The 144,179-nt window shown below is 29.9% G+C and overlaps 5 protein-coding genes across 6 annotated transcripts in view; 2 read left to right on the top strand and 3 right to left on the bottom strand.

Annotated features, from left to right (window-relative positions):
• LOC136988889 (cytochrome P450 3A2-like) overlaps positions 1 to 4,296 on the bottom strand; it is a 23,307-nt gene extending 19,011 nt beyond the window's left edge. The window contains exon 1 of the mRNA XM_067286898.1: positions 4,189 to 4,296. Coding sequence (XP_067142999.1) covers positions 4,189 to 4,259 — 71 coding nt within the window. The 5' untranslated portion in view covers positions 4,260 to 4,296. The remainder of the gene's footprint in view (positions 1 to 4,188) is intronic.
• Positions 4,297 to 7,635: 3,339 nt separating this feature from the next.
• LOC136988898 (cytochrome P450 3A24-like) lies at positions 7,636 to 34,593 on the bottom strand. The gene is made up of 14 exons (XM_067286908.1): positions 34,454 to 34,593; positions 28,149 to 28,251; positions 27,538 to 27,590; positions 26,425 to 26,521; positions 25,094 to 25,210; positions 23,510 to 23,604; positions 21,953 to 22,098; positions 18,281 to 18,393; positions 13,408 to 13,525; positions 13,157 to 13,317; positions 10,393 to 10,481; positions 8,416 to 8,559; positions 8,174 to 8,336; positions 7,636 to 7,959 (listed from the first exon to the last, which is right to left on the bottom strand). Exons 1-14 carry the CDS (start codon positions 34,522 to 34,524, stop codon positions 7,882 to 7,884), a joined length of 1,548 nt encoding a protein of 515 aa, XP_067143009.1. The 5' UTR covers positions 34,525 to 34,593; the 3' UTR covers positions 7,636 to 7,881.
• A 7,536-nt stretch (positions 34,594 to 42,129) lies between these two features.
• On the bottom strand, positions 42,130 to 73,945 carry LOC136988895 (cytochrome P450 3A24-like). 2 transcript variants are annotated; one of them, XM_067286903.1, is made up of 14 exons: positions 73,796 to 73,945; positions 67,026 to 67,128; positions 60,604 to 60,656; positions 57,973 to 58,069; positions 56,166 to 56,282; positions 54,777 to 54,871; positions 52,911 to 53,056; positions 50,453 to 50,565; positions 46,775 to 46,892; positions 46,526 to 46,686; positions 45,547 to 45,635; positions 44,324 to 44,467; positions 44,082 to 44,244; positions 42,130 to 42,360 (listed from the first exon to the last, which is right to left on the bottom strand). In XM_067286903.1, exons 1-14 carry the CDS (start codon positions 73,867 to 73,869, stop codon positions 42,283 to 42,285), a joined length of 1,551 nt encoding a protein of 516 aa, XP_067143004.1. In that variant the 5' UTR covers positions 73,870 to 73,945; the 3' UTR covers positions 42,130 to 42,282. The 2 variants fall into 2 exon arrangements, with proteins under 2 accessions (XP_067143004.1, XP_067143005.1); XM_067286904.1 differs by lacking the exon at positions 73,796 to 73,945 and adding an exon at positions 69,937 to 70,060.
• Positions 73,946 to 75,267: 1,322 nt separating this feature from the next.
• Positions 75,268 to 95,520, top strand: LOC136988890 (cytochrome P450 3A8-like). The gene is made up of 14 exons (XM_067286899.1): positions 75,268 to 75,407; positions 80,064 to 80,160; positions 81,912 to 81,964; positions 84,576 to 84,669; positions 84,870 to 84,986; positions 85,065 to 85,153; positions 87,334 to 87,479; positions 88,364 to 88,482; positions 90,277 to 90,400; positions 90,483 to 90,643; positions 92,500 to 92,588; positions 92,666 to 92,809; positions 92,905 to 93,067; positions 95,194 to 95,520. The coding sequence occupies exons 1-14, from the start codon at positions 75,334 to 75,336 to the stop codon at positions 95,275 to 95,277; spliced, it is 1,554 nt and encodes a 517-aa protein (XP_067143000.1). The 5' UTR covers positions 75,268 to 75,333; the 3' UTR covers positions 95,278 to 95,520.
• A 13,500-nt stretch (positions 95,521 to 109,020) lies between these two features.
• LOC136988891 (cytochrome P450 3A8-like) lies at positions 109,021 to 131,695 on the top strand. The gene is made up of 14 exons (XM_067286900.1): positions 109,021 to 109,147; positions 117,816 to 117,912; positions 121,588 to 121,640; positions 124,364 to 124,457; positions 124,658 to 124,774; positions 124,898 to 124,986; positions 125,663 to 125,808; positions 125,926 to 126,044; positions 126,944 to 127,067; positions 127,146 to 127,306; positions 128,079 to 128,167; positions 128,245 to 128,388; positions 128,484 to 128,646; positions 131,507 to 131,695. The coding sequence occupies exons 1-14, from the start codon at positions 109,074 to 109,076 to the stop codon at positions 131,588 to 131,590; spliced, it is 1,554 nt and encodes a 517-aa protein (XP_067143001.1). The 5' UTR covers positions 109,021 to 109,073; the 3' UTR covers positions 131,591 to 131,695.
• Positions 131,696 to 144,179: the final 12,484 nt, after the last annotated feature.

The raw sequence follows: 144,179 nt of genomic DNA, 5'->3' as shown, positions 1-144,179 counted from the left end.
GCTATTGTATATTCGAATATGAATCCGTATATGCATTATGCATATTCCCAACGGAAGCGTTGTATTGTCGAATACGAAACAGCTTCCACGACGAAAATATTTGAATCGTTAAAGCAGCCAGATTACACGCATTCGCGCATGCGCTTTACAGATCACAAACCTCACGCGGTTTAGCTGGTGGATGCTACACACTAAAATATCGTATAACGCTTCCAATGATTTTATCAGGGCCGGCACAGCTTCCCTATCATCAATGTCACCGCATGCCACTCTTATGTGTATGTTAGGTTCAAAGAACGAATGTGCTCATTGAGCAAAAAAAAAAAAAAAAAGTCTACAACGCGTTGTGACTAACTCAAAAAGACCTCAAAGCGAAATTCACGTCGTGGTTTTCATGATATTTGACCACTACGCATAAGAAAAGCCATAATGCGTTCTAAACGTTAGCTGATGCAACCACGATAAAGGGAAATATACGACGCACAGTGGTTTGTAACTTTAAAATATGGGTTCTAGCCTCAAAACATTTTTATTTACAATTTTTAATGCTGAACAATGTTGGTTCTTCAAGTTTTCCCAGAAATTTAATTTTCATACTTAAAAAAGTTTCAAAGAAATAAAACGTATGGAGAAAAATACACATTTAGTTTTTGTTTTTTTTTTTTTTTGTTTTTCTTAAAAGTGCTAAAGGTAACATGTACGAGTAGGTGCTCGATGTACAGTACATGATGACATAAAAATCAGTTGTTAAAGTTAAAAACCACCGTGTGACAAATTTATGGTTAAAAGCCACAAGTTTTTCATGTTAACGTTTCGAACGCGTTATGACTTTTCTTAATCACCAAACGCGTAGTGATCAAATATCACGAAAGCCACAACACGAATTTCGTTTTGTGGATGATTTAACGAGACCAGAACGCATTGTGGACGTTTTTTTCGCTCAATGAGCGTTTTCGTTCTTTGAGCCTAACATATACATAACAGTCAGGAAAATAAAATGAGACATTATTTTATAACTATTCTATTTTTAAATCATTAGGCTTGTATTAATCAATAGATTACAAATAATCGCAAAATGTAAAGTCACGTGATAGCCCGAACTATGTTATGTCACGTGATAGCCGATGACCAATAATATGTTTAAATTTAAGAAATGGGCTATTATTTTATAAATACTCAATCTTTTAAAATTGAACCTAGAAAAATACCACATGAAAAGATGATCAGCTGTCGAAAGAAGAATTAAGCATATGCAGACCTTCTCCTAGATTGTTTGGTAGCTTGGTCGAGGTCTAGCTAGATTTACAACGAGAGCTACTCTCTCTCATTGTAAATCTAGGCGACAATTTGGGATTGCGTAAGTCCAAAACGATTCAACGAAAGTATTCAAAATTTAAGACGCCCATCGTGGCGGTTAAATATTTTAAATTTCATTCAAACCGGTTCATTAGTCTTGGAGATATTAAGAGTCAAATTTAGTTCATTAATATTACACGTGTGGCTGAACTCTATGATATACTGTATTTTGCAAAATTATTACGTGTGTTTCTGTTTATATAATACATTATTACGATACAACATGTATAAAAAATAGTATTTTATAATATTATTGAAACTCATAAATATCTAGCAACACAAGCTAGAAATACATCGTTATCCAGCTAGAAACAAATTGATCAATACTGCTAATGTTTATAATAATGTTATCGGTTTTAATTAAAGAAGTAAACACAAAACAATTTTTCTGTTTTCGAGTTTTTATATAATAAGTTTATTGATCCAGTGACGTACAACTATTAACGGAAAGCAAATATAGAGAATAACGCTACAATTTTAACGGAACTCTAAAAATATATAACGATGTAACAAGGATTCGATGAAATTATGTTATATGAAGTAAAAGTCTTTATAGAGTAGAAATCTTAGAAGTTCTTTATGCAGAAGTCTTAGAAGTATCAAATGAAGTGGAATATTTATCAACGCTACAAATTTAACGGAACTCATCTAAAACTAAGTTACATAACGATGTAAAAAAGATTCGATAAAATGATGTTTTTAGAGTATTCACCCTCAACCATTGATTGTTTGCCTGGCCTCGAGTGCTGAAGGTCATTTAGAGGAATCTCACAGTTTCCGCCACCCATTTTTTGACGATATCCAGCCGTTCAACCTTTCAGTATTTTATCCGGACTAAAAGTGTTTTGTTCTAATTTTAAGACCCTTTACGGTCTTGTAGTTTAAGCTGTGCGGCTATTTTTTTATAGGAGACGAGATAAGATTTGAAGCTATGAGAGGAGGGATGGTCAAGGAGATTACGTCATCGAATACTACTGATACTTATACTGATTACTTATGATTACTAATACTCTCGTGAATATTTATTTAGATAATACGTAGCAGAAGTAAGATATAGACAGGTGCAATGTTTTTGAGTACACATTGTATACACAAGCGTATTTAAATAAATTTTGTTTCTACGTTTAAATTTTGGAGATTTTAAGTTATTTATAGAATAAATTTTAAACGTTTATGTATATTTGAAACATAGAATGAAATTCTAAACATCAGCCTCAAGCGTAGTCTTTTTGTGTTAAAAATAAAATGATATTATTACGCAATTTGCGTTTTTTTATAACATTAAAAACAAGAATTGAGTGAACGAAGGACAAAAGTTGATATGTGTTTTTATTATAAGTATTTTTCTACCAGGAAAAGTATTTAATTACAGAAATGGTTACAAGGCTGATTGGCCGAAAAAGAAAAAATACTAATCATCGTCACAACCTTAATACGTATCTTCATTTTTTATTGTTCCCTCCTGCATTAGTAGATAATATAAACCACATTTCTAGCAAACTGATCACCCTCACTAAGCTTGGAAAAGCGGAAAAATTAAAACCGGAGTGAGAATGTTCAAGGTGTTTAATGTAGGCAGTTCTTCTAATTTCGAGCATATATATAAAATTATGCAATTTTTTCAGCTTGCTCCTCATTTGTCAATCTAAGCCTCAATAATTTATTCTTGGTTACGGGACTGTTACATTTATTTAATTTTTTTTTTAAACATTAATGGGTATAATAAAATAGCTTTTCGGATAAAGGAATAAGTGATTATAAAACCGATTTTTACCGAATAATAAAATTTGATTAACTCAAATTTTATTATTAAAAACATTAAATAAACAATATATAGCTTTGAATTAACTCTAAGTTTTTATATATCAAAACATTCGTAAATGGAGCGAATATTGTAAACAAGATAAATTAAAAATTCACTTTAGTTTAATTCGTAAGAAAATCAAGCAACCAAAAAGTTTAAAAGAATCTTATTGTGTAGAATTCTGTTTTACGTATCTTTTAATTTGTAAAAATAATATTACATTACATCTATCACTTTTCTACAATTCCATTCTATGTGTCAGTATTTAAATATTAAGACGCTAGAGAGAGAATTAAGCAGTTTTTAATCAATATATAAAAAGATACAAAATGATTTTTCTACCATTCTGCAAAATATTTTTTTTCACAAGATTAATTATTTTAGCAGCTCATTGCACAAACAAATTTTTATCTAGAATGAAAGATTATGTCTATAATTTAAAAAAAAAATGCTTCTTCTGATAACGTAATACTGATAATATATATAATAATTTTATTAATAAATATTATACAAGTATTTGAGTTATATAAAGAATATAAAGAAAAGAAATAAATAATAATTTCAGTATAAAAATATTAATTAAATAATTTATTAATAGTGTTTCTATGTATACATATATATAAAATAATCCTGTGAAACAGAATTATTTATATATATATGATTTATATATAAGATAAAATTTATCTTGCGATAATTGACTCTAACAAATCCACTTAATTAAATTGAACAAGACGAAATTCTTGACAATAAATGATCGACTCAAGAATAACATTAAATAAATTTTATGTTAACAAACTTCTAAATAAATAACAACTTTATAAGCCTAAGAGTATAATAAAAAAAATAATTGTCATTACATTATTTACTTAATTTAATTCATTAATCATTATTCTGTAAGAACTTTTATAAGTAACACGTTATAAATATTAATATGAGCTTTCACCTATATAGCAATTAATATGTCAGAAAACAATATTACTCTTAATTACCGTGCAACTACAGAATGAAATTATTACATTTTTACTTACAAAACACTGAGAAGAAGCGCTAATACAAAGAATATAAACCATTTATAGTTACAAATTTCTAATAACTCCATAATGTTTACGAGGCAAGTGAGTTGCCAACTAGGAAAGTAATTTGCTTAACAATTTATGTTTTATAACAGCTTGTCGGACTTCCTGTGTAATTAGATCCCTCAGGTCAACGTAACACTGCCATCTAGGAAACAAATTTTGAATGATTTTTTACGATGTTACATAATTATATATATTTGTATGCAAATAATAAAAATTGATGAATGTATTTTAATATTTGTTTTCAGAATCAACTTAAATGGATGTTGGGAAACTGTTTAAACGGAATTTAATTTAAATTAAATTCTACTTATATGAATTGAGAGAATTTTAAAATATTTTTTGATAAAAATTTACTCTTCATATGTATGAAAGAAAACTATTTTATGCATAAGTTGTTTGAACAATAACAATTTTATTCTTATTACTAAATGTTTAGCGCTCATCATTAATGCTAATTAAAATTATTAACTATAATTCATTGACAAAAAAGGTGATATTTCTAGTTAAATATAATTAATTTTTCATTTTATTTATCATCATTTCTTTCGATGCAATACAATATTTTATTAAACATATATTACTACAGTATATGATTATTTTTAAAAAAATTGTTATTCAATTTTATTCATTTTATTGTTATTCATATTCAATTTTTAAAAAGTTTCTGGTTATAAGTTATATATACGTGGAAATCATTCACAATTTCGTAGTTATTTATATTATATTTGTAATAAAAGAAAAAGTTTGCACTTCAAACATTTTGAAAATTTTATAAACAAGAAAGCAAGAAAATGATTTTAAACGTTAAAATCCTTTAATGATCAAACTTCCTTCATTGATATGCTCAAAGATGTTCTAACGTTCAGCGAAATTAATAAAGCTCGATGTCTTCTGTGACGTTGCTTATTTTTCCTATTTATTATCGTGGTGACATTTCTTCATTCAAAACTTCCTACAGTTGTAGTCTGCGTAATGTGCAATTTCTTCACACGTTCAATCTTACTGTGAAATTTACTTACACTATTCTTATGCCACAACTTTCCAAAGTTTCCTTAATTTAGATATTTTTACTGTGTTTACTTTTTTCAAACTGGTTTAACCAGTTTTTTATTGGATTATAATAAAAAAACGAGCAATTATTTATTATAACATCATCATAATGCCGGGTTGCTATTTTTAATCATATTTTTAACTTATTTAATTTAAAACATAAGCTCTTCACCTCAAATTAACAGAGGCTTGCGCATGTAGATCATACTTTTCCATTAACAATCGAGTCGTGCCGGTTATCTAACATCTTTCAGGGAGAAACGTTTCAATTGAAATAACATAATTTCCAGTTCGAATCGGAAGTTCGTATATTGTTAAGCGGGACCTCATAACCCGATTGCTTCCATATTTGGTCTCTTCTTTCATATATGTAACTCCGTTCTCGAGATTAAGGAAAGACAAACAGACGGACGGACAACAGTGGAAATTTAAAGGTCTATAATTTTTTGCAAATTGCAGCAATGAAATAATTGATTGATATTGAATTATTTATTGATAAAATATGATTTTAAATTTGTTGTCTAAATCGAATTTTTTTTTTTTGTTTAAATTTTATTCCGGAAGCATCTGGGCAGGCATCCAACACCCACATCCCATATATGCAGTGTAACTTGAATAGACCGACTAGGTCTCAATATTTAATACTTGATTTTTAAAATATATAATAATATTAAAAATTAAGTATTAATAAATACTTGATTTTTCACAAAATGATATGCATTCACAAAAATTGATATGCACTTCGGGCTTAATTCCCGAAATGCATATCATTTTGTGTCAATGAACCTACTTTGTCCACTCAATATGTTCCTGTATGATTTGTTCTCAACAGCGACCTTGTGCTAATTCCGAATGAAATACATGTAATTAAGTGAACAGCAAGCAACCAAGTTACAAGATAACCTCATTATTGAAGATAAAGAATTTCCCAAAGTTATTTCTAAATTAAAAGAAGAAATAATTAACTTTTAAAAAGAAAATGAATCAATGAAGAAAGAAATTGTAAATATGAAACAGGCCTTGTCTGAATTTTTATCCGAAGAACAATTTATTAAATACCTTAAGTAAATTACCTTAAACTTTTAAATACTGGATCATTGTTGAAAACATTATCGTTTATTAAATTATCCAAAAAATTTTCAAAAACGTTATGGATATTTATAAGAACGATTTTCCCAAAATGGCTTGGAAAATGTATTTTCTCAGGTTAAAAGTAAAGTAGATGCTAATCCTTTTTCTTTAGCTTGTTTAAAAGCAATTGAATTAATTTGTATTTCACAATTTATATCACCATCTAAAAATACAAATTATTTTTGTAATAGTGACAAAGTTTTGTTGGATTATTCAAGTCTAGAAACAAAATATCCTGCGCAATTGAAGTACAACAGAAATCATTATTAATAAATACTGTTATATTCAGAATTTGATTAAAAACAACTAGAGTTAACAGTATTTATTATATTACCTGAAGTGCATTAAAGGCTATAACCTGTAAAGAATTTTTGACCATGAGAAAGCATTACATCGATCTTAAAAAAAGTTAAGATACTCTGACGGCTCCATAATATCTTTCAAAAGCTGGACAATTTAACCTGTTCACCAAAAAACACTTTATTCCACCAGCAGAAGTTATAATTAGATCGAAAACGTTTGTCCAAATTTACATAAAAAATTAAACTCCTATTGGTTGAAATAAAAGTGTTTTGGTGAGTAAATACTCTGATGGAAGAGGTTTAAATTATGTGTCTGGCATTACATTTAAACTCTGTTGCTACCGAAGAACTCATTCAGAAGCATAATTACAATCTTTTAACATCAAACTTAAATATGAATACTATTATTGACACTGTAATAAATTGCTTTCAGGGAATTCCAACATGCTGTAATATAGTCAAAACTTTAGTTTTACATTATATAACTGCGCGAGGTTTTTCTTTTTGTAAATTTATAGAAGATAAACGAGAAGCTCAACGAAATTTTGGAAACAGACAAAATAATATGCATATTTTATTTATTACCTGCACATTTTCGTTACAAATATGAAATGACTTTATTTCATGCATGTCAAATAAAGCAAAATTCTCCTTTAATATTACCTACAAGAATAAGTCGAAAAATTATTACATTGGTTATTACTTAAGCGTTCAGAAATGCATTGAGATTTTTAATGTTTTTCTAAGGTTTACGTTTTATTTGTTCGAATCTGTTTTTTGTGAATGGTATTAAAATGTGACTTGGCGTAAATTGGGATAGTCTCATATTCACTTCTCAGCCATGATAATAAGAGATTAAATTTTAGAATATGTTAGAATATACAGTATATACTGTTTACCCGAATCTCCAATAAGCTGAAGTCTTAACTCCCGGCTGCCTGGTCGATATATTTATTTTCAGCGAAAGCATTATTACAATATGTAAAACAAATGCAGTTTTTCAAAAACAGTTTATACAGTATAATAAACAGATTTGTGATAAAAAACAAGTTTAAGATTCTAATTTAATAGGTTTCTTGTATAAAATATTTTATATTTATTTACTTTACGAAGCATTTTCAGCTTATAGGCGTACTTGAAATTTTTTGGAGTTGAAAATTTATTTTCTTCTTTCTAACTGAACAATTACTTTCTTCGGTTGAATTACGCCTTGCCCTTTAAAAAATTCCAAAGGTTTCTTCACAAAAAAAAAAAAAATTTAGTGAAAGAATGGCCGATAATTAAGTTAAAATAATATTCGCCAATAGTTCTAGTAATTTACGTTATATATTGTAATAGGTTTCTTAAATTAAAAAAATCATTAAATTTCGAGTAAATTTATATAATTATTACAATTCTAAAAACAATTTTTCATTGCTGTTAAATGAATAAAAGTTTAAAGACAAGTATACCTTTGTTTCTTCCGTAGCATGGACTCGAAAATCACGGAACAAATGGAAAATAAACATTTTTACTACCATAATGGCGAATCGCATGCCAATGCAATTTCTCGGTCCTTCTCCAAACGGCAGATAAGTATACGGTAAAATAGAATGTCGATTCTCGGGCAGAAATCTACAATAGTGTTTTTTAAATTTTAATTTGTAGAGATTCATATATGAACAACAGTTATATAAAATAATTATAGAATTACCTTTCTGGATCGAATTTTTCTGGATTTGGATAAAATTCTTTGTCGTGATGCATTGTATAAACAGGAACAGCTATACTCATACCTTTTGGTACCTTAAAGCCTATTTCAGTTAATTCGTATTCTTCTGTGCATTCTCTCATTAATCTAAAAGATAGATTTTATTTATTATACGAAATATTAAATTTAAATCTGTATAACGATATCTTGATTTCCAAAACACCAGTTTTCGAAAATCGATATACAGTACTATCATAATATTGTAGTTTTCGAATACAATACGCCATATCAGGCCATTAAAATATTATTAATTGTACTTTTTTTAATGTTTTACCAAAATAATGTTTCAAGTATATTTACATATTTCTTCATCATAATAGATTTATAAAAGACATTTAGCTGTTTATAAAAGCAAACATTATAATCTATAAAAAAACATAATTTAATGTAAATACAACACTGTATAACCTAACTTCGATTTACAACTGTACATTGACTGTACATGATTTAGTTCCTGCGAAAATTCTCGTAATTCATAAATTCGTAAATAGGAATGAGATTTTCTGTTATTTTTATGGTTGCAATTGTTTTGGTATAATACGGTTTCCGGCTAATTTGGTATGGAGAATTGATAAAGACATGCTTATAAAAGAAGAAAACGCGAGCGTATATAAAATTCCATTTGAAAATCAACAATTAGGAATAAAGACTACATTGGGGTCACAAGAAGCAATTTATCTATTAGACTTAAGGAGCACAAGTACGACATTAATAAAGGGCACTGCAACACAGTTTTGTTCAGTATGGCAAAAGTAGAGGACTCTGTAGTTAAATGGAATGAAGCGACTAGGATGGATAGATGGAAGTAAAACCGCCAGTTCAAATTTAAATTTGTATTTTAATTGTTTTCCGTGTTTTAAAGGTCATTTTAGTTTTGACTGGCAAGTAGCCTACAAAGAAAGATCGGTCGTCAAAAGTTTGTATTCTGGAACACTAAAAGTGAATAAATGGTGTTTCCTCTTTTGAACAGACTTTGTTTTCAAATTTATTCTTATTTTATCATAAGATTATGATTATTACGTCATTGACTGTTTTCACACAAAATCAGATGAACTTCCTAACTTAGCACACCGTTCAACAACATTAAAAATTCTTCTTAGTTCCACCCTCCTAGTCAATTAGATGTATTACTTGCGTTACTGAACACGACTCGGGTTTTGTCGAAAAAGTTGACTGGGATTCTATAGCATTTACAATTATTTTATTGAAAAAATTGTAAAGCGTTACACTGTCAACTGAAAACCTGCATCAAATTTCTAAAATCTAACTAAAACAATAAAATGCCTATGTATAAGTAACAAACTTATATTAATCATTTTACAACAAAATATATATCTCTTTCTGATCATCAAACTGTTAATGTGATTATTAAAAAACATTGATTTCATGCAATAAAATCAACTGCTGCATAAAAATACCATAAATGTTGCTTTTACGATGAAGCTTTGCAAATAAAACACAAACAAAAAAATTTGTTAGAAAGAAACAAAGACTAAAATTTTCAATAAAAACAAGAAAAACTTTCAACACAAATTTAACAGTGTGTCCAATATCTCTGACAAGATAAAATTGATTGACTTCTGTTAGTTATGTCAGGAAAGTGTTTACAATTCATAGAAGATGTTGCGAACATGATTCTTTAATGCATTTTCCAGCGCACCATCACACGAGATGAAAATATCCTCTATTTTCATTGATAATCACTGCATTTTTTTGGTGATTGTGAGGTTGTACTAATTTCACTTAGAATGCAACTCAAAATTCATTCAACATAACGTTTTATTAAAATGTTATCTTAATATAAATATAAATTTCTCCTAAATAAATATGCGGAAAACGTATAGCAGAGATGTTCTGTTAGATCTGTCTGTAATTAATATTAAATAATGCATTAGTTATAAATAGTAAAATTTTTCTTACTGCGCTGTAACGGGTTCCTTTCTGAGCGTTTCGTTGATAACAGCGTCCAGGTATTGCATTTCAGAAAGTGCATCAAAATTAATTTCTTTCTATAACATTGAAAATTATAATTAATTGGTTCGAGAAGAATGATAATTATTCATGCTTCTAGTATTTAAAGTAGGTTGAAGAAAGATGTAATTTCAATTTAATAGAAATTTTATATGTAAAATTTTATTTCTTTATATAACAAATTTAAAATAAAACAATCTTAAAATTCCATTTTGAAAAGTAATAATAAAGTTAAATTCAAATGTTGCATTTTTGTAAACCTTTAACGATTTAAATTCGAAGTGAAAATAAACGTATAGATTATTACTGCACAGTTCTATTTTATGAAAGAAAGTTACTTTAGTTAACAGATCATACAAATTTACAAGTTTGAAATAAATTTTCTCAGGTATGTAAATTCAAATATTAATTTATTGTGGAATTGTCAGTGCCGGTTGCCATTTTTACTCATATTTTTAATTTATTTAATTTAAAATACATGTATAAGCTTTCTACCTCAATTTAGTAGTGGCTTACCCCTGTACATCATACTTTTTCTTTAAAAATAGATAGATGATCCGCGCGACTCTAACACCTTTTAGGAGAAATTATTTGAATTGAAATAACATAACTTCCGGTTTGCATCGGAAATTCGTGTGCAGTTGAATCGAGGCTTCCTGCCTCTAAAGTGTTCATATGTGGTCTCGTCTTTCATCTATCAAATTCTCGAGATTAAGGAAAGACGGACGGACGGACGACAGTGAGAATTTATAGGTCTACAATTTAAAAAGTTGTAGAACTATAAATTTCCAATAAAAATTGCAATATAGATTCTATGTAAAAATATTATCCAAGTTACTCGTGAATTACTACAGTGGAACCTCGGTATACGACCTTAATCCGTTCCTGATGTTTGGACTTATACCGAATAGGACGTATACCAAACCAACCTTTCCTATAAGAAGTAATGTAAAAATGATTAATCCGTTCTCATGTAAAAAAACCCTCTTGATATGATATATTAACGAGGTTATAAAATAATTTAAACACTGTTTGAGCACATTAATAAAAAAATAAATTTTATTATAGATTTTTAAAGTTATTACAGTATATTGTATTATATTATTTAAATCATTAAATCAAAATCAAATCAAATAAAACTCTCCTTAATACTAATAATCTGTTTATAAATTGATTAAACCCCTTTCGCAACGTTAGCAGATTTAATAATGTCTTTATTTTTCACGATTGTCGATATCTAACACCCATGCCACCTTCATATTTCTCAACAATCTCTTTTTTCAGTTCCATTGTGATTCGAGTCATTTTTTAGTTTTCTGTTGCCTTTCATTTGCCTTTTTGCAATTCATGATTGTAAGTAAAATTTTATTATTTTTATTAAATTAAAATCAGAAGAAATTTGACGAAGTTATAAACCGTGGGACCGCGAACGTCTAGTCTGGTCTAGTACACCGATAGTGCTACTTGTTCATAGATGGCGCGTATAATTGAATTAAGTCGTATACCGAGCAAAATTTGTTTCGTCCAAACAGGACGTATTCTAAAGCAGAAGTATACAAAGGATCCACTGTATAACCTTGCAAATTTCATTATGGATATTTTCAATTTTTTTATTTTAGTTTCAGAACAAGATTAAGGAATAAAAAATTCTTTAAGCAAGTATTTTCTCACATACTTTTTAATGAAGTAAATTATTTTGTTAACCGTATACTCTATATCATTTATAAATTTTAATGCAAAACAATCAAAATTCAAACAATCACTTTCTTCTACTCAAGAAAATGATGTTTATTAAATATATAGAACACATTTCTCAAACTATGGGTCACCACTCAATATTGAACCGTATTCAAATTTTAATGGGTCAAGAAATGATACTATCGTCCACAGAAATGTAATACTTATAGAATATTTTAGTAATACAAGTACTAAGAACAATAGATGCAACTGATAAGTACTGAAGACTTTTAACAACTTTTTTCTTATAATTATTATTGTCATTTAGTAATAAACTTAAGATTATATAATGTGTGCACACGAAACTGATTTTTTTCTTTTCTGTTTTAAATAACATGAAAATAGATATTTTATGTAAGATCATAGTCATAAAGTTATTTAAGTTGCAATGGTTTTGTAAATATCTCCTTGTTTATTGAAGGAAATATCTTTTTAAGGCACAAGCGGATTTATAATTTTTTTTGTGTGTGTATGTATACATACTGAATGAAATTAACAAAATCTTCTTACAGTTTGAAAAGTACATTTTAAAAAAAGGTTCATTAAGTTTAAAAAATATTACAAGTTTTTTAATAAAGTAAAATAAACTCCTGAATAATTTTGAGAACAGTCTTTTTAATTTATAATTGTCAGACTTGCATTTTTTACAAGTTAAATTTCAATAACAAAAACTGAAATTGAAGTAAGTTATTTGTTACAAATCAAAATTGACCCGAACCTTCTTAATGAAAACTGACCCGAACCTTCTTCTAAATGTTACATTTCAAACGTAGATGTTATCATCAATGATTCATAATTTTATTTAGTAATATACATGACTCCAGTTTACCAGATTTTCAAAAAAATTTATAAACACTTGGGTTGTGAAACCATTACAAACAAATATATTGTGTCACGTGAGCAAAAATTTTGAGAAACGCTGGTATAGATCCTTAAGTGACTATATATAGTGTATAATTTAAATAACTTCACTTACATTATTTCTATCAACTTCATCTATTTCTTCAATTAACTTGATTTGACATTCATCATTCAAGGCCATGTAATACACAACAAACGCTAAAGTATTGGTAGTTGTTTCAATTCCAGCAAAAAGAAACAATACACATTGAGCCAGCATTTCATCCAAACTCATAGCTGTAATGAATTTTATACTTAATATTTTATTTCAACAACGAGCAAAAGGCAAATATGTACGAATATACAGAAACAAAAGTAGCAACATACGTTTATGTTTTGATAACATTTTGTAATTGGATTCTTCTGTTTCATTAGAATCTTCCGGGGAAATTTCTAAGGTGCCTTTCTGAGCATCCATTAATAATTGAAGAAAATCATGGGCTTTCTGCGTGAATATAAATTATAATATAATCTAGTAATTTATAACGTACCGTACTGTAATTTAGAGCGAATTATAAAAGTTTTAAAGGAAAATAACGTAAATATAGTTGTGCCTTATACTTCCGTTTGTTCATACCTTAACGTTCCAGAGTTCGAAATCTAAATTCAAGAAAAATTCGATCCGGAATTCGAACGGAATGATGTTAATATATTCGAACTGACATGCAGTGAAAAAATGCGGTCGCTGCACAAACGCCATCTGTTGTCTACACAAGTCATCTCTCGCTGTGAAAATATTAGGAACATCCCGATACCACTTTAAGATCGATACCGATACTGGAATCGATCCTTCTGTGTTGATACCAGACAGTATCGGTATCGATATCGGATATCGAAACTGAAAATCTTGCCGGCGGTCGATTCGCTCTATGGCTCGATTTTGAAAAGTTTTGTGTAATTTAAAATTTTAATTTTAATTAACACATAGCATGCTTCATTCTAGATACCGTATATCTCGGCAGATAAGACAACCTTCAGATAAGACGAGGTATAAATTTTCGTCAAAGTTTTATAGTTTTAGCTTATATCTGTCCTATAAGACTACCCCCAAACTATTAACGGTCTATGAATTTAGTTTAGATCAGCGATTATCATCTGAATAACAATACTGTATAGCGTATACGGAATTATGTCCTATTTGTAATTTTTCAAATGAATAAATTTATTTTCTTGCATCTGGCAGCACTGCCTTGCGATTGTTGCAAGCATTCGCGCTGATTTTGCATTTGGGTAATGACCTTGACTATTCACAAAATCGTCGTATGGGCTATTCTATTTTGTGCACATACCCTCTTCTTTACTAGTAAATAATTACGGTTTGTCCGTTTTTTTATCATGGTTTTAACTTACAAAAAATTAGATTAAAATTTATATATCTGTCCTGTAAGACGATACTGGATTTTGAAGGCCATTTTTTATGATTCAACTATCGTATTATCTGCCGAGATATACGGTAGTTATTAATAAAACTGATTTTTAATATAAATTGAATGTTATCAATATTATATCAGTTGATTTGAGATTTTAATATATTTACAAGTTTTTCAAATATAGTAATTGTCGGATTATTTATAAATAATAATCTGAACTCTAAGCATACTTTATACAGATTGTGAAAATGAAATTTCATGTAATAAATTTATTGATTTTTGATCATTAATATTGACTATATAAGTTTAACTTAACCAGAAATAGTGCAAGATTTGGTTTTCGGTTTTGGATTCGTCTGCAAAATCCAATTTCAATCGGATCTTATTTGTCTATGAAAAACGTAACGAAACCTGATACCAATAGCCGAAAAAAGTATCGATACCAGTATCGGTATCAGCAGTATTGGGATGTCCCTAGAAAACATATCTCGCGTTACGTTCGTGTTTTCGATGCGTTTTTTGCTTTATTTTTAATGTTTCGTTATATGGTCAAACCTCGGTTTTCGAACGTCTCACTTTTCGAACAAATCGGTTCACGAACAGAATTTCGAACTCATGTTTGTCCCGGTTGCCGAATAATATACTCGGCAAGAACCGATCACAGATTAGAGACACACAGACGATCAACTTTCGATACTTCCTACGTTAAAGAAAGTCGACGTTCAAACTAATTAGCGACAGGATTACTAAATCAAAAATTAGTGGTGTTAAGATCGCCCGCATTATTAGACGCCAACACACGAATCATTGCTGACATTGTTATTTAAATTATATTTCAGTGCGCATGGAAAGAAAATACCAATTCCGTTTTTCAGTATGTGCCGCAGTTGAATTTAAATCAAATCAATAAATACCGCATTAATTGATATTCGCATAATGAAAATGGCATCCAATAATTCGTCTTTAAAGTTGATTAAGTCAAGTTAAATGAAAATTTATTACAGCGAAAAACTGCTTAGGCCACCACCTGCATTCGACGGGCACCTGTCAAAACGGGCAAAAATTTCTGTCACGGAATAGTTTATACATAGAGTCTTCGTATAAGTTACTCGTGTTAAACGACCACCTGTGTAACGCGACCGCGGGCATTGATGTTTGGACCAAAACAACATACAACAACTGTAATAAGCGACCATTTCCGCGAATATATCTGGTCTAAACTATTGTTCGAACCCATCTCGGGCATTTCTCCCACTTTTGAAATTAGGTGCAGGTGTTAATGAATTAGTCCAGCAACAAAGGAAATTCATTTCAGTTTCTTCGAAATTGTCCGAAAAACGAAAGAAATGCAAGGTGCTGTCGTTAGAAAATCGTGTTAAAGTTATCAGAGAAAGTGAAAATGGTTTATCACAACGACAATTAAAGTTTAACTGTGGGAAAACGAAATTTATTTTACTGTAGATCTACAGTATTTTCCTTTGGGGGGTATAAAATATTGTACACGATACAATTAATCGGCTGATCTCATCGTTTGATAAAATTTATCTTATTTGCTTAATTAATGACTTGAAACCGTATCTTATTTATATTTTTTCGAAGCTCATATACAGTAGACGTGCGATAAATAGTTTCTGTATCAAACTACCTTATTTCCATGATATTTTTAGAAAAATAATATCCAAGTAATTTTCGCAGGCAAAATATTTAAAAAACAATAAACGCATTAATGCAAAAATCAGTTTTACTGGCAACCTTCCTTTTTGTATTCTGCCATTGTCATTGGACAATTGCAGAATACGTTTGTTAATGAAATCGTATTATGATAAAAAATAATAAAATCATTTTATTATTAATTAATAATTTTTCTTATTGTACTTAAGAAAATATTAAACATTTAACTTTAAAAAATATTGTATTTTTTTAAAGTTAAAAATAAGATTAAACTAACGAAAACCAAAACCAAAGTGATGGAGAGATACGCTTCTATATCGATGACGTAATACACGTAACTGAGGAGTGAACAAAAAGAACCAAGTTGAATTAATTAAGTCGGAAAAAAGAAAGTGTGTGTAAAGGTCCGCTTTTAGCGTAGCAGGTCTAAAAGCCACACGACCGGGGTAATTGGTCCCACCTGGCGTTGGGTTTATAAACGGCCGGGAAGAACAAAGGGGTAGCGTCTCCGTTTATGGGTACGCGTCAATGTGTTTGCCACGTGTTGCTCGGTTTGAGAAATGTAAACAAGGAACGGACGCGACTGTAAGCTACGTCGTCGGGAGGAGGGCGGACGTCTTTGGAAGCTCCCAGGGGAAAAGAAGGACCTGATTGGTCGCAAGTTGTCGCCGTGGAACTCTTTAAATTGTAAGAGTGGCGAGAGGAACGGAGAGAAGGGCGAGAGACCGGATACGTGGTAGTCTCTGACACTTAGGAAGCCCGTGAGGTGTAGAGAGAGTTTTCTCCTCTTAAGAATTCCTCTGTGAAGGGTTAGTGTAGAGACCGGACGGCCACGCGGTTGAGCCAACTCCGCAAACCGACCAGAGTTCCCCAGAGTCTAATAGTCCCCAACAGACAAGCTGACGTGAGACACCACACCTTTGTTGCATAGTGTATGTAATGTTGTCAAACTTGTACATTCTGTAAATATTTGTTTTGTAAATAAACTGTAAATATTCACTGGACTGAGTGTGGAGGTGTAGCATTCCTCGAACCATCGTACGGACATTCTCGAGTCGTAAAAACCAACTCGAGACGGATCATCGTAAAGATCGTAACGGATTACATAAGGATCTTCACTGTGTGCATTATAATCGAGAAAATGCGAGTATTGTATTAATCTTTAAAATATTGGTATTAAATCTGTCTTATAAAATCACGACGACTCCTGTAAATCGAGTTATCGGATAAGAATAAAATACAATACCAATATAGATCTATCGTTGAAAAATTCTCTTATTTTTGCTCACCTCGAGTTTTGCTTAGTAAAAATGGCTAAAAAGTGCGCAAAATACATACGGAAATTCGGTATTACAGCACTACCCTGTATTGGACGACCACCTGTCTAAAAGACCACTTTTTAAAGGAACCGTGGCTGGTCACCATAGACAGGTTTTACTGTATATATAATATGGTATTACGTCATTACAGTATACAACATTACATTGTATTTGTAGACATTTTTAGCATAAAGAACAGCTAAAAAACGTAAAAAAAGCTTTGTTTTGGGGTCAGGAACAGATTAATCCATTTTATATTGTTTCTTGCGGAAAAAAATTGTTTCGGTTTTAGAACAAATTGTTAGTACAACTTTGTGTAACGAATTATGTTAGAAAACCGAGGTTTGACTGTATATATAAATAACCCTAACTCTTAACCATGCCATCCAAGAAGAGTGTGAAAGTTAGTGAGGGAAATTTAGTACAAATGATTAAGATGAAAATGGAACTTATCCCGAAGTATGAAATAAACACCTTTATGGAGGATGTAGCAGCCATGCTTAATGAAGATGCCGAAGTTGACGGTGTGCACTACTCTAAAGATAAAGGAAGCAATAAAAGCACCAAATATGGCTAAAGGTGAGACGACGTTAATTGTGTTATTTTTACCTTATGTTGTATTTGTTGTTTAAGTTTTTCAAAATGGATATTGTTTAGAGTCTAAAACGGATTTATTCACTTTTAATAATTCCTAATGGGAAAACTTAATTCAGACTTCGAACAATTCAGAATTCGAATGGCCTCCTGGAACGAATTAGATTCGAAGTACGAGGCACCACTCTAATATAAATAATAATAATAAAATTGAAACTGCTTCTGAAAATAGAAAATAAAATATACCGTTTTTTCTTCTTCACGTCGTTTCAAAACATGTAAAGCAAACTCTTTAAAAAAGTCGATTGTACCAGCAAAAAGATCTACTTTGAGAAATTTCATTATCTTTGGAAATAAAACTAAAATAAAGTAAAAATCAATTTTATTTCATATCAATCATATATTTTATTATGTGATATTTTAAAACTACAATTTATATTAAGATACAGCTAACTCACAATATTCAAGAGGGTTAGATTCGTTGGACTTACCAAATAAAAAGACCTAAGGGAAAATCGAGTTAGGTTTCTGCGGGTCGAGCCAATTTCGCTGAGCTGAAGCATATTATTGTTTTGATAATATTCAAACTTTTTATTTGTTTTTCAATCATATGTGAAACTAAGGTTTATTTTATTCATATGTTTAATTATATTAAAATCGTTATAAATACATAGGAAAACGATCGCATTAAATACTCGGGCTATAAATCTGCTATTTTTAATAATTAATACTAAAGTAATTTGGTACTAGAGGTAGACTTTAGGCGCCATCTCTTATGTCGGTAAGAGATGGCACCTAACGTCTATGACAGCCTGCTTAGATTTTTTCCCTTGACTGCATGAGGATTTTCGGCATCATACATCATCAAATGCTTGCAATGTCTTTGAAATGTCTTTAGCATTTGTGCGTAGGAGCAGGGTTGCACAATCTTTGGTAAAATTTATGGACTTAAATTAAACCCTTCAAATTCTTTGGTTACATACGTTCTATATTTAACCTGGTTGTAAAAAAGACCCATCTCATCTACGTTAAACACTAATTCACTCTTATACGCTTTCTTTTCAGTTAATTTGAGGATGTGAGCGTGAAATTCCTCTTCAGCATCTATGTTCGTTGAGCCGGCTTCCCCACCCAGTTTCAGGTTAAAAATAATGTATCTGTGTTTAAAGTATTGCAAGCCATCTTCAACTTAGAAAAAAAATCTAACCTTGGATCATCTTTAATCACGTGGACATAAATGCTCAGAGCTTGTTGCCCAAAGCAGAATTTTCAACAAAACTTTTCTCAGTGACCATCTCATTTATCCACAGATTCAAGCGTTTTTACATTATCTCGAGTGCAATATCGTGTATAGCAGTAGTAATTTTTGCAATGAAACTTGCCGCTCATTAACAGACTTACAAATTTCACTTTGTTTACTCCGAATTTATCTCAGAGTGGATTCATTCATATCTACACTCGCCCTATAGCAGCATGTGACATTCAACTACACAACTTATCGAGAAGTAACAACTTCTCAAGACTTAAAACTGATTTCTTACGTTTTGCCACATTTTCAAAACCACCACTTTATTTATAAGAGAGATCATAATAAATATACTGGAAATACTATAAACAAATTTTCGCTTGCTGAACAAAACAACTGTCTGAGAAATGCACAAAAGTAAAGTCGAAATAGGCGCAATGTCCTCTAACAGATTTGTTTTAATTTACTAATGATATTTCGAACTAAACAAATAAAATCTTATTATATTTGATTATTATTATTATTGTATGGGAGACCGTAATCCAACAGTTCCATAAGTGTTTTTATTAATGATAAATCATCTACAAAGTTTTTGGACCATGATTTTAAATCGCTATAAATAAATTTTTTTAATCTTATTTAGAATCATCATCATCTTAATGATTTTTCTGTTTTTTTTGGGGGGGATGATTGACAATACAAAATATTTTTAAAATGGAAAAAATTCGAATTATTTACATTTTTGAAATGTTTTTTTTTTTAAATTAACTTTTAAAATATCTTTTTGCTTAACATACTGTATAGACTGCTTAATTACTTCTATATTCATAATTTAACAAACCAAATCGCGTCATTGTAGCTTCAATAGTTCTTGAGTTTACATTACAAGTTGTGATTTATTAGTGTTGAGTTTCAAACGAGTAGTACAAACATGCATCTCTAGATGTGGAGCACGCTTTATAAATTTAATTTACATTGATATAAAGTTTGATAAGTAACCATAAAAACAGTAAAATTTAAGTTAGAGCTTCCAGTTCATTACTAAATAACCTAAAGAATGTATATATCTAACCGATGCATAAAAATAAAATCATTAAATATGCTTTAATCCGTCCATTGACGTGGCACAAGTCTATTAAATCTAATCAGTAGATACTAATGTTAAATGTAGAATGGGCATTCGATATTCTATTGTGTAAATATAGTATAATTTATACTTTATTTACATAATTGTGGCATAAACTTTTTTGTATAAAGCACGATTTCGCAGAAGAAATTGTTGCTGTAATGCGGTGACTTCAGTTTGGTAGTGCAGTAATTACAGTTTTTTGCTTAGTTATGTCAAAAAATGTAAAAATTGGATACTACAGTGTTCGTTTCTTACAAATAATGAAATATTGTAAAAGCACTTGCTTTTACAATACTGTCGTAGATATGTAAGTGGACGAATAGTCATGTGGTTGGTCTCAACTTTTCAACAGCGACTAAGCGAAAGCGTAAATAACAAATATCCGAATACCGAGAGTTACCTATATATTAATTATTATATGAGGCTTTGCATTTGTGAGATTTGGAATTCCAGCAAAGTCACTTTTTGTAATAATTCGTTTTAGGAATTTTCCCTTCCTATAAACATCCTGTCTAGAAACGGTCCCGGACGAGCAAATATGCGTCCCCGGCCGTTTAACTATAAACTAAGGCTGCAAGATGATCCGTTAAAGCTTAAGAACAAAGGATTGTTGACGGTTAACGTTCGAACTCGTCATATATTTTAAGTCCCGGGAGCACCTATGACCCCGATCGCCATCCACCCACGATCAGGTGACCGATTTTCCCAACCAAAAGCTATAAAAGACACTCCTTTCCCTCCCTCGGGGGAGTCTCTTATCATCTGCCGGACAAACGCCATCGTTCGTCGTCACCGCTCGGACCTACTGTCCGAACGTCTCCGCGCTCAGTCGCGATATTATAAACTGTGCCAATAACGGATACTAATCCCCACCTCGTGGATATCAAGTGTTAACCCGACGGAAACGAACTAATGAGGTATGAACCGAACTTGTAAGCTCTCTCTCTCGAACCCTACGCGACTTAGGGAATTTAGTCAGATTTTGTATTTGTGTCTTTTGTTAATTTGAATAAATCTTGTTTTATTGTTAAATGGTCTCCTCTGTGTCTCGAATATCGCTTCGCCTTATCGTCGACCCCATCTCTCCTCCTATCCACTCGCGTAACGCGTAACGACCCGTAAGAACGTAACAGCTATCCTGACAAACGAATAGAAAAGGGAGGCACGACTTTCTCCTACCTCCCCGAATCACATATTGGTGTTAATCGAGAGGGGTTTCGACTTATTCGGCACCCCCCCGTTGTCACACATTACTAGTGGGTTATCGCATAATTTTGCTATAATAAAGGGTGAACGAAAATCTTAATTATATTCAAATGATAATCCCTTACTGCGACAGAATAAAGATCTTCAAGAAAATGTTCATCCAAAACCTCAAACGAATTACAATTTATATAAGTCTTTTTATTAAAGTTTTAATAAACATTAATAAATAATAAAAATTCATTTAACTGTGTTATCGTAATTAGTTACTGAATATTAAAGAAGTTAATGAAATTATTAAAATTTTTTTATAAAATTTAATTTAATAAATTAGGCTTACAGAAAAGTGCAAGGAGAATGGAAGCATCCATATTAGATGCCTTTCGTGCTTTAGAAACGAATTCGTTATTTGGATCCTCTAAAGAATTCAGTTTTGTTCCAAATGCAGTGGAAGCGATTACATCAATAGGATAAGTACTCAATAAACTGTAAATAATTAAATTACAATCATTATTTATTTTAAATTTAAAACATATTTGAAAATAAAATTGTATTAAATTAATATTATAATAAACGATGCTTTTAGCCCACGACTATAAATTAGATAGAGTTAGATAACCTAATAAATAGGATTTAACAATTTGGTTCCATACACATCATTATCATGTTGGACGAAAACATATTGCTAACCTTACTTTACGCGCAATAAATAAACAGCGAGTGTGTTTGTGCGAGTTGTCACTGTGCTACTCTCATTCTCCACAGGTGGAAATATCATTTATATACAGCGATGTTGCCAACTTTTGCGCACCTTGAGTTCTATGCGTGACCCGTTTTCATTTGACTGCTACTAATACTATAAAAATATTCTGATAATACTCTATATTATAGTATAAATAGTCTTAACGCTAATCTGCAAAGGTTTAAGAAAAACATGTTTGCAAAATATTCAAAGTTCAGTAACTTGTCTTCAAAGCAATCAGACTATACTAACACATCCCGCAGCTGCAAGAATATTATAAGAATATTAAAGAGAAGAATAAATTCAAAAGAAAAAATCAACATATTCCTGCCGACGCATAAATTCTTAGATCGATTAATAGTTTCAAGCAACGAAGTTTAAACGCCGTTGCTTGAAGCTATTATGCAGAGAATTGTTGGCAGATAGCCCATCCGATCTTTCTTCCAAACTGGTATTAAATATCGCTCATTCCAGAAACTTATAATGGTTTGATGAAATATTATTAAATTGATTTCTTTTGTTAACTTTTTGGAATAATAAATTAGTTCATTGAAATTAGAGATAAAAAAGTGAATAATTTTTATGAGCTGCTTCTGTATAAAACTTTTATGGATAAAGTGATTTTGAAAATTAAATGTATATATATTTTAAACATGAAATACTAGCTTATATTGTTTTGTAATAAATTTTTCATATCGTGCTTTATAGTGTTTAAAAATAAAATTAAAAATCAGAACAATTTAAAATATATTAACGAAAGGGGAGGGAAAAAGGTGTTTTTGAGTACGAAGAAACAATAGAATATCAGTCGAGTGTAAGAAACCATAAATCATCGCTAGAGACCAAACTGAAATCTAATTCTGGATCGTAATAATTTTTCGTGGAGCAACTAGAATCAAAGCGTCCTTCCCTCCATCTCTGTTAAATAATCGATTGCATTGAGAATCAAGTAGAGATAGAAGTTATGTAAACTATGTTAAAAATGGAATTATCTTTCATCTCTAACATGTTTAAATTGTGATGAATTCATAGTATCAATTTTTAATGATTTTGAAAATTTTACACACAATTCTTCAGAAAATTACTAAAACTAAATAAAATTAATAGTATATTACGAATGAATCAATAAAAATCTAAGAGCTATATTTGATTTACCTCTTGCAATCGATAGACTGATTTTCATTGGAGAAAACCATTTTTTTCAAATTCTCTGTGAATTTCTCTGCACATTCTTTTACTAAATATGCCATCTGAAAAAATTCTACGTTAACAAATGCAAAAAATTTAAAAATTTATACATAATATAATATATATTTCAAGAATAAATATATAATTTTTATTACGCCATTAAAATTATATAAAACCCCTGGTTATTTCAATAACTTGGAAAATTTCTATTTATATTTAATATTTTCAATTTTATCTTTAAAAAGTTTTCATTACAAATAAATATAAATTATATTAATTACATATCAAATTTAATGATCTCATTTACAATAAAAGTACGCAACTCAATTAATAAGACAAATATGATACTAATACTACAATAGCATTGAGTAACAAAAACACCTGGAACTATAGAGATTATCAAACAAACAAGCAAAACTTAAATTAAAATAAGTTTACTAGTCTCAAAAATAGATAAAAGATAAATAATATAATTAATCATTTATTATAAAACAACAAAATTTTTATATTTAAAAAAATTAGAAATTTTCAATCATGTTTATTTTCATGCAAACCACACAAATTTATATAAAATACAGGGTGTACGGATTAGATATCTAATAAAAGAAACGCGTATAAATTGAAAACTTATGACAATGTAATGAAAATGTTGTCTTCTAGTAAAAAAAAATATTGTTTTACATTCAAACAGACTTAAATATGTGCGGCAACAGTGGCGAACCAGATGTATTCTACTTCATCCACGTATTTAATAGCATTGAGGTGTGACATTGTCTATAGCCTGAGAGATTCTGTGTCTCACATCATTGATGTTATGCACAGACATATAATATCCTTAATTATTACAATATCGTACAGGAAAAAGTTTAGTGGAATAAGAACCAATCTACCGTCTGTGAAACTCCCTAAAGAAATGTTGTCCTGATTAAAAAATGGTACCAGGAGGAAGTTGAGAGATAGCATAACTTGCAGCATGTACAAATAACTTTCTCCAGTCACTGCAGCTTATCACGCGGTCTTCTATTTTGCTATAATGCACATGTGCACATGCACATATAATCGCAGCGCGAAGGAATGGTATTTCTCATAAATGGCTACAAATATCAACATAAAATATACACCGACTACAAGTGCGATACGAATATAATGCAAATTATAAATTGTTCTTTTATTAAACTTCTAAGCCGTTCACTCTGTATATTACTACTTTTGTAAAATAAATGATAAAAATAGGTGACATAACTATGATCTTTTAAAATAAATTAAATGTAAAACAGTAAGAGCAGAGTTGATTAAAATTTATTTATATAGTAGGCTAGTATACTCAATGTTGTTTCATATTAAGCATTTATTAAAAGAAGCTACCTTCTTATGTTGTGAGATGCTTAATTATTCATGATTTTTCTAAATAGTTATAAATATTAAATCGTTACAATAAAAATCTCACTACTTGCATCACTTATTCATCTCCACAGATTAATTGAATTTATTAATCATTACTGAAAAATTAAAACAAAAAGTTATGATGAGAAGATGTAAAAATTTATTTACTTGTTTCATTCTGCTACTAGTAAAAGATGGGCTCATTATACATCGGATTCTTTCCCAATCTTCATCTTCTAAAATAACCAATCCGTTGTCGAATATTAGATTTCCAATATTGAATTTCTGAAGTAAAAATATAATAAGTTTAATACAGTGAAATGTCGAAAATCTGGATTTGGCAGTCATAAATGAATATTAAATAACCCTTTCAATGGTAACTTCGTTCTTGGTGTTCTTTCTCTCTTACCTTGTTGATACTCTAATATTCATTCAGAATTCGTAATTTTAAAGCTTAATAGAACAAGATAAGTTATCTTTGTTCACTGGCAATACTTGATAATGACATCAATTTCAAGTGTTAACAAAGAATATAGCCCTTTTTTCAACGTGCCGCTACAAAACGCCATGACGCAAACGTCACTAACCAGAAACGTAGCCCCACTAAATAGGCAATTTAACATTAAAATATAACTACAAATAGAAATTGTCACTATTAGGACTTGATTGATACGTAAATCACCATGTAATACCTTGACGAAATTTCTGCTAGTTAGATTAGTATCGGCGTTGTGCCGCCATACTTGTCATTTTCGGTAACTCGTCACCATCTCAGTCCAAAATAAGTCGAGTTTGCAGGACTCTACTGTATTTCAAACCTTCCTACCTTATTTTGTTGTAATTAAAAATAAATTATCTTTTGGCTTCAACGTATCAAAAGGAATCCCTCGGGGTTCTGTTTTGAGCCCCTTATTGTTCAATATATTCATTAATAACATATTTCAAATAATTCCGGAGGAAAACATCTATATTTATGCTGGCAACATAGTTATTACTGATACTGATTCTATCACAACTATATTAAAAAATAAATTAATGACAAACTATTAATTTAAGAATTAATGCAAACTTAACTAATTATTTTTTGTTCCAAAATGAAAAGCAATTGTAATAAAAGAAAAACCAAGTCAATATACACAGACAATGAAGATTTAAAAAGAAGAATTCATTCTAAATATATTGGAATATCTTACAATAGAAAGTTCGTATAAATAATCTGTCAAACTACTTTTATTTTGATAGATTTAATGAAATTTCAAAAAGACTCGGCGCATATCTTTCGAAAAATGTATAAAGATTGTATTGAACCTAAAAGTATAACCTATGGAATTACCATTTGATGAAGTGCTGTAAATATTTAACTCAGAATCTACAGATTTATCTTAACAATTTTATTAAAAATCGTAATAATTTGCGATAGTTTGACAGAATCTTATTGTGAAGGAGAAAAAATAATTAAAAATTTAATAAGTTTGCATTATATTGATATTTAAACTTACCATTCTATTATGAAACATGTAAAAATCTTTGACTAATATTTTCTTAACAATTTGAGGATCTGCGACGATAAGTTGTGGTCTTAAACCGAAGAAGATGCTATAAAATATGAAAGTTTTTAATTTAAACAAATTAATTACATTGAATGTAAAATATCGTTTCATCAATGTAATCAATCTATAGCACCGATGTAAAATAACTCATTAATTTGTCACTTATTTTTATGCAAAATATTATGTATATAGTGCAAAACTATACGCTGCTGTAATGTTTAAAAAAAAATCTTTTAAAATTATTTAAAGTAGATTGACAAAATTTTACATAATTTTTTACGTTATCTTTTAATGACAGAAACAAAATATTATCCCATTCAAAACACAATACGATTAATCGAAACAAATTACACAACACCACTCATTTCATAGTGGTGCAAAATTATACACCAGATATAAGTAGATTACGTATCAAATTTACATAGTCTTGCCATATTAATGCTGTAGGTAAGAGGATACTTCATTTTTCCATACTTAATCTCGCTGCATTTCAATTTCTTACTTTCAGAACCTTAGGTTGTTTGCAAAAATGTGCGGTTCACTTGCATTTTTGGCACTTTAGTACAACACAAAAGTTGAAAGGCAGAGAGACCGAAACTTTTCCATAGTTCTTAAAGCGGAAACTACTCTGAACAAGCGCGTATAAGTAAGTACCTGTATACTGTAAACTTACCTGTATAAGTAAGAAAAATCGTTTTCATAATTCCACAGATTATTGAGTACACTCGTGATAGAGTTATTATTGTTTGATATGACCACCGTTTTAGTGAATGAAAAGTTGTATTGTCTATATACGTTGAATACAATTTTTATCGAGTATCTTGTATTAAATATATTGCAATACATAAATATTAATGTAAATAAAAATTACTTTAATTAAAATACGAAAATTTTAAAAACAATTCATTACAATTTGATTTTAATTAATTGTAATTAATTAAAATCAATACTAATTAAAAATAAGTTAGCTTTAACCTTGTAATGTCAAAACGCAAAATGGCACATTTATATTTCATGAATTGTTATTTCAAATACTGAAAATGAAAGTTATAACGGACTCACCCATACAGTCGCCCGTATTTTTTATAGTTCTCTGTTTGAACTAAATGCAATGGCTAGAAAAGAATTTTAAAATATGAAATAAATTGGTTATAAATTGTAATAATCATAATATTTTTGTTTGAATATCATTCTAAATATATGCCTTGATGATCATATTAAGTTTTTAAAACTTACAGCAATTTATTTCGAAGTTTTTATATTAACTCATATAATAATAGATAGATCGAAAAAGATATATTTTACGTATTTCCTTAGTTAAAATGGTTTGAGATGGATTTAAAATTTTAACTGGAATATTTCACATTGACCATATGATATACTGTAAAAACTTTTATGAACGAAAATCAATTTTATTACATAAAAATTTAATATCTCATATAAGATAAGAATAATCGAATATTACTCTAAATTAAGGATTTATCTAAAAAATTAATAATTTAAAAAAGTGAAAAATAATATATAATGCAGAAAAACTTCAGGAACTCTTTCCTAAAATATTATACCTTCAAAAAATATACTATCAATAAGTTATTTGTAATTCATAAAACTTTATAAAGTTCATCTATAACATTTTATGAAAGAACATGATATACACTTTAAAATTAACTTACCGTATTCATAAATCGATATAGTTCTGAGAAGAAAGACCAAATATTAGTTGTTGGTGTAGGAATTCCATGCCTTTCCCAATATTTAAAATATCTATTGACATATCTGGAAAGATAATTGTCTATCAGATAACATTACATTTTCTCTGAAAATAAACAAATCGAAATTAATCTAGACAATATATTAATTTTAAAATATTTATAAACAAACGTCACAATATTTTGATATCCGAATTTAAATAAAAAATATTGAAAATATATAATATTTGTTTGGTACAATACAAGATTCTCGTACGTGAATAACATGATAGAATGCAACATAAATGCAATTTTAGAAATCCTTAAGTTTATAAATTAAAATTTTGATATAGTGCTTCTTTATGAGCGAACTTTTCCTTATTAAAACAGTTTATATACATTTAGCATTTTACATCATTGCAAATCTAGCATTACAATGCTAGATTTGCATAACTCCTGGTTTATGCATTATGCAAGATATTACAATGCTAGATAATAACTCAATGATTTCACTGAAATATTTCTTTATAAAATGATAATATTTGAGATAAAAAATTAAATTAAACAGAGATTAATTTGTTATATTTCAAAATTTTTTTTAAATTTAAAAATAAAAGCAAATTAAAACTTGATTATTAAAAAAAATTAATAAAAAGAGCATACTTACTAAAGTAAAGTTATTAACTTTCCCTGCTGTTAAAGTGTACTTTCGCTACGTGTTCTGTTTTCATAGATACGCAAGTGAAAGTGTTTATTTTGTATTTTTATTGTTATTATTTCAATTATTGAACGTGAAAAAAAAAGAAAAAAAAAAGAGAAAAGAAAGAACAATAATATCAAAAATGAAGATCAAACTACAACTTTTTTATTTTTATTTTAGACTTTCCTCTCTGTGTTCACTAAAAGGGCCGTTTCTCCAGATCTACTTGTTTATTTATCTAGGTTTACAATGGGGTAAGAGATTGAACCCGACATTTCTGGCACAGTCTACTCACGGAAAATTTCTGGAATTCTTTGCTCACCCGGATTCGATCTCCAGATATGTAGAATGATGCCCCAATCATCCCCATAGCTATAGGATGACAAACTATAACACAGTATAAAAGATATTCTATTACCTGGATATATAATATATAATTACCTATATAATTTTACTTTTATTTTACTATTAAATTAATATATCGAATTTACAATTAAAATACCTTTATAGGCGCTAATAAAATGAATGATGAATTTAAAATATTTACTTCTGGTGTGGTGATAAGGTGATATACTACGAAAATTGTCCATTTTTTGTTAGCCGAATCGCGCTTCAAAAGAAATAATTTTATATAATATAAAAGGAAATATTAAGAGGAAAGAAATATTAATAGATTACAACGGGAATGTGCATTTAAATATAAACTTAATTCTAAAAAGTAATTAAAAGTGAGCAGTAGATGGCGCTGATATCAAGGTCACTGGTCATTAACTGGTTTTTATGTACAGTACTGTATATAATAACATAGAGAAAGTATGACAACGGAAAAAATTTTAACTCCTGGTTTATGCATTTATAGACGTTTGGACACTCCAGGTGCCCAAAAAACTAAAAAACCTTACAAAATTCTGCATATGTGTGCATGTCAATTCTGCATCATATCTCAGGTCTGAATGAACCAAACCTTTAAAACTAGGCAGGGCTATTTCAATATGGGAAATTGATGTTTTTATATTTTGGTAGTTAAATAGTTATTTTGGTAGTTAAGGGGATGAAGAGATAGAGGTAGGGTAATGTGTCATATCTCAACTGAATTTCTGGGACTTAATGAAAATTTTACTCGTTATTCGCATTTACAATATTTTTAATAACTCATGTTTATCCTCAAAAAGAAAAAGGTTTTGCCTTTAAATAATAATTATTAATTTAAAAAAATTATTTTAAAATAAAAACATGTAACAGATGGCTTCACACAATTTTATATTTGACAAGTTGTGAACAATTCTGTGTTTTTTAAATTTAAATATTCTTGCTTTACAAGTAAAAAAAATTGATAATTCAACAAAATTACATCTTTTAAGCTTTTAGTATAATTTTTAAAATTTTATATCGTAATATTGAAAATTATTGAACTTTCTTCTGGTCACCGTAATCTACTTTGTGTCCCGGAAAGTGGTGCAAGAGCCCTTGCCAGTTTATTATTTTCATAATTAGGTGTAATTAATTTTGTTTGTTAGTTTTTATTTGCATCAATTATTTTAATTCTATAATTTAATAATTTCATAGATATTATAATAGTTAAACATTAAATAATTAATGTTTAATTTGTTATCGGCTACGATTTTATTCAGTAGTTTAAATTAAGAAACGTTAGAACTGTAAACACTACTTTAAATATTATTTTCATACAAGTTTTTCCTATGAATAGATCTGATTCAAATCAATACATTTCATTTTATAAATCAAAAACATAATTAATAATAAAAAGTAATCATTCCTTATAAAATTAATGCTCACTTATTTTCATATACAGTATTTTTAAATACGATTTTTATTAATGATATGAAAAACAATAAATTAAAATAATTTTTATTCATAAGTTCATGAATCAATGTTTTAAAATACATTTTAATTATACTGTATAGGCAATTTGAAAAGGCGCAAGTATATATAGTTCTAAAACAGAATATTTTCTAATGAAAAAGATTATTATTAATAAATAAAAGTTTCAACAATAGGTTTAAACGATGGAAACTATAATTAGATTAAATAAGTATTCCCAAACTTGCTATCGACTCTTCAAGTTTCTTCGGCCTTTTATCGATTCCCTCTTCATTTTGGTATTACAATTAATAATAATAGTGACAAAAGTAATGAATAAACCTGGTCAGCTCGTATTAATCTACATGCCGTTTGCATAGAAAGATCTAATTACAGTCTGCAAATTTACATCGTAAACTATCACACAATTCGTACATAACCCATTGCGTCCACGGCATGTGGAGAAAATTTTTTGGGGAAGAAAAGCTTGGAGACACATAATTAAAATGATAAACTTTTATTCAATTATGTAATTTCTTTTGGGTGTTTTTACAAGTAGATTTTATAATACACTATTGAATCAAAGTTTTCCATGGCTGTGGATGTAAGGTTACATACTGTATCTCAATCACTTTTACGATTATACTCTTTGAATCTACTACTGTGCTTTAACGTATTAAATAATTATTAAAATATCTCAAAATTGTCACTATAATTAAATGTTTAAACGTTATTCAATTTATGAAAATCATTAATAAATTATATAATGGAATTAAATATATAACTACAGTATTTAGTTATTTACTATTTACTTATTAAAAGAAATACAGTAGTCGAAACAATTAGTGAAGGAGGATGATGCTGTGCTTGAGGAGAACTTCGAAAGGAAGGTTGCTGAGATGTATACTGGGATATTCAATGAGATAGACCAGATATATATTTATATGCAAGAGACGTTGCATATAAAATCATTTACAACGAGCAATTCTGAATGCCACATGTTATTGCTACGTAAGATACAGTAAAATATGCAATAATAGATGAAAAGACAAGCATTTAAACCGAATTCTTGGCATATTTTCATTTATTCCACTTACAGCCAGTCATACGCTCTGCTAATTGTTTCAACCAGTATATAGGCCTATTAAAACTTATAAGTGTTTTATTAATATTGTAAAATAATACCTATCAACACGTATAAATTCATCGTTACCCTTCTAGAAACAAATGGATCAATACTATTAATGTTTATGACAAATATCGTCGGTTTTAAAGAAGTAAACACAAAACAGTTATTCTATTTTCGAGGTTGTTTTTATAATTATTTTACTGGTCCAAATGAAGTAGTCTTTATCAATTCTACAATTTTAACGGAACTTATCTAAAAATGCATAAGAATGTAAACAGAATTTGATGAAATAATGTCTTTAGCGTATTACTCTCATCTATTGATTCTCTGTCTGGCCTTGGGTGCTGAAGGTCATGCAGAGGGGCCTCAAAGTTTCCCTCGCCCATTTTTTTTTTTTTTTTGACGATATCTAGCCGTATTTTAACTGAACTAAAAGTGTTTTGTTCTAATTTTAAGACCCTTTTCGATCTTGTAGTTTAAGCTGTGCGGCTATTTTTCATAGGAGACGAGATACGATTTGGTGCTATGAGAGGAGGGTTGGGTTGCAAAGCGATTACGTCATCGAATAGTTCACTACCGATTACTTATACTCTCGTGAATATTTATTTAGATAATATGTAGCAGAAGCATGATATAGACAGATGAAATGTTTTTGTCTACACATTGACACACTGTATACACATGTATATACAGCATAAATAAATTTTGTTTATGTTTAAATTATAGGTTTAGCCTAAATTTGGAGATTTTAAGTTATTTATAGAATAAGTTTTAAACAAGTGTGTGTATATTTAAAGCATCAAGTTAAATTCTAAACTACAAACCTTAAGTATAATTTTTCTATTCTAACAATAATAGAGTGAATCAAGGTCAACCCTTTACATATGTTTTTATTTCAACTGTTCTTCTGCCAGGAAAGGTATTTTATTATACCCATTTATAAAATATATTACATAATTGAAATTACTTCAAATATGAAAGTATATTACTTAAAGTATTATATACAATACGGTGGAACCTGGTTAACTCGAATCTGTCAAGGAAAAAGAATTAGGACTTTTGAGTTAAAAAGTTTCAAGGAATTCGAATGAACCAGTTTGATTTAATATGTTATACTAGATGATTGGGGAAAGAAAATGACTGAGTAAACGCAACTTCGCGTTGACCAAGTTCCATTGTATACGCTTTTGTTTCATTATATAAACTTAGGCTACTGTTGTTTTTTTATACGTGAACATTGGTTCACTGACTGAAAAAAAAATACCAGTCTTTCGTCACAATCTTGTTACCAGCCTTAATGTTTTAGTGTGCATGGAACTCATGCTACTTGCATTATCAGATAATGCAATTTCATCTGTTAAAAATGGAGTTTAACAATTAATCAACTACACTAAGCTGGAAAAACGGAAAAATTAAAATGAGGAAATTCAAGATATTCTGAGCCAATTTATAGGATTATAAAAAATTTTCTCATTTATTAATTTATCTAACTTGTAAGTCCCAATGATTTATTCCTGGTTATGGGATTGTTATATTTATTTAATTTTTTAAAAACATCAATGGGAATAATAAAATGACTTTTCTGATAGAGGAATATGTGATTATAAAACCGACTTGTATCTTAAATTTTATTATTAAAAAACAATAAACAGATATGAAATAACTTTATTAACTTTTTAGTTTTTACAAGTCAAACTATCCCTAAATGTAAACAAGATAAATTAAAAATTCACTTTAGTTTCATTCGTAAGAAAATCAAGCAATTAAAGCGTTTAAAAAGGAATCTTAATGGATATAAATTCTATTTTAGTTACTTAACATTTAATTTATAAAAGTAATATTACATTACATCTATCAATTTTCTATAATTCCATTCTATGTGTCAGTATTTAACTATTAAGACGCTAGAGAGAGAATTAAGCAGTTTTTAATCAATATATAAAAAGATACAAAATGATTTTTCTACCATTCTGAAAAATAATTTTTTTTTCACAAGATTAATTATTTTAGCAGCTTATTGCACAAACAAATTTTTATCTAGAATGAAAGATTATGTCTATAATTTAAAAAAAAAATGCTTCTTCTGATAACATAATACTGATAATATATATAATAATTTTATTAATAAATATTATATTTCTTGTTATATAAAGAATATTAAGAAGCTAACGATATTAAGTAAATAAATAAATAATAATTTTAGTATAAAATTATTGATCAAATAATTTATTAATATTGTTCCTGTCACTATAACAGAATTACTTTATATATATGATAGATTGAGTAAAATTTATCTTGCGATAATTGACTCTAATAAATCCACTTAATTAAATTGAACTAACAAGACGAAATTCTTGACAATAAATGATCGACTCAAGAATAACATTAAATAAATTTTATGTTAACAAATTTCTAAATAAATAACAACTTTATAAGCCTAAGAGTATAATAAAAAATAATTGTTATTATATTATTTACTTAATTTAATTCATTAATCATTATTCTGTAAGAACTTTTACAAGCAACACGTTATAAATATTAATATAAGCTTTTGCCTATATGGCAATTAATATGTCAGAAAACAATATTACTCGTAATTACCGTGCAACTACAGAATGAAATTATTACATTTTTACTTACAAAACACTGAGAAGAAGCACTAATACAAAGAATATAAACCATTTATAGTTACAAATTTCTAATAACTCCATAATGTTTACGAGACAAGTGAGTTGCCAACTAGGAAAGTAATTTCTTAACAATTTATGTTTTATAACAGCTTGTCGGACTTCCTGTGTAATTAGATCCCTCAGGTCAACGTAACACTGCCATCTAGGAAACGAATTTTAAATGATTTTTTACGATGTTCCATAATTATATAAATTTCTATGCAAATAATAAAGCTTGATAAACGTACATTAATATTTGTTTTCAGAATCAACTTAAATGAGTGTTGGGGAGAAAAACTATTTTATGCATAAACTTTTGAACGAAATAAATTTTATTTTTATTACTAAATTTTTTTTTAGCGGTGGTCGTTACAGCTACATTACATTATCAACTACAATTCATTTACCAAAATGCTGATATTTCTAGCTAAATATAAGTTATTTTTCATTTTATTTATCATTATTTCTTTCGGTGCAATACAATATCTTATAGAATAAAAAAACTATTACATTACTTTATTATTATTTTTTACCTATAATAACAATAAATATTTTGTAGAAAATAAACCCATTATTAGACAAAATGTTGTTTGTTCTAGAAGATGAAGATAGGAAGAGAACTATGCATAGTGAGTCCAACATTCAGTAGCAAAAAAATGAGAAAAGTAAATTCATTTGATTAGAACCATAGAAAGATTTTATTTATTTATTTATTGAATTTTTTTAATTTTGAAAATAAATGTTACCAATTTTAATGAGAAAAGAATTTCAAAGTTAAATGGATTTCACCGATTCTTTGCAGATTAATTTAACTTTTTCGTTCATTAATTGAACATCTGTTATATATTCAAATTGAACGCTTCTTATGCTTTCAAACTAGTTAAATTTTATACACTACGTTTAAATATTTTCAGATAGTTTATATGATTGAAGAGTGTGCGGAGAAATTCTCAGCAACTTTGAAAAAATCACTGATGACATTTATCAACAAATTTCTTCAAATTTCAATGAAATTACTGTATTTTTATTTTGAAAATAATTCCATTGATTGAAAAAATTAAATTGAATATTATATTTAAAATATTATAAACCTGAGCGAGAAAAACATAAAATTTGTATTTTAATAACATATATATTATTAAAATTAAATTCTATGTAGAAAATTTAAATTTTAGCACTTTAAAAAACTTCGATATTGTTATTTTCACTGTGGAAACGTAAAAATAGTACAATTATATTTGAACTAGCAGGTAGGCCCGGCGTTGCTTGGGCAAAAGTAACGATAGCGAAAATTAAGATTATTACGTTATAGTCACAAAAGAAAAAGAGTAATTTCATCAACGAACTAAGTATTATTAAGAAAGGTCGAATTTGAAAATCGAATGTTCTAATATTGTTCGATTTTCACGATGTGTTCTGATTATATTGTTCGATTTTCATCGAATGTTCTAAAGAAGAAAGGTCGAGTAAAACCGAACTAATCTGTTTAAATTTGAAAATTGAATGTGTTCTAACATATTACTCTTTTCCTTTTTTCTTTTTTTCCAGAGCCCGTAAATCTTGCATGTCGCTTTCTCTTGTTCTCCATTGTTACTTAACACTTCCATTGATGACACTTCCATTGTTACTTCACACTATCATTGTTACTTAACACTTTGGTACTTAAATTTGGTACCCTAACTGTGTATCAAATTTCAACTTTCAACTCCTAACCGTTTGGGCTCTGCGCTGATTTTTATTATTATCAACTCGTCTCCATAATGTATATAGAAGACTTAATCCTGTCCCTCTCCCCCATGGGAAGGAATTTCGAGAAATCCCTTTTTAGTGTGCGTTCTCGTGACGTACCCTAACGTGTACCAAATTTCAACTTTCAACTCCTAACCGTTTGGGCTCTGCACTGATTATTATTATTATTATTATGTTGGGTTAAGTGAGATATACTCGGTTAACACCGGTGGCTGTGTACTATGCCGGACCAGAGTCAAGGCATAGTAACCAAAACAGAAATTAAAGAAGTGTATCAGTGTGTGTGTCTGTATTCAGGAATTTTCTCACAATATGACATGTATTCAATATAGTGGCTTTCTGCAGTGTGATGTATGTGTTTCTATTCAATTCCAATGTGCCCAGGCTTTTGTGTAGTATGTGTGGTATGACACCTGTAGAGGAGAGAACAACAGGTACAATAAGCACCCTATCCATCCTCCACAGATGCCTTATTTCCTGGGCGAGTTCTGTGTACTTGCTAATTTTTTCAGTGCATGCGTTTTGTATATTGTGAGTGTTTGGAATGGATATGTCTATAATGTATGTGATTTTATTGTGTTTGTCAATGAGTGTGATGTCTGGTCTGTTGTGGTAAATTGTTTTATCTGTGATTATGGCTCTGTCGTAGTACATTTTGTGCGTGTTGTTTTCCAATACTGTCTGTGGAATGTATTTGTAGTATGGTTCGTGGATGTCTACTAATTTGTGTTTCTTTGCAAGCTCTTGGTGTATTATATTTGCTACTTGATTATGTCTGTGTAAATAATCTGTTTGTGCCAAGAGCTTGCAACCAGAGGTGATGTGTTGTATAGTTTCTGGCATGACGTGACATTTTCTGCATGTGTCATTTGTGACTGTTGCATCTTTGAGTATGTGTTTTCTGTAGTTTTTAGTATTTATGACCTGATCCTGTATGGCAATCATGAATCCTTCCGTCTCCCCAAAGAGGCATCCCCGAGCTAACCAGCTGTTTGACGCAGTTTTGTCAACAAAATCCTGGGCCAGATCATAAGGATGCCTGCCATGGAGTGCCTTTCGAGCCCACGATTGCTTAATGGTGTCTGTGCTTTTTATATGTTGCGTTGTGTCCATATGATGTGAGTGTAAGTTTAATGGTGTGTTATTTGAATCTGCTAGAGTTACTGCTTTATGTAATTGTGATGTTTCTTGTTTTTTGTAGAAAAACTCTCGCAGTGACTGTATTTGTTTGTAGTGAAGGTTAACTATGTCAATCAGGCCACGTCCGCCATCTTTACGTGGAAGGGTTAATCTTTCTGTGGCGGATTTAGGATGATGTTGTTTATGCTTAGTAAGTGTTGTTCTTGTTTTCCTTTGGAGATGCTCAAGATCTGTGTGAGTCCAATGTATAACTCCAAAAGAATATGTGAGTACCGGGATGACATATGTGTTTATTGCTTTAACTGTGTGTTTTGCATTTAATTGTGTTCTGAGAATAGCATTTAACCTACTTTGGTATTCTTTAATTAATCTTTGCTTTATTTGCGTATGTTCTGTTAGTTTGGCCTGTTGGAATCCTAAATACTTGTAGAACTCGCCCTCTTCCATGGATTCAATAACGTCTCCATTTCCAAGTGCAAAATCTTCTTTCTTCAGGATTCCTTTTTTCTATGTGAAGTGTTTTGCATTTATCTAGGCCAAATTCCATTTGTATGTCCTTGGTGTATGAATGTGTGATTTGTAGGAGTTGATGAAGTTGTTTTTGTGTGGATGCATAAAGTTTTATGTCATCCATGTACATGAGATGTGACAGTGTATACTGTGTTGTTTTTTCATGCCTGATATTGTAACCATATTGCGTGTTGTTTAACATGTTGGATAATGGATTCAAGGCTAGGCAGAACCAGAGAGGACTCAAGGAATCTCCTTGAAAAATTCCTCGCCTAATAAAAATTTGGTTTGTTTGTATGAAAGTGTTATGAACCCTGAGATGTAGTGTTGTTCTCCAGTGCTGCATAGTGTTTTGAAAGAATGCAATGAGTGATGGATGTATTTTGTACATGTGTAGGATATGTAGCAGCCAACTGTGTGGAACACTGTCGAATGCTTTTCTGTAGTCTATATATGCCATGTGTATGTTTCTGTGTTGTCTGTGTGCTTGCCGTAGAATGACTGAATCTATGAGTAACTGTTCTTTGCATCCCCTGTGGTTTCTACGACAACCTTTTTGTTGTTCTGTTAGAATGTCGTGTTCTTCAATATGTTTGTATATTTTGTTTGCGATACAGGATGTCAATAATTTGTAGAGTGTTGGAAGACATGTAATTGGTCTGTATTGTGTGGGGTCTGTGGTATTGTTGTTTTTAGGTTTCATGTAGGTGATGCCCTGAGTAAGAAAATTTGGCATGTCTTGTGGATTGATGATGATGTGTGTTAGATGTTTAGCTAGTTCCTGGTGCAGTGATGTAAACTTTTTGTACCAGAAATTGTGAATGTTGTCTACACCAGGTGTCTTCCAGTTGTGTGTTCTGTTAACAGTGTATTGGAAATCATGTATGTTTATTTCAACACAGGGCATAGTTGGTATGTTGTGCAAGTTTCTGTTCTCCTCCTCGATCCAGCCTGCATCAGCATTGTGCGTGACAGCACTGGACCAAAGAGAAGACCAATATGTTGTGAGTTCTTCTTCTGTTGGTGTGCCACTGTGCTGTGTATCAGTGTTTGCTTTGTTATTAATTTGTCTGTAAAAGAGTTTTTCATTGTTTGTAAATAATTTATTTTGTTGTTTTCGTAGTGTACATGTTTTGTATCGTTTGAGTCTACGTGCTTTGGCAGCAAGTTTTTGTTTTAGTGTATCAATGTATTCTGTAATGCGTGTGTTGTGATGTTCATGTTTTGTGTGTGTTTTTATTTTCTTGAAAATGTTTTTGAGCTGTTTCCTTAATTTGGGTGTTATGTTGTTTTTAGTGTATTGTGTTAGCCTGCCTAATTGCTGTCTAATGTCATTTATTTGTGTTTCTATTCTTCTCTGCCAGGCAGGTTTGTGATAGAATTGTGTTTTCTGTGTATTTGTCTGTGATTGTACTTTCAGTCCATGATGTGTCACTACTGTGACTGCCCCAGCATAAACTAATGTATGAATGTCTGCGAGTGTAGAAATTGAATGAATGTAGTGTGGTAGTAAGTGAGTGTTTACATAATTTAGTGTTTTTCCTACTTCCTTTGACGTGTTGATTTTTGGTATTCGTGGTCGTTGTGTGGGATCTGTACCTGTATATTTAGTGAGTGTTTCCTGAAATATAAGTGAGAGCGTATTAACTAAATCCAAGTCTATGTTATCAGTGATGGATGAGGAAGTGTCTGTAGTATCATTAGTGGTAATTGTTGTATGTGTGTTATTATCAATGCTTGTTGCTGGATTATCCTGACAGGTTACATGATCTTCATTAATGTTAGATGTTTCTGTCTGTTGATGTATTTGATCAGCAACCTGTTGTTTGATAAGTTCAAGTGTTGTTTGTGGAATAAGGTTGTTGTGTATAATTGTTCTTTTTTGATCAACAACCCTTTGTTCGGTGACAGTGAGATGAGGATACTGTTGTGTGAATCTATGGTGTAGTTGTTGTCTGTATGCTGTCATGTTTGTTTCGAGTTTTGTGATGGTGTAATAAGTACGGATGATAAACTCGTTCATTTCTACTGTCCATTTCATCCGTTGGCGTGGTTTTCCAGCCTTTGTGGTCTGTGGATGCATTGCCACAGAAACACCAAGGCTGGGTTGGTTCCTCACATCTGTTGAGGGCATTGCAGTAGCCATGCTTGGGCCGGTGCTGCTTTCGCCACCGGTAACCAAGGGAGACTGTGACCTATTTTTCGAACGTGAGCCTCTGCCTAACCCACGAACGCGGACCTTGTTAACCCGGGCGACGTCCGAGCCGGTATCACACTTTGATCTAGTTATTACCATGATGAATATCTCCACAGAATGTGGGCGTGGTCACTCTTAGCTTCATTTCTCCCCATAGACCTTACTGGCATGGGTGTCCCTACCAGGAGCTTATGCTCCAGCCTGCATTGCCCTATGGATCAGTAAAATTACTGGGCTCTCCCACCACGACCAGGTGGTGACCACGGGAGAGTTATTATTATTATTATTATTATTATTATTATTATTATTATTAACTCGTCTCGATTATATATATAGACAAGAAATTCAAAATAGTTATAGATAATAAGTGAAGTATAATTATGTAATTTATATTGATATTAATTATTCAGCGATAAATTATATTTTTCGAATAATTAAAGATTATTAACAAATACAGAAAATCCTCGTTAGTTTGAAGTTCAGGGGAAAACATAATCGTGACTTCGAATTATTCGAGAATAGCATATTTCTGTAAAATATACCAATTGCCACGTAACTAATGTAATTTATTAAGAAACGAAATTCGGCTACGTATACAGATCTTTATTTTCGTTAATTAATAAAGATCTGTATTCTGGATCTGTTTACTTTCACAATTATATTATTAATTAATTAATAATATAATTGTGAATGTAAACAGCACGTGTCTGGTGAGAATCTCATCGGACACGTGCTGTTACAAGATAGTTTTTATAAAAAGTAAAGCAGAATCCTGAAAATGTAGTCCAAGTTCCTTTTTAAAGTGGCCCGGAAAATAGTAAATCGTTCAAATCGTTATGTCAGATCGAGTATAAACAGAGAAAAGCTGAATCTTCAGGCTGTAGAATGTAGTTTAAGTAAATGGCGATCAAAAATTCGTTTTGTTCGGCTTTATTATAATTATTTTTCTTTACAAGTACAATTGCGTTTTCTGTATCTAAATTTTATATGCGTGCATTTTTATTTTCAGTTTATTACTTTTTCTTGATGCATTGTTTTCTCTAGGAAAGCGAGCATTTCAGCTAATTTTATTTAAAATGAAAATAGAAATATTTTATCAAATTCATAATAATTTTAAAAAATATTGGATTTTTCTTTGATTTGATTGTAAAAATTTTTCTTAGAGTATTCACTGCAGTAACATAATACTCTATGAACAATTGAAACTTTAAAAGTTTTCGATTGAAAATCGTCACATATCTGTATTTCGCAATTATTTCATACTTATTTATTCGTTGTTGAATTTTTTTGTTTGAATATTCGTAAAATTTTTCAAACTTATTCTAAATAAAATATCTGATCCCTTCACCAATATTTGTTGATCACATTTCATTGGTAACAGAAGTAAACTTCATGAATAATACTTATGATTTATATGAATAGATAGTTAATAGCATCTGTTTGTCATTATGCTAAATGTAAGGAAGAGTAGAAATAGCATTCGTTTTCTAAGAGCATAAATTTAAATTTTGAAAATAAAAATATTTTTACGCTGAAATTTTCGAATTGCAGATCCACAACTTCCCACCGGCGTCTGTCTGACTGTATGGCTGTCTGTTCTTCCTTAATTTGGAGAACAATGTTAGATAGATAGAAGTCGAGATCAGATATAGAAAATTTAGAGGAGGTCCCAATCAACTATATATAACTATGAACTTCCGGTCTAAATAGAACGCCATGACTATTGTTAAAAGGAAAAGCATGTTGCACAGGAGCAGACATTACTAAAATCCATCACTATTTTAAATTAAATAAATTAAAAATTACTGCCCGGCATTATAGCAATGACACAATAAATAGTTGCTCGTTACTTTTCATTTAGTTTAAGTAGTTTAATCGGATGGCTTTTAAATATTCTAAATTTTAGAATATTAAAATTACCGTTTTTTAATATATATTCCGTACTGGAGTGTTTTGAAGAATTACTTATTTAATCTATTTTAATAAATGCAGAAAAATAAACATATTGTATATTTTAATTATAGTAAAAACAATAAAAAATTTCTTCAAAATCATTATAATTAAATAAAATTTATTGTTATTTTATAAAATGAAATTACATATGCAATTAACCTGATAATCGTTACATTATCAAAAAATTTTATACAAAATATTTTCAGCTTATAGATTAAACTTTTATCGAAAATTTTTACGAAATTACAAATTTATTTTCTTCTTTCTAACTCCACGATTACTTTCTTCGGTTGAATTAAACCTTGGCCTCGAAAAAATTCCAAAGGTTTCTTCATAAAAAAAAAAATTAGTAAAACATTGAAGATAATTAAAATATAATAATACTAGCAGATGAACCCGGCGTTGCTCGGGCAAATAAAAAATAAATAAATAAAAAAAATAAGAACAGCAAAGATTAAGATTATTAGATTATTTCCTACTTCTAACCCTTCTAGATCATATTATAGTATTTTATTTATATTTACAAAGGTTATCTTACACACGAGTTTATCACACCAAGTGCCCAATCTAACACATTTTAAAAATTCTTTAAATTGTGTACAGTAGAGAAATAAAGAATTTTTAAACTGTGTTAGACGGTCATTCGATGTGATAAACCCTTACGTAAGACAACATTCATAGTTATATAGCCGATCTTACCCGTTTTCACGGGTGCAAGAATTAGGTCTCCCTCTTCCGAGAATAATTAAAGAATTTTTATATGGGTCTAAAATTATGTTTGATTTCCCGCAAAAACGCAAAAAACGCATCTAAACAAAATAGTACAGTAAAAGCCGAGCAATTCAGGGTAACACTTAGCCTTTTTAGTCAATTTCCAAAAATCCCTTCTTACTTGTTAGTGTGCGTTTTCATGGCATGTCCTAATTGTGTACCAAATTTCATCTTTCAATTCCTAACCGTTTGGACTCTGCACTTATTATTATTATTATTATTAACTCATCTGAATTATGTTATAGGATTAGTAAATATTATCTAGTGATTTAGACTGTAAACTATGCAAATTTAATTCTAATTTTAAAAAACTTACTAAAATTTAAATTACAGTAGATATTTTCTAGGAAAAGAAAATCGATCTACGCAGCATAGATTTTTCTGTTTTGGCTTGACACAAAAACACAAATTTGATGATATGCTTCTAACGTTCTATCTAAAAGTTTAAAACCAACAGATACGGGAAACGTGCGTGTCCAACGTCATAATCGGCAAAAATGCTAAAAAAAAAAAACGTTTAAAACACGCGTATTTCCAGCCGGCTGCCTACCAACTCCAGCGACCGGTTGAAACACACACATATATATATATATATATATATATATATATATATGGTCGAAGGACACAAGTGTGGACTTTTCAAAACACTTAATTTCGTCACGACTACGTGCATGCTAAATGCTCGCGGTAAAGATCAAAATAAAAAGTTGTCGTTGAGATCAATGTAAATTTACAGCCATCATGAAGTCAATTGACATATAGCGAGCGACGAGTTTACAACCATAGTTTAGATCAAGAAATTTTACCCCGAATAACTCAGCCCATACATCGAATTTTAAAATTTCTGTTTTGTCACCACAAGGCCTTGCAGAGTTTACTCACATTTGCAAAAGTCATGTTTAGTGGACGTGCGATTACTTTCAACTTCGATCACAGACAAAATACTTTCGGAGTTAGTAAGAGCTACGCTCAATAGTTGTATAACTGATACAACTCTACCCCCAAAGGCAAAATATATCTCCAAAAACATTGCGCACATGCGATCATACCTTATTTATGTATACTGCCCAATATCTGGTGTGAAAAACGTTTTCTATTTTTATGATCGGTATTGAGCAGTATCGATAAATGATACTATTAGCCATGGTGCAATGTGCAAAACTTAATTTTCAATTTTGTTTTCATTTTGAAGATAGAATCTTTGGCCTTTACAGACAACGATTGTACAAATAATTTTTTATTGTTGTTAAACGATAAAAGTTTAAAGATAAATATATACCTTTGTTTCTTCCGTAGCATGGACTCGAAAGTCACGGAACAAATGGAAAATAAACATTTTTACTACCATAATGGCGAATCGCATGCCAATGCAATTTCTCGGTCCTTCTCCAAACGGCAGATAAGTATACGGTAAAATAGAATGTCGATTCTCGGGCAGAAATCTACAATAGTGTTTTTTAAATATTAATTTGTAGAGATTCATATATGAACAACAGTTATATAAAATAATTATAGAATTACCTTTCTGGATCGAATTTTTCTGGATTTGGATAAAATTCTTTGTCGTGATGCATTGAATAAATAGGAATAGCTATAGTCATTCCTTTAGGGATCTTAAAGCCTATTTCCGATAGTTCATATTCTTCTGTGCATTCTCTCATTAATCTGTAAAATTAATTTAATTTATTCTATGAAATATTAAATTTATAAACTGTAATCTCTTGATTTTAATAATAATAATTTTCAAAAATCTATATCACAATATTGTAGTTTTCAAATGAAATTCACATATCAGGCCATTGTGGTCCATTCTGGATATGACATGCCCGATCCCTCATCACCCGGCCACAACATTGTTCTATTGGCTGAACACACAATGGTTTGATTAAAGACTTTCTTAGTGCTTACAGGGCGCTGAAATTTTTTAGGCATAATATGTTACTAATACTTAATATCACTTTCTGATCACTGAACAGTTAGTATGATTATTAATACACAGTTGCGATACATGCAATAACATGTACTGTACATTTACATTATAACTGCAAACATTACTATAAACGTTGCGTTAACAATGTATGGCAATAATACAAAGAAAAAAGATTATTGGAAAAATTTACAATAAAAACTAAATTTTTAATGTATTTCTCTGAAATATTTCTAAAAATGTGCTGCAATTTATCTTGTTTTTTAACAAAACAAGTTGAGCACATGTTTTATAATGTTACTGACACTTCTGTAAAATATAAAATTAATTGACTACTATTAGTAATGTCACGAAAGTGTGTTTAGAATTTGTTGTATGCGATCTTAATAAAGCATGATGCTGTAATGACTTTTCCAGCTAGGAACATTCAAAATTCATATTTCCGCTATTATCAGTGAATGTTACTGGTGATTCTCACGTTCTGGAAATTTTATCTACAATGCAATCCATGACTTGTGCAACATATTGTTTTGTTTAAAATATTGTACTAACATATAAATATCCGGAAAACATTAACAGTTCTGCTGAATGTTTAGTACCTGTACCCAGCGCCGTAACTAGCCTTTTATGCGCCCGGTGCGAGCTTCTGTAAGTACGTCCCAAAACTATGACCCAAAACTTGGTCCAGGTCATTTCTGCGCCCCACACTAGGGTCTGCCCCCTGTGCCTAGGCACCGCTGGCACCGCCCTAGTTACGGCACTGCCTGTACCTAAATATTACTACATATAACTATTTCATTATTTCATGTTATCTTACTGTATTCCAATTGGTTCCATTCTGACCGATTCGTTGACAGCAGCGTCCATATATTGCATTTTAAAAAGTACATCAAAGTTAATTTCTTTCTATAAAATTCAAAAATATAATTAGTTGGTTCAGGAATAATGATAATTATTTATGCTTATGACATTTTAAAACAGATATGAAAGTAGGTTGAAATAAGACTAAATTTCAATTAAATTAAATTTTAATTTTAAATACAAACTGATATTTCTTTATAAAACAAATTTAAAATAAAACAATATTAAAATTCCATTTTGAAAAGAAATAGTAAAGTTAAATTGAAATGCTATATTTTTATTTGACCCTAAACGATTTAATTTCAAAATGAAAATAAATGTATAAATCATTAATGACAGTTTCATCATATGAAAATATATTTTATTCAACATTTCCATTATAATGAAAAACAATCCAATTTCTCATTATAATATTTCACAAGTTCACTATTTTCTGACAAAAGTTTTAATTCAAAACTTTTTCCCGAAAATTACCACTTTAAGACGTCAGACGGCATGATAAGGAAAATAGACAAAAGATTAGAATCGCAACATCACATGTTTAGCGAGCGTATTTTTATTTGTGAAATTAAAGATTACTTTTCTTTGCTAGTTTCATTATATTTTCAAGTAAAAACTTGAAAATATACTCTATCTACAAATTTTTGAAATTACTCGTACAGTACATTACTATAATCTTCCAAACTTGATTATGCAAATTTCTAACTTTTTTATTTTAGCTTCAGGATAAACTTTCCAAACACTAAATACTTTAGGCAACTATTTTCTCATATTATTCTCAGTGTAGGAAATTATTTTGCTAACACAATTTATTATTAATAAGTTTTAATGCAAAATGAAACCAAAATTTCTTATAATCAAGAAAATTGTATTTATTAAATATATAGATCATTAAGTAATTATTTATAATGTATAATTTCAATAACTTCACTTACATTATTCCTACTAACTTCGTCTATTTCTTCGATTAACTTGTTTTGACATTCAGGATTCAAAGCCATGTGATACATAAAAATCGCTAAAGTATTGATAGTTGTTTCACTTCCGGCAAAAAGGAATAACATACATTGAGCCAGCATTTCATCCACACTCATAGCTGTAATTAATTTAATACTTATTATTTTATTTCAATAACGCACATAGAGCACAGATGTACGAATATAGAGATACAATTAGTAACATACTTTTATGTTTTGGTAACATTTTGTAATTCGATTCTTCTGTTTCTTTAGAATCTTCTGAGGAAATTTCTAAGGTGCCTTTCTGAGCATCCATTAATAATTGAAGAAAATCGTTGGCTTTCTGAGTAAAATGAAAGTAAAATATATAAATGCATTTATATTTAATATCCAAAGTTTGTGTTTAACATTCATAGTACTTAAACATATACAAATATTTGCATATATAGCAAATGTTCTTTTCTTGGACAAATTGGGTGCCAATCTACCATGCAACAAAAATATGGCCACGCTAATCAAAAATCAACTCCGCGTAAAACTATAATCACTCTAGTAATTATTGTTTAACGTGCAGTTGTGTCGGCCACTATGAGTAGAAATGGTCTGCTATATTTTGCTCTATGGAAAAAAACAAAACTTTTCGTGCAAAGCTCACTTGTCGCGGGTGTTTCTAAATGAACTATGTCCGAAACTGGAAGAAGAAAATATACAATTGACGATATTCGTTTCAGATAACGTCTCTTTTCGCAACGCGGCAGAGTTAAGTCATCTGATATAATCTTGGGGACTTCAAGGAGGTTTCGAGTGGTGACAAAATAAGTCAAGTTTTCACTCTTCGGACACGTTTTCTGGAAGAGATGGTTGGCGAATCATCCTGGACAAGTCGAGACAAGTATGCCAACCGGGCGAATCTGATAGGAAGCTCAACTCAACTCTTGATTGATCGGCCAACGAAACTAAACATATATATAAAGCAACGCGACTGTTGGAACGGGGAGCCTAGCCAAAGACCGTGTTGAGAGAAACAAGTCTAGCCTAAGAGTATGTTGTTAGAAGCAAGCAAGAGATATTGCTGTATATTATATTGTGAATAATCGTCAATGAACGGATTTAAACTGAATTCCAGGAGTCGTAAGGTGTTCTTTTTGATGGACTACAAATACGGAAATTGGAAGGTACCATCTGAACTTTACTGGGACATAATCTACAGCAGCGTTTCTCAAACTTTTTGCTCACGCGACCCAATGTATTTGTTTGTAATGGTTCTGCCATCCAAATATTCTTAATATAAAATTTAAAAAACCTGTTAAACTGGCTTTAATGTACAGTATATAACGAAATAAAATCATGAAGTATTGATAATAACTTCTACGTGATTACATTTCTATTAGGAGCGGTTCGAGCCAATTTCGATTTGTAACAAATAACTTACATCAATTTCAGTTTTTATTATTCAAATTTAACTAATAAAAATTCAAGACTATTCAGTATTCTATTTTACTTTGAGAAATGTTACAAGTTTGTTTTATAAACTTAATGAACCCTTCTTTAAATGTACTCTTCAAATTGTAAGATTTCGTCGAATTCATTTGTATAGAAAAAAAATTCTTTAAAAATTATTTATTGATCCACGTGTGCCAAAATCCATCCGTTACTTATTTTTATAATTTAATGTTATATTTGACAAAAAGTTAAAAGTTTGAATAAACAAGAAAATATTTTCAAAATGCATTGCAACTTAAATGGCATTATGATTACGACCTTACATAAAATATCTATTTTGATGTTATGCAAATTTGAAAACAAAAATCATCTCATATACACATATTCTATAATCTTAATTTTATTACTAAATGACAACAATAATTATAAAGAAAGAAGTCGTTAAAATTTTTCTGTACTTAAGAGAATGACGTGGTTCGGATTGTCCGATTTAGGTCAAATATTCACCGTTTTGTTTTATAATTTGTTGACATTTTAAAGGTAACTTCATAATGCCTCTCTCATAGAAGCCCTGGTCCCTATTGGCAAAAAACTCAACTAAGCGATTTTCGTGATCTTCTCTTGACGCCAATTTTTTATCACTAAGGAAGTTTTGCAATGATAAAAAAAGATGGTAATTGCTTGGTGCCAGGTCCGCACTATAAGGTGGATGCATCAAAACTTCCCAACTAAGCTCCCAGAGTTTCTGGCAAGTCCCTATAGACGTGTGTGACGTGGCGTTGTCCTGATGAAAAACAACACTTCTCCTGTTGGCCAATTCTGGCCGCTTCTGATCAATTGCTAGCTTCCAATGGTTTAATTGTTGACAGTAGAGGTCCGAATTTAATGTTTGACCATATGGAAGCAGCTCATAGTAGATGATTCCTTTACAGTCCCACCAAATGCACAGCAAATCCTTCCTGGCCATTATTCCTGGTTTGGCCACCATTTTGAGCCGCTTCACTGCGCTTTGACCACGCTCGTTTTCACACAATATTGTCATATGTGACTCATTTCTCATCCCCAGTCACCATCCATTTAAGAAATGGGTCGATTTTGTTCCATTTGGCCAAGGCTTTGCAGATGAAAATTCGATCCATCATGTTTTTTGCGTCAATTCGTGTGGCACCCAAACATCAAGCTTCTTTTTGAATCCAGCTTTAAGCAGATAGTTTAAAACTGTTTTGTGGTCAATCTTTAGCTCCTGGGTGATGCTACAACTGCTAACATGCTTGCCCATTTCAATCATTTCCATGATTCTATTGACATTTTTAATGACGGGCCTACCTATGCGAGGTGCATCTTTAACATCGAAATTACCAGAATAGAATCGACGAAACTAAAATTGTGCATAATTGGCTGTGACAGTATCGGGACCATAAACATCATTCACAATTTCAGCTGCCTGGATTGCATTTTCGCCTTCATCAAAGCAAAATTGTAAAACATACCAAATTTTCTCTTTGGTAACTTCCATCTTTTACACCTTATAACTCACAACTAAATCGACCAATCAAAAAACTGTAACAGAATTTTTTTTAGTATAAAATGTCACTTTTCCAGTGAGCACAAGTCTGAACTTGTTTGATCAATACTTTACGAGATATATATCACTACAGCCATCTAGCAACAAAATAATGGATTTCTTTTTCCCCAACCTAATATATAAAGAAAGAAGTCGTTAAAATTTTTCAGAACTTAAGAGATGCATCTATTGTTGCTAGTTCTTAGAGAATATTTCAGTGATATAAGTATTAAAAGTTCTGTACCTCTGCGGAAGGTAGTGTCATTTCTCAACGTATTAAAATTTTAATGCGACCAATAGTTTGAGAAACGCTGATCTAGAGTGTTAGTCATTTTACACTCCCATCTAAACCTCGTGAAGTTATTTTAGGAAATGGAAAACGCTATTGCTAAAAAGTGTCACAATGGAATGATAATTATGGATTCTTTGTTAATTTCTAATTAACTGCCACGGATTGTAGTCAGTTTTTCGATCGTGAAAGCGTTTATTAGAACGTTCCTGCAGAAGGATAAATTCTAATCCAGAGAGCTGTTTTGTATAATACATATCCGAACAAATTGTTTTTTATTATGCTCTGTATTCGTCCTTTTCTATACTCTATTGTCAGCATTGTTTAATTACTGTGTAATTATGCATGCCAATCAGCTAACTGAACTTTTTATTTGAGACCAAGAATGTCTATTCACTTATGTGACATTTTTCTTTTTTCGATGTACAGTACACAGTATTCTCTGAGCCAGAGTTTTGATTCCAGTTGTGACACTGTATAATAAATAATTATAATTGAAAATGTAATTTATAGTAGATTATGACAATTTTAAAAACAAAACATGTTACTAATATGAATAAAACTAGTAAAATTGAATCTGGATTTAAAAGTTAGAAAGAAGACCTACCGTTTTTTCTTCTTCGCGTCGTTTAACAACATGCAAAGCAAATTCTTGAAAAAAGTCGAACGCACCACCAAAAACATCTACTTTAAAAAATGCTATTATCTTCGGAAATAAAACTAAAATAAATTAAAAATCAACTTTATTTCACACGAATCGTGTATTTTAGTATATAAGTTTTACGTACAGTACATTAAGCTATATTAAATTTTATGAAATAAAATGACTAAGAAGGCGGTGGCTATTGCGAAAGCAAAGGCTTTAGAAGAGGCATATAAAGTTTATTACAAAATTGTCTAGGTGGACTTAACGTATTAATAGGACTTTGGTGTATGGTTATAAACACAAGGAGGAGTTCATAATTAGAAAACTCAAAAAATCTTTATTTTATCACCTTTAGTAGTTTTTCTTGTTGAGTCCACGTAGACAATCTTATAATAAAGTACGATTAAGGACAGTAAGGTAACTAAATAGGCATATAAAGTTTTCTAAAGAAAAGGCGGAGAAAGGCAGCTGATGAGAATTGCCAAGAGATAAGGCATCAAAATATTTTACCTCTATTAAACTTATTAAATATGATACAGGAGTAGTATTAAAAAATTACAAAAGAGTCGAGGAAAGATGGAAAGTATATTTTAGGAATTGATTGAATGAGGAATACCCAAGAACTTTATACGAGATGCAAATGATGGAGTGGCGCAAGATATTAGTAGAGAAGAAGTGAAATGGGTGCTTAGGGAAATGAAGATGGGGAAATCAATAGGCGCTGATCAGATTCCGGTTGAGGCTTGGAAAGGTTTGGATAAGGAGGGGATTGATATCCTCTGGGACTTTGTGAAGAAACTCTGGCAGCAGCATGAGAAGATTCCAGATGAATAGAGGAAGAGTATTCTTGTGCCAATTTTTAAAGGTAAAGGGGATGTAGAGGATTGCGGAAACTGTAGAACTGTAACGTTATTGTCCCATACTGCGAAGATTTAGGAGAAAATTGTAGAAAGAAGGATTAGACAGGAATCTAAGATTGGATAGGAACAATTTGGCTTTATTCCGGGAAGGAGTACGACTGATGCTATCTTTGCTTTGAAACAGCTGATAGAAAGGCACAGGGAAATGCAGGAAGATTTGTACATGGTGTTTATAGATTTAGAAAAGGCGGATGATAGGATACCAAAGAAAGAGGTATGGAGATGTTTGAGAGAGATGTTCTAGAAAAATACTTTAGACTCGTCAAGGAAATGTACGAGGGAACGGAGACTCAAGTTACGATTAGTGTGGGCACTACAGAAGGGTCCTCAGTTAATGTTGGTTTACTTCAGAAATCGATCCTTAGCCTTTATCTGTTTGACCTGATAATAGACGTGTTGGTGTGTGACGTGAAGTGTGAGGCTCCGTGGAGTATGCTGCTTGCGGATGATATTGTGCTGTGTGAACCTCTCCAAACCAAGACTGAGAAGAAACTGGAAGATTGGAGGAAAATTTTGGAAGAAAAAACACGGGGATTAGCAGAATTAAAACAGCTTATATGACTCTGAATGGCAAGGACGAGTGCAATATTAAAATCCAAAACGTGCCGCTCCCTTTGGTTCCAAGTTTTAAATATCTTGGGACATTTGTCAAAATGGGAGGAGGATTGAAATCGGAGGTGCAGCATAGAATTCAATGTGGATGGATGAACTGGAGAAAGTTGAGCGATATGACAAGAAAATTAGATACAAACTAAAAGGTAAATTGTAAAAATCGGTTGTTAGGCCTGCAATTTTGTATGTGGCAAAGACATGGGCAATTACGAGAACCCAAGAGAGAAACATGGAGATGGCGGAGAGGAGAATGTTGAGATGAATGTGTGGAGTGTCAAACATGAATAGAATAAGAAACGATTTTATTAGAAGCTCTGTTAAGATGGGTCCCTTAAGCAGGAAGATGCAAGAATGCGGGTTGAGGTGGTTTGGCCACGTAGAATGTAGAAATGAAGATTATGTTGGAAAGAGGGTCAGCAAACTGGAGGTAAAAGGAAAGAGAAAGAGAGGAAGATCAAGGCTGCGTTGGGAAGATACGGTAAAGAAAGACCTGAATCAGAGGGGACTTAAGAAAGAAGAAGCCCATGATAGGAAGAAATAAAAGAAACGTATTGGTGAAGGAAACGCCGACCCCATATAGACATGGGAAAAGGCGAAGATGAAGAAGAAGAAATTTTCTGTGTTGGTTTCATTATTATTGAGTTATTTCAAAATTTTGCTATAATAAAAAGCGGATAGAAATAGGGATTATATTGAAATGTGACTTTCTTATTGCGACAGAATGCAATACCTCTAATTACTTACAATTTATGTAATTATTTTATTAAAGTTTTAACAAACATTAATATAAAACAAAAATTCTTTTAATTATGTTATCGAAATTAATTTCTGAACATTTAATAAATTAATGAATTTTTATAAAACGTAATTTAATAAACTTGACTTACAGAAAAGAGTAAGACGAAGAGAAGCATCTGTATTAGATGCCTGTCGTGCTTTAGTAACAAATTCGTTATTTGGATCATCTAAAGAATTCAGTTTCGTTCCAAATGCAGTGGAAGCGATTACATCAATAGGATAAGTACTCAAAAAACTGAAAATAATCAAATCGTACTGTGCATTGTGATATGTAAAAATAAATTATTATTTATTTCATACTTTAAAAAAAATGTATTACATTTATGTTATTTGACTTGTAGTACAAATATATCGTCTTTTAGTAATAAATTAATTAATTTATGTTTATAGTCCTATTAGTAATATGCCAAAAAGAAAAAAAAACAGTTAAACCACAATTTACTATCCCAAAGCATATCCTTATACTGTACACATTTATGTATACGAGTTTACTACTCGCATATATAAATACTCATGTATACAGAATTTGCTACGGCAAAAATCAAAGTCCAACAATTGCAGATGTTTGATTTCAGATGAAATTGGCTTAATAAATTATTTATTAAGATACTTGCGACAGATATTATTAGGTATAAAATATCTAATAATAGAATAATATAATTAATTCTATTATTCTACAAGCATTTATATTGATTTCTAATTATTTTTCAATCTCATGTTATTAACAAAAATGTTATTTTAAAATAACCAGTTATTATCAAAAATGCAATTCATAACTTTTATGCTTTTATTATAATGCGTAAAAATTTTAATTAAAGAATTTTTTAATAAAGTTCTTATAGAAATTGAATTTTACATATTAAATGAGGTATGGCAAATTTAATGTTTTCTATATAGTATCTTTATAATAATTTAAATTATTAAATATTTATCAGATTAGAGTAAATAATAATCAATAATTTTATTGGAAATACTTTCATTCGATCCTACTAACACTTCAAATATCAGGTTGTTTTGATTCAATAAATAATTTTACTCTCTGAAAGAATATAAAACCACAATCGAATAATATAGTTCAGTGTTCCGCAACCGGTGTGCCGCGTGCACACCGGTGCACAAGGTGAAATGTGTGACATGAAGTTTTACATATTTTATTAATTGTCAAGTTTTATTTATATATTTTTTTATCACAGTTGGTGTGTTTCTTATGCTTGTATTTCATTCTCTGACGCAGCACTGATGAAATGTCATGACGTTTGTTTATTCTTTATTACAAGTCACGCATTTTTATGTATTCTAAGAAATTAGAGAGGTTGCGGCCGAAGTTTCCAACGCACAAACGTGAAAGTCGGACGTTCAGCGCTGCTTTCCTGTAAGCCTAGAAGTTTAACAATGGCGTTTGGAACGTCGAGCATGATTCCACTGAAGTTCCAAACGCCATGAAACTTCTAGGCTTACAGGAAAGCGGCGCTGAACTTTTAACTTTCACGTTTCCGCGTTGAAAACTTCAGCCGCAACCTCTCTATTAAATGTAAAATAAATTTGCTCACAGGTGTTGATGTCTGTTTAATATTAATAATAATAATAGGTTAGTGGCATTACGTAATTCTATTAATAGTATCATATCGTACGTTTTTCAGGGTAATAACATTTTGGTGTGCTGTGTTGAGTCATGGGTTTGCCGCAAGTAGGAAAAGGTTGCGGAACACTGCTATAATTCATGGGTCATTCCCATGACAAATTAATCCATACATTTTAAATATCTGTTAAGAAAAAATTTACATTTTTAAAATATTTTTCATCTCTAACAGATTAGGATTGTAAATTCATGGTATTTGCTTTTTCAATTATTTTGAAAATTATGCATAATTCTTGAGAAAATGATCTAAACATAAATTAAATAATGAAATTTTATTGATTGATTTATAATATTGTAAATTCTATATTTATGTTACCTTTTACAATCCAAGGTCTGATTTTCATTAATTGGAACCTTTTTTTTCAATTTCTCTATGAATCTCTCTGCACACTCTCTTATCAAATATGCCATCTGAAAAATTTCTACGTTAATATATATGAAAACTTAATAAATCCTTTATAAAATATATCTTTATTATTGGACTATATAATATATTCATGCTGATTATTTCATTATAAAATATATAAAACTCCTGGTTAATTCAATTGCTTGAAAAATTTCTACTCAGAATGAATGTCTTCAAATTTATCTTTAGAAATATTCAATAGAAATAAATATAAAGTATATTAATTAAACATCATATTAAGGATCTCTTTTAAATATAAATGTGTATAATCTGAACTCACACATTACAGTAAAACGTACAATAGCAAGAACCTGAGTAAGGCAGAAACCTTTTAGACGTAGAAACTTCAAATATTTTTCAGTAAAACGATTACATTAATCTAACGAATGTTCTTTTAATGCTGGAACCTATGACACGTGGATAAAATGAAATAATTCATGCTATTTCGACTCCAAATACGGAGAAGTATAGATGCAAAAGCCGGAAACTCGTGTTGTCTCTATTTTTGCCTTACAATAAAATTAATAAGAATTTTGGCAATATAATAAAACCGAAAATAAGATTAAAGGTTTCTGAAAATTATATAAAATGAGTGCAAAAAAGAAAAAAGGGAAGAACTATCCTACTACACTAACAACTAAATTTAATTAATTCTGTTTTATTTGGATACTTATCACATCTACGCTCTGTTCTAGATCGTGTTCGTTTATCATTGAAAGTTTATCTCCAAGGATGTTATCTATACTTCCGTTTTACTAAAGTATAATGGAAGCATAATCACATATTTAGAGAACGTTTTTCACTTACTGTATTTTATGTGTGAAATTTTTACAATAGGCTTGTATGCAAACATCTCGAACAAATAATGAACAGATGTAAATCGTAAGAAACCATATTTTTTCACCCATTCCCATATAAGTGTAAAGAAGATTTTCAGGCATTTGTATTGGTAATAGAAAGCAATAGAAAAGTGGTAAGACTATATCTTGTCAATGGGGGAAAATCTGCGAGATACAGAATAATAAAACAGACCTGTCTACTGACAATTTTCTATAAATGCTTTGTGCTGGCAAAAGGCCGAAGCATGCCACATACTGGGCTCTAATCCTTCACCTTCGAATTCAAAAAATTACAGCATATATTTTAAATTAAACAACTTAAGCAACAATGATAAAAAAATTAAACCCGGCATTGTGATGATGTCACAATAAATAATTGCTAGCATATATTTACAAATAAGACAAAGGTTATTATTCAAAATTAAAAGAAAATGTCATTAAGATATAAAATTTCATTTACTCTTCTCATTCTGCTACTAGTAAAAGTTGGGCTCATAATACATCGAATTCTTTTCCAATCTTCATCTGTTAGAACACTCAACATGTTGTCGAAAACTGGATTTCCAACTTTAAATTTCTGAAAGAAAAGTATAGTTTAATATTTGTTATAACAATTTACTTATATGTATATTAACAATTAAATTTCAATGTTTTTTGTTCTTTTAATCGTAACTATTTTCATAATTCTCATAAAAATAAATATATATCATAAGTAATCTATTATTTATTTTGTGCAAATTATTAGTTCTACAGTATACTTTGAATATGTATATACTTTATAATTTAAAATAGAAATGTTTCCTAAACACTACTAATATTTTAAGAATAATTGCAGTTGAATAATTTTAGTTAAACTAAAACTAGAGTAGATTTTTCGTGTTTTTCTTATATTCTGTTAAGATGTTGGCATTATTAGTCTATGACTATTATGGGTATCATAGAAAAATAAAATAATTAAATAACACATATCGGTATTATGGAGAAGCAAAATCGGCACAAATTACTTAGAAAACAGCGAGATTATTCGATTTAAATTTCATTAGAAACATCTTTCACAGTTTAAAGAGAATTCACATCGTCTTATGTTCTTTTATTTGATCTATACATGTTGTCATTTCACTAACAACCTTTAAATAATTTATTTTACACTCAAATAATAAGATAAGTTTAAATTAAACATTTGAAAATGCGATAAAGGAAATTCTATTAGAAATATATTGATAAATTATAAAAATTCTTTAACGATTTATCAATTTGAATTCTGACAAGTTTTATAAAGAATCATCCTAATTAGAAACTAAGATTTATGACTGAAAACATATTTAAACAAAACCTTGTCCCATTTCTCATTTAAACATTATGAATAAGATGTATAGAAGGAAAGTTCATGAAGATCAAATCGACATATCTCATCAATAGTAAACAATTGATCTACAGTTAGAGTAACTTTGTTAAATAGAACTGTCAATTAAGAAATTTTTATAATCGATAATTAAATCAAGAAATAAATTTTATCAATAAGTTTAAAAGATATATTTTTTTCAACAAGTTATGATTCAAGTGTATATAAAACGTAATTGCATAAATAGCGTATTAAATTTATAAGTGCACTTTAATATAAGCGAGTTTTATAAAGTTATTAAAAGGAAAAATAAATCAAAATTATTATTATTCAATATAATTTTAATTGAAATTTATGTAATAAATTATTTTATACTAATTACATTTCACACATTAATTTTAGATGTTATACAGTACCAAGAAATTTTAAATGTTCTCTACTATACATCTCGTAAACTGGAAAATAAAGATAAATGAATCTTTTATATTTTCGAAAGTTTTAATTGAATGTACAGTACGTACAGTGGTACTCGTTAAATCAACTGCCGGTTAGTATTAGGTATATTTTATGTTCTGGCATGAACTCTATACTTCAATGTACACATTTTGCTTCAGGGAAACACAGTTAACACTTACCGTTAGACTTTTTGTAGTCAGAGATACTGAATTTAGGCGTATATAATGTACTAATATATATCGGTTAACGTCAACCTCTCTTCGGCTTACGTTCCAGAATTATTATTATTATTGTTTTCGTAAAGTTTTAACAAAATATAAGTAAGTTTAGCTAATTTTGTATTCAAAATTTTAGTAGGATTTTCAGTTTTGAATTTTGATTCTTAGTCATATGTTTTACAAGCGTTGTGTTTATGTTTTAATTTAAAATACAATAAGATGAATTTTTATTTATGTTTAATTAAACTTACCATTCTATTATGAAACATGTTAAAATCTTTAACTAATATATTCTTAACAATTTGAGGATCCGCGATGACAAGTTGAGGTTTTAAACCGAAGAAAATGCTGAAAAATATAAAACAAATTTTAATTTACTTTATTATTTAAAACAAATTTATAAAGCAAACTGATTTTATTGATTGTAAAATGTCTTTCCATTGGTGTTTATCTAGCGTTGATGTGAAAATAGATAAGTCTTTCATTTATTTGTATATAAACAAGCGCTTTTCTAATTTATTATGTCTGTGTTATTAATAATAATTGTAACTGAGATAAGCGGTTCTCAACCTTTTTCCTTCGCATTTTACCAGAGCTCTTGTATATACAGAGTTGTAGTACCTTTCTTCGTACATACCAATAGGAGTACATACACATAGTTGTTTTCAGAAATTTTAATAATAACATCTTTACTAAAATTTATTTCAATGAAAAGTTATTGGTTTTGTTTATTAATAAACTTTTTACTCCTTAATGTTACCGTAATAAATTTCAAACTAATATAGTTTTTTGTTAAAAACGAAACAATAAAAATGATAAATGTAAAGTTAAATAACTGTTCAAAATTTCAGCCAATTAATGCAAAAGATTATTTTTTTATTAGTGTACTAACCAGTTGAAATTGTTAATAAGAAAATAATAAAATAAAACTGGAAAGGGCCCTTTTCGATTTTCCTGGCACTCGAACAGGAGTTTAAGGAGGTCAGAAAGAAAGCAACGACATATCTACCGAAGAGTCATGGTCATCCCAGTCACTCCGGTAGATATGTCATTGCTTTCTTCCTGGTCTCCTTAAACTTGAGACATGAAATAGAACTTTACCCGGGCCTGCCCTATATTCGCAATCTCATAATGTTACGTTATCGCGTCCGATGATTGAGTAACGCCTGGAAAGAAGCTTCATATGTATACTTTCGGTTATACTTTCAAGTAGAATTTTCAATTGCGCTGAACTGATTTATACCGCCTGATAAACACAACAGCAAACGAGGGGAGGCTACGATGTTGTCCACCTGGATTTTAATGATACTGTTTGTGCTGATAAGCCTTGGAGTATGAATCTTTAATCAGCAAAGAAAGAAAATGCATTTTTCAAACGTTATCAAGAAAATCGGTTTAAAAAGCCAAGCGACTTATGAGTAAGTTTTGCGAACATTTCGTCGAAAACCGCGCGGCAATATGCTTTACTGATATTTCCGAGATGGCTGAATTTCATCTCAATGACTAATCATTTTTCTTTTGAAATCAATGCAGTTTTTACATAAAATAATCTTAAATTACATGGATTTATGCCATTTTTTCTATTCATTTTCTATTCAAAATGTGCATTTTTTCTTATTCGGAAATTTTTGTTAAAATTGCTGTTTGTTAAAAATAAATTTAAAGATTTTTACTTTTGGGAATATTGTGAATAATTTTTTATTTAAGCAATTGAATAAATTCAGAAAATTATTAGTTATAAATAATTACCATTATCATATTGAATTGCTATAGCCTAACAATGTTACATCTCTGGTTTATTATTGTTTGTATTATAATTATATAATATTTTGTTTTCAAAGCTGATAAAACAGACAGTAAGAATAAAATAAAGTTATAACTTCAAAATAATACAATCAAACTATAAAAGAATGAGTTTTAAAAATTACCGTTAAATTTACTAACAAACAGCAATTCCGAAAGCGAATTTTCAACGAAGAGAAAATGCACATTTTTAGTAAAAAATAAACAGATAAAATAAACAAAAACATGTAAAATACGGTTGTTATACTTAAAAATTGCATTAATTTGAAAAAATTCTGTTATTGAAAATCAAATCAGCTATCTCGCAAATGTAAGGCACGTTACCGCCGAACCGCACGGTCCTCGATAAAACTTATTGAAAAGCCTTTCAGATGCTTTAACTTTAATTATCTTGAAAACATTTGAGAAGCGCGCTTTCTCTCTTTCTTCAATAAAGATTCATACTAAGATTTAAGAACATAAATAGTATTGTAGAAATTCCTGAGGACCACATCATAACCTCCTTCTGTATTTAATATTTAAAGTAACAATTACAGAGTAGTTTAATTACACATTTCCTATTTATGACGTTCTAGAATTCTATCAAACAATCGGAATGCCACAAAATTTGGATATCACAATAAATTTTAGTCCAAAATTTTATAGGGAAAAATTACAAAGTTAAACTCGATGAAAGAAATGAATAACAAAGGAAAAGATTAATTTTTACGTACAGTACCTGTATTTGTCCTTATGGAAATTACATATCAATTAAAATATTACATTTATTACAGTTACATATTAGGATAATGAAAGAAAATTGTTTTCATAATTCCAAAAATTATTGAGTTTATTGAGTTTATTTAGTAGTAGATTTGTTATCAACGGTACATTTATTTTAATAAACTAAAAGTTGCTCTGTATATGTACACCGAATACAATGTGTATGTCTACCGAACGCAATTTCTATACATGTTGTTGAATTTTAAGAAAATATTCAACTAGCGAACTAATGAATTCGTTGTTTTGACACTAAAAAATTGCATATTTATACATATTTTAATGTAAAATACTGAAAATGAAACTTATAATGAACTCACCCATATATTCGGCCATATTTTTTATAACTCTCTACTTGCAATATATGCAATGGCTAGAAAAAATAAAAAAAAACAAATGGTTTAAATCAATATCATATATCAAATACATTAAATCAATGGTTTAAAATTGTAATAGCCAAAATATTTTTGTTGAGCGTTCTGAAAAAATAAAAATAACATTAATACACAAATAGTTTGACTCAACACAATTGTCTCAATAATATTACATCGACTATTAACTAACTATTAACTAATTTTTTAGAGGATTATATCTTGCATTTCATTGCAGCATTTCACGGTAAGATTACACGAAAGAAAATATGTATTTCAAAAATAAGATCTTTTCAATTAATTTACACACTTCCAAAAATCGATACATAGATATCCCGATTGACAATTAATAGTTCGCGAACGATACACAGTGGGATATTTGAATGATTTGTATCGGCTTGTTGGGCATCAGTTATTAGTCCAGAGGTCGGAAACGTTTTTTTCTTAAAGAACCATTTCAGTATTATATTTACCAAAATAATACTTACAGAGCTGCAAGTCAGCAACTTGAATTATAAAATATACATGTTTTAAAATTGAGCGTAACACGTGTTTTTTGTATTAAAATGAGTTTATTTGTGCTTTCTTTAAATGGGTTGTAATAAAAATACACTGCAATTCAATTATATATTATCAATGTTATAATAGTTGTGTGAAGGCCCGAATATAAGAATAACGAATTTTTATTTTATTTGCCAACCGATTTTCGACAGTTAGGGTTAAATCAAACACAGAAACAAAAAAACGGAAAAACACCCGACAAATTTTCTCGTAAAAATTAATCATAAACCATCGTTCCCACGGTAATACTTCCTTGTAGAAGATGAGTTAACTGTTGAAAAATAATTATATCATGTAATTCACCATTGGTCAAAAAGGACTTCCACCCTTGACGTACTTCACAAAATCTCGAACCCGAGATCCCGAAATAAAAGGAAAACGAACGATGACGCAACGTGAGAAAAGAGTTTCGACAACTGTCAAGTGTGTGTGTGCCGTGGATTATCATCTCCCGCCGTTGAAGCCGTCCATCCCATCTATCTACAGTCCATTGACTCTTATTTTCAAGCGAACTCTCGTTCCTCGGACTTTGTGCAAATCTCAGGATCACTAAGGTATTTATCCTACTCGCGATGTTTTGTAAACTCTCTCTCTCCAATCACTCGAGACGCGGTTTAATAATTCGATTCGATGATATAAATACTTCCAAATATGTTAATTGATGTATTCCCTATCAATCTCAAAATAAACGGGTATTTTTGTTTAATATTAGAAGAGTGTGCGTTTCTTCCTCCATTGCCACCATCTGGCATCCCACGATTCGGAAAATAATGCGTATCTATCCGCGAGAAGTTTGATAGATTGGTGTCAGTTCCTGACGTAAACGGGATCTTACGATCCCAAATCCGTAACTAATCATTGACCGCTCGAGCCTTAATCATCCTTTCGACAACCGAGGTCAGACCTCAAGGTCTTGTGCCGTTAAGAGGTAGAGAAGATAGGAATCATACTCCATCTTCTACCCTCGGTTAACCTCACAGTTGTAAATATAAAATATAATTATTAAAGTAAAAATAAATTATTTTAAAAATTCTTACATATAAATTAATATTTTTATTTGATCAAAAATATCTTGGGATTTCAAATATTTTATAATATATTCAACTTGTATGAATAATAAAATTGAAATAGAAAATTTGATAAAAACGATAAAAACAATAAATATCAATCGTTTCAAATGAGATTTTTGTTGCTGAATTTCTCGAGAAAGTTTGTCAAAATTCGGTAAATAAGACGTTACTTTTATTTTCAAACAAGACTGCATTCTCACACTGTTCAGTTGATTTCTTAGTTATTAAAAATAAACTAAGAATATCAGTAAATTCATGTTTGAAAGTGTCTGTTCACAAAAATATGTCGACCCGAAAATCGACAGAAGTTTAACCTCTTAACAGTGGAACAGTCGGACGCCGCGCTACCAGTTAGTTGTGGAGGTAAACCGTGGGAAAATTTTTAAGAATTTTCCCACGCGTTTTTCTCGTTTCCGTTTAGGAAAAAAAATTTTAAACAGTTACGTCTTGTAAAGAAAAAATCGTTCTTTATTGTCACATAATTTTTTTATATATGAATTTTTTTCGCGGTAATTTTTTGCTAAAATTTTTTTTTCAAATTTATATTAAATTCTTTTTTGATTTTCTATCCGATACGATTTTTTCAAAAGTTTTTAATTTATTTTCAATTTTATATAATTTTTTAAAGTTTTAGGCATTTAAGTCATGACGATTTTTTTCAACCTTCGAATCAAATTCAAGAAAATGTAATTGACAGTTAACGAATTTCATCCACAACAATAGATGACGTAAAAGTTGTTACGTTTACAACTACGACGCCTGGCGGCCTTTCCCCCCAGACTGAAATGTGGGTGAAGGTCGTCTCGTGTTCTACTTTCTGTAGAAGTGACGTAATCATTGTAAATAAAAGAAAATTTCAGTATATCGTTTATTTAAAATTTTAAAATTCCTTGTTCAAATTTACACCGAAATATTAAAGCGAATTAAAATATTAGCGTTTTGTAAATAAACTTACTTGACATATAATAAATTTAAATAAATTAATCTTTAAGAAACAACAAAACAATAAAAAAATGTAGAAATATTTTTATATTCATCTTCACATTTATAACATATGTTATCGTCATTGACCGATATTTAATTTTAAAAACAATTTTCACAATTGGCATGCATCAGAAAAAGAAAGCATAACTTCCCTAAAACACACTTCATTGAGAAGGTCCGCTTCACTCTGAAAAAGCGACAGTTTTATGTCAGAAATCCAATGTGTGACCTACTTTCTCTAACGTAGTAAAACAAAGTAAGTTGCAGTACAACAATACACATAAACACAAATAAATTAGTAGCTCAATAATACATACTTTCATTTATATCCATATGTTATATCCAAAAGTCAGTTCTCCCAAATTGTCGAAAAATAAATTATTTTCAACTTTTCTTTTTGTAAAGTAGCATATTCTGAAAAACAAGTTCTATATTCAGCGTAAAATTTCCACCTTTTATCCGTTAAAAACAACGCAAAATGTATGGATCCACGTAATAAAAAATTATCGCAGTGAACTTCCAAAAAACCAGAAACACAGATACACCAGACTGCACTGTACAAAATTTTCCCACGAACTGATTCATATTTTAATGCACCTGTGAATAATTTCATCACATGACGAAAAGTTTTTGAATAAAAGCTAAAAGTTTTTAAAAATTCTTTCATAAAATCCGATGAATTTAATTAATACACAATATCTAGATCTGTTTAATAAAGATTAATAATTTTCCATTATAATTATGCAAATTAGATATAAAAAAGATCATCGCGCAAATTCTCCCGCGAACCATGGATGACTCTTACGTCATCTGGATTGAAGTTTCCTGCAAAATAGTGAAAATTTTTATATAATTATTTTACTAATCCAGCCAAATTTAAATAACATAAAATGGCTAGATCTGTTTAATAAAGATTAGTAATGTACTATCATTAATATGCAAATTAGATATGACAAAGATCACTGTGGGAAAATTCCCGCCAAGATAAAAATAGCTTTCGGTCACGTGATCACCAAGAAATACGCCTTAAATTTAATGTTTGTGTACAAATTAATACATTTTAACTAATGTCATTGTTTAAAATTTAATGTTTCTGTAAAAATTAGTAAATTGTAACAAATTTCATCAAAGACAACAGAATAATTTTCAGCTCATAAAAACTCTACAATAAATGATTATTTCTTCGAAAGACGTCGATATGCACGAATAAATAATAAATATGCAATAATGCTTTTATCCATTTTAAGTGGATATTGTAAAAATTAAGCTATTTAATTTGTTTGGCTTTTATAATTTAGTTTCCGAATATTTTACTGTGAAATTCCATTTAGTAAACAGAAACAAAGACAAGCTATTAATTATAAACAGGACAATAGAATAATTTTTACGTAAATTGAGTGAAAATACAGAAAAAAACAAATTATATCAAAGATGGGGACAAACAAGCTTACATCCCCAGAACAGAGCTTATAATTTGTTGTCAATTTCAGCCTGTTCCTACTTTGTTTCTGTTTCTAAATGGAATTTCACAGTAAAATATTCGGAAACTAAATTATAAAAGCCAAACAAATTAAATAGCTTAATTTTTACAATATCCACTTAAAATGGATAAAAGCATTATTGCATATTTATTATTTATTCGTGCATATCGACGTCTTTCGAAGAAATAATCATTTATTGTAGAGTTTTTATGAGCTGAAAATTATTCTGTTGTCTTTGATGAAATTTGTTACAATTTACTAATTTTTACAGAAACATTAAATTTTAAACAATGACATTAGTTAAAATGTATTAATTTGTACACAAACATTAAATTTAAGGCGTATTTCTTGGTGATCACGTGACCGAAAGCTATTTTTATCTTGGCGGGAATTTTCCCACAGTGATCTTTGTCATATCTAATTTGCATATTAATGATAGTACATTACTAATCTTTATTAAACAGATCTAGCCATTTTATATTATTTAAATTTGGCTGGATTAGTAAAATAATTATATATAAATTTTCACTATTTTGCAGGAAACTTCAATCCAGATGACGTAAGAGTCATCCATGGTTCGCGGGAGAATTTGCGCGATGATCTTTTTTATATCTAATTTGCATAATTATAATGGAAAATTATTAATCTTTATTAAACAGATCTAGATATTGTGTATTAATTAAATTCATCGAATTTTATGAAAGAATTTTTAAAAACTTTTAGCTTTTATTCAAAAACTTTTCGTCATGTGATAAAATTATTCACAGGTGCATTAAAATATGAATCAGTTCGTGGGAAAATTTTGTACAGTGCAGTCTGGTGTATCTGTGTTTCTGGTTTTTTGGAAGTTCACTGCGATAATTTTTTCATTACGTGGATCCATACATTTTGCGTTGTTTTTAACGGATAAAAGGTGGAAATTTTACGCTGAATATAGAACTTGTTTTTCAGAATATGCTACTTTACAAAAAGAAAAGTTGAAAATAATTTATTTTTCGACAATTTGGGAGAACTGACTTTTGGATATAACATATGGATATAAATTAAAGTATGTATTATTGAGCTAATAATTTATTTGTGTTTATGTGTATTGTTATACTGCAACTTACTTTGTTTTACTACGTTAGAGAAAGTAGGTCACACATTGGGTCGCTGACATTTATACAGAAAAATTTATACTTGAAGAATTTTGTTTTGATAATTATTGCCTAGGATTTATGTCGAAAATATTTTTCATTTATATTTGTAATTACAGTTAATTCGAATAGTAATGGCGCTTAAATATTTATAGGATTAATTGAAGTTTTCGAATTTTGTTTTGAGGAAACTGAGGAAGGCAAGAGTATCGACAGTTGTATAATGAACTGAATTTAAGTAAATTAGGTGACTTTGTATGTTTCGATGTAGTTTTTTATAATATTACGATATACGAACTTTCGATTTTGTAAATTGTATTATACTAAAAAATAAAGTTTTTCGTTATTCTCCTACTTAATGATGTATTTATAATGTTTCTGAACTAAATAATACTTATTAAATTGAAATCCAAGCTTTACAAAGTACTATGAATATTAGAGAAGACCGTTTTACTATAAACTACTACGTTTTACTACAGCTTACTCTAATGTTGATTCTACGAAAAGTAGGTCAGACAAGGACCGTTAGACTAATGACGTAGGCTGTTTACTTTTTCCGGTTGCATCGGTGCTCTCCCGATAGCGTCATTTACAGAAGTCACACCTACTTTTTTCTGACGCGAGCCAATTAGGAATATTAATTTTTTTAACCAATCAGATGACGGCGGGAAATTTAAATTCGATTTATGTCGATAGATGGCCGTCTAAAATTTCATATTTATTTTAATTTTCTCTCTTTTATTGTAATTTCTCGAGAACTAAAGAATATTCCAAAACAAAGTTGGAGAACCCAACTACTCGTGAAAATTCTACGACTTCACGAAATGGTCCAGGTATTTTATAAGAATTTTTTAAGTTTGCGATGGAATGAATAAGTTTTTAATTGAATAAAAGTATCTGGCAAACTGTTCCAAGTATAAAAACAACTTGGTCTTGCCTTTTAAGATTTTCTATGTTAAGAATTTATCTGTAAAGTTAATAATTCAGAAAACTGAAAGTAATCTATAATGTTGAAAAAGATTTTAGGAACTCTCTTAAAACACTGATAATATATTTTTTGAATGTGTAATGATATTATTTAATTCAGAAAGCGTTTTATGACTTAACAGTTAATAATAAAAAGTTTAAAATCGAATTACCACATTTATAAAATGATATAATCCTGTTAAGAAAGACCAAATATTAGTTGTTGGGGTAGGAATTCCATGCTTCTCCCAAAAGTTAAAATATTTGTTGACATATCTGAAAAGATACAATTGCCTATCAGATTATATTACATTTTCTCTGAAAATAAAAATATTAAAATCAGTATGTTATCAAACATCAAGATATTTTGATATCCGAATTTAAAGAATTGGATAATTGAAGGATTTGTATCGGTTTGTTGGGCATGAGTTATTAGTCCAGAGATCGGAAACGTTTTTTACTCTTTATATTATATTTGACTATATTTTAATATCTTATTTGTCAAAATCAAAATTGACAAGTGGACGTATTAAATATTTATTAAAATATCTCAAAAATGTATATTATAATTGGATAGTATTTAAAAATTGTATTAAAAAATCATTAATAAATTACACAATCAATTAAATATACAATTACAGTATTTAGTTATTTATTATTTACTTATTAAAAGAAATACAGTGCTCGAAACAATTACGGAAGTAAGAGATGTTGCATATAAATCATTTAGAACAAACGATTCTGAATGCCACATGTTATTGTTACATAAGATACAGTAAAATATACAATAATAAATGTGAAGATCGAATTGTTTTCATATTTTTATTTTCCTCGCTGTTTCTTGACGTTTCAAGGTCCCAAGGACTCTGTTATGCATAACAGAGAGAAAATGTGGCGATCGGTCAAAACATGCCCACATAAGATTTTTTACATTTTTTTACTCAGGTTCAGGACCCTTGAGTCAAAATAAATTTTCAAACGTCAAGAAATGCAAAAATATTTGGGTTTCTTTTCTTGTATGTATGGATGTTATTGTGTGTCTAGGTAGATAGCAAGATTTTATTCACATACTTTCAAGCGTAGTAATTCCTGTGCCTTTTGTCGAAAATTTCTGAAATTTTGCAGGGGGATTTATATATTAGGAAGACTGATGATAAATTTTGGAGGTTACAGGTCCAAGAGGTGGGGAGATAGAAGGAATAACTTGTCATATGTCGAGTGGAGTCAGACTTAAATGCTAATTAAGAGCAAAAATTCTATTAGTTTTTTTTTATAAAACTCAACTCTGTCCTTAAAATTAAACTTTTGGTTCCTTTATAATAATTAATAATATAAAAACTGTTTTAATATTTCCTCATAACATATGGAGTCACATTAACCACAAGTATTGATTAATAATTAAGTATTAGCCTATGTAAGTTTTTATTTGAGAATATTTAGCCTTTTGTTATTACTTTATCCATACAGCGTATGCAAATGCAATTATATATTTAAAGTTTAGGAATTTTAAGTTATTTATAAAAATATATTTAAAACTGATAGAATAAATTTAATATACATTTCAAGGCTCAACTTAAATTCTAAACTACAAGACAAGCGTATTTTTACCTATGAAAACATTATATTATACAGCTTGCGTTTTTTATGTCACTAACAAAAAGAATCGACTGAATCAAGGTCAAGCATCGATACTTGTTTGTATAGTAACTCTTCCTCTACCAGGAAAACTATTCTATTACGCCCATTTATATAATAAATTATATAACGGTATTAGTATAAACTACTTTCACCCACTTACTAAATAACGCAATAATAAAAATAACTTCACTTTAGAGGTAATGTCGAAAATTAAAACATGCAAGCAACTGTGTCAACTCTAAACGTATACCGCTACATCGCTCAGAAATTCCAGGAATTGTAACTGGAAAAATGAAGTTTGACTATAAGAAAACATTATTTTTATCCCAAATTTTGTTATTAAGAAACATTAAATAAATAATAAATAGTTATGGATTAACTTTATTAATTAAGTTATTTCAAGTCAAATCATTCCTTAGTGGTGAAGAAATTCTAAACACGATGGATTAAAATTTCAATATATTATTATTTATAGGTAAAGCAAGCTACTAAAATGTTTAAAAAATATCATTAAGTATAAATTGAGTTTAATTAAGTATTTTTTAATTGGAAAAGTGATATTGCATCAAATCTACCTATTTTATTTAATAGCACCTCTTATTTTGTATAGCCTACAATTATATTCTATGCCTCAGTAATTAAAGTTATATAATTAAATGTTGGTTAATTCTATAAAGATAAGAAATAGTTTTATTTATGCAAGATATTAAATATTTTAGCAGCTTATCACAAAAATAAACTTTTATCTAAAATAAAAAATGATATCTATAAGTTTAAAAATATATAATAATAATAATATTAATAAATAAAATAAATAATAATCTTATTGTGAAAATATTGATGAAAGAATTTATTAATATTGTTCATATCACTAAGCCAGGATTATTTTATATACTGTAGCTTGCATATAATAGATTGAGTAAAATTTATCTTGTAATAACTCACTTAAGTGACTCTAATAACTCCACATAATTAAATTCAACTAAAAAGACGAAATTCTTGTCAGTAGATAATCAGCTCAAGAATAAAGTTAAGTAAAATTTATGTAATTTCTAAATAAAATATAACTTTATAAGCTTAATTAAAATAATAATGAGGTGATATTAGATTATCGTTTACTCATGTAATTTATCAAAACTTATTCGGTAGAAACTTTTAAAACTAACGCATTATAATTGCAGTAAAACCTCACTGATGGGAGAGTTAATAATATAATTGTAAATATTTGTAAATATAATATAATTGCATTAGTTATAGGTTGTCTGAAATTCCTGGGCGCATTATATCGGGTTTTCCATATAATACGATCTTCTTAAATCTTACACTTCGACTTAGCGTGGTATTCCTATATCGACATAAATGTTTACGTATTATATGGCAACTAACTTTATATTAATCGTAATAATTAGACAAATAGAGAATAAAATTATTACATTTATTACTTACAAAACACTGAAAATAAGCACCAATACAAAGAATATAAACCACTTATAGTTACAAATTTCTAATAATTCCATGATGTCCGCGAGACAAGTGAATTGTCAACCAGGAAAGTAATTATTTAACAATCTATATAACGTAACTTTGTACATCCGGTATAAGTAGAGTTCCTACGTCAATGTAACGACTGCCATCTAGAAAATATATTTTCATTTATGCTACAATACAATTTTTATGCGTGCATGATAACACATGAAGGTGTTATTAGTTTTCAGAATCAATTTAAATGGACGTTAGAACAATCAACGTAATATACGGATATTTATTTTTAAATGCAGTTTAGTTTTTTTTTTCAGTTCAATCCCAACTCTATAAATTGAAAACTTCATTTTTTTTTTTTTCAAAAGAATGTAACTTATGTAGAAATAGAATTATTCTATACATAACATTTTCGAGCAAAACTAATTTCATTCTCATGACTAAATTTTTCAAGCAATCATCGTTAAAGATAATTTTAATCATCAACTACAGTTCATGGACAAAATAAATAGTCGTGTTTCGATCTAAATAAAAGTAATTCTTAAAATAATATTTATATAAAGACTTTATTTAAATATTCTTTTGAACGGAAATTAAAAATAATATAGTGACAACATTCTCTTTTGGTATAGATTGCTTATCCCCTATAACAAACCCAAAATTCCTCTATGGCTAAACGGCGATTTAAAAATAAAGATGTTTGACAAGGCAAACGTTTCTTTTGACTGATCAGTAATGATAATTTAGTAAAATAAAATGCAGTACGAAAACTACATTTTATTTTACTTTCCTACATTTGTAAACATGCTCTTAATTAATTATTTGGATTCTCTGTATTCAGTGATAAATAATGTGAGAAAGAAAAGAAAGAAATAAAGAACTATTTATTTATTATCTTATTCATATTGTTTAATCGTATTCTTACATAAAAGAATAGGGAGATAAATAAATATTTATTTCCCTATTCTTTTCTGGTAATTGCGTTTTTCATGAACGGCGAAAATAGCTATTAATAAAACTTTTCTTTCGCATCAATTTTATTTCTCCGGTTTCAAATTATATAGCTATCATTTTTTAATGTAATTTATAATGTTTCATTAAAAATTGTCTTTAAAAACTATAGTCGACTATACCTAAATTAATTTAAAAATTTATAATATAACATAATATAATAATAAATTATATTGCTGTATATTAAAATGCAGTTTTTAAACAATTGTGTATAAATATGTTTAATACTTGTAAGAAAAACAATTCAGATTTTTATATTTATTTATTTAACTTTGGCAGAAATATCGTATTTACTTTATGCGAATAAATAAATAAATTAATTAAAACATTTAAGTTTATTGCTTTAATATAATAATATAAAAATGATATTATATTATATATATGTAAAGGACATAATTATTCTTGATTGGGCCAATGACGTATAATAATGTTGACGTCTATACTTTTTTCAATCAGCTTGACCTTAGTTCTTGTTTTCTCTCTTTGGTCTGCTTATAGTGATCTATTTGTAGCTTAATTACAAAACAGTTATTATGTGATGAAATAACTTATCTTTATATTTATGTCTTCTCGGTTGCTTTCTTTATATAAAATTGTAATATTTCATTCTACGATCGGCGATTTTGCAGTTTTTCCACACTGCAATTTTTAAAAATATATTAAATCGTTTAACATCAATTAATATAGATAACAAATGACGTCAAACGTTGTATAGTTGACGTAAATTTCTTATTCATTATAATCAATATGTACAGAAGTTGGAAAATGACGTCAACTATACAACGTTAGACGTCATTTGTTATTTACATTAATTGATGTTAAACGATCGAATATAAAGTATTTGTTAAAAATACAGTTTACAAAATTTGTAATTTCTACGGTTGTTATCACACATTAAAATTTTATATATAGAAAAAACATAGTGATAATCACTTAACATAAACGAAGCATCAATCTTTTCCGACCTTTCTTTATTTTAAATGTAAAATTTTCAAATCGTAACCATTCGAAAAAATTTATTGGTTTAGCATTTAATTGAAAAATGGGTGGAAAATTCATTTACTAGATTTTATGCAGACAATACGACTAGAAAAGAGCAAGGACTTGCCACTTTTGCACGTCCTGTCAATTGGAGCTACACAAGCTGCGTGTAGCGCCATCTGTAATCAGATTTTATTTACAAACTTCAATTTTTTTTGCTAATTTTGTTTGCTAATTGCTGAAATTGTTTGCAAACTCTAAATAAAATGTATTGTCATCGGGAATACACACGTATGCAAATATTCAACTAGAATGAAAATTAGAGAGTGGGTGAAAAATTAGTTACAAGATTCTACTTGGACAGACACACAATAACTTAATATAAAGCTTAAATACACGCCGTATACGACAGTATTGGAGGATTTTTACAAAACTTCCAATACTGTCGTATACGGCCTGTGTAATTGGTATGATTTTGCACAACCACCACCACCACTACTATTACTACGTTGCGAATTCCCATTGCGTGCTCCACTACTGCAGAACATCTCGCATTTTCAGATTTCCAATCAGTATCCATCCTTGTCCTGGCTTCACAATGAAAGCTCTAGTCTACTCGAAATGCAAAATCACTCTCTTAAGATTCACAATAGTCACAAGATCCTTTCAATAATACCCCGAAATTCCTTAAGTATGAGGCTATAATTTCTGATGTGTGTCGTTGAATTCACACTATCAGGCAAAGTGATTATCATAACTGTTCGTCTATCTAAGAATTATAAAGAATGTTTCTCGACTGGTCTTTTACCCGAAATTCGTTAGAAAGTGTACGTAAAACGCACATTATGGAAAAATTAGCACTAAATTTCTCCATAGCTGCTGAATTATAAGAATAATTTTTTTTTCCAAAACCGAAACCGCGTATCCAAACAGTATGTATACCAAATTTGATAAAGATTTGCACAATGGTTCTTTCTACAGATAGCTCCACACACTATTCATTAGTTATGATACATCTAATGTCTAAAAGAAAACGTCCCAATAAACAGGTCATAAAACCCATAATAAAAAAGTTAGAACTTATTTTATTCTTGTACCTAAGAAAAGATTAGGCAAAATCTGAATTTTAGTAAGGATTATCCAGATCAGAAATTTTTTGAAAGGAGGGTGAACTGATCGGTAAGTTGACTACGTCATCTGATTTAAAATCGCCTGATTTTTATTTTTGGAGTCATTTGAAATCCCTTGTCTACTAAGCGGGTCGGGAGACATACAATGCTATTAGAGCGGGTCGGGGAGACATATAAGAGCAGATCGCAAATACATACAATGCAATTAGAAATTAAATTAAGAATTTAGAGCAGGGCAATTAATGAACAGCATCTCGACAACTGTGTGCCGAAGAATGGCGAATACTTAAACTTCTCTGATGTAAAAAGAGAAAAGAAACAGACTTTAATTTCTTTGTTATGGATTTATAGTGCATGATTATTGGAAGTTTTAGTTTATACGCGTAGGTAACGAGAAAGTATTTATTACTAACAGTTACGGTTTATCTTGTATATTAATGAATTTAAATTTTATTAAATATAAACAATCAACAGATTAATCACATAAATAAATTTAATAATTTAATTTATATCCGTATAATTATAACTGAAAAACTATTCAATTGTTTTAATTCATAATTAAATATTAACTTTTATCTTAGCTAAGAAATATGACTACTACTCTCTCTCAATTTATTAACTTTTAATTTTTAATTATGAAAATAAAATGAGTAATGAATATGAAAAGAGGAAAACGCATTATAGATATAACATAGTCCACTTACACACACAGAAGAATGAAAATTGCAGCAGATATAATAATCCAGTTAAATATATTAAAACTAAAATCCAATTCCATGTTAACAGAATCTTCTTCAAGTCAGTTATAAATCGATAATGTTCTACTATCAGAAGCAAAATTATTAGTTAACAAATAGAACCTGTGTTCAATTTATAGGCCGAATATTGCATCACGAAAATTTCGTAACGTGTCGCAACGCAGTAACTAAGGGAACAGGTAGAAAAGAAGATAATAAATGTAAGATAATTAATTCTACGTGCATTCTTACCGATAGGTGACATTATTAAACTGTTGTCATGTAAATGGAACCGTAAGTTCGTTTTGCAGATAGAAAGGTATAAAAGAACAGTACAAAATTTTAATACAAATAATATAAATTTATTCCTACAGGACTAATTTTATGAAGACTCGCAGAGAAAAAATTTCAAAATTATATCGATTATTTTTCACCTTCGGAAAAATGATCGTTTAAACACATTTATTAAAATATCATGTTTACTTCGATACTAACTTTTTCCATTCTAAAATACTTCGTTCGAGATTGAAATATTTATTACTTCTAATGAGAAACTTTTATTGTCAAATATTCATTAATCGTATTATAAATGTATAACATATATTTAAATAAATATATTTCAATAAGTACATTTACAATTAATAATACATACATACATAAAAGAAAGACATGGCCGTACACGAAGTGTTTAGCCGGCAGAAAAGAAGGCAAGGGAAAGGAGAGGGGAAGAAGGAGGGAGAGAAGAAGTACAGTACAGTAGAGAAAGGTAGGGTCCCTCTGAACGGCGTACAGTACATAAGGCTACAGTACCCTCTACGTTTCATGTTGGCGTGCAGTTTTTAGGCTGCAAGGCCTGTAGTTCCCTGAAGGGTCTAAAAGAAATACGTCTATGAGAACGGGCTCTAGACAGGTCTGAATAGGTCAACTTTTCTGTACTTAACAGCTAGACAGACAGCGCGAAAAACAAACGAATACAACGACAAACTAGACGAGACGAACGGACCGACAGAGACAAACCAGCAAGACACCAATTTTTTTTTAATTCATTTTTTTATTTTCATTTATTTTTTTAAACGTTAACTTACTCACTTACTCACAATTAAATAATAAAACATTTTAAATATATTACCTACTTTTCTATTAGACTTATCATTTTAAAAAATTTGGTTAAAATTACGTAAATAAAGTTTTTAACACGTACTTACTTAATAAATATCAGCGAGATGAGTTATTTGGAGCCGAATATATATTTTTTATTTCATAAAGTATGCATTTTTGACGATTTAATAATAATAATCATAATAATAATATAATACTCTAGATTAATCTATAATATATTATTTAAAAAGTGGTATAAAAAGTGTTCTGGTAAAACGAGAAATACTTCTTCAACTTGTAAAATAAACGTTGCTAACAATGACGCAACTGTGATGCAATAATAAACGAACGACGTATTTAACGGGAGTGACGTAAATAAAGTTTTACAGTCAACTCTAACAGCGAACATGGATGTCGGATTCGGCTTTAGTCTACCCAATTGGCTTATTCTAGCTTCTACGGTTGTCATTCTTTTTTATATGTAAGTATAACAGGCAATATTCTTTGATATATTCTTTGCAGTGTATACTAAAATCTAAAATATTAATTATATCGTTAGCCTACCAATAGTTTAAATTTTCAAGTTATTAAATAATAATTGTTTTAGGCACAATTAAAATTAGTTAAAATACTACAAGTAATTAGAATTACCTACAATTCAAACATATATAAAAATATGTATTTGTTGTTATATTCAATGCAATCATAAGTAACGAAAAATTATTCTTTAACTTTTAATATAAATCAGTTAGTTTTTGAAAATAAAAATAATTAACACTATTAATTTTTATTTACTTTAATTATAGAAAAAACCTTTTCAACAATACTATCATTAAATATAATTTGATACCTGATAACAAGACACAATTCAATAGATGAAACGGTTTGAAGGTCTTTTCTAATCATAAAACTTCGATATAATAATCAATCAGGAAAATGTATGATAAGTGCATGCAAAGTTCTGTTTACTTAAATATTTTATTAAATTAGGACTTTGTTAATTAATTAATTAATTGTTATTTATAATTAATGTATATTGCTTATATATCGTTTTTATTACGGTTTTTTTTAATTATTATGCACTTGATTCATTAAAAAAAATACTTGGCTACAGATTTAAAGTTATGGACAAATGCAACAATAGTTTTCGAGAGGTTGGAGGAATTGTTATAAAATTTTTATACATTTATTAACTTTTTCCTTAAAAAATTTAAAATTACCTTCATTATTGTTCATTATATTAAATAAAGAAATTTGTTTGGAAGTAAGCACAAAATTGCTCTAGCAAGCTTATCACACAGACAGAAACACTTTTCTTGGGTAACATAGACTTAATTTTATAAAAAGGAAATGCATTCTGGACTATGTGCGCCTCTTCAGTCCTCATTATACAATTTGATGAAACCACAGAATAAATTACGGTAAAATTAATAATTTCTTATTATCCTACATACGCCATACCATACTACATACGCTACTACCATAAAATAGATGATCTGAAATGGTATTTAATAGCATTTTAATAACCGCTGCAGTAACAACACATTTTAAAAAGTAAATCGAATAAAACAAGTAAAATTATAATAAATTTTAAAAAGAATAAAATAACTGTAAAATACTATTAAAGTGCATTATAAGGGTTTACTGTAAAACATGAATGTTAAAACTTGCTAAAAAATTGGCAAATAGAAAAATTAACACATAAAAACACTAAAATTAACCAGTAAAAATAACCACTAAAATAAAAAGTGTAAAATGCTCAACTGTACGTGTACCAGGTAGACTGACTATCATATGTTACTTAGAATTAAGAAAATGTGGGAGGAGGGGGTTGAAGGAATAACATCTTAAAATGACTCTTGTTATTTTGGAAGTAATGGTTGACAGATCTCACAAATGACAACGTCATTGTTTAAACTTATTCTATTTCGTTAATTTTAATAATTTCCAAATGCTCAAATTATTTCTTTTCTATAATATTTTCTTCCTTTTTGAGAATTTTGATTCTATACAGTGATATCCCTCAACTGGCATGATTACAGTGTATGCCGACCGCATTAACCGAGACTCCACTAGCACAAAACCAGCATAATTACTTTTAATCACGTGAAGTATTTGCGTTTGCTCTTGAATTGTGATGAAGGTTCCGGCTTCAGTAGTTTTTACGGCGGCATACTGCCAGCAAATATCGAAGGTGAACATTTCTACACGCATGAATTGATAGTCACGTGATTAAGAATTATTACGGAAAGGGTTTTTACGCTCGTTTTTAAACGAGCGTAAAAACGCTCATGCTAGCGAAGTTACAGACTTAGAGTGATTATACGTTAATGCGAGTTTATGCTCTTTTATTCTATCTATAGTTCTAATATTCTTACGTGTCACCTACGTAATAATATTGTGGTTGAATTTTTTGAGAGTTTTACGAATATGTAGGGTAATAATTAGCTGTTAATTTTACCGTAATTTATTCTGCAGTTTCACCAAATTCTATAATGAAGACTGAAGAGGGGCGAATGACGCAAAATGCATTTCCTTTTTATATAATAAAATCTACGTTAGGCATCAATAGTGTTCCTGTATGATAAATTCTCTTCAGCAATATTTTGCTCGCTTCCAAAGAAATGAATAGAAAGAACAAGAAGCAATCCAGTACTAAGGAAAATTCTTTTGTTTTTCTTTTGAGCATGGAATATTTTCAAAAAGAAGATAAGGGTATACTATAGATTACTTCCTATGGAATTTCGCGTGTTTGGGTATATATCTGAACTCAGGGGACCAAGACGAGTTCAACGATACTCTACTTTTGGACCGGAGACGAAAAATAAAAAAGTTATCATACTTTTTTCCGGCAATCGCGCGATGATAGAGAGTCGAGTCGCTCTCCGCTAAGTCGGCCTCGCTATCGCGATCGGGAGTCCCGTCGCTTGCCGTTAAAATTGCCTTTAGTAGACGTTTCCCCCCTTTTTTTACTTTGTTCAAGAACTACCGTGAATCGATTACCAGTTTAGCACATGGCGGCGTGTGGTGGCGTCCATACGAGAGGTCATTCGGGCCGCCAAGTGCGCTGCCATAAGTAACATTAACCGAAATGGCGATCGCGCGATGATCGGAAGTCGCGTCGCTCTCTCCGCTCTCGTATCGCGTGTTTAACGCTCCGGGAGATGACCGTAGTCTGACGTCACGGTTTGCAGACTTTACCGCAAGATGGCAATACTAGCAACTACGGTGCCGTCTGCACGAGAGCATTAAAAAAGTATGGTAACTTAAAAAGTGTGATAACTTTTTTATTTTTCGTCTCCGGTCTAAAAATAGAGTACCGTTGAACTCGTCTCGGTCCCCTGAGTTCAAATATATAATCAAAGTTCTGAAATTCCATAGGGAGTAATCTCTAGTACACCCGAAGATAATAATAGTTAAAGAAGCAATTCTTGTAATATGGACATAATGTTTGAACTGTTCTATTTATACAGCTGATGGCATTAGCTGTTTAAATTGGACAGTTCAAAAATTCTAGCATAAAATAAAACTTCTCACAACGAAATTTGTGAAAATTCGAATAGTAGAGAGTACAATTATCACCTACTAAATGTTTTAAACTAAGTTACATTTAAAATATGGCAGTTATGTAAAATTTAAAAATTAAAATTACAAGATCAAAATTTAGATATCTGTTTAAAATATTTTATGAAGTTGAAAGATATGAAAAGGGAAACAGTATTTTTTTTTCAGTTAGACTTCCTAAAATATTTAATACCTCTTCGTATTTGCCAATACAATACGTTTTATATTAATAGACTGTATTAGTGAAAATTGTTCTGTAGAACTCATAAATACTAATATTAATGTTATAATTAGAAAAATATCATGAAAAATGTTGAAGAAATAATCTAACTTAATAAAAATGGCTGCATTCTAATTATATAACAATTTCAGCACATAAAAGGATTACATCAATAAATAATATTTATAATATTAACGCTTATTTTTATTTCAATATGTATTTATATTTAAATGTTGAAATAAATCAGATATTATAGATTTTGATAATCAAATGTTATCAACTTTAATAAATTAATAAAATAGAAAATATAAATTTATAATTTTTACAGTATTTTTCGGATTTGCTCTTCTGCAAACTCCGTCAGTTGAATTAATAATTTCTTTAATATTCTACAATCAAACATTATAAGAAAGGTTCGAAAGGCTGAGCTTTTTCCATATTTCTCAAAACTAATCGAAAAACATTGACTCAAAAAATACTTTATTTATACAGCATCTATCGTTATACTTTTTGAGTAATTCGGTTCTTTCCCTTCTTATCGTTAAATATGTGTTTATAATTGAGTTGAAACGGAAATGAATTGCAAATACTAAAAAACTAATTTTTGGAAATAGAATAGGAAACGGATTAAATTTACGAAACTAAAAAAATAAAATATAAGTACAGTTATTTAATTTATATTTTCAGGTTAAATAAGACTTTTCTAATTGTAATTAAAAAGAATTGGAAAGCAACTCGCTGAAAAATAATTTGATTTAGAAAATGTACTGTTTCTAACAATTAAATGATGTCGAATCCTTTAATTTTTTTATCCTAAATGTTAATTTTATCAAATAATTTGCAAATTCATTGATATATATTATGTTTTGCTTCGTTAATCCTACAAATGTTTCAACATTATTGCTTTTCATTTTAATATGAAAACGTGCTGTAGAGTAAAAGTAATGAATCTCGTATTTCAAGAAATAATACAGTTCATTAAATCTTTCATAAATATTATAATTATGTAAATGACTTAAATATTTAATTTAGATTAAATCTAGTAATTAAACGAAGCTAAGAATGTTTTATTTATTTTAAAATAAAGTAATGTATATCAAATATATTTTAGTATGTTCTAATATATAGAAATTACTTATAATTTAATTACATTTTTATCATTTATAATATTAATCAAGTTCATTAACAAATAATTTAATGCTTTCGTATATTTTAATTTTATAAGAACTATTTGTAACAGGATGTAAACAAACTGTGTGTGTACTTGCATAAAATTATATATAATGATATTTAAAACTTCTTTTATTTAGAAATTAACAAAAATTTTCATGTATTTTGTTTTATTTATTATAGTTACGTGGAAAAAAAATTTAGATACTGGAAAGATCAAGGAGTTGAATCGCAAACAAAACTTGAATTTTTAAAAGGAACGATAACAGCTTTGAGAAAGGTAAATAACTTCAATTTTATATTAAACAGAATTATTATAACATATTGGCTCATCTAATATTTGTATTAATAAAAATCCAGTTATTTTTCTATAATGCTAAAATTAAACCAACTTGATTTTATTTAAGTATAAGTATGGAGAAAGGTTGGTTCTGTTTCTATACTTTAAAATATATTTTTATTTTTACTTTAAGTTTGCTAAATATTAGAATTTTTCGTCTATAATTAAATATTATTATTTGAGAACTTTCGTTTGGTATGCGAAATACATATTCTTTAATTCACCAAGAATACCCTAGCAGTGGTTTATCTGGAATTTTCTGCAATTCATCACTGAATTTTTTCTTTATATACTATGATGAATATGAAATTTTAAATATGAAAATGATTACATGATTACAGGAAAATTTACTTCATTTATTTGTCGCTGTAAATTGTGAATTAAAGAAAAATTTCGACATTGCGTTGCGAACTATTCCGGAGAAAAACACTTACGTTTAAGAAACACTAAAGCACAACACAAAATTAAAATCGTGTGTGGCGCAATCTGTTATAAAATGTTCTTAAAACTAACATTTATTAATTACTATAATAACTAAAATAACTATTAATTACTATAAAAAGGCAAAATGGATTAATTTTAAAAGTAGAGATAAGTTTTTAAAAATATTAATGACGAGTAAAATTTTAAATTAAATAGTTATCTCAGATAACCAATATTATAGATATAGGAGGCTTATCAAACTGTAATGTAACTAAGTAATCGAGATCACATCAAGAAAATAAGATTAATTTTATTTGTGGGATGCATTTCGGTCTTCACTAGGTCTCTTTCAGCCACAGTTACAAAAATACAGTATCTACAACAATTGCAAAAAACTTATATTTAAGATTTAACTTAATATATAAAAATTACCAGATTAAAAAAAGGAACCTGTAATATTTAAGTTAATTGTTAAAGGTTACATAGGTATATTGCAAGTGTTCGTACATCCATCTGGTCATAATTTCTACTATGAATAGTTTAAACACACAATTCTTCATATGAATTATGTTAAGTGGGTCTATAGTATTGCTGTTAACCATTGTGTGCCTGGGCGAACCCATAATGGGCTAGTTGAAAAGAAGCCTTCTTAGTGCTCACAGGGCGGAAAGAGTTTTAAAAAAAAGCCACCGTCCATAGAAAATTCTGTATATTTAAGGCAATGCACAGGTGCGGTTCGTTTGTGGTAACAAAATAAAAGTTTTGTAAAAACGGAAACATTTTCAGATTTGTGGCATCAAAATCAAGTCTCGAAATGTTGCCGCTTTTAATGCCGCAAAAGTAAAGCAACATTCGATTTTTGTGCTATAGCAGATAAATACTCTATTCCTGCAAGTAACTAATCACAGTTCATTTTTTTGGTTACGTTTATGTCATGTGAATACACCAATCCACGTGTAAAAAGTCACACAAGTGTGTTCGTTTAATTAATGGCGGAAAGTTAAAATATGATTTTCGATACAGAAATGTGTCTCGATGCGGTGCAAAATTAACCTTTTTTTAATATAATTATCCCCATTTTAATAAAGATTTAAAATTATAACCAAAATGGAATGCAGAATGTGTGCATCCTTCTTAAAAATTTCTATGATGAACAATTTTAAGTGATCATTGAAAATAAATATTATAATTATTTTCTTGTATGTAAAACAACTATATTCTCTATTGTTTGATACGTTTTTATAAACTCATACATGAATCTTTTTCAGCCGTTTCACGAGAATATCCTTGATACTTATAAAATACACGGTAAAATATTTGGGTAAGTCAATTTTTTAATTCACATTTATTTTTTTTTATCATCAATAAACGTTAATTATTGAAATTGTGTTATATATTATGTGTTTTACTAAGTAATCTAAATGCTTACATCTTAATATTTTGCAAATAAAAATAATTATAACAATTCATTTACTATGAGTTAAGTTAGGAAAGACTTTTAACAGAATACTATTTGTCACATCCATAGTTCGTTTTCTTTTCATTTTTCTCTCTTTCGGCCTGCGAGAATTAAGAGGGCTTTCATTATATACACATCTTGGACTCTGCTACATTTCTGGAATAAGTCGTAATCATAAAGCCATTCAAGTTGCAATGATTTTTAAAATATTTTCTTGTTTATTTAAACTTTTAAGTTTATTTTCATACATAACTACAAAATATAAAAATAAATAACAAAATAAGTTTTGACAGAAGTAGGTCATTAAATAATTTTTAAAATTTTTTTGTATGTGTTTATGTACAAAATGAAAAAGACCAAATCTTTTACAATTTGAAAAAATGCATTTTAAGACGGATTCATTAAGTTTATAAAAAACACTTGTAACATTTTTCAAAGTAAAATAAACTCTCGAACAATTTTGAAATGGTGTTTTATTTACAATCGTCGTTCCTCCAGTTTTTAATAGTTAAATATGAACAATAAAAACTGAAATTAAAGTAAGTTATTTGTTACAAATCGAAATTGGCTCGAACCGTTGTTAATAGAAATATACTCAATGTTACATTTCACACGTACAAGTTATTATCTACAATGCATAATTTTATTTCGTTATATAATATTCAGTGACTGCAGTTTACCAGGATTTTTAAAAATTTTATATTAAAAACATTTGGGTGGAGGAACCATTACAGGTACATTGAGTCACGTGAGTAGCAAGTTTGCGAAAAACTGCTCTTGTATATGAGTTCTGCAACAGTTTAATCAAAATAGAGCTAATTTGTTTTATACCGTAGTTACATCCTTCATCCTAATATTCTTAATATATACCTTTAAATATTTGAGTTAATTTTCTATGTTCGTTTTATACCAGCTTTGTATAACTACAGTAAATCCTAGCTAAAAAAGAGTATCCGTAAAACAAAAACTTACTGAAACGAAAAATTTTTCTAAGTGAAATACTGTTATAAGCTGAAATTTGTCTAACTAGATCCTGAATACCAATTCCATAGCATAACCTGAATACAGTAGAATTTTTTCGGAGTAAAAACAATTAAATTCTAAATAATAAATGTTCGGGTTATGACGGAATTCTACTGCATTTATCATTTTGTAGTTTATAATTTTGTATACCTTGAAAAAGATACGGTTATATTGGTAAGAATATTGTAATTCAATCCAAGATCAATAGATTATTTTGTTCATTACATCAAGAATGTGCTGTTTCTAATTCTGAAAATTTGGGATTTATTCTTTGCTCATATTATTCGCTTCCAATCTTCTATGTACATTTCTTTGGTAATTTTGAAACCCTTGTCAATGGTCTCCATTTCCATCTTGACCAATAATATCCTATAAAAATTACCCCACTTCCCGTGTCTTTTACCGTAAATTTAGTCTCTTCTACCTATTTCTTGGGAATAATTTTGGTGCCATTGTTTCCCTGTTTAATTCTGTGTCGAATGAACTATATTTTATAGGGGATAAGGGTAAGACGTTTTAAAATGCCTGTTGTAAGTATCAAGCTGCTAAGTGAGTTAGTTTCATATCAAATGGATTGTGCTATAGGTTTACTTACTTAGTTGTTTTCACATAGAAGTACCCATACGTTCATTGTCTTGAAAGTAGCAATGATATTGAAATATCGTGTTTCTCACCAACTCTGTAGAAGAGTAAACTCGTCTTTCACTTGTTTCTCTCCTTTTCTCATTTCTGTGTTCAGAATAGACTTTTCTAAATCTTTATATTAGGTAGCTCTAAATAATTTCGGATATGTGGACGTACAGAAACGAATAATTTCAGTTTTTTACATTGGCAACACTGCATATCTGTCTAAGAGATATTCGTGCAAACTAATGATCGCCAGATTCAAATCACCGCATTACCTTGTGTCCTGAAGAATCGAAGCTGCCAAATTAGTGAATCCCGGATTAGTATTCAATCAAAAGTTACGTGAAATTGAAATTAATAAATTAATATATAAAATTAATAAAGTCTTCTCGGGAGGAACTGTTCTTGGCATCCCTTAACCCTCGATTCGTAGTTTTTAATCATTTGTTTGTTTATAGTTGAGATAATGAAGGGCAATGACCCTTAATGAGAAACAGAATTGTACAGTACATTAACAATAACTAACAGCAATAACTTTTATAAATATTTTCAAAGCTTAGGTAAAAATATTAATTCTTAACCTCAAAGTATTATTTATTTTAATGTAGATGATAGAAAAGTATATTGTGAAGTTCAGTAAAATAATAAATTGACAAAATTTCTAAAATTAACTAAAGGAATTAATTTAAATTTAGCATTCTTTTCGATTAATATCTGTTACGTTTTGAAACTAAGACGTAATTAGCTATTTAATATCTTATTAATTTTAAAATATTATATGAATTTTTATATATTATTTCTTATGTCAAAATTTTGATTCTAGAACTTGCATGCCATCATATGATTTATGGATATCTAAACCAGAGCTGATTAAACATATCCTTGTAAAAGACTTCCCAACTTTTCGTAATAGACTGGTAAGATGTATTGATAATTACAAATTTGTTTATAATTATTGAAAACTTATTTTTAAGATTCATAAATAGTCTAACTTTTTACTAAGAGTTTCTGAAATAGTTTCGTCTGTTTAGTATTTGTAAGAGGACTTTGAATGCATATCGTTATGAATTCACTAGATTTAGCAAAATAATTACAACTTTCTTACTTTTTTTTACAGAAGATAGATTTTGGAGATTCAACGGTTAACCGTATGGTTAGTATACTTGTTGATGAAGATTGGAAAAGAGTAAGAAATTTAATGAGTCCAACGTTTACCAGTAGCAGAATGAGAAAAGTAAAATTAGGTTTTATAAATAAGATGAAAACTGTTATAATTTATCTACATATTAAAACACGGAAAAATATTTCTTAGATGGCAAATCTGGTTAAACAATGTGCGGAATCATTGGCCGCACGTTTCAATAAAAACGCCGAAAAAGGAGAAAAATTTGATTTCAAAGAGTAAGAATTTATTTTATTCATGTTGCTTAATAATCCTAAATATATTTTAAGTAGATTTTTTCAATAGTTAATGAATTTATAGAATAATTAAATACTCGTAAATATATACTTAGAATGATAAGTAGGCATATTTTATCTACTATCAAAATTTAAAATGAAATATAATTATTGTAATTCATCAATTCTAATAAACAGGCCTATATTTCTTATATTTTAATATTTCTGAAATCAGTATGAGCCTTATTTGCGATGTCAACAAAATCTTGCAGCTTAACAACTGAAGAAGGTCAATCACAGCGTAGTTATCGTTACCGTATACCGTCATCTGCTCAGCTTATCATTTCAGTAATATATTGGTAATGCTACGAGTGTTTAACTAAAATTTAGACTCTATTTTCTAGATAAAATGTCATTAAGCTATTTTTAACTGAAGCAGCGTTGGAACAAACAAGTAATTTATTTTGCGCATTGAAAGACCGTGTTATTTATCAAATACCTGGCTTTTTCCACCTTTATTATTCAACTAATAAAGGCGGAAACAGTCAGGTGTTTGAAAAATAACACGGTCTTGTGTTCAATGCTCAATATACAGTAAAAGCACGGTTTCAAGAACATTTAAAGTAATTTATTTCTAAAAGCAAGGAAATGTGTTGCTGCGAGATATAAACTTATTGCACTTCTCGCAGGATAAAGAATAAAGCCGCGTTACTGGCATATGTATTCTTCTTCCACAAAAGCAATGATTTAGCTGCAGTATTTTTGTTTTGTGTAGCAGACCAACCGGGCCGAACTAATTATCCAATGCTGTCATCTTTTGTCGCAGTGTTTTTAGTGTTATTTAATTCAATTTGTGAGGATTTGTTTTTTAATTGTACGATTTGGACATTTAACTGTAAACTGTTGCTTCTTCGCTACAAAGACGACCAAAAAAGAACGTCGGTCAGCCGTTTGGCTTCTTCAACAGTTTCTTTTATGCTTAGGTTCGGATTGGCTTCCTTAATTCGTAACTGTATCGAAATAAGGAATTTACGAATTCCTTGATTCGAGACATGGGGCGTTCAGACCGTTCGAAAATTTGCTTCATTTGACTTTTAATAGTCTTTATGATTTACCTTTACGATTTCTTTTAAAATAACAAAGAGGTAAAGTATCTACCATATGTTGTAGCACGTTCGCACTGTTAATCGCCATTTTTCATAAAGGGTCCCGCTGTGAATTGAAAGAATTGCTGACAGTCGTTGAATTTTATTAATTTTTGTGTATAGTAATCAACAAAGTAATGTTTATGACAATTGTGAGCTAGGGGAACGTTAAACCCTACTCTGATGACATCAATTGTGAAACAGTGAATTGTTCCGGTCTAGCCCTGCTCACTATCAGGGAAATAAATTATTACTATGGTTTTGGAAAAATCGTTGAAGTCTTCCTTTTTCTCTGTCAGTTCCTGACACCACTTAGTTATATATACGAACTATGAGCATTAAATTTTGTCTTATTTCCAGAATGGATGATTTTAATTGAACCTTTAACTCCAGATTCTCACACAATCGATATCCTGAAAATTTAATGATAATTCTCACGATTGTTCGGCTCTATGTTTTACTGCGAGCACACACTGTTTCTAGATTGCTACACACCGACTCTTGCACGAAATGTTGATAAATTCATGACCAGGTAGAAAAATTTCTGGAGTTTTTACTGTTCGGCCGCCGATCTCGTAGGTCATAAAACTTTCCTGCGATATTTGTTTTAAATTGCATTTTGAAAGCAATTTCGTTTTATAATCGAAAAAATGAAAAACATGGGATTTATACAGTATTTATCATGTATTAAAATATTTTTAAGTTATGTTAATCTGAAAATTTTTAACTAACAAGAAATTATATAATAATAAAATCAAACGATTTCAAGATTTCGCTTGCATAACATTAAACGAACCAACATATTTCTTACATGCTCAATGTCATAAATTAAGATTACACTTCTAGAAATACAATTTGTAATACACAGTATAAAACGCATATACCTAAGAAAACCCACGAAATTTTACAGCAAAAATTCCATAAATAATAATACAAACTTTAAACTTAAAAAGAAAAGTTTATTGTACAAGTGTAATACTGTATAATCAACATTTTTAAAATTCATCATTTATGTAACAATTATTAAATCCTTTACAGGTTAATGAGTCAATTTGCTATCGACGTCACTGCATCAACTGCATTTGCTACGAAACTAAATGCACAGGAAAATCAGAACAGCGAATTTGTGAAGAATGCTCGAATGGTTTCAAACAGAAATATGTCTAAACTAACGTTTTTTGCGTGTAAGTTTTTATTTTACTGTTATAAATAAAACTCTTTTTATTATGTAACTACAAACAGGATAGTTATAATTAAAGTTGCCCTACCCAGACCTGTATAAAATCCGTTCTCGTTGACGTATTTTGATTAAACTTGGTATATACGTTATATGGACCACGGGGAAAAGGAAAATGCAAAAAAAATAATTAGTTCAAATTTTTAACACTAGGCGAAAAAATGTCGCATAAAGAACAAGAAACACAAAATGGAAACATGCAAAAGACTTTTATTCACGACATTTGTTCAATGTGCAATCCATTTGCGTCAATCAAATGTTCAAAGCGCCTTATAGTGTGTTCAACAGTAGCCCCATAGGTTTTTTAAGAAATTGCAGCAATATGGCGTGTTATGCTTGCTTTCAATTCAGGTAGAGTTCGTATGCCTGCTCTATAGACACGATCTTTCAGATATCCACACAACCATATGAACTCTATCTGAATTGAAAGCAAGCATAACACGCCATATTGCTGCAATTTCTTAAAAAACCTATGGGGCTACTGTTGAACACACTATAAGGCGCTTTGAACATTTGATTGACGCAAATGGATTGCACATTGAACAAATGTCGTGAATAAAAGTCTTTTGCATGTTTCCATTTTGTGTTTCTTGTTCTTTATGCGACATTTTTTGCCTAGTGGTAAAAGTTTGAACTAATTATTTTTTTTGCATTTTCCTTTTCCCCGTGGTCCATATAACGTATATACCAAGTTTAATCAAAATACGTCAACGAGAACGGATTTTATACAGGTCTGGGTAGGGCACTTTAATTAAAACCACCCTGTATTTATATTTTACCCTGTTAAAAATAAATAAGATTTTTTACACAGATATAATTTTTATTTAATAGTTTTCGTTGCGCCGAAACTTATTCGCCTCTTAAAATTGGAATTTATTCCGAGGAAAGTAATTGAATATTTCCGGAACGTCGTCCTGAAAATCTTGGAAGAGAGAAAACAGAAGAAAATTGTAAGAACAATTCATCTGCGTTGCTAAATATTTAAATGTAAATTTTATAATACAAAAAAGTTTACCCTTTTCTTATTACATAATGCAAACGTTATTGATTTTTATTTATTCAAAATTTTCTCATGGACTTTCCCTATACATTTTTAAATACCCTTTGTAAAATGTGCATTTCGTTTTAAAAAACTTTCAACATATATTGAGAAGAAATTTTTGATTGAAGATTTAGGAAGGTTTTTGATACTTCGTATATTTTAAGAAGGTTGCAATAAATCTTTAATATAATGGACACGATGGATGAGCTAGGTAGAATAAAAATGGTGGCAAAGGAGTTAGGGTTTGAAACAAGGTCTATAGAGCGTTTAATAACAGCATACGTAAAGCCTAAGAGCAACTCTAAGAAGAAACCTGAAGCTGGGGGTAACTTCACAAAGTTTACCTATAATAAATGTCTCTTCCCTATTATGAAGCAAATATCGAGACACAAACACGCCAGTATATTATGTAAAAGGGCCCCCACAGTATATAAGTTGATTAGAAATGACAAAGAAAGAATTGGCGATAGAGAGCAGGCAGGAGTTTATGCGATTCCATACAAAAATGAGCAATTGGGAATTGATAAGGACTACGTAGGGGTCACCAATAGAAATCTTAGAGTGAGGATTAAAGAGCACCAGTATGATGTCACAAAAAACAAGTGTTCAACAGCGTTATCCAGGATTGCGCAAGCCGATGGTTCTGTTGTGCAATGGGAGGATGCCAAAATTCTTGCAAAAGTACACCTTTCCTAAATTATATAAAATATGCAAAACACGGATTAATTTTACTTCTGTTTTAATATTCGAAATAACTATGAACTTTCTCGAAATTTTGTGTTTTTATCAGAATTTTTGAAATTAATGGTTATTACAATCTACGCTAACATTGACCTAATTGTTTTAAATGCTATAACGATTTTTCTAATAACGAAATGTGCGTCATATCCTTGCAACATTCTTTTTTCTGCAAAAGTTTCTTAGCAATCACTCCTAAATTTCTCTGATCTTTCTACTACTAATTTTACAATTCCTATGCTATTAAACATTTTCTGAAAACTTTGCAACCCGTGTGTTCGAAGGCGGCAGTAATTTACGTGTGTAAGTGTTTATTGCACAATGTTCTTCATTATTTAATACATATAGGCTATATTATATATGTAGAGTACATTTGCATTTGCCTAACATTCTGAATTTTGTTTCCTACACAGTTTATTTATTTATTTTCACGTATTACTTACTCTTAAGCAAACATTATTAACGTGTAGTCATACGTTACGTAACGTGTGAAACGTGCGTTCGCTCACCTGCACGTTATTTGCATAACGGAATTATTATTTTCATTCCTGTATATTTCGGTCCTATAAGTGAAACAATTATTTATATCATTGCATAAATTAGGCTTATAGCTACAAATGTGACAAACTGTAAAATATAAATGCTTTATGCAATACTTCGCATTTCTATATACAGGTATAAATAAATTAAATACTCTATAAACTATGATTTATAAATGCACGTAAAAAAGAAATTTGCAAAACTTTATACATATTTTAAGAATATATTTACAGATAAAGTTGCTTTAATTTAAACAATTAGCATTTTAGTTTTACATTAATTATAAATTAATTTATTGAATATTTAATTAAAATCTTTAAATTGTAAATAAATTGGGCATTACAGCAAAATCATTTTGAAGTAAAATAATTATTTGTTTGACATTGCTTAGATAAGAAATTAAGATATTTAATACTTTTTTTAGAGAGGAAACGATTTTCTTCAATTAATGATGGACGCTCAAGAAGGCGTACTTGAAAACACCACCGAAGACTTGAAAGAAGTAGAGGATGAAATAAATAATTACAAAGTTCAACCTAAACACAAAAGTATTCATTTTTCTTTCATTATCATACATTAATTCTTGTTGGTGATTTATTTCATTAATATTTTGAATGTATTATGTTTTAGCAATGACACTCGAAGAAATTGTTGCTCAGAGCGTTCTTTTCATTGTCGCTGGTCACGACGCAACGACAACAGCCATGACATTCTTAGCTTATCAAATGGCATTAAATCCAGAATGCCAAGAGAAGTTGTTGAAGGAAATAGATGAAACATGGGAAAAACATGTAAATAAATGTTTTCTTATTCTTGTCAACTACAAAGGTTTTAAATATAATATTTATATTTTATTACTTTAATTCTAAATTAAAATTCTTCCTCAACTGACTCGAGTATAAAAACACTTGTTCAAACGAATTTACAGTTAAAAATTAAAATCTACCAGGAATAGAAAGTTAAAATAACTGTTTATTTGAAAATTATGCATTATTCATTAATTCCATTTATATGTTAATAGAAAAATCAGAAACGCTTAAATGATCTAATATGGCAGATTTAAAAAAGAAATTCAATACAAAATAGATCAAGCAATAGACAAAATTGCAAGAAGCAGAATGCAGAAAAATGTTATTGTTTTATCAAGATTTTGAGTTCGATTATTTAATAGAAAGTAACCTTTTAAAAATTTTTTCGTCTTGTGGGCAGTAAAAGGGTCTTTTTTTCAAGTCCAATGTGGGTTCCGCCAGATAAGCAATGAGGCATCTGGGTTATGATTTATGTGAGCCGAATTATCCATCGATCAATTCCGAATGGATTTATAGAATGGCCCGGATTTGATCCTGATCACCAGGGCAGTAAATTTATCCTTAATCGCTTCGGCCATCAGGCGAGCGAAGCGAAAAGAGTTTATATTACAAAGAAGCATCTATTAGGAGAGCTTAAGGGACAAACAAATATCCATATATATGAGTATGTTTGTGTATTCGCTAAGCTCTCCTATTGCTACGAACTCGGCAGTTACGTTAACATAGTTCTAACTTAAGTAGTGCCTTACATACTACCACAAAATATCTATGGAATTTGTATATTTCAATTAATTTCTGGCTACATCCGATTTTCTGACTTTATACGTATTGCCATTTTTTAGAAAAAAATTTTAAAAATAATAAACTAGATTAATCTACAGAAAAAGGATGTGATTAAATAAATAAATATATATATATATTACATTTATTAATTCCTGCAACAATAATATAGCGAGATGATGATGCGTTATATCATTACTGCGAAGAGTAGGAAATAGCACTCATCTGCGTGGAGTCGATAGTATTACATTGTAAAAACCACATAAGTGTTTCATTTTCAACATCTAAAAACTCGGGTGTTTTCATTTCTTAATAGTATTTTCTTAATTTAACTCCAATATTTTTTTTTTTTTTTTTTTTTTTTTTTATAAAAATTGCTATTTAAGAAAATATTTTTCCCAATTAGTTTATATGCATACTGATAATGTTTCTAAAATGGGTTTATCTTATATCTTTTTGAAATTTACAATTAATAACGCCGAGTGTAATAATTACTGCGATGGGTATTTTTATAAACCCATAATTTTTATAAACGTACATTTTTGGAATTTAAGATCGTACAAATCGACTAAAGATAATTTTAACGCTTTATTATCACTTAAAGGTAATTATTCTCGTATTTGAACAAGATTTTTACTTAAAGTCTTTCGGACGTTAAGGTTGGTATTTCGATGACGTGCGGGGTGATCACAACCTATCCAACACAGATCATTTTTCAAATATTAACATATTTCGGAGAATTCCGAAAGACTTCTTTACATTTACAATGTATATTGTGTATAGTATTTTTTTTCTTTTTTGGCTATTAAAGTCAAATAGTTATATCTAAGGAGTTGAGATATTTTCTATTTTGAACTGTATTTTCGTAAAATTAATTTTACATTCTTTTCTGTAATAAACCGGGCAATGCCGGGATAACAAGCTACTTTTATATAAAGGTAATAATAATAATATCTACTTATATAAATTAAACTTGAATTAATCATATTTTATAATCAAAAAATTTTTATTGTATTAAATTTTCTTATGAAAGGTCAATTAAATTTTAAAAATTTTAGGGTGACGTGGATTTCGATATTGTTAGTAAAATGACTTATCTTGATGCAGTATTAAACGAAACTTTGAGAATACAAAATCCAGGTATAATGTAAGTACAATATTTTTATTTAATAATTAGCCTGTTGTACATCTACTGTAGTAAAGAATAAATTCGTTTAATATTAGGTTACAAAGAACAGCTGCTGAAGATTATGAATTAGCTGATACGGGTATAACAATAAAAAAAGGGAGCAACGTCATAATTCCGACACACGGTATACATCACGATCCGGAATACTTCCCAGAACCAGAAAGATTTAAACCCGAAAGGTAGACATTATTTAAAAACTTCAAATTTAATTTAGATTTCCAGCAAAGCATTTTAATTATGAATTATGGATTGTTTTTACTCGATCCATTTACAGATTTTTACCCGAAAATAGAGAATCCATTAAACCATATACATTTTTGCCCTTTGGCGAAGGTCCGCGTAACTGTATTGGCATGAGATTTATCACCATGGTAATGAAAATTTGCACAGTTTATATCCTACGTGATGTCAGACTAGTTGCCACAGAAGAAACACGGGTAAATATATTTTTTTAAATGACAAATTGTAATAATTTTAATACGTTTATATAATCTATTGGAAGAAATACGTTTAGATCAAAAATTTCGTGCGATTCTATTTAATTTCAATACAGAAAACTAAAAATAATAAAATTACCAAATACAATATATAATAGAAAAGTACACATTTTGATAAATTTATTTGTAAATCAATCCTTATTAAAATTCTTTCAATTTGAATGCCTGACTAATGTGAACTTTAAAAAAATATATATAATCCAGAGGTTTTTCTGTATGCATTAATATGAGTGTATGTGTGGAACGATTTTACTCGATTAACTCCTCTGATTTTTATCGAAAATTTCTGAAAATTTGCAGAGAGGTTTATACAATAGACAGATTGATGCTGTTAAATTTTGGGGTTAAAGGACGACAGGTTGTTGAGATAAAGAGGGATTTTGTGTCATATGTCGAGGTAGGGTCGGACTTAACAATTTTACTCATTATTAGCATTTACAATTTTTTTGAATTAAACCCATCCCACCCTCAAAATTAAGCTTTTTGTCATTTTATAATAATTAAAGATATAAAAAGTTTTTAAATAAAATATCGTATCAGATGGCAACATCAAAATTTTAAACTTTGCTAGGAAAGTTAAGCAACTCGTCGCTTGATTATTTTGTAATATAATTAAATGTTGATTTTAAGCATTGGCTACTTACTCATTTTGCATTCTGTCCCAGCAGTGACTGAATGAATAAAATCACTAAAACACTGATATCACAAGGGTCTCTCCAACGGGATGGCCACATGGAGATTTCCTCGTTTTCTTTACTTTTCTACTACCTAAATAGGGATATGCTTTTTATTGAAAGTGTTTCCAGGATGCCCCTTTTCAGATCGCTTGTCTTACGTAGTTATATCCATTAAAATATAAAACCAATCTTTTTCACTATCTCAATGGCTATTCCTCATACTGATCATACCCAAATATACTCGAAAAAGCTATTCTGCTACTATGTCGTCAAAAAAAAATTTGTCGTTGATTTTTTTATTTTGTTGTCTTTTAGTTCAATGACAGGTAAAAGCGCCCTTTCATCGCCTTCGAAGAAGGGCAGTGAAAGTGCAAAGTTATCTTATTTTAAGATTTTGTTATCTCTGAATAAATGCAAAATGTTGCAACGGCATGAACTGCTTTATAAATAATCCTAGAAATACGAGACTTTTCCAATAGTTTAGTGACTAAATATTTTTTTTTATGTAGGAACTTTTAGTAGTCAAAGTCTGTATGAAATCTTAGTCGGCAATTTCTGAGTGTTGTCTTTTCTATTGACGAAATTAATTTATTAGGAAAAATAATATTCTTAATCTCGATTTTCTTATCTTAATATCTTAGTCAAATCTCGATTTTCGAACGACTCACTTTCGAACAAACCCGTTCACAAACAGAATTTTAAACCCGAAATTGCACCTGTTGCCGAACAATCTACTCGGCTAGAGCCGGCTACGGATTAGAGAGACACAGACGCTCAAATATCTATACTTCCTGTGTTAAAGATAGTCGTCGACCCGACCAATCAACCACAGGACTAATAATTCAGAAGTTAGTGGCGCCGACATCGCGCTGCAGTTCAATTTAAATCAAATTCATAAAAATCGCGTTAATTCACATTCGTGTAATATAAATGGCATCCAAGAATTCGTGTTTAAATACGCTTAACTTAAGTTAAATAACAAAATTTGATTATTAATTATAATGTTTATTATCATTTCTCATCAGTACACAATTGGTTTAATTAATTAAATGCAAGAACTTTTAACAAACATCTTTAGAAATGTATTGCTAAAAAGCTACAGCTAACGAGGTAAAAAAAGCTTCATTTTCAGGATGAAGAACGGATTAATTCAATTTGTATTGTTTCTTATGGGAAAATTTGTTTCGGTTTCAGAACAAATCGGTTTTCGAACAACTTTTGGAAATGAATTATGTCCGAAAATAGAGGCTTGACTATCACAAAAGTGAAATTGTTACACCCAACAGACAATAGAAAAATTAATGAACTATTAAAAATTTACTTCGCAACTATTTTTCTTTTGTTATTTAATAACGTAATTTATAATTTCCTTTTTGTTTTCTTTTACAGAGACCGTTGCAATATTATTATGGACAAGGTCTACAAGTGAAAGAGCTAATTTTGAAAACTGAAAAGAGGACTCGATTTCATTAATTTGCTTGACAAAATTCTTACAGTTACAGAACAACCAGTTTTGTAATTAAAAAAAAAAAAAAAAAAAGTGTGCTTATAATTTTTCTAATAAATTAATTGAGAATAATAATCTACACATATACGATTTTATATCTTTATACGGTAGTTATTTAATACATTTTACGAATTATAAATTTTAATTTAATAATAAAGCGCACTTTTCATCAGATGTATAATGAAAATAAATTCATTTTATGAATTGTTTCTTAGTTGTTTTATTCGGAATGAGACACTTACTTTAAGGAAATTCATAATTTATAAAATCAAAACTAAATTATTTACTCGAATTTAACTTATGGGAAGTTTGCATGAATAAATTTGGATTATATTCATGGCATTGTGACGCGTGCTTTCCAAAAATCTCAATGTTGTCAAGTGAAAGTTTAAACCGAGCATTTTATACTTGTATCTAAATACACAAAGGAATAAGCATCGAAAAATTCCGGAAATAGCCACTCGTAATCAGAATGTCAACTACGACACGTGATATACAGAAGCGCCGCTAGCTGTTTGAACGCCGGTGTGCAATACCGATTATCCCGACCCTGTTTAACTACTACTACTTACGCTGAACTTGCCAGAAAAGCTCTTTAGTGTTGTCTCATAATGGTGTGAAAAACAAAAGAAATACTTTACGAAGAAAAACTATTTTTTCTTATTACTAAAGTATTTTTGTTTACTTATGTATAAAACTATATAAATATTTATCTACAGAAATTGAACTCTTCTTGCCTTTATGTTTGCGAAATTTGCTATCAATTTTCTTGTATCCAAGCTGACTAAAAATTTATGTTCAATTGAAACTATAGCTAAATTACTTAGTCTTTGCTGGTGCATTGTTGATCTTAAATCGTTTTTTATAATTTTTAACTTTGAAAAGGACCTTTCACCAAATGCAACTGAAACCGGCAATGTAAGTAATATTCATAGTGCTATTGCTGTGTTCGAAAATGTTGAAATTAAGTCATTAGTAAAAAGATATTGTAATAGGGTTTGTGGATCATTAGACTGGTTTTCTGGAAAATGCAACTTTAAAGCATTGATTTCATTAAACAAATCAGTACAGTCAATGTCTGTTTCACTTCTTGAATCGTCTTTAAGCTTCAGATTAAAATCTTTACAATGTTTTATTAATTCATCATTGAAGTAATTAAATAAGTTATTGCTGAAAAAGCCAAATACGTCGGTAAATGTTCTTAACTCTTCGAATCTATCCTTTAAAGAAGTTAATTGGATGAATTCTGTTTATTGATGAGAAATCTGTTTCTACGCTGAGTTCTTGAGTCACATTGGTAGCTTCTTCTAACACCCTTTCAAAGTGTTCATCCGTGCGATATTCTGTGAACTTATCAATAAACTTATTTAACAAATTTATGCAGATTTGAGTATTTATTGTGAGACTTTGCATCATTTTGCACAGAACATTAAATTCGTTTAAAATATCGAACCAAATTACAACCGAGCAAATAAATCTATAATTTTGAATGTTCAAAGCAAGCGAATCAGTTTTGTGAGATGTAGTACCCATTCCGACGAATTATCAGATATTTCCAGCAAAGCATCAAATATTTTTTCGAGGTGATACCGTAATGGTTTGACTGTATCGATTCTGCTAGACCGTGTGGCACTTAAAAGCTTTTAATTTAAAATCTGGTAAATGTTTGCCTATTATCGACCACCTTTTTGTAAACGATGAAAAGAAAACGTAAATTTCTTGAATTATATTTAAAAAATTCACAGTTTTGTGAGTAATATTTGCAGCATCATTGACTACTAAATTGAGACTATGAGCCGAGCATGGAATGTAAAATGCGCGTTTATTGATTTCCAAAATATTTTTTTGCAATATATTGTTTTCCACCCATATTAAAACCATTATCGTAACATTGACCCCGTAAGTTTTGAATGTTGAGATTTAATTGTGAAAATAAATCCAAAACAAAATTTAATAGACCTTCACCTGTGGTGCTGATGATCGAAGAGAAACCAACGAAATTTTCGCATATCGCAACATTTTTAGTTTCATTGTTTAAAAGAACATGCCTGAGTACAACTGTAATTTGTTCTGTGTGACTTACATCTGGTGTGCAATCTAATATGATGGAGAAATATTTTGATTCTCTGACTTGGTCCAGTATATAATTTTTTATGGTTGTGCCGAGTAAATCAATGATTTCATTCTGAATTTGATCTCCTAAATAGTGAGTCATACGACTTGAATCAGATTTTGAAAATTGAATTCTGTGACTATGTTCCCGTATGACTAAAAGGATGCTATCGTTTCGATTGCTTTTAGAAAATTACCATTATCATGCTTTTATAATGTTTTTGACAAGCCCCGAATAGCCAGACACTGATGAGATAAAAACTTGATAACGGATATGATTCTTTCTAATACATCACACCCATTGTTTTTTTTCTAATTCTAATAGACTCAGTTGCATTTGATTTACAGTAGTTTTATTTTTTTAACATATTATTCAATTGTACCCACGATTTCACATTTTCACTGTTGGAAACGCTTGTTTCATATCTTTTCAATGTTAATGATAAATGCTTCAAATCAGAAAAACCGTTCAAAGCAGACTACTAACAGTTTTACCAAATATTTTACAACAAAAACAATAGACTGAATCTTTTGAAATAGAATAAACAAGCCATTCTCTGTTGATTTTTTCTCCATTGGGAAGATTTCCAGAATAATAATTGTATGCAAATTTTCTTCCACCGTGATTAGCAGGAAAATTGTAGTTAAACACCTGTACGGGACCACGACTAACCAAAATATTAACAAGATCATTAGTCATACTGGCAGGCCACAAACCTGGATCATTACTACAATCTAAACTGCTACATATTAATGACGACGATAAATTGCTTACAGGTTCTTCAGTAGTATCTTCTCTTGTTTTAGTTTTACTGGAGTCTCCTTCTAAGGACTACAACATACAAATTTTTCTTCAGATACCTCCATAGCTTCTGGATTTAACGCTGTGCTTGTTGAAACTAAGTAATTATTTTCTTGACATTCCGTTTCCTTATTTTTTGACTTGCTTAAAAATTTCATTATAGAACCCCTCCCCCAGTTTTTCTTTCTGTACCTCCTTTTCTCGTTTTTGCTGTCGAAATTGCACTCCCGAAAGTTTTTCCTTTTCTGCGGTTCCTGAAATTTTTCCTAAAACTGTAAGTATTTTTTAAAATTTTTAATACAATAATATGCAAACATAACCAATTTAAAAGGAGAACTATCAGGAATAGTTAGGCTTTTCTAGTTTACGAGTAATAATCGACCAACTTAACCATGTAGTTGAGTCTGTAAAAAGTTCATAGAAATTCCGCATAAATGAACTGCAAAATTAACTTTGTATTTTTAAAATACATCGAGTTTTGGCTCAGATGTCTTGTAAGAATTTTTTATAGCCTGTAGTGACTACGGAACACTACAATGTGCGTGGTCAGACTGATAGTGGGACGTTATATTTGCTCTGTCTGTAACTTTTGATAATATTACACTGATTCATTTTTGCACCCGAGATTAGTTACATGTATTTAAAGCTTAGTTTAAAAAGTTAGAAAATTTAGACCGATGCTTTAGATATAGTTTAGGTATTTGCAAAAACCACATGAAAAAGCGTGATTATAAAATTAAAGTTATTGTAATAAGCCGATAAATAAATGTAGATACTTACCATAATTACGATTTTTTTGGCACTTTTATTTAGCACTGACAGATGATACATTGAATTATAATCACATTAACCAAGTTAAAATATTAATTATACCTAGACCCATGTCAGAAGAATTATTAACAAAATAATTACAATTTGATATGCGATAGAACTGTTCGAATGCGTACAAGTACAAATTGAGAAGGAAGTTCTTTGGGGAATCCCTAATTTCGCCAGTCCTGTCAACTTCTGTCATACAGCACGACTATGGATACTTGGCATTCGGGCGCCGCCGGATAATTCAACCTGCCGACAGACGTTTCGCATTGCATCTTAGTTCTGATAGATTTCAATATTAGCGCTGTTAACGCTTATAATATAAATAAGAAAATAGTAATTGCGCGCCGGTCGGATTTTTTTCTCCATGCGTAGACATTTCTTATGCTATAGGTGGGGTGGGTATTATGACAATGACTTTGGTGGGTATTACGTGATCGATCGCTAGATTTGACGCCTCCCTAGACGTGCTCCAGCGTGCGGTGCACGCCTTGCATGCCCGCTTACGGCGGGCCTGGTAATAGATATATTCTGCCAATTACATACGACTAACTGGAAGTGCCGCCATTATTTGTCTATCGCGATGAATATTTAATCAATAAAATTTCGGGTACTTAGAGCACATTTTAGTTTAAACTTCGTCGAAATTTGTATATATTTTGAAGAAATTTATATATTTATTTGATACTTTTGTAATTTCTTTCACATTTATGGTTGTGTCATATGAAAATGGTTCCTATTCCGGACGATGATAATAAAGACGCATCCTGTTTCCTTACAGTGCGGTTATATTTTAGGTTTTAAAATCTACTTTCTGGATTTCTAAAGTAATATTCTTTAATGTTTGATTGCTTCTTGTTCTTTCTTTTGTTCTTTGGGAGTAAGCACAAAATTTCTATGTAGAACTTATCACACAAGAACACTATTTGATGAATAAAAAGTAGACTTTAATTTGTACAACAGAAATGCATTTCGGGCCATTTTCCACTCTTCAGTCTTTATTGCACAAAATTGTTTAAACTAAAATGACATTTTAAAGTGACTGTTGGAGAAACAAAGTATTTAGAACGAAGAAGTAAAAGATTTGAAACTAGTAAAATTGTAAAAGATGAACGTTAATGTGATATTCTGGCCCCCCTTTTTATTATTGTTTCGCTATCGTTCTCCCCACAACACCAGGAATTAGTAAGGAAAAAGGGAGATAGTTTACAGCGATAAAAGAGTCGTGAATATTACGTGGTTTTGAGTAATCGTGCAGGTGTCCACAGACGCGTGCCACGTGCAGCAAAAGGAGGTGACAAAGGGTCATGCATTAATGTCCTTTTTGCGTCCGTTATTGCGTAGTTAAAGCTATCGGAGATCGAATTTATTACTTTTGTCTATGACATTTGACCCGAAGAGGACAATTTCGGCCGTCGATTATAGACTGTCTGTCGATTAACACGATCTTAATGTAAACAACCGAGAGTCAGTCGGCGAAATTAAGAAATTATTGTCAAAACTTACGATAATTAATGGGAAAGAACTGTCAAATTCGCAGGAATTTATGTCATAACAGTTCACCTCCAAGACACCAACGTCAACAATTCGACCAAAGAATACGTCCGTAACAATCCGTGCCAGCTGGATATGGACCCGGCACAGCTGACAGGTGTCCATATTAATCTTCAACTATTTGACAGTTCTTGCCCCTCGAAATTAGTATAAAAAGGGCGCACGCCCGATTGCCCGGGCGGCGTCCAAGCAACTGACAAGAACTGGTCAACTCGGTCAACTCCGTCCAACCAACGCACCTAAACGAAGACAAGCAACGAGGTAAATTTAGCTTTAGTTACTTAAGACCTCTCTCTCTCTCTCCTCTCTCCCTCAATTGACCGCGCAGTTAGTTTATATAATCGGAAATCGAAAGGGGATTAGACTTTTGGAATTGTCGCGGACGCCGACGCCCTTCTTCCAACGTTTGCCTTGTATCACTCGTTTATGTAACCACTTAATGTTATTATTAAATTTATCTTGATTAATTATGCGAGAAGTAATTATTCGTGATATCGCGGCCGACGCCTCATCGACTTATCCACGACCTCCCACTCGATTTTTGCCCTCCTAAACTGCCATCCACTGACCACGTGAGCGGGACTCACCTCCCCGTTGTCGGATAACCGGTTAAGCCTTGATTATTAACCCCCGATTCTCACATTAAAACTCGCTATAAAAATAAATATCAATACTAGCTTTGGTTTCCGTGCATTTCCGGTATACAAAACAGCCTGTTTTATTCATCAAATAGTGTCCTTGTGTGAGAATTTCTACATAGAAATTTTGTGCTTACTTCCAAAGAAAAATAATAATTTTCTGATTAAAATTTTTACATTTCATACTTTTTCCTAAAATACCCGTCTAAGACAAGACTACTCAAAACAATTAATTTGTTATAATTGTTCTGCTAACTCAAAACAGACTCCTAAATCTACTCCGTGTAGAATATAAAATACTTAATTGAAAATCGTGACGATAGAGTTTTCCGTCACGAAAAAATCTGGCAGTATCGGGAATCAACGAACAGTAACGATAATATACGAATAATTAAGATAAACTAATTACACTCAAACTACTAAATAACTCAAAGATGAAAATAATTTCCTTTTGGAGCTAATTCTTATAAAACTCCAACCGTTCTGATATAATCTGATGTCGAAAAAGCAGATTTAAATCGTCATTGTAGAGGAAATTTCATTTTAATAATTATAACGTGTTATATGTAAGTTTTTACTGTCTGTATGATAATTAATTTAGAAAATAATATTTCTGTGGTGAACGTCACGCAACGAAAGAGAAAATAATAATAAATAAAATTATAACAATTTCCTACGTACAAAACATTCAGAAGAAGCACCAACACAAAGAATATAAAGCATTTATAGTTGCAAATTTTTAATGATTTAATGATGTTCGCGAGACAAATGAATTGTCAATCACGAAAGGAATTACGTAAGGCTTTGTTTATGCAGACGCGAAAAGAAGGAAAAACAGGAGAAAGAGAACTTTTGGAATTAGAGTTCGCATTGGCGATGCATTTTATGCAGAAAGGAAACAGAGTTTTGGCGCGTTACGTGCGAGAAATGCACCAGATTCTCTCGTCCTGGAAAGTTAACCTGTTGAACTTTCGTATGTTTCTTCATGTATCCTGTATCTTATTTTCTTCTTGTACGAAGTATGCAAATTTGAAGTTTTTCTTCATAAAGTTGATTATTAAAGCCAAACGAACTGCCGTTTAATCGGGCTATAAACTTGATGCCGTCATTAAAGCAGCCGAGGTAAACAAATCAAGAATACTAGACTGCAAAACAAGTAGCCTACTTCAATTCATTTCGAAAACGAACTAGAAATCATAGAGGCTACTGGTGAAAAAACACATAGCATCTGTCTTCTCTTAAATGCATTAAGGACAATTCTACCCACATCAATTGAATTGAAAAGGGCATTCTCGGTAGGAGGTCTTCTCATTACTAAAATAAGAACCAGATCGAGTGATCGGAGTATTGATAATCTTTACCTTTTAAAATCTTATTTAAAAAATTTACAATAATATTTTCTATTGTGTGTTTATTTAAATAACAAAAATTACCTTCTAAGTTAGAAGTTTATTTTTTTTCTGTAAATTTTCAACTCAATTCAAAGGCGTTTTTGTAGTAAGCAGTTTCCAACACACTTTAATAAATTTCTTTTGTTTGTGAAAATTTCTACGTAATTCAAAGGTATTTTTTTAATATATATCTTACATAACATCATTAATATTATTATCTTGGACGTTGCAGGAACGTATTAAATTACATTTAAAATGTAGAAATAATTATAGTATTTGTCAGAATGTGTGGATATAGCGAAAGGGTCGTGTCTAGCTTAAACAAAGAAACATCGGACCAAAGGAAGGAAAGTACGTTTATTACATAACACACGTTACGACACAACTGAAAACAACAACCCGGGGTAACAGACACTACCCCTTAACAGTTCCCAGAACTCCACTCACCCCCCACGTAGCAGTAGAGAGGGCACGACGATTATATGAGTAAAGAGGTGACCTTCACAACTTCCTAACACCCTCTCTATCGGTGTGCCCGGAGTCTGCGTATACACTGAAACTAATCATTTGATAATTTTCTTTATGAGCATTCGCATCGATTGTGATATATATATATATATGTGTGCGGTACAATACATACACATACACATACGTCGTGTTGACTGTCTTCACTATTGTAAATAGTTTCCGGTGGTTCTAACTAGGCTTTGTCAGTTGGCAATCAAGGAAACAAAAATCTGTTGCGCTTTCGACGATGGAAGCGGAGTATAGGCCCTATCCGACGTGACCAAGGAAGTCACCACATGAGAAGGATGCTAAGAGAAATGCAATTTAAAAGTTATGTCAATACGCCGACGATAATTTACTGCGACAGTCAAAGCGCGATTCAGCTGAGCAAAAATACCGTTCATCATGAGAGAAGTAAACACATTGACATCAGGTATCACTTCTCCCGTGAAGCTCAAGAAAAGGGCGAAATCAAGACGGAATACATCCCTACCACAGAGATAAAAGCGGATGTGCTAACGAAGGCTCTCCCGAGAAGTAAACATGAAGCAAACGTCGAGCTTATTGGACTAAACCAGGTCCGTTCGCTAATATTATCATGTTACCTGATGAAGACTTCCGGTCGTCAATATCTCCGGCCCAATCTGAGTCTACATATGCGCATAGCTTCTGATCGCACTTCTCGTAATGTATGCCGTAATTTACAGTTGCTTGAATGTATCGCAGTACTCTCTTGGCCATTTTCCAATGAACGATACCTGGATTAGAGCAGAAACGGCTTAACATGCTAGCTGCAAATGCCAGATCTGGGCGTGTCGAGTTCGCCAGATAAAGGAGTCCCCCGATAAGTTCTCTGTACGGTTTTCCTTTCATTCATTCATTTCACTCTCTGACTGTGGAGCCATCTCTTTTGTTAATTTTTGATTTGATTCGATGGGTGTTGCAACTGGTCTACATCTTGCATATTAAACCTTTTTTAGGAGACCTTTAGCGTACTTTTCTTGAGTAAGTTTCATCTGTCCGATAGTCCCTTCTCTTTCTATCTTCTCGGCTTAATGCTTTTTTTACACTTGTAGGATCTGGCAAATCGTCACATTTTGCGATATCTGCTACTTCATTATACACCTTTTTCGGTCTTCCAGGTTTTCCACTTTTAATTAATCGTGGGCGTCCCGCTTTGTGTTTTGGCTGCGGATCTAGTGTTTCATCATCATGTGAAGGAATATTTTCATGTGTATCAGTGGAAGGAACATTACTCTCATCAACTTCAATGTTTTTCATGGTTGGTGTTAAATGTAAAGGTGCACTGAACAAGTCCTGTCTGTCTTCGGTTTCTAATTTCTCGACGAAACGCACATCTCGAGCTTTTGTGACAGTTTTAGTGCCTTGCTCCCACAGTCGGTATGCCTTTGACTCTTGTGAGTACCCAACTAGAATGTATTCCTTTCCCTTTGGTTCAAATTTGTTCCTCTTCTGTCCCTTTTTCAGAGCGATTGCTTTGCTACCGAAAATTCTTACAAATCCAACGTAAGGTTTATTTCCAGTCCACAGTTCGAATGGGGTTTCTTCTTCTAAGTCCTTGGTGGGACAACGATTTCTTATATAGGCTGCTGCGTTGATAGCCTCTGCCCATAGACTCTGAGGTACCTTGGATTGAATCATCATGCATCTCGCCATTTCAACGAGAGTTCTGTTTGCTCGTTCGGCTATTCCGTTTTGTTGAGGAGTGTGCTCAACTGTCAACTGCCTCCTTATCCCTTTTTCTCCAAGATAATTAGTAAATTCTTTTGATAAGTATTCTTTTGCGTTGTCAGTACGAAGCCTTTTTATTCTCTGACCAGTTTCGTTTTCGACTCTTTCCTTGTATCGTTTAAATGCATTGAGTACTTCAGATCGGTGTCTGAGCATTGCTACTTCGACGTAGCGTGTTTTGTCGTCGATGAATGTCACAAAATACTTAGAGCCGCCTAGGGATTCCACACTCATTGGACCACATATGTCAGAATGGACTAATCCCAGTATAGTTTTCTCTCTCGTGTTGGACGACTTAAAGGGTAATTGATGAATCTTTCCTTTGTAGCATGTTTCACAATCAATTCTATCTTGTGTTTGTTTCAATGTTATTCCATCTACCATTTTTTTGCTTGCTAGTTTCTTTAAATCGTTGATGTTTAGATGACCAAGTCGTTGATGCCATCTCAGAAGATTGTCACTTTCTTCCGCATTCAATACTGCGTCAGATGTAGTTTCTACTACGTACAGCTGATCTCTTTTCTTTGCTATCAAGGCGATGGAACCATCTTGGCGAGTAACAGTTGCAGATTCCTTTTTGAATGTGACAGAATATCCATGTTCTGTTATTCTCGGTACAGATATCAAGTTGTTTCTCAAATCTGGAACGGCTATCACGTCTTGTAGCTTAATTGTATTTTTGGTGTTGTTGACACGCACGTTTATATTAATTGTTCCAGTTCCAACGGATCTTAATGCATCTTTTCCTGCAGTTTGTATTTCTTTATGGATATCTTGATTTATCTCTATAAATTTCGTACGGTCGCTACACATATGTGCGGTGGCTCCACTATCAAGACACCAGTCTGTTGAGTTTAGAGGTTGGGCCGTTTGTACTGTGACCGCCATAGCGTCATTCTTTTTGTGTGTATTGTTCCTTTGCGAATATTTGTTATTACTTCTACATTCAGCTGCACGGTGGCCTGGTTTATTACATATGTAGCATGTTCCTGTGAATTGTGAAGAAGAACGATTATTTCCTTTTGGGTAGTTTTGTCGGAAAGAACTTTTCTTTTGTTTCGATCCTATGTACAGTGCACTTTGTTCGACTAAACACTCTTGCTTCTCTTGTCGTCTTGTTTCTTCTTCAATTAATTTTATTTTTAACAATTCAGGTTTCGGTATGTCGTCTCTGGACTCAATGGCAATTCGAAATGTCTCGTATTCATCGGGCAATGAATTTAGTAACATTATAGATAGTAACTCACTTGGAATTGGGATACCCGCTTCTTCTAATTGTTCAGCTTTTTCCATAAATTCACTTACATGTCTCGACATTGATTGTTCAGTTCCCTTTTTCATCTGATAAAGCTGTCTGTATAGTACTGCCTTTTTAATTGGACCTTTCGATTTATGTATCCTTTCCAATTCATCCCATGCTTCTTTGGAAGTTTCTGCCTTCTTTACGTGGCTCAACTGGTTCTGCTTAACGCCTAGTAAGATTAATGCTAAAGCTTTTTCATCTCTTGTTTGCCAATCTATTCGTTCAGGATCAGCGTCTGGTTTTTCTATGGATCCATTTACATACGACCAAAGTTCATTACAAACAAGTATGCTGCGCATTTGTAACTTCCACGATTCGTAGTTGCCATCATCGAGTTTATCTACATGCTGTGTCCCCACACTATTCATGGCGTTGTTCGTTGTTCAAACGGGTTATGCCTTTCGTAGCGAACAAGTATATATCACTTACTTGAATCTCCAATTAGATCCGTTTCATATGGTAAGCCTCGATCATCAAACCCTTAAATTAACCACGCTCTGCTACCATGTCAGAATGTGTGGATATAGCGAAAGGGTCGTGTCTAGCTTAAACAAAGAAACATCGGACTAAAGGAAGGAAAGTACGTTTATTACATAACACACGTTACGACACAACTGAAAACAACAACCCGGGGTAACAGACACTACCCCTTAACAGTTCCCAGAACTCCACTCACCCCCCACGTAGCAGTAGAGAGGGCACGACGATTATATGGGTAAAGAGGTGACCTTCACAACTTCCTACATAACTAGTCATTCGATTTACAGAGATATTTTGTATAATCTTAAAAATAATTAATTATATTCCCGGAATTTCCCGAGATCCCATGAAACAGTTCACTTTTTTCCCGAAATCCCGGGAACAAGCAAAATACCGGAGAAATGAGCAACTGTACTCATTATCTTAATTTACTGAACTAAAACTAATATTCAGCACTGCTTTATATATTTGCTATATTTATTTTATATAATTGAATCACGCATTTTGCTCACAAACAAACAATGTCAAAATGTAAAGTCCTCAGACAGAGAATGAATGCATTGAAAAATACGAATTTTTATGTCTCGAGTTAGTGCAACGAGAGATAATTTTTATATCTTAAGCTAACTTGATAAACTAATGTCATGTTTCTTCAAATTTTGATAAATATTCTGCCAAATATATTTAATATCAAACCTGTCTTGTACATTCCTAATATGCATCTTCATATTTCTAGTATTTTAATTTCAATAAATGTTTTCATAAATTGCAGAATATTTTGAATACTGAATATAAACGTATATGCTTTTTTATACATTATAATAATAGTACATATAATTATATATACTATTATTATGTATAACGATTACTGGATAACACTTACAAGGTATTTCATTCTACTTAAATTTAATCTTAATTCTATACTCTGTTTTGGTAAATGCGTTAAAAAGGATTTACAATAATAATGATTGGACTTAATTTCGAGATGATAATGGGTCTTCTGTAAAGAGCTACAATTTTCGATCATATTCTTAATTTATTTAATTTAAAATATATGTTCTCGATCTCGAATTAGTGCTGTCTTGCCCCTGTACTGTACTGCTGTTTCCTGGAAAACACAGTCATGCCAGCCATCTATGTAAGTGTGTTCGTGGGAATATACTTTGAATTTAATTTTCGCTCTATATCGAAACTTCGTATATCAGCCTTCGTATATAAGTAATCGTGGCCTTCTGCGCGTTAGGCTTTTCAAACTTCGTTTTGATTTTCATCTCTGTAATACGTTTTTCGAGATTAAGGAAGAACAAACAGGTACGACAGTAGGAAGTTTTACAAATTGCAGCCTAATATAGTCTACTTAAACAGAAAAATGAAGATAGGAGCAAATAATACAGTATTTAAACTGAACTTCATTTCCATGTTAATGGAAACGTCTTCAAATTAATTTTAAATCGATTACCTTCTACCCAATGCAAAATTATTAACAGATGAGGCCTGTGTTTAATTTATAGGCCGAATATTGCATCGCAAAAATTTCGTAACGTTTCGCATCGCAGTAACTAAAGAAACATGTAGAAAAGAGGATAATAAATGTAAGATAATTAATTCTACGTGCATTCTTACCGATAGCTGACATTATTAAACTGTTGTCATGTAAATGGAACCGTAAGCTCATTTCGCAGATAGAAAGATATAAAAGAATAGTACAAAATTTTAATACAAATATTATAAATTTATTCCTACGGGACTAATTTTATGAAGACTCACAGAGAAAAGGTTTCAAAATGATATCGATTAATTTTTCAGCTTCGGAAAAAATTATCGTTTAAATACATTTATTAAAATATTATGGTTAATTCGATACTTTTCATTTTAAAATACTTCGTTAAAAATTCAAATATTTTTATTTTTAATGAAAAATTCTTATTGTCAAATATTTATTAATTGCTCTATAAATATTAAACACACATTTCACTAAACATATTTCAATAAAAATTTTTACAATTAAATAATTAAAAATTATTTTAATCATAATGCCTACTTTTCTATTAGAGTTATTAATTTTAAAAATAAAACTACGTAACTAAATTATTGTCACACACGTAGTCTACTTATTTAACAAATATCTGCGAGAGGAGTTATATAGAGCCGAACATATATTTTTTACTTCATAAAGTTTATATTTTTGACGATTTCATAATAATAATAAATAACAGCATAATATGTTAGATTAGTCCATAATAAATTATAAAAAAAAGTGTTCTTAACTTGTAAACCGAGAAATACTTTTTCAGCTTATAAAATAATAATCTCTCACCATTATGTAACTGTGATGTAATAATAAACAAACGACGTACTTAATAAGAATGACTTTGATAAAGTTTTACAGTCAACTCTAACAGCCAACATGGATGTCGGATTTGGTTTTACTCTACCCAATTGGCTTATTCTACTTTCTATGGTTGTCATTCTTTTTTATATGTAAGTATAGGAGGCAATGTTCTTTATAGTGTATAGTAAGATCTAAAATATTATTTCACTAGTTACCAATAAATTAATTTAGGAAGTTATTAAATAATAATTGTATTGTATTTAATTTTTAAAGTTTTAGTATTACTAGAAATCAGAATTATCTACAAGTCAAAGATACAATAATACGTATTTGTCGTTACTTCAATGCAATTCAAAGTAACTATTAGAATGTTTTTTAATTTTAATATAAAATATTCAGTTTCTGAAAATGAAAATATTTGACTGTGTTACTTTATATTTACTTTTATTCTGTTTAGAAAACTACCTTTTAAATTTCTGTTATCGCTAAAATAGATTATTAACAATCGTCATAATACATATCGAATAGAATGAAACAAATATTCGTTTATAGTTTTTAAAATTTAAACGGTAAATATCTGTTTTAATTGTAGAAAAAAGCTGTTCGACATTACTATCACTGAATATAATTTGATATCTGATAATGAGATGACGCAATTCAGAGATTGTAAAAGAAAACAATTTGAAGGTCTTTTCTTATCATAGAACTTTGATAAAATAATCAAACAGAAAAATGATAAATACGCGCATGCAAAGTTCTATTTTCTTAAATGTTTTATTAGATTATTAATGAATTAACTAAGTACTATTTATTTATAATTAACGCATATGACCTATATATGGCTTTTATCACATTTATATAATTATTATGCGTTTGTGAGATTTAAAACAATGTTTTATACTACTTCTTCTGTTTTTGTTTTTTCCTATGTTTATATAGGACTAGCATTCTCATCTGTAATCTGTCTTCTCCACTTTTCTCTATTTAGTGTATCCTCTCTCTTTCAATATCCTCTGCCATTTTCTCAGCTTCGTTCTTCCCAGTTTCCTGCTCCTATCACTTCCAACTAAGGTTTCTCTAACGGGATCCCGGCTGTTTTTTTAATCCGGGAAATTTCCTGGGAAATTCTTCTTATCTCGATAAGGGGCCGTCCATAAATTACGTAAGGGGATTTTAGCCATTCTGGAGCCCCACCCACCCCTGTGTAAGAAACCGTAATATTTTCTTTGATCCCCCTCCCCTTCTCTATCTTACGTAATATTTAGGCATAATTGTATAGAAAGATTTTAACGAAAATAAAGTTTTTTAATGAAACCCTAAACACCTTAGGTCCAAAATATATAATTATTAATTAGTTGATTAATATGTACTCGTACTATCTATATCTATATATATTATATATTATAAATAATATAAATGGACGTGTTTGTGCCTATATCTCACCCTGCAGCCAAAACTACACATCGCACATGAATGGTGTTTGTATGTGGTAGTATCCCAAGTCTCCCATCGTGCACTATGGTGGTTGCGTCTCGGGATAGTCTATAAGGGTGTGGGAGATATGGGGGGTTGAAAGTGGTTGACTACAAAAATGTATGATGCTTCAATGAGAATGTTCCAGTTTTTTCTAGAAATTTCCGGAACCTAGAGGTGAAATTTGGTACACGGTTAGGGTACGTCATGAAAATGCACACTAAGAAGGGATTTTTCGAAATTCCCCCCGCAGGAGAAGAGGGAGAGCATTAACCTGAAGAACTGCATTAACAGGAGAAGGGAGAGCATTAACCTGTACTATTTTAGATGAGAATTTTTGCATTTAACTACGTTTCAGTAGGGTACGTCATGAAAATGAACACTAAGAAGGGATTTTTCGAAATTTCCTCCGCGGGGGAGAGGAAGAGCATTAAGTCGTAACCTGAAGAACGGCTTCTAATGTACTATTTTAGATGCGATTTTTTGTTTTTAATTACGTTTAGTCTTCATTGAGTACTTAGGGGGTATAAATTGATAACATTTCAGACATTGATATAAATAGTTTTATATATTTCGATTTTTTAACCAAATGTTCGAACCGTTTTAAATTCGAATTTGTTATTGCATATTGGTTCGATTATAGAACGATTGTAAACGTTCCAGAAAATTTATCAAATTAAAAACAGTTGGTTTGATTCTCAGCAATTCTCCAGCGGTAGGTGTTATATAACAATTACTATGGTTGTTGAAATATTAAATGTAAATAGGGTTTGCTTGCAAAATCCGTGCGAGCGAAGCCGTGGGTAACAGCTAGTTATTTATAAAAGACTATGTGAACAAATTTAAAAATATAAAAATTTAATAAATTCGAATGAACAATTTATTTTAAAAGCTTTATTTTTTAATTATTAACAATCTTTTTATTATTATTATCATCAATCAACGTCATAATATTAATTTTTATATTAATTTTAAATTTTCACAAAACGACGCAAAAAACATTGACGAATCGACCAGCTAGTGCACGTGTAAACAGAAACTTCATACAAAATAAAACAAGAGATAATAGAAACCACATTCCGTTGCCATATTGGATACATCTTGACTAAAGCCAAGAAAATAAACTACACTCTGCTAAAATGTGCTCGGTGCACCAGGGACTAAATCGTAAACCTTATAAAACTCTATGTAATGGGGCAACACAACCAATGATACTTTACGCGGCCCATAGCTGGAGTCATGTAACTTGTAAAAATTCAGTAGCAAGTAAATTACTCTCTCTTCGAAGACAGTTTACCATCAGAATTTCAAAGTGCTGCAGAACTGTTTTTACTAATACCTCTCTGATTCTAGCAGAGCTCCTTCCTTTGCCACTATGTACAGTCAAACCTGTTTTTATGCGGTGGATAGGGACTGCATTAAAAAAACGCATAAAAAAATCGCACGAAACTTCACGAGTGGCTATAAAAAATAGTTTTCGCAACACAATTAAAAAAATATTTTTTTTAATGCAGTCAATAGAGACCGCATAAAAAAGAGTCTCACATAGAAAATAACTCAAAACCGTACGAAATAGAATTTATTGACAAACAGATGTCAGCACTTGACTGCATCGTCTGGTCTATCGTCTGTTTTACATATTTTTGTCCAGGTAGTGTTTTTTTGACTTAAAAAATAAATTATTTCATTTTTCGCATATTCATGCAATAATATTACTATAATAAGTTCATTTATGCTGTAATAAGTTTATTTAGCTATAATAAGTCAACGTGAGACATGACGAATCGCACGAGACTAGTCGCCAACTATACCGCACAAATAAAAAAATCGCACAAAAAAAAACCGCACAAATTAAAAATTCGCATTAAAAAAAATCGCACAAATATAAAATCCGAAACGAAAACGAAAAAAACGAAAAAAGACCGCATAAAAAACAGGTTTGACTGTATATCCAGCATTATATTAAAAATCTTGTAAATAAGATAACTTTTGTGTTTGTTCGTGGCCATACTGACATACTAGGAAATGAAAAAGCCGACTTTGAGGCTAAGTCAGCTTCAAAGGACACTGACTTGGACTACACTCACATCCCTCTCTCACGCAGCAGCCTTAAAAATTATATTTATGACAACGCTATGCAAAAGTGGAATCAATAATACTGTAGTTGAGCAGTAAAAGTGGTAGAATAACAAAACTTTATTTTCCTAGTGTTGAATGCAGGTTCTCATCACCACTTAGAGATTTAACGTTTGCTACTGCTCAACTACTTATTGAGCATGTATAACCGGACAGAAACTGTTTCTTGCTTTTGCTCTCCAGAAAACCTAGACACCGTCCACCATATGATCTATTATTATCCAATTTACGATCAAGATAGACTTATTCTAAAATTAAAAATCTTTACGCTTGGTTTTAGGTGGCCGTATCCAGTCGATAAGCTTGTTCAGAAGCCACTGTTTGATGCTTTATACAATTATGTTAAAAAATATGGAAGATAAGATTATTTATAATTTCTAGTTTTACATTTTAGTTTTCACTAAAAGCCGAATACTAATTTTATGTTTACTTCGTATCATGTATTTCGGTTTATGTATACTTAGTGTTATACACCCATAGGAGTGGTGCACTTATTCAAATAAAAAAAATAAACAGATAGAAACAACTACACGGCCTTTCTCCCATGATAAAAAAATGTGTCTGCTAGCGTTATTATTCTATCACATCACACTTGATGGCGTTAGTACAACGAGCGTTCTTAATAGAAACCGCCAAATTAAAGCCAAATTCAAAACTCCACCACTCAACATCAAAAAATAAAAGTAAGAATATTACGTAAGACGAGATCTATTACCCCCCTACCCATGAGTAAGAAATCGTAAGAAATCCTTGACCCCACCCACCCCAAAATACCTTACGTAATTTATGGACGGCCCCTAAATCCCGAAAATTTTTTAAAAGTTTACTTTTCTTCTTATTTTGTGTTAAGGTTGAGAAAATTTTGCAAATAGAAAGAACAATTAACTCACAAACTGTCAGAATACATTTGTATTTATTAATTTTAAGACCGTTTATTCGCTTAAATTTTTTCTTATTATGGCATGTCGCAGATTGTCAATAATTAATATGTAGCCTATTTGTGGCAGGACTCCGAAAATTCTTTACTTGTCAGAACCCTGTAATATCTAGAATAATTGTGCCAATGCTGTCTTAATTTTTAGCCATGCACAGTAGCTTCAATAACTGCATTATGCCAGATTCTGAAAATTAAACAAGAATACAAACGAATATTGAAGTCTGCAAGTATGAAGCTTTTCTTCATAAACCTGATTAAAGCCAAAAGAACTGTCGAATTATCGGGCTATAAGCTTGATATCGTTATTAAAGCAGCAGAGGTAGACAAAACAAGAATACTAGACGGTAAAAGAAGTAGCTTACTTCAACGCATCTCGAAAACGAACTAGAAATCTTTGAGGCTACAAGTGAAAAAAAACAAAACACCTGCCTTCTCTTAAATGATCGGAGTATTGACCATCTTTCCTTTTTAAAATATTCTTATGAAAATTTACAGTAATATATTGTATTATGTTTTATTTAAAAAATAAAATTTACCTTCTAAGTTAGAAGTTAGGTCTAAGTTCATTTAAAAATTTTTTAACTCAATTCAAAGGCATTTTTTTTTCTTTTGTAAGCAGTTTCCAACAAACTTTAATAAATTTTTCTATTTGTGAAAATTTTTATGTAATTCAAAGGTAATTTTTAATATACATCTTAAACAGCATTATTAATATGATTTTGGAAGTTGCAAAACGTATTAAATTAAATTTTAAAATGAAGAATAATTATAGCATTCGATTTAAAGATATTTTGTATATCTTAAAAATAATTAATTATATCCCGGAATTTCCCGAGATCCCATGAAACAGTTCAATTTTTTCCCGAAATCCCGGGACAAGCAATAAACCGGGAAATGAGAAACCCTACTTCCAACGTACGAATCCTTTTTCTAACATAATTCTCACTTCTTTCCACATGTCCAAATCATCTCGAGCTACCTAAAGTAGTCAATCTGGTGAATGCTATCTCCACTCTTGTACGACTCGTATTATAAGCTGATTCTCCTTTTTGAAGTAAGTGTTGACTACTGCTAAGCAAAAGTTTATTTGTAATAGGGTATATCTGTTATAAAAGGGGAGTTTCAGTTGTAACCAACATAATTGATTTTGGTATATAACAACATATTAATTACAATATATTGACATCTTATTCATTTTGTTTAACATTATCATACATTTTCAATATTATGTACTTAAATAAAATCGCAAATCGTGTAACGCAACTACAAGAAACTTTCTTGCAAATTATATAAATTATAAATAATTACAATTTTGTCATTATAAAATTTCTTAATATTTCCAATTGTTTATCTTGTTCATCGCACGGAGGTTGTATCTATTCAGCAACATTAATGTCTCCCTATAGAAAAACAAATCATAGGGATATATATATCCGTTACTATATAAGTATCCTGGTATTGGAATAAATCACAGACTTTGTCAGGTCATAGCCATCTTTGGTATCTTGAGATAGGGTTCAGAAGTATTTGGATCAATTATGCACTTGATACAGTAACCTCGGTGGTTTAGTTGATAATATTTCTTACAATTTCCTAATTTAAAGAAAACTTTTTAAGGAGTATCGACAAGAATAAGCATAGACTGAGTCTGTTTTCAGTTTTTCCTATTTCCATGAATTTAACTTTTAGAATAACTATTGTTTCTTCTATCTAATTATAATTAACTTTATAATATCAGCCAGTTCTTTATCAAAAAACCACGCAATTGAACTACTTTGTCTAGATTAACATCATATAATTATTTTATAAAAGACAACATAAAATATACATCTCTTATAATAATTCTATTTCCATTAAGTTTTTCTTGTTTTGCTATTGATAGTAGTTTTTCCTTCTCATTCTAGATCTCATACATAAATCTGAAGTAAGTATTATTTTTTCCTTCTCTTTATTACCGAATTTACCTTTCTTTTTCCACAACTCCTTAATAATCAAATTTCTATCGTATGAGGAATTTAATGGTATATGTTTGGTTTCACTGTTGGATAGTCTGATCAAACATTCTATATAACTATTAGTTAATTGCAAGTCCATTTTAATGAAATAATTAATTTCCTTTTCATAATCAATCGAATTAAACGGAAAATAAATAATTATTATATTTTTATCATTTCTCTCGTTAACTAGTTTGTCTATTTCATATTCTAACATACCTTTTAATTGGGAGTCATTCTTGGATGTTTCCTCTAATTCTTCTAACTTTTGAGACAATTTTGTCAATTCTCCGTGAAAATGCTTATTTTCCTCTTTCAAAGAATTGACCTCTGTTTTAATTTCTTGTAGTTAAATGTGAAGCTGTAGGAATTTATTCTGTATTAGCTCGTATATCGAATTTAAAGTATACTGTGGCACTTCCCGTACTCGTGGCTCAGTATCTCTTGATGCTTCGAAGTAATCATAAATTTTCTTAGCTCTCAAGGTCACAGGACTACTTTCGTTAAAAACTTCCTCTAATTGATGATAATCTTCGCTCGTTGTATCACTCACTTGCCTTTCTTTTTCTTTTTTCCTTTTCCGTGAGATTGTTCTTGTAAGGTCTGCGTCGCCCCTTCTTTGCATATCTTCTTGGCTCATCTGTTGAGGAGATCGAGGCAAAGGATTTGGATTTGACTCAATCCCGGCAATTATTAAAAACACGTAATTAAGGCCAGAGATATTAACAAATATCCAATTCTTTAACTCTGACATATTTCAACTTTTTACGGCTTTCCAATTCACTCAAAAACTCAATTATCAAGCTTCGTCAAAAGTTCACCTGTACATCCGGCGGCTAGCACACCACCTTCCTACATTATAAGGAAGGTACGAAAGTAATTGCGAAACGATACAAATGCATCGGACAGTTTTTCGGCTACATTAATAATTAAATTTTAAGTAATTTGTTACTAGAGGTAGACGTTAGGCGCCATCTCTTACTAAATTTAATAATTACAATAATTTAATAAATAATGTAAATTATTTATTAAATATTAAATTATTATAATTATTAGCATTAACTAGTAAGGGTCGGGTTTCAGATGATTACATTTGCAAGGTACGAAAGGTTGAACTCCTTCCACATTTCTCGGAATTAACCCAATAATATTCAATTAAAATTTTAAATATTTTATTTATACAGCACCAACCCTTCTTACACTTTCTTCACTAATTCAGTTCTTTTTCTTCTTATGTTAATAATTGAGTTGAAGTGAATTAAAAATACTAAAAGGCTAATTTTTAGGAAACAGAATCGGAAACGGATTAAAATTGCGAAATTAATAAACATAAAATAATAAACGTAGTTAGTTATCTAATACATAAAAAAATATTTAATTTATATAACGTTAAATAAGACTTCTAATTGTTAACTCGTTGAGAATAGATTTAAATACAGTAAAAGGATACCTGTCTTTTTAAAAAATATCCTACTATTTACAATTATATTTTAAGAATAATTTAAAAAGGAATTGTGTAGTTTTAAAAAGGCATTACAATCATAAACATTATCAAGCCTCTCTCTTGTATTTTATTTATTAAGCAAAGTAATGAAGACATTATTAAAAACAATAGGATATCACAACTCGCGAAAAAATATTTCGATTTAGAAAATGTACTGTTTCTAACAATTAAATGATGTCGAATCTTTTATTATTTTAACTTAAATGTTAATTTTATCAAATAATATGGAAATTCATTGAAATCTTATGTTTTCCTTCGTTAATTCCACAAATGTTTCAATATAATTGCTTTTCACTTTAATATGAAAAAGTGTTTTAGAATAAAAATAATAAATCTCTTATTTCAGAAAATAATACGCTTTATTAAATCTTTTATGATTATTATAATTACGTAAATGATTTAAATATTTAATGTGGATTACAATTTAGAAATTAAATAAAGCTAAAGAATATTTTTTTTATTTTCAGATAAAATAATGCATATAAAATACATTTTAGTACTCTGTATGTTCTAACATATACAAATTACTTATAATTTAATTACATTACTATTATTTATAATATTAATTAAGTTAATCAACAAATAATTTGATTCTTTTGTATGTTTTAATTTTATAGGAACTATTTGTTAACAGGATGTAAATAAACTGCGTGTGCACTTGCATAAAATTATATATAATAATATATAAAACTTTTTTTATTTAGAAATTAAGAAATGCAATTTTAAATATTCATTTATTTCGATTTTCATGTATTTTGTTTTATTTATTATAGTTACGTGGATAAAAAATTCAGGTACTGGAAAGAACAGGGAGTTGAATCAGAAACAAAGCTTGAATTTGTAACGGGAATGATAACAGCTTTACGAAAGGTAAATATTTTAATATAAATATATATATATAGGCCTACATTAAAAGCAAAAAGTTCCATCAACGCCAATCGAAACCGAAACTAACACTTTCGAAAGTGCTATAAATAGCGACTCAACTCTGCTGTTTGAAATATAACCAAATCAATCAAGACGAACAAGTATTTTATCCACACACATCCACGAAATATTATGTTTCAATTGATTTGATTTTAATTTTAATTAATTTATTAATTATGTTTTTTTCATTTAGTTTTAGTTTCAGTTTCGGTGCGAAGGCCAGAGTTTTAGCCTAATTATTCTTTTTAAATTCAATTATTACTTTTAGTTTTAAATAACTGGTTACCTATTGTTAAATTAAACAGAATTATTACAACATATTGATTTATGTAATCTTTGTATTAATAATAACCCAGTTTTCAAACTTAATAAGTTCAGGATTTTATCTTATGTATTTTCTATAATGTTGAAATTAAAAGCCAACTTCATTTCAGTACAAATGTGAGAAAAAGGTTAAATCTGTATTTACAGTGTAAAATAAATTTTGTTTTTTTTTCTCGTTCTATTCTAAGAGTACCACTCAGATATTAAATTACTTCGTCTAAATGAAGGATTATTATTTGAGAGCTTTCGTTTGAATTCGTAAATAGGTATTCTTTTGTTCACCAAGAAGCTCGTACTAGTGTTTCCTCGTAAATTTTATTAATTTTATTCGTCACATTTGGATGGTGCGGTAATGATTGTTGCCACCTCGTAGATATTGGTTTTTGTTGTTTAATCACATTTTGTTTTATAAATTTATTACTGTTTGAATGTTCTATAATTTAATTTTTACTAGACTTTTATACATTTTTACAACTGTGAGCACTGCTAAGTTATTAATAAATGGGTCTCATAAGTATCGTAAGAAGGAGCGAGAATGAAAACTAATTTGTTGACCATAAGTTGGAGCCAATTTTGTCCTGTCTGTTTTAGCAGAAACGAGAAGCATGAACAGTAGAATCATTTATTACATAACAACACTATTTGTACAGTACTTTATATACTATTAATAAAAGTCGTTAGTATAGAATTATTAATTATTGAAAGGAAATATTAATTATGTCAGTTGTTAAATTGAGAACGGAAGAAAAATCCAGCAACGAGTTGCGTAACATTACCTGCAAAAAATACTTATTTAAGAAACACTGAGAAAGAGTAGCACGAAGCTAAAATTGTGTATGGTGCCATCTTTTGTGAGATGTTATTTTAAAAAACTTTTATATTATTAACTATTATGGCAAATAACTTAAAAATGGTTTTTAAAACATTGTTGACGCCAACACACAAACATGGATTTTTTTTCGTCTGTTTGACTTTTTTGGATTCAAGGGTCTTAAATCCTCAAGATTTGCAAAATATCCTGAAAATATAATTTCACACAATTTCAATACTTTTTCGTGTTATATACATATCAAGCCGGGAAAGTAAGCTTAAACTTAAAATCACTAAGTCAGATATGCTCGAAGTTAAAATTATGTGTGCCCCATCTATTATGAGATTTAATATTATTTAAGTACATTAAAGAGAATTCTACGTGGACGTTCATATCATATTTGACACCTTCAGAAAATCGAAGTTATCAATACTATCCATATAACTTAAATATGAGTAAACGTCTTAATATCCAATCTACTTCTCAAATTGAATCCGGTGATATTCTGTTGCAAAAATTCCCTTCCGCAATCGTCTGCCGAAACTGGAATTGTAAGAAATAGTTTTACAACATGTTGTAGTTGAGATCTCAGAACATAGTTCAAAAGATTATTTCGTTATAGAAAATGAATATATTTTTTCGTATACTTTAAGATTAAAAAGTAAGAAGAATAGAAAGTCTGACTCCATCGTTTTTTACAATTATTTTGGAATAAAAGGAAATGTTGAAATTAATGCTTTTAACACCTGAATTTCAGTTGTAATATCATCCTTTTCAAGTTGTATTGTGTGATAACTCTCTCGAAAATGGCGAAAAACGGCTTCAGCTGGATCAGCAACTTTTTCAGATATATCTGTATTTTTGAATATTGAGAGAGAACAAAATAGAATTAATATCTTTTATGGTTTTGGAATTCTTCTGTGTGAGAGTCTTGAAACGTTGCTTGAATATTTTCCGAAAGATTGTCATCAAATTTCTGATACGCAGTTTATGCATTATGACAAGACGTTTCTGTCAATTGCAATTCATGACTATGAAACAACACATTGTGATGCATATTCCATTACTTTTAACTGTTTAAAATGTTGAGGGTAGTCCATTCATTTTTTGAGATATCCTCTAAATATTCGCAAATGTTGTAGACAATACACTTAAACACAACCTAATTTCTTAATAATGGACACAGAACTTTTAAAAGGTAACCACTGCGAATGTAAACTTGTTTAAGTCTCTTCGAGGATTGAGATTCACCAGGTACTTTTTCTAATGTTTTCTTAGTTAATATTACACTCTCAATTATATTTGAGTTTATTTATTAAAAATATTTTAAGGAAGCGAGGAACTTCTATTTAAAAGACAAGCAACTTTTCTTAGTTAAAATTATCCATGTAATAAGTATTAAAACCATCCAGTTACAGAAAAATGCATCACGAATGTTTTGCTAGTTTTCAGAACATTCCTGTGCGGTTTCCCTGTGTATTAACATTTTAACATAAATAATTTAAACACTGACTTTCAATATCCATATCGTTAATAGATTAATCATTTTAAACAGTATCATTTTAAACGTGTTTTTCATTCACGTGAGAAGCACTTATCCATTTTATTACTAGATTGGTTAAAAGAGGATATAAAGGTCAGATGGTATTGACCACTATATCCTCATTTGAATTCATCTTTTTCTGGGTATTTATTATGTGTGTATATCTTTTAATTTTACGTTTAAACATATTATCGTCATATTTTAATATTTTATGTATTAATATAACAATTATTATTATTGCAATGTTCTGCTACTACTGAATCTTTTGTATTTTAGTCTAATTGCTGGTTAATATTTTTTAACCTTGTTTGCAAAGTTCTTCCGTTTTCACCTATGTAAAATGTTTCTTGAAATGCACAAGATATGGAATAAACTAAATTTTTCTTTTTAATAATTCATTTGTTGATTTTTTAGTTTATATATTTGTTTTAATTTTTTACTGTAGTCTGTTCTCCTTCTGAGATAATTGTTATATTAAAATTCTATGCTAGTTTTTAAATTTTTTCAAATAAACTTTTATAATACTATAAAACTATTTGTACGTAACTATTTTTTATTGTATGTTTTTATAATTGGTTGTCCAATTTTTATTTTTTATTATTTTCCTCAAAATCATTTATTCCTTAATTAAATATTTTTTTCAGATATTCATTTAACATAAAGTTCTTTAATAATTCTATTATTTTAATATTTAAAATGATTTTATTTGTCGTCTTTTTTTATTATTTTTTCTCTTTTTATATAATTATTTCAATAAATATTTTAAAATTATAAGTATAATGGGATGAGAATGTGTACGTCATTTCCTTAAGAATTTCTATGATAAAAGTAATTGATGAAAATAAATATTGTAATTATTGTAATTACTTTTTTGGTATGTAAAATAAATATTCTCTATTTTTAATATTTTTTAATGAACTAATACATAAATTTTTTTCAGCCGTTTCACGAGATTATTCTTGCTGCTTATAAAAAACACGGTAAACTATTTGGGTGAGTCAATTTTTTAATTCACATTCATTTATTTAATCATAAATAATCTGTAATTATTGAATTAAAATTATTTGGCTTTCTATATTATAAATTACACATAATTGTTTTTAAAAACATTTAATGTTATTCTTCTAAAATCTCTATAAACTAATTTACTTTAAAAATTTTCAGTTTTGTATATTCCTTAGTTTACTAGGTGATCTAAATGTTTAGATTTTAATATTTTGCGAACCAAAATAATTATAACAAGTCATCTATATATATAAATGAAGATATTTGTTTGCTCGCTGTGCGCGTCTAGGCCATTCGACCAATTGCTACGAAACTCAGCAGTTACGTTCACAACATCTCACCCCAAATTATCCATTAGATTTCTATTTACAGTATATACCGATTCATTTCTGTCTACATTTAATTTACACGTAGCTCCATCGATTGGAAAAAACTTAAGAAAATAATAAACTAAATGTAATTCTTACAAAAAGGATATAATGTTAAAAAGGTAGTGTTAGCAGGTAGGCGTTGCTCGGGCAAAAATAACGATAGCGAAGATTAAGATTATTACGTTATAGTCACAAAAGAAAAAGAGTAATTTCCTCAACAAACTAAGTACCGAATTTCTAAAGAATTTGAAAATCGAATGTTCTAATATTGTTCGATTTTCACGACGTGTTCTGATTATATCGTTCGATTTTCATCGAATGTTCTAAAGAAGAAAGGTCGAGAAAAACCAAACTAATGTGTTTAAACTTGAAAATCGAATATGTTCTAACATATTACTCTTTTTCTTTTCTTTTTCCCCTTTCCAGCGCCCGTAAATCTTGCACGTCGCTTTCTCTTGTTCTCCATTGTTACTTAACACTTTGGTACTTAAATTTGGTACCCTATGTACCAAATTTCAACTTTCAACTCCTAACCGTTTTAGCGAAAATTAAGATTATTTCGTTATATTCAACCTTACCAGTTTTCACAGAATGCAAGAATTGGGTCCTCCCTGTTTCCAGACTAATTAGAGATTTTTTAGATGGGTCTAAAAATACGTTCGATTTCCCGCAAAAACGAAAAAAACTGCATCTGCGTCTTGCACGTCGCTTTCTCCTAACAATTCCATTGTTACGTAACACTTCCATTGTTGACACTTCCATTGTTGACACTTTCATTGTTGATGAAAGTGTTAAGCCTTAATCCTGTCCCTCTCCCCCGTGGGGAGGAATTTCGAAAAATCCCTTCTTAGTGTGCGTCCTCGTGACGTACCCTAACTATGTACCAAATTTCAACTTTCAACTCCTAACCGTTTGGGACTTGAAAGTTGAACATGCATGCCAAAACGGAACGCAAGCTTTCTAGGTTTTCTTCACTTTAGTAATGCTTAAATTGGTGTCAGCTTTTCATGAAAGTCTTCTCGGTATGCATCCTCCTCGGCAGATCGCTCACGTATCGCGTTGCTGTAACCAAATAAATCAAACCAATTCTAATAATTTTTCTATAAATACGATATTTACGAGAACATACTTAACTACCACGAAACCTGGACAACTCAGCCATCTCCTGATTTCATTCATCTTCTCTTATTAACTCATAAAACCATTGCACAAACTACCTTCACTGATACCTCTTAAAGATGTTTTAACGTTCAGTCAAATAATGTACCGTACGTGCAACAATTTTAAGACACAAAGTAGCGCTAGAAGTTTTTTCTGTGCGGATATTTATTTTTCCTATTTATTATACTACATGGTGACATTGTTTCATTCAAAATTTCTTGTAGGTGTATAATGTGCACTTCATCCACTCACAGTACGTTCATCTTCTGTGTGTATGTAGTGAGTTTGTGATTTTTAAATACTTATGATGAAATATGTTAGCAGGTTTTCCGTAAAATATCCAAAATTATCGACTTTTCCTCAGAGTTACAAAAATATTAAATTATCCTGAAATTAGCAGCGTTTCATACTTTCAACATTCTTACGATAATGCTTTTTACAGATAGAGATTGAACATTTACTCCCTAAAAGCTTTACTGTTACTCTAATCCCGTATTACAGTCTGGTTCCAAGCTTCTCGAATTAGAGAGATTCAACCTATAATTATAATCTTTGTTTCTGGTGTTTATATTCATAAATATAGTATAACATTTTCAAAACGGAACGCGATGGTAAGTGCTGAAGTTACAGAATTACATTTCTAATAACGTATGAGAAGAGAAAGTTGTAAAAATGTTACAACACACATTTAGAATTTTTTATCCTCCAATGTAAGTGTTTTATTATTTCAAATACTTATTGAAAATGCCGAACTTTGTAAAACCCACGGACTGTTTTAATTGTTCTACCTCAAAGGACATACCATTTTCTAGGCAGCACTTAATTTATTAATTGTCATTAGATTAATATTCAGACTGTACGAACTTCCTTAATTATAATTAACAACAATAAATTATATAAAACTAATTAAAAAATTAAGTAAAAATATTAAAAATAAATAATGCATTAAAATTGAAAATTATGTAAATGATATACCTTTATTCCGAAATTCAATAAGATAATAAATTGACAACAATTTTTAAATTAACTAAATGAATTAGCTTGAACTCAACAATATTTTCGTTTAATATATGTTAAATTTCGAAAGTACGATGTAATTAACTATTTAATATTTTTTAAATTATATAACATTATATGAAATTTTATAATTTACTTTTTACGTCAACATTCCGATTCTAGAACATGCATGCCAACACACGACATATGGATATCTAAACCAGAACTGATTAAATACATCCTTGTAAAAGACTTTCCAACTTTTCATAATAGAGTGGTAAGATGTATTGATAATTATAAATAATTTATATGTGTATAATTATGGAAAATTTATTTTTAAAATTTGTGAATAACTTAACTTTTTACTAAAAGTTTTATAAATATTTTTGTGTAATTAGTGTATTTAAAGCGACTTTAAAGGCGGTATGCATTTAATAGATTGAGCGATATAAATATAACCTCCTTAAATTTTTATAGAAATTTGATTTTGGAGATGAAATTTTTAACCGTATGGTTAGTGTACTTATTGATGAAGATTGGAAAAGAGTAAGAAATTTGATGAGTCCGACATTTACCAGTAGCAGAATGAGAAAAGTAAAAACAATTTTTATTAATAAGATGTAAACTGTGATAATTAATTCATTTATTAAAACATATTAAACTATTAAAACATAGAAAATCATTTCTTAAGACTTGAATTGAAATTTTTGTTTTCAGATGGCAAATTTAGTTAAAAAGTGTGCAGAATCGTTAGCCGCACGTTTCAATGAAATCGCTGAAAAAGGAAAAAAATTTAATTGCAAAGAGTATGAATTTATTTTATTATCCTTGCTTTAATACCCCCAAATATATTATTAATTTTAACAGTTAACGAATTCATAAAATAATTGCAGACATGACTAGATTAAGCTGCTATAGTTCAAAACGAAACTTTTCAATAAATTGATGTTTAAGATATTATGTAATTACTTAGGTGTAAAAACCCAGTATATTCAGGAAATAGTGTCTCGCAGAGAGTATTACACTCTCATTTAATTTTTAAAGATCTTTGAGAGTGAAATGTGAGAGAGGAATACATTACAGTTTTATGTACATGTGAACTTTAATCTTCGTATAGTAAAACTGAAAATCAATTTTTATGATCTTTAAAATATTTTAAAGTCATTCCATAAATTTTTAACTAACAAGAAATTAGTGCAATAATAAATACAAACAATTTCCCTTTAATCACATTAAACGAACCAAACAATGCGTGTAACAAATACACCCTGAGTCACAAATCGATATTTGTTTCTTGAAATGCAGTTTCTAATTCATTGTTAAACGGATATACTTAAGAAAAACAAAGAAAAATACGGCAATTTCATAAATAATAATAAAAAATAATATTTATCACAAAAGGAAATGTTTATTGTATTATACCGTATAATCATTATTTATAAAAATTCACTGATTACGTGATAATTATTAAATCTTTTAAAGGTTAATAAGTGCATTTACTATCGACGTCACTGCATCAACTGCATTTGCTACGAAAGTGAATGCACAGGAAAATCAAAATAGCGAATTTGTGGAGAATGCTCGAATGATTGCAAATAGAAATATATCAAAACTAACGTTTTTTATGTGTAAGTGTTTATTTTACTTTTATAAATAAAACTTCGATTATGTGCTTACGTATTTATATTTTACTCCGTTAAAAATAAATAAGATTTTTTTTTATAAATATAATTCTTATTTAATAGTTTTCGTTGCACCAAAACTTGTTAGTTACTTAAAATTGGAATTTTTCCCGAGAAAAGTATTACAATACTTCCGGAATATCGTTTTGAAAATCTTGGAAGAGAGAAAACAAAAGAAAGTTGTAAGAACAATGAACATGTTTTAAAATATTTAAACATAAATTTTGTAAGACGTTTTTCATTTCTTATACAATGCGAACATAATTTATTGGTTAAAAAATTTTGCATCGTTTTTCCTTACAACGTTTTTCCTTTCCTTCCGCATGTTTTAAAATGCGCTTTGTTAAATGTGCACTTTATTTTAAAATACATTCTAAAACAGCTTAATTAACAAGGATGTTTTGATTGAAGATTTCGGTTTTGTTGATTTGCTAAGATTTGACTTTAAATCTCCTTAAAATACATAAAACATGCAAAACACGAATTAATTTTTATTCTTTTACTGTTTTAATCTTCGAAATTAGTATAAACTTTGCTGTAATTTTACGTTAAGTTTATTGGAATAAACGTGTTTAAAATTAATATTAATCACAATATAAGCTAATATTAATTAAACTAATTGTCATAATTTCTCTAATAACGAATTGTATGTCATATTCTCGCAATATGCTTTCTTCTGAAAGATGCCTTGCAATCTCTCGTAAATTTTTCAGTCTACTACTAATGTTACAATTTCTGTGCTATTAAACATTTTGAAAAACTTTGCAGCGCCTGCATTCGGAAGTGGCAGTAATTTGTATATACATAAGATCTTATTGCATAATGTTCTTCATTAATTAAGACATAAACATGATATATGTACCGGTATATTGGCATTTCCCAAACGTTCTAAATTTTGCTTTCATTATACTTAAGTAATATCCATACGTTACGTACCGTACGTTCATTTTCACATGATATTTTATTAAAATGTTTAAATTGTAAATAAACTTGACAATACAGCAAAATCATTTTGAAGTAAAATAATTATTTGTTTGATATTAACTAGAAAATAAATTGAAACATTTAATATCTTGTACAGAAAGGAAACGATTTTCTTCAATTGATGATGGACGCTCAAGAAGGAGTACTTGAAAACACCGCCGAAGACTTGAAAGAAGTAGAGAATGAAATAAATAATTACAAAGTTCAACCTAAACACAAAAGTATTGATTTTCTTTTCTTTATCTTATATTAATTCTTGTTGGTAATTTATTTCATTAATATTTTATTGTTTATTTTAGCAATGAGCCTCGAAGATATTGTTGCTCAGAGTATTCTTTTTATTATCGGTGGCCACGACCCAACAACAGCAACCTTGACATTCTTCTGCTATGAAATGGCATTAAATCCAGAATGCCAAGAGAAATTGTTGAAGGAAATAGACGAAACATGGCAAACACATGTAAATAAACTTGTTATTCTTTCTTGCTACAAGGATTTTAAATATATTTTTTACGTTTTATTTTATAATTCTAAATTAAAACTACTTAAACAACAGACTGAAGTGTAAAAGCGTTTGTTCAAACGAATTTAGAGCTAAAAATTTAAATTTACTAGGAATAGAAAGGTAAAATAACTGTTTATTTAAGAGATATGCATTATTCATTAATTAATTTGTAATTTAAATCAATTATATGGCTGAAGCATGCTTCTTCGCAATACGAAAATTAAAGGATATTTATATTATGACAAATTTCAATAAAGCTGATAAAATGACGTTTAGTCTACTCTGCTTATACAGTATTTCCCCTTTCTTGACAAACGATCATTTAAATAAAATAAGTTCTCTTTAAATCTTTCCGCCCTATGGGCACTAAGAGAACCTTTTACCAAGTCCAACGTGGGTTCGGCCGGGTGCTCAATGAGCTGGATGTGGATGAGAAAACAGAGCCAAATCATCCGGGAAAATAATGTCTATCAAATTCGGGCGTATTTATCGCACAGCACAGTTGTTATTCCGATTCCCAAAACAGTAAAGTAAGTTGATCCTTAACGCTTCCCCCATCCGGCGGGCGAAGAGAAAATTGCTGATATTATTGTTTCCTTTCTATATGATATATTATCTAATAATAGAACATCTAAAATTGAAATAATCATATTTCCTAACCATTAAAAATTTCTTACTGTTTTTTACTTTATTTTTTGTGGAAAGTTTATTAAACTGCAAATTTCAGGACAACGTGGATTTCGATATTGTCAGTAAAATGACTTATCTTGATGCAGTATTAAATGAAATTTTACGAATACACAATCCAGGTGTATCGTAAGTACAATATTTTTATTTTATAATTAGCCTGTTGTACATCTACTGTAGTAAAAAATAAATTCGTTTAAAATTAGGTTACAAAGAACAGCTTCTGAAGATTATAAATTACCCGAAACGGGTATAACAATAAAAAAAGGAAGTAACGTCATAATTCCGACACACGGTATGCATCACGATCCGGAATACTTCCCAGAACCAGAAAGATTTAAACCCGAAAGGTAAACATTATTTAAAATCTTCAAATTTAATTTAGATTTCTAGCAAAATATTTTAATTATGAATTATGAATTGTTTTTACCTGATCCATTTACAGATTTTTACCCGAAAATAGAGAATCCATTAAACCATATACATTTTTGCCTTTTGGCGACGGTCCACGTAACTGTATTGGGATGAGATTTGTCACTATGGTAATGAAAATTTGCATAGTTTACATGCTGCGTGATGTCAGACTAGTTGCCACGGAAGAAACACGGGTAAATATATTTTTTAAACGACAAGATGTAATAATTTTAATAGATTTATATAATTTACTGGAACAAATACGTTTGTATCAAATATTTCGTAAGAACCTATTGAAGTTCAATAGAAAAAAAAGACAAAATAATAAAATTTGTAAATATAATATATAATAGAAAAATACAATTATTGATAAACTTATTTGTAAATCAATCCTAAATAAATTTCTTTTAGTTTAAATGCCTAATATGAAGTTTTAAGAATAATAAAGTAAGCGATGATCATTTCATTTCCTTGAAAAATTAAAAAATACTTTGTGATTACATCGTTTTATAGCTTACCTCCAATCGAACTTTCAATCAAATTCTGTTCAAAATACTAATATTTATCCGAATAAAATTTAAAATTGTATTAAAATATGAACAAGCATTCAGCTCAATACATATCAATAATTTATTAATGAAAAATATAAACTTTCTTATGATTTCAAATTCACAAACATAAAATAAAAAATCTATCAACTAGTTGCGTGACTTTCTCTGCTGTTATCAGAGATTTTATTTAAAAATTAACTTTTATATTATTAATCCTAATATATAAATAAAACTGTGCGTGGCGCTATTTGTTATAAGAGTTTGCAATAAAAATTCTCTATATTTTTTAATTGTTATGAAATGGCTTAATTTTGAGGATAGAGATGATGTTATTTTTAAAAAAGAAAAAAAAAACATTAAATGTTAACAAGTAAAATCTTTAAACCCGATCCCAAACGAGATATGATAAATTCATACCACCAACATTCACATACACGGAATATTGTTTTTTGCCATTTATTGACTATTTTGAATTTAGTGTCAAAACACGGAGATTTTCAAAAATCTCGTAGAGTCAAATTTGATACGACTTCAATACTTCAATTATTATATATACATATCAGTCGGAAAAGTAAAAGACAAAACGTTATTGTTAAACATTCTTCATTATTTAATGTAAATGAGAAAAGGAGTAAAGAAACCTGACTTTTTTTTTAAAAGTTAACAAGCTAAAATTCTAATAATAATAGAGTATTCTTATAGTGAAGATGATAAAATTAAAATGAGAAGAGCCAGCAACGAGTTGCGTAATATTCCAGGTTGCTATTAGTTTTTATTTTAAGCATAACTTATATTATTGAGCAAAATAAATTAAATTGTGTGTGGAGCCATCTGTTATGAGATTTTGTTATTAATAACTTTTTATATTTTTAATTAACCCTCTTGCAGTCGTGGCAAAAAGCTTAATTTTTAGTGCAGGAATGAGTTTTATGAAAAAGTGTAAATGTTAATTACGAATAAAATCTGCATTAAGCCCTTCTCCTCTCTAGATATGACAAACGATTCCCTCTATCTCTCTCACAACCTCGATCTTTTATCACCAAAATTTAATAGCATCAATACTCCTCATATACAAGCTACCATGCCAAATTTCGTTTTTTAAACTTTCCTCTATCCTGGGATATTAAGCGAAATAGATACTAACGCACACGCACACCTACAACATACATACATATTCACGGAATTTGTTGTTGCATTTTTTTTAATTTTTAGATTTGGGTGGTCTCAAAACGTGATTTGCAAAAAACTCGGATGGTCAAGTTTGATTCCAATACTTTCCTTGCTAGGTATCTATATAGCAGTTGTAAAGTAAAAATAGAAATAGTAGAAATAAAAGTTAAATAATATGATGAAATTACAATTTTTTGTAATATAATTGAATGTTGATTTTAAGTCATGGCTGTTTTCTTATTTTGCATTCTGGCCCTTCAGTGGTTGAGTGAATAAAACTACTAAAACATTTGTAGTTGACACGTGGATTCACGACCCCCAATATGCTGGCAGCATAGAGTTTTCTATAGTTTCTGCATGTTTTTAACACCTAAATAGGGGTCCAGTTTTCCATAGAAATTGTTCTCAGGTTGCACTCCTTTGGCAGATCACCCAAGTCTTCCTTATACAGCTGTAGCCCATAAAAACAACCAAGCAAACTTTTTCATTCTGTCAGTAGCTATTCCACATTTTGATCGTACCCAAACACCTGATAGAAATATATGCTACTATGCCATCACAAAAAATAGGAAAAATTAGTCATTGGTTTTTGTTCTTTTTGTGTCTTTCACTTTGATAATAAGTGAATACGCCCTACCATTGCCTTCGAAGAAGATCATTGGAAGTGTAAAGTTATTTTAATTCAAGATTTGGGTAACTTTGAATAAATGCAAAATATTCCAGGCAGCATGCACTGGTTTATAAATAACCCTAGTAATACGGGACTTCCAATAGTTAATTACCAAAATATTTCTACTTATAAATTTTTTATAGTCAAACGTTTTTTGAAATCATAGTCGGCAAAATTCAAAGTGATATCCTCTCTTTTGACTATACCAATTTATTAGGAAACAATATTCTTACATATATGCATCTTCAATGTCAAGTTGTTACACTCAATAACAAATAGAAAAGTTAATGAACCTTTATAAAAATATTTGCAACTATTTGGGCTGCGATTTAAAAGAATTGTAGACCTATAAACACCCACTGTCGTCTGATGTTTGTTCGGGCGTCCGTGGGTTTTTCCGCTGTATTGTCTTTCCTTAATCTCGAGAACGGAGTTATATAGATGAAAGCCAAAACTAGTTTTGGAAAATTTTGGACAGGAGGCCCAATTAACAACATAAGAACTTTTGATGCAAACGGAAGTCATGTTATTTAATTCAAAATTTTCTCCTGAACAGAGTTACATAGATGACCGACATGACTCTGTTGTTAACGGGAAAAGTATGATGTTTTGTTTAATGATTTAGTAACGTAATTTATAATTTTTCTTTTTATTCTTTTATAGAAACCATTAGAATATTATTATGGACAAAATGCACAAGTGAAGGAAGTAATTTTGAAAGCTGAAAAGAGAACTCGGTTTCATTAATTTGATTGACAAAATTCCTGCAGTTACAGAACAACTATTTTTGTAATTTAAAAAGAAAATAATAATTGTATTTATAATTTTCTAATAAATAATTTGACAATAAAAGTCTACACATTTAAGATTTTATGTATATACATGATTATTATTTACAGTTGAATATACAAATATAATTATTGTATCTGTTATAATTATACAAATAATTGTATATACAGTAGAGTATACTGTACTACTGTACTACTGTACTACTGTACAGTAGTACAGTAGTACAGTATATACCGTTAATCGGAATCAATTGGGGACTGGGGTTGTTCAGATTAGTGATTTGTTCCGATTACCGATTATGTACGAGAAAATACATTAACCTGTCCGATGTTCAAATTTTTCTCCGTTGTGTGTCGCTTCGTGTTGAATTTTCGTCGATTTTAAGCCTAACGAAAATTTTTATAATAATCGAGGCTATCGTATCGTTAAAAATTATTTCTTCATTTTGTACAAACAAAATAAATATATTGAAGAATATAAAAACATGAAAATTATACTTTAGAAGTAAATCTAGTGTCAAAAACGTTCGATTCAGCACGACACAGTCCGACTGAAAATCGTTCCGATTACCGGCGATTCCGATTATCGGGGTTCCGATTAACGACTCTCTACTGTATATCGCATCCCGGCAAGAAAAGTGACACAACTCAAAAATGCAGTATTTGAGGAAAATCTACTTAAAGAATACTATAAAACTTATAGTATAAGCTGCTTTTAAATTTCAGGTGAGTATTTATGGCGGTAAATTCTATTATATTCTATAGTATAGTAATTATGGATCTGTAGCTCTGCTCTCGTCGAATGTGAATTATCAGTTAAATATAGGTGAGGTCTTTGAGTTATGTCACTTTTCTTGCTTTTCTAAAAACTTTGTTTTCTTGCGAGATAGAGATGTGATGCTTGTCGTAAACGTTGGGGCACTTCATACATATTTTTCAATGACATAACCTCAAAATTGCCATTTTTTGACTTAAGTCACATTTTTGCCTGGGTGCGATATATATACACAATTATTTGATATAGTTTATAAATTATAAATTTTAATTTAATAATGAAGCGTTCTTTCCATCAGATAAATAATGGAAAGAAATTCATTTTATGAATTATTGGATATGTATAGAGTTGTTTCTTAATTATTATATTCACAATGGGACACTAATTTTAAGGTAATTCTTAATTCATAAAATTAAAACTAAACTATTTACTCGAGTTCAATTTATGGAAAGTTTTTATGAATATGTTTGAGTAATATTCACGACATGTAATGCGTGTCTTTCATAAATCTTAATGTTTGGCAAATTAAAGTTTCAATCCGAGCATTTTACACTCGTATCTAAATTTACAAAAAATAAGCGTCGAAAAATTCAGGAAAAAGCAACTCGTTATCAGATTTTCAACTGTGACACGTGATCGATATTCTGCAAATTACATATGACTAACTAGAAGTGTCACCACTATTTGTCTATCGCGGTGAATATTTAATCGATGTATGTGTGTGATCCGAGAACATCTTTCGGCATGTCTAAAAAGAGAAAAACAGAAATTACGATACGAGAATAACATGTGTAAAAAAATAAAACGAAAGAGTTCTTACCATCGGAGATTTCGGGAAATATTCACTTGTATGGCCACATCGTCCTCTTCGTGGTAAAGTTGGGGAAGAAGATTCTTCTCCCTCGCAAATGTTCCTAAAAAACACAAATACAGTGAAAAAGCGAAAAGTTCATTTATTATCTAAGGTCAACATTATTACCTTTATCAGACAGAAGAAGTATAATCCGTCATTCTTCCCGAACAGTGTCATGAGAGGAGCGAAGGTCCTTACCTAGCCTGACCTAGCCAAAAGCTCAATCCTCATAACGCCTGTTTAGTAAGAATGGTCGGCCGAATGTCGCGTCCGATGAGGAAACGTCCGGTGGTCACAATCGCGTCCGAGTGTCACGTCCGGTGGTCACAATCGGGAGTCAAATCCGTTGTTGTCGACCGAGTGTCACAACAACGGATTTGACTCCTAGGTGTCCGTAGTCACATCCGACTAAGAGACGGTTACTTCCCGGTGAAGGTGTCATGTTCGGGTGAAAAGTAGTCCAATCCGGCAAGAATATCGCATCCGGGTGCAGAAGGATGAGTTGGGAAAAATCGAAGAGCACTAAGACAACTGCAGCCCCCGCAGTAACAAAACCACAGACACCACGGTCTCTCGACTTCGGCGGCGCTCTCCTCCGATTCCTCCTCATTCCGACTTCGGGAAGACAGTGGCATCCCTGTCGCGGATAAAGAGGCAGAACTCGACAAAACAGAAAGTGACAGCTCGTCCGAGTTTTTACTTCCTATATCCTCCCGAACAAGGTCTTTGGCCGGCCAAGTGCAATGGACCTAGAGTGTAGCGTGGTAGTATCCCAACTCCGTGAGAGTGCCGCGCAACACGCACTTGAAGAAGATAGTCACCCGCTGCTTCTTGCTCAACGGTCTCTTCCCACACCGAACTAATCGATTGTCAAGACCCCCGGCCTCTAACAACTGTTTCGGCGCGGTAAGAGTCCGAGAGACTGGTTCCGCGCCGTCGGAGACGGCCAAGGAACCCCCTCCCTCCGGCGCCACCGCCCTCCTCTGTCAGAACTTTTCCGGATCTACTCCAACATCTTCATTCTGTAAAAAAAATTGCAATTAATCGAGTGAAAACAAAAGCTTAAATTACGTCGACGACAAAAGGAAAACGTTCACTGCAGTTCCGTAAATAAATTTAAAAGAATCGAATCGACCATGGAACGATGGGCCGAGATATCTTCTGGCAACGATTCTTTCGGGAATATTAAATAAATTCTTACGTCTAGGGTGAATAGGGGCTAAGACTTACTTCAAAAACATTAATAGATCGGTAAGAGTAATTTAGTCACTGTTGTGTAAGAGTACACATGGACTCTTATGAAAAAACTATCAATCTTCCAGTTTCACAAACAGTGCGGAAGATGCATCACATGTAACTATAACGAATAGATTTACTGGTATAATACTAGTATAGAATTATTTCAGTCATAGTAAAATATATTTACTCATCAAACAATTAAGAAATTCCTTAAATTATCAGGAACAAAATTTACAAAAAATGTACTAAAAGTAAAAGAAGCACTTACACACAAGAAGCGTTAGTTTTGACATATTTCTATCTGAAATCATTCGAGCGTTCTCACAAATTCGCTGTTTTAATTTTCTTGTGCATTTAGTTTTGTAGCAAATGCAGTAGATGCAGTGAGGTCGATAGTAAATGCACTTATTAACCTTTAAAAGATTTAATAATTATTATGTGAATAATAAATTTATAAAACTGTTGATTATGCTGTATAATTCAATAAAGTTTTCCTTTTCTGATAATTATAAATTATGAAATAGTCGTAGTATTTCGTAGCTTATGTATACGGGTTTGATACTATGATTTACAAACTGCATTTCTCGGAACATAATCTCCATTACTACGCCGAGGCTATAAGAAATAGGTTCGTTTAACGATTGACTTTCCAGAAACTAATTATACTATAAAAGCGAGATAGTTTGTATTTATTATTTCAATAATTTCTGCCAGTTAAAAGTTTATAGATTATCTTAAATTATTTTAGTATATGATAAATAGAAATATTGTAGTATTCCGACTCTAATAAGACATTGCTTACTGCAAAATACAATTTTAAAATACGTAGCCAAAAAAAAAGTTTCGTAACATAATAAACTTTGATTTTCTGACATAACACCTTCATCCATTCTTGTCTTTAATTATTCTATAAATTCGTTAACTATTGCAATTATTTAAAATATATTTGAGGTTATTTATGCAATGTGAATAAAATAAATTCTTACTCTTTGCAATTAAATTTTTCTCTTTTTTCAGCGTTTACATTGGAACGTGAGGATAACGATTATGCACATTGTTTAACTAAATTTGCCATCTGAAAACAAAAATTTCAATTCAAATTATCAAAAATTATTTTCTGTTCTAATAAATGAATCAGTTATCAGTTTTTAAAAGCTTAAAACTTGTTGGACAATGTGTGTAAAGGAAGAGAATCTTGTCGATTTGTTTCATAGTCGTAAATTGCAATTTACAGAAACTTCTGATAAAACAAATGTTGTGCGCCAGGGATTTGGTGGAAATCTTTTAGAGAATATTCAAACAAGGTTTGAATACATACACACAGACGATCGGGAAGTCTTAAGAAATATTAACTTTTTTTCTGTCAATATCCAACAATACAGATGTATGTGAAAAAGTTGTTGATCCAACTGAAGCAATCTGTCATTTTCGATGTAGTTATCGTATTACACAACTTGAAAAGGATGATATTCCAATTAAAATTCTGAGGTTGTGAGTCAGTTTCTGCGAACAGTTGAGCTGTTGTCAATTGCAACACGCTGCAAAACGATTTTTTCACAATTCCAGTTTCGACAGTCGATTGCGAAAAGATAGTAGAAGCTCTCAAATAATAATATTTAGTTATAATCAAACTAGTCTAATATCCGCTACTCTTAAATTAACAAAGAATCAAATTACTTTATATTATGAATATAAATTCAACTATTTCTCACACTTCTACTTAAATCAAATGAAGTTGGTTTTTAATTTCAAGATTATAGAATGATGTTGTGATATGTTATGATAACTCCGTTTAATGTAACATTAAAACATTTCTCTTTCTCAAAGCTGTTATCATTCCTGTTAAGAATTCAAGCTTTGTTTGTGATTCAACTCTTTCTTTCCAGTATCTAATTTTTTTCCACGTAACTATAATAAATAATACACATGAAACAGAATGTATGATAAAGGTCGAAATGAATCATTATTTAAAATTAAATTTGTTAATTTCTAAATAAAACAAGTTTTATATGTTATTATGCATAATTTTATGCAAGTACAGTACATACGCAGTTTATTTACATTCTGTTAACGAATAGTTATTATAGAAAATAACATATATGAACGAATTATATTACTATTACTTTCTTGGCTATTTTATACATGTAACAAGTCAAATTTGACCCTCCGAGTTTTTTGCAAATTTCCATATTTCGAGACTTCCAGAACCCACAAAAAATTTTAAAAGAAAACGGAAAAAATACGTATGCATCTCTATGTGTTGGTATCTATTTCTCTTAATATCTCAGGATAGGGTATAGATTAAAAAAACAAAATTTGACATGGCAGCTTGTATATGAAGGGTATATGCTATTAAATTTTGTTGGTTAAAAGTCCGGAGGTGGAGGAGGTCATTTGTCATATCTCGAGAGGGATCGGGTTAAATGAAGATATTATTGACAATGAACATTTACAATTTTTTATAAAATTCATCCCTACCTTCAACATTAAGTATTTTGCAAGTTTATAATAATTTTTATGATAAAATCTCATAACAGATGCCGCTACACATAATTCGTTTATTTATACAGTACTATGATTAATAATATAGGTTATTTTTAAATCAAATCTCTTAACAGACGGGAAAGTTACGTAACTTGCTGCTGGAGATTTTTATATTAATTTAATTAATATCCTAACTGAAAATAATGTAATTAAATTATATGGTAAATCTCATAGCTTAGAAAACACTAAAATATATATGATATAATTTATTTTGAAATATATAAAATATTATTAGTTTCGTTTAATTTGTAAACTGTAATCCAAATTAAATATTTAAGTCATTTACGTAGTTATAATAATTATAAAAGACTTAAAAAACTATACTTTTTTCTAAAATAACAAATTCGTTTTTTTTTATACAACACGTTTTCATTTTAACGTGAAAAGCAATTATTTTAAAACATTTGTGGAATTAACGAAGCAAACCAATATTTCAATACATTTGCATATTATTTAATAAAGTTATTTTTAAAGTTTTTAAGATACAAGAATATGACATCATTTAATAATTAGAAATAGCACATTTTCTAAATCAAAATATTAATATTTTTCAGCAAGATGCGCTTTCTTATTCTTTGTAATAATGTCTTTATTATTTTACTTAATGAATAAAAAAGCAAGAGAGGGGTTTGATATTGTTGATTATTATAACGTCTTTTTAAAACTATACAATTCCTTTTAATATTATTCCTAAAATATATTTACCGAATTGTAGGATATTTTCAAAGAGACATATTCATCTACTATATTTAAATCTGTTCTCAACGAGTTAACAATTAGAAAAGTCTTATTTAATCTCATACAAATATAAATTAAATAACTGTATTTATTATTTTATGTTTATTAATTTCGTAATTTTAATCCGTTTCCGATTCTATTTCTTAACATTAGAGTTTTTAGTACTGTATTTGCAATTCATTTCCGTTTCAACTCAATTATAAACACATCTTTAACAATAAGAAGCGAAAAAACCGAATTACTCAAAAAAGTATAACGATAGATGCTGTACAAATAAAATATTTTTTAAGTTAAAGTTATTCGGTTAATTTTGAGAAATATGAAAGGAGCTCAGCCTTTCATACCTTCCTTATAATGTTTGGTTGCAGAATATAAAATAAATTATTAATTTAACTGATGGAGATTGCAGAAGAGCAAATCTGAAAAATACTGTAAAAATTATAAATTTATATTTTTTATTTTATTAATATATTGAAGTTGATAACATGAGATTATCATAGTTTGAAATTTATTTTTATTTCAATATTTAATGTTATAAATATTATTTATTGAAGTAGGCCTAGTTCTTTTATGTCGCTGAAATTTTTATATAACTGGGATGCATTCATTTTTATTAAGTTAGATTATTTGTTTAACATTTTTCAAAACATTTGCCAAATAAAGCACTTAACATTTCCACTAATAGTAGCCTGTTAATACGAAATATATTATATTGGAAAATATGAAGAGTTACTACTGGTATATATTTTAAGAAGTTTAACTGTGGATTATATTATGTAAATATCGCCAGCCATTTTTAACTGAAGACAGTTGCATTTTATTTTTTTAAATATTATGTAAATGTATTTGAAATGTAACTTAAAACATTCGTAAGTAGTAATCGTGCTTGTGCTATTCGAATTTTCACTAATTTCGTTGTGAAAAATTTTATTTTATATTGAAATGTTCAACTGTCCTATTTAAACACATAATACGATCAGCTATTTAAATTAACAATTAAAACATTCTATCCGTCCGTTTTACGTCATTTCAAGAATTGCTTCTATAACTATTTTTATCTTCGTTTTTTTTTAAATCTTTCTGCGGAAAAAATAAACAAATTTCCCTTATTTAAAACAATTAAAATGATGAAATTCATTTTAAACTTTTTAAAGAAAAAATAATAAACGTATAAAAACTTTTATATGAATTTTTTTGACCTCTCCAAACTTTTGTTACTTGCATCGATGATTTTCAATGTTTAACTAAGTACTGTATTTTTTTTTAATGTCACAAGTCCATAATAATTTTTAAAAAAGCAGTAAAAAACAATATATAGGCCCTATACCGTATTTTTGCGTAATGTCAATCTATCCGGGGAAGACCATGAAATCAGATATTTAAAATGGTAAAAACCGGCATGCCGGTTGAAGTGAAGTGCATTACATTCCTCTCTAAACAAAACGAACGAGTTACGTCACATAAACACGAACGAATTTTTATTCTAAAACTGTGAAACTGTCAGCATTACATCAAAAACTAAGATTAAACGTTTAATTTCTTAATTTTGTCTTTTTTCTAACGACATAAAATACTAGCGTAATTCCGAAAGTGCCTTTCATATGTGTTTTATTGCCATTTGATTTAAAAGCGTAAAAATAAACATATTAAATTTAAGAAACCGTCAATTATCTCGGCTTACATCGATTAACATCGGCTTTGTGTGAAATTTGAGAGGAAGAAGTTATTTTTAAGGTTGGGATAGATAGTCAGTTAGCCCACGACTAAGTACTACAGTGTACTAATGCCAATAAGTCGTTAATTGTTTTATTGTCATGTAAAAGAAAACTCTCTTCCTAATTTTAAGTCGGTGAAATTACAATGTTATTATTTTATTGAATTCGGACGAATGTTTTCTTTAACGTTTAATTAACAATTAGTTTCGTTAGATCTGATTAAGTTTATATCTTAGTCGCAGTTTAACCGGCAACCGGTTATTCCACGAAAATACGGTACATTAATTATAAATAAGAATAAAATAAATAATATACTAAGTTCTAATTTAATAAAATATTTATTGATTATATCGAATATTGATTATTATATCGAAGTTCTATGATTAGAAAAAACCTTAAATAATTTTTTGGTACTTTTCGGTTAGCAGGGCGCCAGTCAATTGATGCGATCTAACTCGCATGTATTGGGTTGATAATTAGCAGTAGCGTGCCGTGACATTCGATGATAGGGAAGCTGTGTTTCTGTAAGAAGCCGACTTACAGGGGCAATCAATTAATTGCGCGTCAGGGCCCGTTCGTATTCGTTTGTTCGATAAGCCAGTAAAAACCGTATACTTCTTTAAATGTATTTTTAATAGAATATCCGACGTACTTAATAAATAAGAAAGTTCAATATAATTACCTCCGTTATTAGATTCAATAAATTCCCTACGCCCTCTAAATGCCAATTCTCGCTTTGAGAAAAAACATATAACATCTATTAATTTAGACATATCTATTAATCGTAATTATCTTGTTATAATTTTCAATATTTATTTTATATTGCCTACCAATGTTAAATTCTATTCCTCTTTGATTTCCAAATTGCTTCAATTTTACGAAAGAATCGTCAATCGCCATAAATTTTATCGTCAAAATGTCGAAATTTTTTGTTGACGTATTTATATTTAATTTAGGCATTGGTCTTTCTCTTTTAATAATGTTTTCTTTTTCATTATATGGTCTTGAGCCAAAACTTTTTTAAAATAAATTTTTTAATCACTAGCCACGATATAAGGGCTAAAATTAAAATTATAAAAAAAACTTACTTGGTAAAACAAAATGTATGATAAATATACATGCCTAGTACAAAAAATTCTTCAATTGTATGAATATACATTTAAAGAAACTTATAATTAAATATAACTTTGTGAAAAAATGTACATAAAAATAACAAAATATTCTTTACTTTTTAAATCTTAGAACAATACACTTAGTGAAATAGCTCCCTACGAGTGGCTAATGAATGGAATCAGAGACGGTCCAGGTAAGAGTGTGCGTGCCAAATCCCGAGGGTGCCGATACCGGTCAATGTCAAATACCTCTTTTTTTCGCATGATTAGTATATCTCAAAGGACGCGACAGGGTTGTAGATTTTAAACGTTTCTCACCATATCTGTAAAAATCTAAATATATTAAACTTAACAGATTGTCTGTCGTTCGTGTTCTAACTAATTCGTTTTAGGACCAAGTGTTCACGGAAATTTCCAAAATTTACAACTTTTCGGTCACTCTTATTGAACTGGAAAAATTTCTGTCTTTATTACATCTAATATTATGAAGAGATCAGACCCCACTGTACTGGGCAAGAAATTGATTCGGTTAAGCTTCTGTTTAAGTAAAACTTCGGCTCTTTAATCAGGGTTTTATTTATGTTTCTATTTCCCTAATCGCTTAATTATTTAAGTAGAAATAAGTTGAAACCGGTTACTTTGTACTTGAATATCTGTAGTCTTGGGAAAGAAGTGGAAAGAAATTTTTATGACAACGGATATATAAATCGTAAATTTAAGGAAAATAAATTCTAGAGCTTTTTTTTGTACCATTGTACGTTTCATTTATTAAATTTGGTTGTAAAAGATGCTGCCAAAGTAACAGTTCATTTTTTAACACTGTACTAGAATTGTACACGTTTTTTCTCCATCCCCTTACAGATGGGACATACTAAATCGTAATATCACCGGTTTAACATTGAAATCCGTAAGTAATATAAGATGGGAGAGCAGAATAAACGCAGAATAAATATATCAAATATTTTAATGGATTTTTTTAAAACTCCTGTCAACTGTACAGAAGTATCATAAAAACATGCCAGTAAATTCCTATCGGTTGGGTTAAGTTATAAATGTAGTTTAGGGTGGGCAACCTTTTTTATAACATGGGCCAAAATAAATTTTACGTTTTTTCCGCGGGCCGTAGTAGTTAATTGACGCCTTCTTGTGGCTTGCAATTTTTTAGTCTGCAAATATGAAATAAATAAATAAAAAGTTAATTACTACATTTATTTCTCTTATCGTTTTCGAAAATTACAAAGAATCGGAAAAATAACTATTAATTAGTTATTAATTAGTTATTTTTCCAATTTAATAATCTATTAATGATCTCGCGGGCCAAATAGAAACTTTACGCGAGCCGTAGCTGGCTCGCGGGCCGGCGGTTGCCCGCCGTTGATCTAGTCTACTCATGATTCACATAATCGGGCGAGGGTGGCCGAATATCTAGCAGGCGGCTAACAGCCCGCAACCGCTCCGGGATATAAAATTGGACGCTTTACGCGTGTGTTGCTTCTACCGGCTAAACCGGGTGAGGTTGGTGCTCTGTAAACCGCATGTGACAATGCCTATAATCTGGCTGCTTGGAAGTTGACAGGCAGGTGGCTAACAGCCCACAACCGCTCCGGGATATAAAGTAGGACTCTTTATGAGTGTGTCGCTTCTACCAGCTAAACCGGGTGAGGTTGGTGCTCTGTAAACCGCATGTGACAATGCCTATATAATCTGGCTGATTGGAAACTGACCCGGTTTCGACACTCCTTCCGCCACCGAATCATTCGAATATACGATAGCAATCTTATCGTTTTTTTCACATGTAGTATAGAAATTTGTAAAAGGTACATAATGCAGTTATAATAAAATATTAATTTTAATTAATGCAAAGTACGTTAAAATATGAAAATTTATATTTTATAAAATACAAGGGAAGGTGGAATCGGCGCTTCCATCGCTTCCAATGACGGCACGCCACTGCTAAAAATAGTAGTCGACTGACTGGCGCTCTGCTAACCAAAAAGTATCATGATACTGTATATTATCTGTGTGTGTATATATATATTCGTAACACAATATAGCCTAATACTGATGATTACAGAAATTATCTTTTTCATATATCCTGGGAATTATGGAAAAAAATCAGTAGAAGTTAGCGAAAGTGACTATACCGAACAAATATTTGTATGAACTGATATTAACTGTCTTATTTAACATCTAATCTTATACAAAATGCTTTTATTAATGTTGCATCTATGTTTTTAGTGATAAAATTGAGGTGAGCTTTCACACCGATGTAGGTTTGTTTGTTAATTTACGGTAACGCAACACATCGGCGATGGGAGCTGTCTTCCGGGAGCTCTTTTAAGGGGAACTGGCCCCTATTTAGGCGTTACAGACGTGAAGAAAATCCGGTAAACTCCATGTCGCCAGCCCGTCCGAGCGCGGCCCGAACCCACGACCGAACTCCGAATTCCCAGTGTTCAGGGAACGAACACCACTTGGCCACTGGTGGGCCCACACCAATGTAGGAAATCGTCTACAAAATTTCCGACATCGCACAGCACTAAATATATAGGTCGAATACTGACTGCATCATAAAATTTCGTAACACAGTAACTAAAGGAACAACTAGAAAAGGAGATAATAAATGTATCAAAATTTTTCGTGCATCTTATCCAACAGGTGAGATTATTAATTAAAGGTTATCATAAAAATAAACCGAGATTTTATTTCGTTGTTAGAAAAATATAAAATGTAGTATAAAATTTTAACACAAATATTATAAATGTATTAACTGTGAGGCTAATTTTACAAAGATTCACAAAGAAAAGATTTTAACATCATATCTATTAAATTTTAGTTTCGGTAATAATTATCATTTAAATGCTTTTATTAAAACATTATCATAACTTCGATATTAAATTTTTTCATTGTAAAATACTTCATTGAATACTAATATACTGTATTTATTATTTATAAACAAAAATTTTTATTGTTAAATGTTTATTAATTTCTTTATAAATATATAATACTTTTATAATTAAAAAATAAAAATAGTTTAATTATATTACATACTTTTATTAGAGTTAGTAATTTTAAAACTTTAGTTAAAATTATTTCAATACATATACTTATTTAATAACTATTTGCAGAATGAATTATCTAGATCTTAATACATATTTTTACTTCCATAAAATGTTTCCTTGTAATAATTATATAATAAGCTACACTAATCCATATTAGATCATTATCTATAAAAAACAATGTTACAAAAAATGATATAAAAAGTGTCTTTAATCTGTAAAACGAGAAATACTTTTTTAACTTTTATAATAATCATTGCTAACAATGATGCAACTATGATGTAATAATAAACGAACGACATGTATTTAACAGGAGTTTTACAGTCAACCGAAACAGTCAACATGGACGTCGGATTTGGTTTTAGTCTATCTAACTGGATTATTTTAGTTTCTACGGTTGTCATTCTTTTTTATATGTAAGTAAAACAGGCATTATGCTTTAATATATTCTTTCTAGAGTATACTAACATCTAAGATATTAATTATATCGTTACCAATAATTAAAATTTGAAA

This window comes from Centruroides vittatus, unplaced genomic scaffold (genome assembly GCF_030686945.1).
Source record: "Centruroides vittatus isolate TY-2023 unplaced genomic scaffold, ASM3068694v2 scaffold_386, whole genome shotgun sequence".
In the NCBI taxonomy this organism is placed as follows: domain Eukaryota; kingdom Metazoa; phylum Arthropoda; class Arachnida; order Scorpiones; family Buthidae; genus Centruroides; species Centruroides vittatus.
The sequence above is the reverse complement of the archived record's forward strand: the minus strand, read 5'-3'. Positions and strand labels throughout refer to the sequence as shown.

Coding starts and splice junctions, on each gene's coding strand:
- LOC136988891 (XM_067286900.1), top strand. CDS start 109,074: ATGGATGTCGGATTTGGTTTTACTCTACCCAATTGGCTTATTCTACTT. Junction 126,045..126,943: donor AGAGAAAACAAAAGAAAGTT/GTAAGAACAATG, acceptor TATCTTGTACAG/AAAGGAAACGATTTTCTTCA. Junction 127,068..127,145: donor AGTTCAACCTAAACACAAAA/GTATTGATTTTC, acceptor TGTTTATTTTAG/CAATGAGCCTCGAAGATATT.
- LOC136988895 (XM_067286903.1), bottom strand. CDS start 73,869: ATGGAATTGGATTTTAGTTTTAATATATTTAACTGGATTATTATATCT. Junction 44,468..45,546: donor ATGGAACCAATTGGAATACA/GTAAGATAACAT, acceptor TTAATTTTACAG/ATTAATGAGAGAATGCACAG. Junction 42,361..44,081: donor ATGCTACGGAAGAAACAAAG/GTATATATTTAT, acceptor TTTTTTATGAAG/AAACCTTTGGAATTTTTTCG.
- LOC136988898 (XM_067286908.1), bottom strand. CDS start 34,524: ATGGAGTTATTAGAAATTTGTAACTATAAATGGTTTATATTCTTTGTA. Junction 23,605..25,093: donor CTAGTAGCAGAATGAAACAA/GTAAATAAATTT, acceptor GAATTTTTTCAG/ATGGCATATTTAGTAAAAGA. Junction 7,960..8,173: donor ATGCTACGGAAGAAACAAAG/GTATACTTGTCT, acceptor TTTTTTGTGAAG/AAACCTTTGGAATTTTTTAA.
- LOC136988890 (XM_067286899.1), top strand. CDS start 75,334: ATGGATGTCGGATTCGGCTTTAGTCTACCCAATTGGCTTATTCTAGCT. Junction 85,154..87,333: donor GAAAAATTTGATTTCAAAGA/GTAAGAATTTAT, acceptor AATCCTTTACAG/GTTAATGAGTCAATTTGCTA. Junction 88,483..90,276: donor AGAGAAAACAGAAGAAAATT/GTAAGAACAATT, acceptor TACTTTTTTTAG/AGAGGAAACGATTTTCTTCA.